The 144,179-nt window shown below is 46.0% G+C and overlaps 1 protein-coding gene across 2 annotated transcripts; it reads right to left on the reverse strand.

Moving 5' to 3' along the window:
• Window positions 1-25,103: 25,103 nt before the first annotated feature.
• Window positions 25,104-96,328, reverse strand: adcy8 (adenylate cyclase 8 (brain)). Of its 2 annotated transcripts, XM_076744787.1 has the most exons (18): window positions 94,141-96,123; window positions 70,286-70,435; window positions 63,591-63,721; window positions 63,142-63,253; window positions 61,962-62,089; window positions 57,865-58,023; window positions 55,523-55,793; window positions 46,172-46,369; window positions 43,182-43,282; window positions 42,589-42,790; window positions 40,615-40,704; window positions 39,782-39,954; window positions 38,697-38,775; window positions 33,585-33,743; window positions 30,256-30,402; window positions 28,610-28,702; window positions 27,789-27,903; window positions 25,104-27,233 (listed from the first exon to the last, which is right to left on the reverse strand). In XM_076744787.1, exons 1-18 carry the CDS (start codon window positions 95,047-95,049, stop codon window positions 26,734-26,736), a joined length of 3,717 nt encoding a protein of 1,238 aa, XP_076600902.1. In that variant the 5' UTR covers window positions 95,050-96,123; the 3' UTR covers window positions 25,104-26,733. The 2 variants fall into 2 exon arrangements, with proteins under 2 accessions (XP_076600902.1, XP_076600903.1); XM_076744788.1 differs by lacking the exon at window positions 46,172-46,369 and having other exon boundaries at window positions 94,141-96,328.
• Window positions 96,329-144,179: the final 47,851 nt, after the last annotated feature.

The following is a 144,179-nucleotide window of genomic DNA, read 5'->3' on the forward strand; positions in this document are numbered from 1 at the left end:
TCTATTCATACTACAGGCAGGAAACAGACTCTTAACCTGTTGGACCAGAGTGTTTCATGAGTCAACTTCCTGCTAATAGATGGAAATGAATCTCACCATTTGATGGAGGAAAGAGATTAAACTATAAAGAAAATGTAAAAGTGTGGGCACGGTCAGCGGGATGAGATAAGACGATGAGCCGATCAACAGAAAGTCAATCACGGTAATTAAAAATGAGTAAAATGAGCAGTGATGAGCAGAGTGTGGACGTTTGAGACGTGCTGCAGAGCTGAGAAAGAGGACGAGATCGACTGATGGACCAGCTTTATAGCCTGGAGGCTGGAGCTGACCAGGTGAGCCACGCCAGCCGACGACCACGTGAACAGCTGCACTCTGATTGGTTGGTTTGCAGATGTGGGTCGTTCACAAACAAGTGGACGCTCGTGGTGAGCTTCAGTCATCGTTTAGCTGTTCGGCTGTGACTTTACACCTTTGGATCAAATGATAATATGATAAAAAAAAAAAAGTACAACATCAAAGTAGAAGTCTCTGTTTCGCCATCGCAGCCACACTTCATGATGTCTAGAGGTGACGCTTCATACCAACAACTACTGCATGAGTCAGACTCACAGGCTGCCTGAGTTGACATAAAACCCAAAGGTCCCCACAAACTGTCTTTGATAATCACACACACACACACACACACACGCACGCACACACACACACACACACACGCACACACACACACACACACACACACACACACACACACACTGTCTCTGTTAATAAAAGAAGTGCCATTCTTCATAAATCAGGGTATCGTCCAAATGATTTAGAAGCTGTTATTCTAAGGTAAGATAAGCTGTATAATGTTGCTGCCGATGCCTAAACATGACCATAAAAAGTTTGATAATGCTCAAGTTGTTAAGAGAAGATATTATATCACAACATTGAATATATATGAATCGGCAATGCAACAATTTTGAGTCGCCTGATGTGTTTATGAATGAAATTTCCTCATTTTATTGATAGAAAGCATAATCCAGTGGATATTCAGACAGTAATGAGCTGATTTCCATCTGTGTTCAGTAGAGATGCAGAGCAGCATGGCGAAGAACACACACACACAAACACACACACACACACACACACACACACACACACACACACACACACACACAGTATGCTCAGGTGATGCATTCTGACATTTCTGTTTTTGTTTGTTTTTACACGAAAGCAGTCGCAGCCCTCGGTCTGTCTCTCTGTCACAAATATTAAAATGCTCAGAAGCAGAAGGTCTGACCTTTGACACGTGGAGCGAATCAGAAGCCCCACAACACACACACACACACACACACACACACACACACACACACACACACACACCCTCCCCGGTGGAAAGCAGAGCTTGGCGTCAGGCTTCACACAGAGGCAGAAAACTGGCTGAAGACAGATGCCGAACAATTTTCTCTCCCAGTCAGTCCATCAGTCCATCAAAGATAACGTCGAGAGAAAAGAGGCGACACGCAGTAATTACACATGTACAGTGCTGTCAGACGGAGGCCTTGTCGTCAGTGTCAGATGGTGATTACATGAATGCAGCAGGTGTCTCTGAGGACAGACGTGAGCGGTAAAAGCTCCAACGTGTCAAAGTTAAGAGAGCGGTGACGCCCTGATTTTATTCGCTTCTCTTTCGCTTTTTATTGTGCTTTTAAAGGATGTAAAGCCTCCGTATCCAAATGTGAAATATGAATAAAATTGCCTTTCCTTGCTTACAATCACTCATTACGTTAAAACCAAAGGATGTCAGCCGCTGTGATTCAGACACAGAGGCAGACTTTAGACGGAGCTCATGCCTGAACCGAAGCACACAGGATTCATGAAGACGCAATAAAAGCTGCATCCTGTTGAACGCCAACTCATATTAATCATAATAAACTTTGTTCTGCACCTTTCGTACAGGCATCGCAGCTCAAAGTGCTTTAGAAGAAAGACGTTGGGCCGTGCTGAGGCCTGATTGGTCAGAGGCTTTAAACCAATCACAACGTTTGGTTCCCAGTTTGACCTGAATGGAAGAAAGCTTCATGTTCAACCACTCTGACACCACCAGTCTGCAGCACGAGGACCCTCAGGTCAGAGGACGTCGAGAAGCTCCCGCCTCTACCGAGAAGTTCTTCGTCGGTCCCTTTCTGTCACTCCTTTGTCTTCCTCTGCGATGCGACCGTCGTTTGAAGCCTGAGCGACGAGCTGTGCGAGCAGCGCTTTCAAAGCGTCCGTGTCATTTAGCTCGCTGACTGTGAGCAGGTCCTTACCCAGCCTCCATCGCTCTCCACGTTCAAAGCCAGGCGTTGTGGGGGAGGATCAGAGAGAGAAGTGGGGAGCTGGATGGAGGCGAGGCTTTATGGAGGATCAGTCGGATCCTCCTGATGCGTGGACACCCTCCATCGGGGGGCCTTCGGGCCAAACGTGCAGAATCTGCCGGCGCCTGTGCTCGACGGCTGTCGGCGAGGGTCTGTTTGGATGTTTGTCACCAGACGTTCACGTGATGGTCATCAGACCCATTTCACACTCAGGACGCAGAGAAGGATTTAAAACCGACAACTTCATATATTTCAGTGATTTTACAGACGGTACAGAATATCATGAGACAGAATCTGAAGTGAAAAGAAGAAAAACAAATACAACTGATTGAGTAAAGACAGAAAACTCAGGAGGCCATTCTGAAATGCAGTATTTTCAAAGAGTCATCACTTAAAACACGTTGGTGACGGTATTTTAAAGATACTGCTGCACCTGGAGACACACGCAGAGTATTTTATAACATGACAAAACTTAGAAACCTGGAGACTGTGTGGATCGACCGGACTGGACGGCGAGTATCTGTATTTAAGAGGGAATGACAGCACTTTACGGCTCAGATCGTCTGTATTTCAAAGCCACTGAACGATTACCTGAAGGAGTCGCTTCTGAAGTGAACACATATCTTTATGGAAATGAACGCTTTAATTTCACAAAGTGCCGTTTAGCTGTAATGAAAGAGTCTGCGTTAACGTGAGCGATGAAGAGCTGCAGTCCATCTGAGAAAGTGACACCAACTTATTACAGAGTGACTGACAGCATGGGAGTGAAGCTAATTATGGCACTTTATGAAGGATAGCACTTAATAACTGAACGCTTCAATCAGCGGTTTGTGAGAGTGGGAGCGCTTTATAGGCTGACTGCTTTTATTTGTCGAGAAACGCAATGAAAAAGAAACTGCAAACAGCTGTAAGTGCAGCTGCTCTGAAAACTGGGTAAAACTCGGCGTGTTTCCTGTATTTGCAGCGTGTTTCGTGATGTGGTGAAGATCTACAGTATGTTCCTCCTGGTAGCGTTGCTTTGGTATTGTGCTCTGAGGGTGCAGCGGGCTGAGCTGCCTCCAGTAAACGTGCATCCTGTTCCCAGTTGAAAGGAAAGCAGTGACTCTGTGCCAAATGTGACAGACATCCAGGGATTTGTCTCTGCGTTACGTGAACAAACACAGCACTGCGCATTAAGCAGCTCCACCAGCAGCTCAGGTGTGTGTCCATGCTAAAGAAGCAGAAGTGCTGAGGAAATGTGCGTTTGCATTAATTTTTAGCCACTTCTTGGAGCAAGTGAAGCGTGAGGGCATCCTTGAAATATTCAGTGCTTCCCATGATCCCCCTCATGTTTCCCCGGCCTCCCTCGTTCTTGCGTAATCTTACATAATGTGCTGAATATTTAAAGCGGGTTTAGCTCCAGCCCTTGTTTGCCGCTGAAGGAAGGAGGAGGATAGCTGGAGTCGCTCGAGAGGAGACGAACAGCGATGGAGAACCGAAGGAGGCGAGGGTTGGAAACGTGGACGTGGACTCGAGGCTTCGCACACGGAGCAGGAACAGAAACCTGCCTGACGTTGAGGCGTAATTGAAATGTCTGCTGTCATGAACTCGACCCTGTGACAGCTGAAAACGTGTTCACGCTCAGGAAACTCCTCCCTCTGTTGGTTTTACATGTGAACTGTTAAATCCGTGATGTTCAGTTTCCTCCTGCTGTTATCTCCTAATCACGTCCATCACTGTGAGCCAGCCCGCTGCTGGCTGCACGTCTCAGGATGTTCTGGACTTCTTCTGTGACAGTCATGTAAATACTTCACGGTTTTTGACTGTTTTGAGCCAAATAAGCTACTTGAACACATGCACGTCAGACCACCTAAACTTAGGCTTTAAGGAAAATGAGATGGGCTGTTTTAAAACAAAATAACTGATTGATTAATCTAGAAAATTATCTGTAGATTAATCTGTGAACAAACGCTTAAACGACAGTCTGTCACAGGGCAGATCCACGTCTGTTTCACCTCTTTATGACTTTTTTTCCTTTATATGTGAGTTTTTGAGACAGAATGGAGAAAAAATGTAAGAAGTTTTACAGCATCAACACGTCTTTAACATCCCTCCATCTGTGGCTGATTACTTTAAAAATGTGGAAATAAAATGAATGCAGTGGGAGAGAACATGCTATTAAACTCAATTTAATCTCAACCCCCTTTATTTCTTAATTAAGGGCAAAAATAAGAGGCTAATGGTCCTTGTCAAATTAATACCTTTAGTTTGAGCATTAATTGAAAAATGAATAGATTTTAAGTGGTTTCACATTAACAAAATGTAAATTTTGCACCAAAAGCTTTAAACGAATCTATTCAAAATCCAACCGTAAAGAAGCATTTTAGAGTCTCCACACATCAGGCCTCATGTTTTAAGATATGACGCTTAAAAAGGACAATATATCTTGGTTGAATGGAGCAGAAAAAGACATTTGTGGAGTAAAAATGTTTTGGTTTGCGGTCGACACACGACGACAGCGACGTCGAAATGACAGAATTAATGAGCGCTTTAATTTCTCCCAGGAGCTTCCTTTTGAAGAGGAGTCGGCGTTAACGGCCCACGACAAAGAGCCCGAGAGCTGAGCTGCTAAAACAAAAAGCAGGGGACTGAAAATAACTCCGGTTACCTGCTTTGATGTCCAACAACCCCATTGAGAAATCAGTGGAGGAACTCCACGAAGAACCTGAGCGTCAGCCCACCGCCTCGCCGAGCCGCCTCATTGGTCCGGGAGCTTCCTGCATCATCACGATTGGCTGCGGAGGCGGCCATGGTGCAGACTCTCGCCTAGCAACAGGCACAAGTGCAGCCACTGCAGAGCCCCCCCCCCCAGCTCCTGCCTCCGTGTGGGGGAGCAGCTGATAGATCGAGCATGTGGAGACATGGAGAGAGAGAGGCAGGAACATGGGATGGCATATGTACATGAGCACACAAACACATGAAGGGCTGAGGGTGCGTGCCGTGTGAAGCCACGCACACACACACACACACACACACACACACACACACACACACACACAGATACAGTAAGTACATCTTGTACTGTCTTGTTTAACCCTTACGTAACCAAGCTAATGTTGGCAGCTTCAGCCTGGAAGAGCAGCTGCAGGGAAATCAAACACACTTTACCCACAATCCTCTCTGCTAAACGCTGCGTTCATACATGTTTATTTTCTGCAGCAACTCCACTTTGAGACGTAACACCTGATTTCATCAACGCGACAAGGAAACCTTTATAAATCTGCAAACAGCACGTTCAGAGCGTTGACTGTCAAAGTGTTTTCTGTCCCACGTTTCTGCTCAAACTAAAAAACTAAAGAGTAATTAGATATTTTTCACGTACAAAAACACAGTATTTATCATCCGTGTCTCACCCATGTGCAACTCAAAGATCTTCCACTGAGAACATGAGCCATCCCTGCTCAAGGCAATACTCTCTCTGTGTATAATGTACATATTCTGTGTATATATGGTTGATTTTATTTGTTTCCTGTTTTATTGTCTATTTGTTCTTTTTCTATCTCCTTTTTATTCCTGCTGTTCTTGCTGCATCAGTTCTAGCTGGAAATGACAACAAGTTTACATCCACATTCTTAAGAAGGGGCTTGTTTTTGGGGAAGCAAAGCCTCCTCCAGCATATTAGCTTCTTGGACTTAAGCCATGTTATTTCTCTATTCATCAATTTATTTATTTTTGGTAGGAAATCTAAATGTCTCAAAGTTTAAACTGAACACAAATGAACTTAATGGCGTCCTCATGCCGAAATGAAAATGTCAACCAACAAAGGTCCCAAAGATCTCTGCTCCTCCTCACATCAGTGAAACTACTTATCTGACATCGCGACAGATCGCACGCTGCTGTCATCCTCTTCAATAAATGAAGCTTAAAGACCAAAAAGCCATTGAGAAAAAACTCTGAGCAGCTCATCAAACGGCGCTGAAGAACACGCCGTGAGTTTAGTTTCAGCTGTCTCGTTTCAGAGCTGATGAACCCGTTGTCCTCTCGCTGTTTTCCAAATTTAGATATCACAAGTTTGGCAGACGATTACGAGGACTGACAGGTCTGAAAAGGCATCAGCCATCATGCAGGTTTAGAGGGGAGGAGGGGGTCATGTGCGGCTCCACAGTCAGTCGAAGGTAAAAACAGTATTTTCTTCTGACTTCGGCACGCAGACATCTGACTGCTCACCGTCTCAGCCTCCACAGAGCGCGTGGAGAGGCAGAGCGCTGTGAGCCGGCAGGACGCTGTGGTTAAGATGAAAAACGGTCTGCATCCAGCCGGACTGCTGTGCTCATGGACACAGATTGGGCTGTGTTTTAGTTCCACAAACATTTCTCATTTCTGGGAGACGTTTGGATGATTTATGGGACTGTAACTGCCACCGCAGTTTAATGAAAAGAAGCCATTAATAATTCTGCGTTCTTTGGATGTGATGGTCCTCAGACTGTCCTCTGAGTCCTGCTTGAGGAGCTCTTCTCAGTCCATGCTGGAACTGGTTTTGGTCCAGCGGTCGCAGACAGGTGATGTGTTCCCAGCAGCGGTCACCTGTTGTGTCACACACCTCTCCGGTCTTCCCTGCACGAGTCCTCAGAGGAGGCAGGTCCAGTCTGTCAACACTGAACTAAACTCTAATGTCTGCAGGTTCAGTGAAATCAGGTCGTGGTTAGCCTAGCTTAGCATAAAGACTGGAAACGGCAGAGGAGCTAACGTGCCTCTGTCCGAGGTTCAAAAATAGACCGACCAACACGTACGAAGCTTACGAATGAACACGCTGTGTCTTGGTTGATCAATAAAAAGATTCATGGGAAAAAATCACATTTTTGAAGTTTTTTTTTTTTTTTCAGATTTAACCTGCCTCCAATCGTTTTGCTCAGCTACATTAAACACATTTTTAAAATGATGCTGAACACTTGTTAGAAATCTGGCATCCTGTCTGTTCTGTGTGCACAGAGATGAAACTGACATAGATTTTTTGCAGTTTGGTGCTTTTAAGATTTCTCAGAGCACAGCAGCTTTGACAGGCATGAAACCGATGATCACCTGATGTTTTCGCCAGTCATCAAAGGTTTCTGACCAAGACGGAGGTCAAACGTTCGGGAAAAACAGTCCAACTTTCTGAACCCATGAGCCGTTTTCACGTTTGATGCCACCTTCGGGCCGGACAGAAAAGGCCACTCCACTCGCCTGCTCCATATTCAGACTTCCTCCACTGAATAATTAAAATCCCTTCACTGCCAAGTACAACAAATGTGCAGAATTTGTCTGGTGGCACTGCTGCAGACAAGTCAATAAAACAAAAAAGCTTATACAGCATTGATACGTGTGGTACAACAGGAAGAAATCCAATGCAGCATAAACACATCATTTGATCAAGGCCTGCCTCTGTCCTGCGCTGAACTCTACCTGCATACAAAACAACTGCGTGCATCTCAAATGCTGCTGGCTGCATTTATCAGGCTGATGGTAAATGATGGTCCTAATACTATTTCTGCAGCCAGTATTATATCTCATTCATCAACGCCATTTTCACTTGGATGCTCTCCCTCGAGGGAGGTGAGAGAACTGTGGAGCGTTCGGAAAGTCTTCACCTCTTTAACAGCTCAGCCAACTCATTCTGTCTGTGCTAAATGCCTCGAGTGGAGAGCAGCGTTCAGCCCAGCAGGCTGCATCACACTGAAGACTACAGCAGCAGGATGGAGAGCGACGCCGTGCTCTGCCGCCTCTATCATTCATTAGGTTACAGTTTCATCTTATTACTTCTTTGCTTTGCTGGTTAAGTTTTGGAGGAAATGTAATTGCTGCCTCGATCAAAGTCCCTGTTTGGACTCTTGAACTGAAAGTCTGATTTTGCCGTGCTTCGCCCTCCTGGTGGTTTTATTTTTGTCAATCTACAGATTGACACTCTTACACTGTCTAAATGTTGTAGGCGGTGTAGTTGATGAACTCTGCATGCAGCCAGTACAACAGTCCAAAGGTGTCCTGGCATGTATTTCCCATCAGCCAGCAGCAATTATGATTTATCAAAACAAATCCTTCGTTGTTCGATGCTTTTGGAGATGTGAGGCCAGCCAATCAGCAGCCACAGTGAGAGCGGTCTCACCTGGTGATTGATCACTGGCTCTGACACCTCATTATGCATTTCTTAGAAACTCACTCTGCTCTCTCTGGTTTCTGGTCGGGCACACTTGGACACCTCTGAAGAGTCCAGGCAATAATTACATTTCCTCCACAGCAAAAGTAGCTGCTGATGAATCCTCACCCATCAGGATTTAAAAACCCTGAACACCAGCTGTTTTACATTTTATCAGCAGCCTTCATGTTAATGAGCTTGTATGAACTGTTTTCACGCAGCAGAGAGTCAAAACTTTTTCTGTGTCTTCATTCAGTAACAAACAAGTTCAACAAGTGCGTCTGCGGCTCGCGCATCTTCTCGAACGGCAGGACGAGTTCAGCACAACAGGAGGAAGGCTTCGACTCTTCGCCCTGTCAGAGACGCTCGTCAGCTGCGCCTCCTCCGGCTCCCTCCGTCTTTTTTTATCCACTCCTCCGTCCTGCTCAGCGTGGGGTCTGTGCATCCGTCAGGCGCTGTGTGGGAAACAGAGCTGCAGCTTTGATTGTTGTAATTTTCATCTCACCCCCCTCCCTCCACGTCTCTTGTCTGTGGCCACCTGCCTTTTCTTTTTTTTCTCCCCCAGCTGCTGATGCTGTTTGCCTCTCAGGGGAGTCGGCCGTTTTCATTGGCTCACCAAATTGTCATGGCAACCGCATACTTGGTAATTTGCAGCTGGCGGAGAGGGTGCGGCGGTGCCTCTGAGTCGTATCTGTTCATGTATATGTGTTCAATGTGAACGTGTTGTGGTGTCTTGATGACGTTGACGGACACCGTTTGTGAGTCCAGAGCGACGCACTCACACACAGATGCTGTGAATGACAGATTTCATCATCTACAATCCGTCAGAAGACTCAGAGAGTCTCTAGAAATCGAAGACCGAGGCTGAAAACCAGCGTTGAATGTCAGTGACCTTCGCCCCCTCAGGCAGCACTGCGTTAAGAAGCACTGACTGATTAAAGGATTTCAACACGTGCTCTCAGGAACACGCCTGAAAACCGCATCAACAACGCCCAGAAACCCCAGCTTGTCTGAGATGGACTGAGCGTTTTTGGGAATCGTGGACGTGGTGTCCTCCGGGCTGAAGAGGAAAAGGCCGGCCTCTGAGATGGTCTGGAGGTGTGTTAGCGCTGTGAAGGCTCCATGACACGTCCAGATTCAGGGATGTGCTGCTTATTCCAGCAAGAGTGCAGGTCCTGGACTGGCTGCCTGCAGTCCAGACCTGTTCCACGGTGACACTACGTGGAGCGTTATGAAGCACAAAATCCAACAGAGACCAAGAACAACTGAAGTCGTACATCGAGCAAGAATGAGAGAGAATTTCAAAACTTCAACAATGACCGTCCTCAGCTTTTACACAGCGTCCCAACTTTGTGGGCCTCAGGGTTGCATTTGGACAGACAGAGGACACAGAGGAGGCGCCCCAATCGCTGCCATCAACAACTCCACACTGTGAGCTCTCAGCTTCGTTTTACGTCACCATACGGCTGAAATGTGCTTTCAGCTCTCAGTCACTGTCTTCTCCTCGCTCTGACGGTGGAAGCACGCTCCGGTGTGATGCAACTGTGTGTCACCTCCAACACAAAAACAGCGACGACAGAGGAGAGCATGGAGCAGGTAATTGCACGGTTTAAAAGCATCGCACAGCGAGTCTGGACCCACATTTCAAAGCAAAAATACCAAGTTTTTGATCACAACTGTGGTGCAGGAGCAGCAACAGGAACACACACAGTCTTCTTTGCGTGCAGAGGTCTAATCTGAGCTGATGGTGAGATTCACCGACTGTCGTTCAACTTCGTCTGGCAGCCTCTGAGCAGACGATTCACAAAACAAGCTGCGGATTAGGAAGGCTGAGAAACAACGAAAAACTCGAGCTCGAGCTCTAATTCAACTAAACAGATGTGAAGTTTGCAGTCAAAGTCAAAGCGCATGTGTAGGCAAACATCTTACATGTCGACTTTGGTTGGAAATTGGTGAAATTGTGCTTCATGTGTGGTTAAAGGCTAAAGTCACAGTCAGCTGTTAATGCTGCCGTGTACCAGGCTCAGGTACTGACTTCGATGTGGCTCCATCAGTTCTCAGTTCTGTCCATGTAAACGTGCTTGTGCACACACACGGCCGGAGTTTCTGGATGAAGGTTTAAGACTGCAGTTAGTGCTCTGTTTTTCTGCTCTGCTAGCTTTCACCGGCGCTCTGCACCGTCTCCCCGCTGAGCACGCCCATCACGACATTTTTAGAACAAGCAGAGAGAGAGAGAGAGAAAGCATTCATTTTTGGCTCGTTCGCCTCAACAAGCTTCAATTTGTCTCCCACTTAGAGACCAATCGACTCGCTCAGCCCTTCGCCCCTGAGACCGGCGAGCGGTTTGGATTAGATGGAGCTCTGCTAAACGGCGCTCAGCAGTGTGTGAGGTCCTCGGCTCGATGTCCAGCTACACAACACAGAGACGTGGCTCACGACAAACAAACACGTGTCTGGACTGCTTTGAAAGCCCATCGCCTGAGCGGCGATGTGGTCGGTAAGATTCAGTCACATTCACACAGATAGAATGAGCTGGCTGAGCTGCTGAGCAGGATCAGTGCCTCCTCTCACTGCTGACAAATTATGAACCATGGTGACAGTGCTGACCTTTAAAGGGAAGTGGAGGGAGCTGTCATATCAGCTGAGTGCAACATGGAACTTTATGAAGCTGCTCGTCTGAAGCTAGCTGCTCAGACGGTCCCAGCGAAGCATCGGGTTTTGTTCGGGGTCAAGACTGTTGTGCAAAGCTTTTGGCTGCATGTCACGTGTTGCGAGCCGATCAATCAATCAGCCTGAAGCCAAAGTGAAGGATGACAGAAGGCAGATTTTGCAGAGTAAGTCGGCTGTTTTCTGATAAATGATTTAACGCCATAGCGATGAAGGCAGCAGTGTGTTTGTTGAAGTGGAGTCTGGTGGAAGCGTGGTCAAACCCAGGCCTGCAGTGACATGACTGCACCAGTGTGTGGACTTCAAATCCAAAGAAAACCAGTGTGTTCTGTTGGTGTCAGGTTTTAGAAGGAAGGCCAGCTGGGTAAAGGTTCAGAGCTTCAGCTATCTGTTGTCATCACCTGGAGCTACGCTACGAGTGTGGCTGAAAACACAAGAGGACAAATACTGAGAAAGTCTCTGTTTGGGGGGGCGACACTGTTCAGGGGCACACTTGTCACTTTATGTTAGGTGTGTATGAGACAGCAGCTGTGTGTGTGTGTGTGTGTGTGTGTGTGTGTGTGTGTGTGTGTCGGGGGTGATGTTTGAGACTGTTCCTTGGATGTGGGTTAAGCCCAGACAAGAAAAACACCATCACCCCTCCACCCCCAGTCAGTCTAGCAGCTTGTCCTTCCCCTGGGCCCCGTGTCTGCCATGTCAATCCAAGTCTGGGTGGGTACACACTGGATCATCTGACGCACACACACACACACACACACACACACACACACACACACACACACACACACACACACACAGCGTGTATACAAACGTTCAGATAATCTCTCACGTTGGCTGCTTTGAAGGGTACAAACAGTGGGTTGAACCTTCCATCAGCAGTTCAGTGGACGACGTGTCTGATCTGACGTTAACTGTTTCTGATTATTTTCTATTTTCAGAATGTCAAACCTCCTTCTGCTCATCACCATAAGTCAAGGTTGATGCCTGCAGTTTGAAATGAACATACTTAGTGCTGCCCCTAGAGGTCAGGAGGAATGGACGCAGAACTGCAGGGATAGATGGGTGTGTGATCTGTCAGGGTACTCAGAGGTATAATTCAGCATTTTTATCAAGACAGTGAGACAGGTTGATTGGTTTCACGCTCCTGTCTGCACAGAGCTGGTTAGCCTAGCTTAGCATAAAGGCTGGAAGCAGGGGGAAACAGCTAGCCTGGCACCTTCTAGAGTGGAGAATACACCTACGAACACCTCTAAAGCTCATTTAATGTTTTAATCGATGGTTACAGGTACTGTTTGGAGTTTTCCCATCTGAGCTTCTTGTAACGTCTCGAGCTACGGGGTCGCCAGGGTCGGTGAGTTTCGGTGTCTGCGCAGGCGTGATGGCACCAAACCTGGCAACCACACCGTGACAGCAACATTTAGAAAAGAAAGCGTTTTAAAAAAGCTGTTTGTGTGTGAACAAGAGAAAAGACCTCAATGAGCGCCAGTCGCACCTCAAACTGTGGAAAACAAGGCTGAAGACACGTCGGACATCTTTCTGTTTGTTTAATGCATTAAATGGATGAACGTTAGCACTCGCACACATCTGAAGTTCAGTCTGCTGCTGTTTTCATGGCCGTCTGACGTCACGTGCCTCATGTACGTCATCATCTATCCACTCAGCCTGTTTCCACATCTTGCTGTTGTTGATACTCAACTTTTCCTCGTCTGAGGCGTTAATCTGAGGACCTGAACTTCAGAGGCGGTGAAGTAAGAGTTATTTTGAGGCGGCCTCGTTGCAGGAGGCACAAAGATTACAGTTTCGTCTTCTCACTTTTGTTCATTATATTTTCATGGGTGTAATGGTTGCTTAGCAACAACAGCAGCACTTGGATGTCAGAGAGAAACTGCAGACCGGCTGAAGGGTTTTCATTAAGAAGACGACATCTTTGATCTCCTTCTGCTCTGCTTGTTGAAGACACAGGACGAGCTTGTCGGGGAAAATTCCTTCGTTTGTGGACAGAAGTTCAGAAACAAAACAGACGGACTGAGCGTTTATCTGCTAAATGACTTCAGTGATTCTTTCTTTGTCTATAGCAAACAAGGAAGCTTCCTCCTGGACACGTCCACCTTCACTCTTTTGGATGGCAATGGCTGCATTCCTTTTAGCTTTTCTGCACTCTCTCTCCCGAAGGGGAAAGCTCTTTAGGTTTCGCACCAGTACCAGAAAACCCAAAACTGAGTCTTAACTCGTTAGATATTTAAGCTTAGTTATAGTTTCCTCCATTTCCTGAAAGGTCATCACATCCATGATGTTTTCAGTGTGACAGCTCACATCTGCGAGTCCAGGTTCCTCACAGCTGAACTCTACATGACAGCAAACTAACTCTGCCTTCACAAGCTTTGACATACATTGAAATTGGGCTAGGCTAACCGTGATGCTAACCTCTGGAAAATGCTGTTGTTATAAATGGCCGTGTGACCAGGCCCTTCATTAGACTGATGAAGTTGAGCCTCAGAGCTGACAAACAGTGAAAGTCCTGAAGCGGTCGCAGTGAAGAAGACTTTCTCATCTGATGGTGAAAATCAGCATTTTCATCCCTCCGACCTTTCAGTTTTTCTGGTGTTTAAAGCCTTTACAGCCTCAGCGTCGCCGTTGGCTTTTCATCTTATTGGATTCTTGTTTATTTCCTTTGCTTCATGTCTGACCCACTTTCTCCTCAGGGATCAGTGAAGTTCATTTCATTCTGTCTCATCTTGGATCGTCCAGATGAGCCGCGCTGTGAGTGCTGTGTGTTTGAGTGGACTGAATCGATGTCGGGTTAAGTGCTTCTGATTCGTATTGTGAGGACACGCTCGATGGATCAGACAAGCAGAACCTGTTTCCTCAAACGCTGAACTGTTCGGAGGTTTGGACGTGGAAACGTAAAACTGACCGAAGCACTTTTCTGCTTTCTTTTTAACAGGACGATCTTTTTATTGTCATGCCTGCAGTTTTACATTTGTCTGTTGAACACGCTTGACCAGCGAAGCCAGTCAGCTGACGTTCTTGCCTTCAACAGAGCAGCCAATAAAATCGTGCATCACGGCCACCACAGTGGTCCTGAAGCATACAGTCATAAATGTCCACATCAGGCTGACACAGGAAATTCTTTATTCTACCGGATAAATTACTTAAAAGGTTTTTAGATCATCCAAATATTTATTGAATCAATTTTCTGCCCATTGAACGATCATTTTGTTGACCATTCATTCAGGTGGAGGACGTCTGGTTCCATGCGTTCAGCGGCTGCTGAGTCAATGTGTCCTCGCTGAATGACGGTAACAAATACTGGAAGTTTCTGAGTCATTTCCTGTAAATCTAATCAGATGTGCCTTTTCTGTCGCCGTACAGTGTTTTCAGTGAGCAGGACAGAAGCGTCTGATAAATTATTTCCTGCTTTACAGAAAGTCTGCCTGTCCTTTGAATCATCCGGCCCTCACTCTCCTGAATTATAGATAGTTAAGCTCAGTGATTACAGCAGATTGCCATACAATTGCCTGCGTCAGTCAACCGGAGCGCTATCGACTGTCCTAGATTCACAAATTCTCCCTCGAGTGTCTCTCCTGGGATGGAGGGTGCTACTCGTCTCCAACTGCTTCTGTTTAAGAGGTTTATAGGCTGAGAAGTGCCAGAAATTCATAGAGAGTGAGACTATTTTCAGTGCTTTTCAAGTCGGGTTGTATGATGATAGGCTGTGGTGGGACTGTTGTCACGAAATCTTAAGTGGAGGTTATTTTTGGTATGAAATTAACAGAGCTGCTGTGTTGTTTCTGCAGAGGGAGAGAGAAGTGGGAACAAAGTCGTTTCAGGTGAAGCTCTTACAGTAAAACTTTCAAATCTTTCCACACGTCTAAAGCTACATGTGCACAGTGTATGTGGGCTGTGCACACACTGCAGCTCAGGTTATTTCTAATTAGACTAAATGGGAGAGAATATTACCCACCTGAACCAAATGGATCTGCAGCCCTGTATCATTATGCATGTCTGATTTCAACACTTAAAACAGCTTGTTCATCACACTGAGTGCAGGATGAGTCAAATTACACCCATTGCTTTATTTCATCGTTCCCTTTTCTGCCTGGGAAATGTTCACGATCCATCTTCATTCGTCTCCTTCTGCCTCCAAACAGACTTCACGCTGAACATCGAGGGCGAAACCTAAAACCTCGTAAAGTAAAGGTGTGTTCCACTGTTAAACACTGCAGGATAGCACAGGAAAGACAGTACAGTGTGGACGTAAATAACGTGATCATGGCACACAATGTTAGAAGAAAATATAGAGAAGTGTTCAATCAGTATTAGTTCTACTGCTGTCTAGTCCCAGTTTGTATGAGCACACACTCAGAAGTATCAGTCACAGGAGTAAACATCAGTTTCCTTTACAGATAATTGATGAACGTCTGAAAAATCCACAAGGTCGTTTAAAAATACTGTTCTGATGCTATTTTCAGAATCCTCACAGACAGCCTTCAACCATCTGCATGAAATCTTCAGAGAAACGGATGCTTAGAGCGTTTGAGAGGCACAAACTGTGATGGAGCGTCTGCCACACAGCAGCGCAGGCTTTTCCACGTGGACGCGTTTGACATGTGAATAAAGACGAAACAAACGTAAATTAGCCAAAATGTGACGATATTTACTGCAATCATGAGAAACAAAATGTTCCTGAACAGTGTCACAAACTGATGTTTAGACCACATGTCTGAGCTGAAGATGATCAGCTGTTACATGACAAACACACAGTGAGGACAGGAGCATCACCTCCACCTGTAAATGACAGAACAAGAGCAAGAAAAAAACACGACTCCAGGCTCAATATCACACTTTCCAAAGACAAGATCAAGACATTTCCATCCAAACATAGAGCTCATTTGAAGAGGAGTTCCAGAACATGTGGAGCTGCTTCTCGGCTCACCTGCACACCTGTTCCCACTTCTCTCATCAGCCCCGCATTGCAAGCCTGAGTCTCTCAACTTGAAATCTAAATGCATGTCAGTGCATGCAAACCTGCAGCAAACTGCCGTCTCTGAACACACTCCCACTTTAGATGAGATGGGAGAGGCGCACGCTTCTATCATGCACAAATCAGCCGGACGATAATGGACTTTAGCACTTTTCAGAGCACAAACACGACATGAAATAAAAACTGATGAAAAGGTCATTGTGAAACGTGTCGCTGCATCAGACTCAGAATAAGCAGATATTTACAAGAATCAGTGAAGCTGATGAGGAAAAATATTAAATATGTCGTCTTTGGACTGTTTTCAGGTGAATAGATGTGAAAAAGGATTAGCAAATGATCACATCCTGTTTTATTTATGTTTCCTTTCATTACAGTTCTGTGACAGATGAGCAACAAACCTCACTCACAAAGGAAAAAGTAGCAGAAAGCATTCAAACCAAACCTGAACCCAATTACCGGAGCACCGTCACAGCTTTGTGTCACTCGTCTACAACCTGTGTCTCTGCTCCTGTTAATCACAGCTGGGACTCCGTGTGCCGCGCCTGTATACGTTTCAAAGGAAGTATATCATGAGGGGGAGCTGTGGATAGATGGTGAATCGTAAAATGTGGAATCAAACATTGATGAGGGAGTCGTTAATAATGCAGAGGCAGTGTAGAGATCTGTTGGTGAGCAGGAGTTAAAAGAGCGACTGGAGATCCAACACCAGGGTTTGTTAGACAGGAAGCTCTGATGAAGTCTCAGCGTGTGTGTGTGTGTGTGTGTGTGTGTGTGTGTGTGTGTGTGTGTGTGTGTGTGTGTGTGTGTGTGTTCACATTTCTGTGTGTAACTTCCAACAAACTGAAATCTGAAGTCCTCCAAACTATTGGGAGAGGAAAGATAAAGACAATGCAGCTGCTGTGGCACGTTTCTAATTTTCAAAGGGATAAAAACATTGTGTGGTTAAAAATAATGTACGCTGACGAAATCACCACTAGCCTTCGACTCCTGTGCACTGCTGCTAGCTAAATGCTATGCTAAGTGCTAGAACGACATTCCAGATGAGGCTTCAATTCAGAATTAATGATTTAAATCTGTTGTCTGGACACAACGTTGAACACTGAGGCAGAGCTGCTGTGCTGCTCACGTTCCACTTGAAGCTAGCTACATTAGCCTTAGCCTTAGTCACGTGCAAGCAGGTCAGTATAACCCACATTCACGTTTATTGGGGTGGATGGGCGGCTCAAACAAACACATGACTTCCTTATTTTCTTAAACTTACATAATGTACGTAACAGCAGTGTTTTTAACCCAAACTATGATCTCTTCCTAAAACTAATCAAGTAGTTTTTGGACTTAAAATTTTGCAAACTGTGACCGTTTCACAGCATTAACCACATGATGACGAAGGTGTGGTCGCTCCTACGGTCATGTGTCTTTTTGGGACTCAGCTGACCTTCTCAGTCGTTTAGATGTCAGGACATGTTGTTGATTCCTTATTTGACCTCCTGTTGAGGCAGCAGCAGCTCCTACACGTATCCAAAGAGAGGGCTGCGTGGCTAACATTAGCCATGTCTGTCTGTGAAGGTCCGTCGAGTAACCTCAACTCTTCTTAACATCAACTCAAAATAATAACTGTTACATAATTTCTAAACTTTCAATCTGTAATTCATACATGTAGCTTATACAGTACATTGGTGCAAAGTCACAAACATCTGCATGATTTAAAATATTTAAAATTAAACACAAGTGGAGACATGATGAAAGAGCAAATAAAGGATATGTGACGTCAGCGTGGTGTTTGAGTATCAGAGCTTCTGCTACACGCTTCCCAATGTGATCCTTTACAGGATTTAATGCAGGATTTACCCCCTCCTATATAAGGAATAATTGACTTTGCAGGCTGATACTGAATATTAATGTGAACTGCAGATGAACTGCAGTCTGTGAGGAAGGACATGAACTGTGAATGCAAATCTCATCATCAGTCTGTGCTGAAACGACGTCACCGCCAGAGATGAGTTCAGCTTCATCTGTCTGAAAAACCTGCGTTTGTCATTTTGTCTGCAAAGCTTTTGAAGATCTGTTCTCAAATAAAAGTAAAAAGCCGGGATAAGGAGGGAATGAAAGAAACAGGGTTGCTTCACGGTTACTGTTCAACAGGTGAGATGAACTCTGAGTTTCAGCTAATAAGAATCCATCTTAAACACGGTTTCTGTCTTTCTGTGCTCACCAGACAGAGCAGATTCACCATTGTTGTGGTCTCAAACACAGGATCATTAGACAAAGATACAGCGGTCACGTGTGAAGGGACGACATCATCGTGAACCTTTTTCCTGATTCATACCACCTGCTGTGTCTGCTGGTCGTTAAGATGATTGGACAGTTGCTGTTTGGGGGAGGAGTTTATCCACCTGCTGATCTGAACTCACCTGCAGTTGGGTCCAAATCTTGACCACTTCACGCGTTCTGTGACTATTTGCATTTCTTTTAATTTGGAAGAGTTGAATCACAAACGACTGTTGGATTGATGGAAGTTTATCTCTTGTCTCAATGACATCAACGATGTGCAAAAACCAGGTTGAGCTTGAACATGAGCATGAAGAGCTGCAGATGGTGGAAGCTAAAGGAAGAACATGAATCCATGGGAAAACATGTGGGGATCATGTGATCATGTGACCAGGTCTCAGTCCAGCTGAACACCTGTGGAGGTCCTGGAGTGACTCCTCTAACACCTCCAGAACGAACGCCTCATCCTCTGACTGCTGTTTCCTTCATGTTTCAGCCCTCTTGAGTCTGCTCAGACGGACAGCTGCTGTCTCATTTTGCCGCTGGTCTGACAGGAAGTCGTCCCTGCCTGTTGTCCCTGTCCTCAGATCTTCCTCTGCTCTTCTTCCTCGTTCAGTCCTTCCTGACTAACAGCTAACAAACCTCATTATGCACATTAAGCTGAGCAGACTGCGTCTTCTTTCCTTCTTTTCTTCCCGTTTGCCCAGTTTGTCTCTTGTCTTTTGTCCTCGATGACCCATTTGAGCACTTTCAGGTACAGCGAGACTCCACGATGGGGCTCCGGGGCTTGTTGCCTAGCAACAGGCAGCAAGCCGGCTTGTGTGGCGGTGGTGGTTTTATGTAACAGTGGGTTTGATGGTTGAATGTAGGGCGCTCAGTCTCTGGGGGGAAGTGTAGGGACGTTTGTGTCAGCGAACATGACCCCCCCCCCCGTCTCTGGATGGAGAGTAGACATGAAGGGCGCCGGCGTGAATGACGGACAGTCCATCTCTGAAGAGTTCAGGATGGGCTTCTGTGTTTACAACATTAAAAGATCAATGTGCAGGGTTTTAAAATGACAATAATCATCAGCATAAATAATTTGATTGATTTAGTAAATTGCTTAAAATAGTCTAAAATGCTTCAGAGACCAGATAGAACTGCAGGGGGCGCTGTTCTTCCTGAGCAGACAAAGCTAAAGCTCAGAGTTCGTGGTGGCAGCAGCTGGTGTAGCTTCATGAGCAGAAAACAAGTGTCTCTTGTTTCTAGTTTAAAGTTTCAATCCAGCGTAACAACGATAAAACATACTCCACACAGTCCTTTCAATCGTGACGCTGAGCTCACTTCTTTACCTGCTGCCTCGCGGCTCACCTGAAGGCTATGCTAACACTCCGAGTCTGAGGAGGTTCCACCGGCAGGACGTCGTCCTCCACACGGCTTCAAACTCCACTGGAGCCTGACTTTGGTCATTTGCTCATTTTTCCTTGATATTTGTTGGCCACATAGTTAAAAAGCTTCTGTTTTAATTGTGTTTATTTGTGTTGACGAGTCTGCACAAGGCGTTTTATTTTGAAAACCTGTACGCCGCTCCGGTGTCTCACTTCCTGTCTGGCTCGATCTCCTCCGCCCAGCTTGACCTGACTTCCATCAAAAATAGGTTCGGCGGGAATTTCAAGGCGAGCAGAGCTTCTGGTGGACTCGCAGGCTTCGTCATCACTGTGTCAGGATTCGGCTGAAAGAACAAATAAAAATAACCTCGTTTGTTGAGAAACTGAGTGTTTGGATGCATTTTCAGGCCTCGAGCTTTCAGTCAGCTCGCCGAGCTGCTGCTTCTCTCGCTGCAGATGACAATAAAGCTTTCAGTCTTTGAATGTTCTCGTTCTGCGCCTCTCCTCACTCTCGTGTGTTTTTGCTTAATCAAGCTCGTGTGTTGATTTTTTTTGCACACATTCATGAGCTGTGTGTTTGTGTGCGTGTGTTCATCTGTGACAGTGTGTGTAGTTACGCGTGCCTCGTGTGTGTTGTGCATTGTTTTCTGTGTGTGTGTGTGTGTGTGTGTGTGTGTGTGTGTGTGTGTGTGTGTGTGTGCTTCTCCCTCCTCCCTCCGCCTGCTGGCCCAGATGGCGGTCGGCTCTTTGTGGTCAACTGAGGAGCATCACCGGCGGGAAGGAGGCGGCTGCCATGTGAGGGCGACAGCTTATTCATATTCAGGCAGCTTCAGAAACTGTGAGTTTGACTTGAGTGTTTTTATGTTTCCACCAGCAGACGCAGAAAGCAGCTCTGATCCAGACATTTGTTTCAATGGCGGCCTTCGCTGCAGTGAGGCGAGAGCCCCGACATCCTGCCGTCAGTTCCCATGTGCACCGTTCAGGAAGTGACCTCTGATCGCTGCCTGTCAGGTGCTGCTTGTTGTTCGGTGGTGTCTGCGGCTGTGGGGGTGAACGCAGACTGTTCTGTGAATAAACGCTCGTCTCTGGACTCTTTGGCTTCGACGGGGCTGCTTCACGTGATGCAGACAATGGGCTCTGGAGCTCTGAGGTAATAATCTGAGCTCAGCTGTGAGGCCACAGGCTCTCTGCTGTGTTTGTGTGACAGAGGAGGAAGCAGGAGCGTGTCGGCGAAACAATGTTTGGCATTAAAACAGCACAGTTCTCTGAGCCGTGGAAGCAGCTCGGTGAGGCTGTTACACTGGACGCATGAAAAGAAGGAGACACAACGTCACTCTTATTCCTTCCCACCAGTGTGACGGTACTGAACACTGCTGCTGTTTGTCCTGAGAGGACTGTCCCTGAAAGGTTTGTCCTCTGGACGTACGCGGAGTTGAAGTATATAAACTAGATCATCAATATGAAATAACTGAGGCTGATGACTCTGAGTGTCTGCTGAGTCTCTGCTGGCATTTTAAGCAGCCAGCAGGAAAAACCATTAGAGAAATGCATTTGGCAGCGTTGTGTTTGTGGTCGGGGGGGACCGACACCTCTGGGAGCTGAAAGGAGGCGAACGCACGAGGAGCTCGGCCCCAGCTTTGACCTCTGACCCCTCTGCCCGGGTAATAAAACCCATCAGACCCTGCTGGGTTGTTGCGGTCTGTTCCTGCTCGCCTCATGTTCATGAGCTGCTGCTTCACTCTGCTGTCAACACATTATTGAAATATCATTGAGGATAAATAACTACAGCAGCATCAAACTGAGGAAGTTTGGACAGAACGGACAGTCTGCATACTTTTCCCTTTATTCCAACTCACAAATTTAGTGTCTTTGGGATCTAAACCAGAGCTCAGAATGAGGCTTTGTTGCTTTGATCAGTGTTTATGTGGATGAGACTGAACTCATTTCCATTCATTTGTATCTGTCCTACATTGCCTGAACCTGAATTCAATATAAAAAGGAGAAGATGCTGATAGAAATATTCTGACATCTTTACTTCTGCTGCAAACAAAACACTCAGGTCTCGCCTCTTTTGCAGGCGTCCACTCATGAAACAGACTGAAAGAGGGAAAAGAGCGACGTGTCCATAACTCACCGTCCTTCCCTCCCACACCACAGGCTCAACCTGTCGTCCATAGATTACTTTTATGTATCACTAATTTGTTTTACTAATTACAGTTTGATGAAAGGCTATGATTACGTTCACTGGTGTGTGGAAGGCACTTCATTCATGTACCACAGGCGGGTCTCTGGGAGGTGGTCCAGGTGTGAAAAGCTCAGGAATCAGACCTGCACAAGGTCCACATGTGGTCGAGGCAACAGAAGCACTTTGGTTCAGGTTAGGCAAAGATTTGGTTAAATGTTATCGCATCGAGTCACTTTACTTTTTCTACTTCACCAGGATCGTGATCTGACAGGCGTGTCTAATAAAGTGGCCACTGAGTGTGGAAATGGAACTTGCTGGTTTGGTCTAATTAAGCTTCTCCTCAGCAGGTAAAAGCTTCTTCTTACATCTGTTGCACCTGTTGGTGTAAATCACACCTTCATCATTCCTATTGGTCCATGAGGTTTGATGATGTCATGCCACTGCAGCCGGTGTCAGTGCAAACACCTGAGCACAGGTGCAGCAGGGCTCTTCATCTGTGTTCGACGCTGCGTCACCGCTCCTGTTTGTCCTCTGTCCCCCTCACAGGTCTGACGTCTGAAAAAACTTCATCCACAAACACAAACACACACACACACACACACACACACACACACACACACACACACACACACACACACACAACATGCCAGCGGTCACCATGGCAACAGTTCTCCCGCTGCTTCCTCCTCCTCCTCTTCCTCCTTCACGTCTAACAGAAAATCCATACGAGGGAGGGAAACGAGACAAACGCGATCAATTCCTCCTGAACGCTCAGCGTCCGTCCTTCACTTCCACTCACTCATTTATTCATCAGCGATGCTTCAGGTCAGAGACACGAGAGGACGAGAGCTCTGAACACAGTGAAAGACAATAGATCACATTCAGGCCTAATCATTGGTCTGTGACAGAGGGCTGGGCTGAACTTTGAAAGGATTCTTCTACTCTCTGAGAAAAGAGAGAAGATCGATGGACAGAGACAGAAAAGATGAACTTTGAGCTGCTGCTTTGTTTGCTTTGTCAGAGCCGACAGCTCTCATCGAGCTCCATCACGATGAAGCAGCTTCACGAGCCGCTGTAAGCTGACTGGATGCAGAGCGAATCAAAACGAACGACCTGACCTGCAGACCTGCACACTCACCTGCTCATCAGAGTTCACCAAACTGACAGAACATAATTCATCACTAATCATTTCGACTGACCACAAAGAGTCTGTGAAACATGCCAGTGTGATGAGACGTCACCTGAATCATGAAGAAACAATTTTTAAGCATAAAATACTGTGGAAATATGTTCAAAGTTTAAAGTTTTAAATATTTTCTGCCACATGCCTGCAGGTTAGAAGTGGAAACTTCAGCCAGTTTAAAGAGTGCGGCAGCAGCACAGGTGATAACAGGCTAACTGTTTCATCCACATCTGCTGTTTCCGAGCGTCTGCAGGCGGATCTCAAACCTTCAGACTGCAAACAGAGACAGAAAACAGCCTGAAGGCCACTTACATCAACTCCACATGTATATTTAATGTTCTTCCTCATTGGCTTCATTGATTTCTGTAAATATCTGCTGATTGTGAATCTGATGCAGGGACACGTTTCTCAGACTGGGAAAGATGTGGAACGCTCCAAAAACACCTGTTTGGAACATTCCACAGGTAAACAGGCTCATTGGTAACAGGTGAGAGCATCATGATTGGGTATGAAAGGGGCGTCCTGGAAAGGCTCAGTCGCTCACAGCGGATGCAGCTTCAGCACTTTGTGAACACGTGACTGCAGTTGTCGTCCAGCTGCTGACAGAATATTTCTGTCCACTTACTTTTGTCCTGATGTTTTTGCTCCAGTCCTCCAGCCTCAGCACCATGACAGCAGACAGAGGATCAGCTTGTTGAGACCCTCCTCAGCGTCTGACTGAGCGTCTTCTGCCATCTAGTGGACGTTTGGACACATTGCTGTTACTGACATTAAGTATTCAGCTTTACCTGAGTAGAAGTACATTAGAATTTACATCAAAATATACTTAAAGTACAAAATAGACTACTGGATTATAATATCACTTCAGTTACAGCTGCTAAGGTGCAGCTCCGTTCAGGTGTGTTATAAGCTGCTGGGTGTCTGAATCTGTAACAGTAAATCTCTTTGATTGGCTGGTTTAGATTTCGGATTATCTGAATGTGCACAGGAACTAATGCTGAGTGGAGACAAAGACACAACGCTGGAGTAGAAGTATGAAGCAGCACAAACTGGAAATACTTCCAGCAGCAGAGATTCGTTGACAGACAGACGGTTTTTCTAAACTACATCAGCTCTCACACAGAATAATCCATCAAAGGCCAGATTAGATGAAAACAGTGAGAAGAAATATGAAGTGTGAGAGTTTTAGTCTGGAAGTCATCATGTCTGATTTGACCTGTGGGACGTTTGATGATGTCACAGCTGGTTTGATGAAACCATCAGTCAGAAAATAAGAAAACAAACTTTTCTTTGCAGTTTCTCACTCAGATTAACGTCTCTTTGGGGTTTTTGTCACTGATGACTGAAGAGTTCAGATTCTCTCTTCGTATAAAACCAGATGAAAAGTTTCTGTTAAAGTTTCTCACTTCATCTGAACTTGATGTCATGTTGTATATTTAGATTTAAGACGTGACGATGATGCCTTCAGGAGCATTGTTTAACCTTTTTTCCTTTAGATTTCAGCAGTCACACCTGCCGTCCTGACGACTTCATTGAAAACACCTGATTGATTGACAGACTGATTGGTCATGTGACTGAAACACTCCCTTTGCAGAGATCCATGCTGGTTGGACAAACATGTGCCTCGCCGTGTTTCTGGCTGCACGCTTCACAGAACTCATCCATAAAATGAATAAAGGACCCTCAAACTGTTCCAGTGCTCCATTAAACTCAATGTTTGCTGCTTCCAAACTTAATTTGAGGCATTAACAGTTTGTTCTGTGGGCTGAAAATACTGTTTGTTTGAGGAGGAGTCCAGCTTTCACTTCCAGCTCCTCCAATGAGGTGATTCATCAAAAGCATCTCAAGAAGAAGGCGGAGCTTCCTGTCTGCAGTCAGACAAATGTTTAAGAATGAACGTGACGTTTGTTCGAGGTCATGTGACCAAGCTGTGAGGAAATAAAGGCAACCAGACACATGGCTTATATAAAAATTAGACCCCTTTTATTGTGTTCTCATATATAAAAGAAATACAAAAAAGAAACATCGACACCGGGCGAGGGTCAGAGCGGGGCGGGGTGTCCGGGCTTTGGGGGGGGGGCAGGGCGGCGGCCGGGCGACATAAAAAGGGGAAACGACAGGAGGAACGTCAGAAAGTCTGAGGGGATCGATCGCACGGACACCGAACAGATGAAAACAGAACGCAGCGGTCCCGTCCAGTCCCTCCCTACCACCTCCTCCTCCTCCTCTTCATCCTCCTCCTCCTCCTTCAGGAACAAAGTGGAGTTTCAGCTCCGCAAACATTCATCACAAGCAGAGCTGCGTCAGGAGGCAGAAACAATCTCATTGGTTGAGTTAAACCTGAGTGGGAGGAGCCAGAGAAACCCTCTCAGAGCACAAAGGGACAAACCAGTAGGTCAGCAGGTGTGTTTCCCGGGTCACCTGGACGTCCAGGTGTCCTGCCTTCACCTGGCTGGAGCATTAAAGCCGCCCTGTGGAACGTTCTTGTAAACAAACAACAAAGCTTCTGTTTACATTCAGTGTTTCTCACCAAAACAAACTGTCTTCTCCTTCATCGCCTTGTTGGTGCATTGTTGTCTCTCCTGGTCATCCCGTCACCTGCATTCAGGTGGACCCACGCGTTAAAACACTGCTCCACAGCGCCGCCAGTGGTCAAAACCTCCACAGAGGACCTTTAAGGTTGGAACACGCTCCTCTGTTCAGGGAGACATGTTTGTTTTTTCCTTGCATGGATTTTGTTTTTGTTCTTCTTTTTCATTTTGAACTGGTCCCAACAGGAACTGGTTCATCCACTTGGCTGGTTTAACTCTCAGGCCTGACTCATCAGCGTGAGACCCTGCAGCTCAGGCAGCTCTGCAGGATTCACGTCGTGATCTGTGCCTTCTCTCGAGCTGAAATCTTGTTTAGTTTTTGCGTCCTCGTGAAGCCTCAGCAGCCTCTAACACCCTTCTCTGCGCAGACCTGCAGCAGCATTTGTGAATCTCGCAGCCTTCAAATGAGCCCGACGCAGGAAGTCGTGTGTGCGATATGACGCCGCTCCTCGTTCTCGTCATCCTTCGCTTCTTTCCAAGAGATGTTGACTTTCTCATCAGACAACTTATTAAATTATGAACAAAAACCTGTATGACTAAAATGACAATATATTACCTTACCATCCACCGAAACACGAACTTCTACACCTCAACCATCTCTGAAAAGGTCAGCAAACTCTGCGTGAATACTCGGTTAACACGACCTCATTTGAAGGCAGCGTTTCTTTGGAGAACCACAATTCAAGGTCAGAGGTTTAAAAGGGTTTGTTTGAGCAGGATGTTTCTGTTACTAATCCTGCCTGCAGAGCTCTGATTGGTCAGTTGTCCTTCCAGCTGAGGACACAGCGGTCAGTAAACACCGAGCCGGACTGGAGCCTCGGGCAGACATTCAGAGGTCTGCAGTGCTGGACAGCTCAAGTTTCTCTGACTCCTGCACGTTCGCCTGCTTTCTGAGCGTTCTTCAGCTGCAGCCGCTGAACTTTAACTCAACCTCCGGATCATTTCTGGCCGAGGAGCAGCTCTGCCTCTGATCTGTGTGGAGCTGAAACTCCAGTCGCTCTTCAGGACAGCTCGGTCTTATCGGCCGCTTCGGTGTGATGCCCCCCTCCCACCTCGGAGCCGCCGGGCGCTAACAACGTCCTCCGGTTGTAGTGGTGGTGGCCCTTCATGATGCCCGAGTTGTTGTTCTCGTTGAGGATCTGCTTCTGCTTCTGCCTGTTGAGCGACTGCACCAGGCCGAGCACCACGGCGGCCAGCGAGTACGGGCCGGTGATTTTGCGCGGCTGCAGGATGAGCGGGTTGGGCTGCACCCGGCCGAGCAGGAAGTGCGTTCGGATCTTGCCCTCCTGCTCGCTGATGCCCTTCACGTAGATCTCGCCGCGGTACTCGAAGGCGAAGCCGCGCTCTTTCAGGATCAGGTAGGTCTCCTCGGGGACCTGGATCTTGCCGCTGACCCCCGTGCTGTCCATCCGGCTGGCCAGGTTCACCGTCTTCCCCCAGATGTCGTACTGAGGCTTCTTGGCGCCGATCACACCCGCCACCACCGAGCCGTGGGCCATACCTGCCGAAGACACACAGGGGACAGGTGTTACACCTGCAGAGGGGACGACCAATCATCCTCTTGTTTTTATTACAGAATGTCTGCTGTGAGCTGGATCCTTTTCAGTTCTTACTTCAGTCCAGTTTCAGCTGCTCTGCACTGACTTCCTGTCACATTCAGGCCTGATTTTAAGGTCCTCCTCCTCGTATACAAAGCCTGGACGAGCACCAGGCTACATCTTTACTAGCTCTTTACTAACTTCATTTCTAATCCTCGTCTTTATGTCCATTCTTTTTTTTTTTTTGTGAAGCGCTTGGCTCATGTGATTTCTTTGTTTCAAAGAACTTTGAAAGGAAATTCCTGCATGAAAGGTTTATAATTATTATTATTACTTGTTGGCTAAAACTAGCTCACACATGTCCTGGACATTTTTAACTCTTTTTGAGGCTTAAGGATGATTAAACAGTCAAAGAATTGTTAATAACGACACTGTAATCGTTAAACTCCTTTCGTCCTTCGTCGTGGGAGGGATGAAGGCGACAGAGGCGTCCCCCCTGAGAGACGCTGAGCTCTTACCGATCCTCAGCTCGAAGTTGTTGAAGGAGTGCTTGTTGATTTCCTGGATGCTCTCGTTGAGGGCGATGGCGAAGTCGGCCAGCGCGCACAGGTGACCCCACTTGTCTTCACATTGCTGTGGGAGGCAGAGGAGAAGAGATGAAGAGTGTGAGTCAGCTGAACGTCGCGGTCTGAGGAGCTGCTCAGGTGTAGCACCCACGTGACGTCACTGTGGTGCATTCAGGTACACAAGACTTCTCCTGCTGCTGCTGCATTTATTGCTTTTATTGATATTTTATTCATGAGATTTGGCGCCGCTGCAGCCTCTGCTGGATTTATGTGTTATGACAGAACACTCAGAGTGTAAACAGTATTATTTTACTATTTACAGCTGGAATAACACTATAATGCAGTTTTTGGCTTGTTTTTTGAAAGTCATTGTAAATCAATGAACATTTGGACGATTCATTTTAAAATGTTCTCGTAAAGTCAACGTTTTATGGGCCTGGTTTCCTCAGCTCGTCTCCTCATGATGTGTAAATAAAATGATGCTGCTATAAATAAAACATGGTCTGTGTTTTCACTGATGAAGGACTGCCTCCACAGGATTAAGTGAATTTGAGGTAAAAACGTGGTAATATTAATGAATACGATGTGGAGAGGTGTTGAACGTGCTGGTACTGAAAGGTATCGTGTTAGTTCTAGTATTAAAGAACCTGAACCATAACCAGCTCTGAACGACCTGCTCAAGATCACAGCGTCCAGGGACTTGATCCACGAGGTCACCTGTCATAAAGGTACCGTGGAGCCACCTGGACTGGAGCAAACCTGGAGGATCTCACCTGTTTTTCGGGCGATAGACCAGAGACGGCCATGTAGGTGCTGCCGATGGTCTTGATCTTCTCGATGTCCTGGAAACGATCCTCACCGAGCAGCTGTGATGCAGAGATTCATCATCATCATCATCATCATCATCATCATCATCATCACACACTAAATCTGTAGTACTTAAAGTGGTATTTCAAAGTACTTCATTGTAAGAGTATTATAAATCGTACTTGTGTACTAAATCACAAGTTCCTTTAATAGAAATAAAGTGTACTTATGTAAAAAGTATACTTATTTTCAAGATTTCAACACACTGGTGATATAATACTTGTACTGCGAGTGTGTTTTTAACGCTCATGAATCCTGATTTTCTCTGGTGGACTTCAGTACACTTACAGTTTAGAAAAACTTTAGCAATTATTCACACTTCAAGTATACTCAAGCGGTACTCAAGGACTACTTGAGTGCACTTAAGTATACTTGAAGGTGACAAAAATAGCACAAAGCGTCCTCAGTGTATTCTTCAGAGAGTATCATGTAAGTGTAATATTTTCCACCTGGGACGTCAGCTTCCTGTCTGAAACCACACGACTGCAGCGGACGGCTGAAAAACCTAAACGGCGGCGTCACCTGACCGACTGAGCAAGGACAGCAGCGATCTTAAAACTCTTGTTTTAAGGCTGCGACTTTTCTGAGCGACAGCAGCTGACTGTGAAGGAAACAGGATGCTCTGAAACAGCAGATACGTCAGAGCTCATGGTCAGTTGTTCATTTGCTCAGGTGTGATGAACTTCTTTGCTAACTGCGTCCTAAATCGAGCCGCTCTGGTCTTCTAATACTACGCGTCACTGTGCCGCCTTCCTCTGAGGAGACGCCCGAGGCAGCAGAGAGTCTGTCTGTCTCGTCTCTTATTAGGAGACTTTTTGACATTTCCTGTCAAAACCTTGGTTCAGTTCGGAGGCTCGATCAGGACTGCGAGTTCCCCTCGACTGCAGTCTGTCCACGGGGAACCAGGAAGCTCGCTCTGAAGCTGAAGCTGCAGAATTACTCACAAGCTTTTCATCTGCTTGGATTTCAGCTCTGCGTTCATCGGCAGAGGAAACACAGACCCGAGAGACTTTCTGTGAGAGGAATCCTGGATTTAAACTTCTACTTAAACTTAACCTAAGCCCTGACCTAACTAAGCTGTCCGGTCTGGATTCCTCAGATGAAGTCTGGTCTGCAGATGTTAAACAGTTCAAGATGGACGGATGTGAGAAGTGATTTGATCTGAAATCTGAATGAGGAATAAGGAGCTGAGAGTGTTCTGCTGCTGGTTCTGTCAGGATCATTTTCTCTTTCAGTTTGCTTCTTTTCTGTCATGAGAAAAATCCACGAGGAATCTGCCTGATGAAGAGAGACGAGCACATCTGTGGAGGCGATCCTGAACCGCCACCGAGCTTGAAAATCCTTGTCCTGAGGGAAATCAGCAGTGGACAGAAGCTCACGCCTGCGTTCATCTCAGTGACACGGTGTTAGCGTTCGGTCCGTCCTGTCTGATAACCTGCTGTCTTGTTTCTGAATACTTTGTGAGGTGCTTCGGACGCTCTCATTTAAAAATGGAAGACGCTGACCTGCATGTTTACAGGTCGAAGTGGACGCACTTCATCTGCGCTCTCACCTCGTCAAAGTCGGCGATGATTTCGTTGAGCAGCCTCAGGCACTCCACTCCCTGGTTGTTCATCTCGGTCTGGGAGTAGAAGTCGGCGAAGCCCGGGATGGACGCGAACATCACGCCCACGGCGTCGTAGGACTGGGAGTACAGCTCCTGTGGGCACAGATGTCACACATTCAACACTCACTGTCACCATTGAGTGAACTGCAAAATAACTTCAGCCAATCACGTGATGTTAATTCAGCTGGAGGGCAGGAAGTGAAAACTGCAATGAACGAGATGAAGGAAAGTTCTTACTGGGCAAGTTTAGATGAAACTATGAGAGAAAGGTTTAAACAGAACATCAGAACCCCTGCGAAGGTCCGGTGAAACGGCACCGAAGACGTGGATCATCAAAAAAACGAGACAGGGTACGTTATCTACGCTCAGCTGTCGTATGTGAAACCGCTAACGCTGAAGTGGTCGTGCTGCTTGTCCATATTACTGTTCATCTATCACCACAGATTTAAGACAATAGCTAATTTCCAGCAGACAGTTGACAAGCCATTTTTTTTACAGCGTTTTTCAGTCAACTTCTTGCACTTTTCACCCTTATTGGTCCTCGATAAAAGCTCCTCCTGGTCTCTCGGTTTGATCGATTTGAGCAACCGTAAACAACGTAAAACATCGGCATGTTGAGTGTGTGTTAATGCTTCCTGTAATGAAAATCACTTCCTGCCCTCCATCTGCAGTTCGCGCCGCAACAAAAGAGTGACGTCATCTGCAAACAACCTGTTGATGCTCAGTAGTGTTTGACATCATTTTCCAGAGAAAATCAACGATAAGTCTTTGATGCTGCACCTGAAGTACAAGGAAACATCCACTTATCCAGACATGTGAAGGCAGAAATAAACTCCTCTGGGGAGTTTGGAAGTGTAACTTGCAAACTTTGAAAACTTGTACATCAGTAGTTTACAGTGTGCAGAGATCAGGGTTTCAATGTTTGAGCACGTTCAGGCTAAAACAAGCTGCTGAAAGTCTTTTTGAAATGGATCGAAAGCACTCAGAGTGCATACTGACTCTCTGCATATGTCTTTCCATTGTCATCTTTATGTAATCTGTCTGAGATCGACTTCAAATAAATTAGACTCAAATGTTCAGAAATTCTTTAAAATGATTTTTTCTGTCTGTCAAGGTTTAAAGGTTCTGCGATACTCCAGAAGCTGCAGCAGCGTGTTTGCTCTGCATGTTGCAGCTGTCCTTCACTGCCTCCACCACCGGGGGGCACTGTTGACACACGATCGAGCAGCACAGCGGCTGGTTGACATGAAGCAGCGCCTCCTCATACTAATGTCACATGGAGTAATTCATCATGTCATTATGGAAATATCTTATTAATAGGCTGGCAAACATAATGTCCAGCCAGAGTTCAACATTTCATATTAATAATTAAGGAAACGTTGAGCTTCTCTCTGTATTCTGCTTGAATTTTCAGGGTAATTACACACTTATGTAAATAAGCCACTGACTTTATTGTGACATTATACTCACTTAATGAGCTCAGTCAAATGTCAAAGCCTGAAAGTTCGTGAAAGTCGTACTAATTCAATTTCTTGGTTCTTCACTGCGTCTCTTCAGGCTGAGCTGGTGTTCATGTGGGGTTTCATCCTGCAGGCGACGCCTCTTTAACGTACTTTAGGATGGATGGATGGATGGATGGATGGATGGATGGATGGTTCTCAGCTTGCATGTCGCACTGGTCCGTCCATCACATATGCAGATGTTTCTGTTTGTGTTCATTTCAGCTTCACCTTAATGACAAACAGGTGACTTGAGGTTTTAAATTTGGGAAAAGTTCCACAGGATGCATTAACGCCTGCAGCAACTTCTGCTTTTATGCACCTTTCTGAAGGATCTACGCCAGCAGCAGCTGAAAGTGCTGCTTAAGTGTCCTTGAGCAAGGCCCTGAACCCCGTGAGCTGCTCCAAATAAAAGCTTAACACGTCGTAATGAAGCCTGAAAATGAAGCTGCTGATAGGAATGACTCTCATCCTTCTGTCACCTGAGTAATTCCAAAGATCATCAACACCTCTTCTGGTGTGCAGAGCCCGTTAATGAGCCAGTATCTAAATGACGGAACAATAAACAGCCTGATTAATAATGTAACGAGTGATTAGGGCCCAGCCTATCCTAATGGATGCATTTTTAATCATGTCTCATGTTTAATTAGGAACAGGCGTGGGAGCAGAACGACACCAGCTCTCCTCTCCTGACACTCATAATTCATCAGCCGCTCGCCTTTTGTCCGGGACGCGATGGAAGATTGGAGGAGTCGATAATGAAGGAGCCGACGAGGACAGACGGGGACAATGCGGCGATTTGACTCCGGCGTGATAACGTCCGCGCTGCCGACCAACACAATCAGCCGTTATCACGTTAGTTAACGAGAAGAATGCAGCAGAACGAACCGGGAAAGAAAGAAGTTTCCCGTCACCTTTTTTCCCAAATTAAACAAGAAAAGCAACAAGATTTACGTAACTGGGCTCATATCAAACGCTGGTGATGGATATTTCAGTAGATTCGTCCCAAAGTCATCTCATCGTCCTTCTTAATTGCTGGCAGCTCATTACACAGACACTGAAGCTATCAGCCGGCCTGATTGTGATGTTTTCACACACTTAAACGATCACCTCCTGGAAGGATCGTGGTGGTGACTGCAGCTGTGTGATGGGCCCACAGCGTCCTCCACAGCCTTACTGTTGGCGAACACGTCCTGCGCTGCCAATGAACGTGAAACGTGACGTGAGGAACCGACCAACACAGACGTGGAACGTCGAGGCTCGGGGAACGCTTTGTATTGAACACAGAGGACTAATTTTGGAGGTCTGTGGTGAAAAATGAGGTGAAACGTGTGAGACGAGGTGCAGCTTCATGAACACTCTGAGCTTCAGAGGCACTGCTGTCCTCACGTGTGGACATCTGGGTTACTGAAAATATTCATCTGGGTTCATATCAGAGGTTTGACGATGGAAGTCCTGCACTCAGGTCTCATTTCCATCAGTGTTAATGACCTTTTACTCACAAAGCTAAGTGCTGAGATCTGGGAGCGATAATCCATCGCAGTTAACCGTCTGCTGTAAAATAAAGTTATTGCCACCTCGGACACACTTTTGTGTTCGTTGAGATTTGAGACTCGGCTCCTAAAAAAAGCATCACCCTCTGAAACTCCAGTGTCGAAGCTCAAAAGCTGCAGATAAACATTTTAAAAACAAAGACTTTGGACAATGGACAATGTGAATTTGGCTGTTTGTAGCAGTAAAGAAGCACTGGAGGCTCAAACGTGCGGACGTGCAGACCTCATTGTCCCGGTCCTTCTCCAGGAAGTGTCGGGCCACGTGGCTGGGCAGGATGTTCCTCAGCATGTTCTCGTTGTGTTCTCGCAGCTCCTTCATCTCGTTGATCTCCTCTTTGGCCTGGACGCGCCACAGGAAGTCCAGCCGGGCCGTGTACTCCAGCTGAAGGCGGAAGAAACGCAAACATGAGTGAGTTCGTAACGTGTCCTCGCCATTACCCATCACCTCCTCTGTCCCCTGTCAGTCTTATTAACAGATCATCTTCTGTGGACGCCACAGCCCCTCACTTACCGCACATCCTTTGAATTACTCAGAAATCGTGACTCTAATCAGATTTGTGTTCTTTCATGTGTTTTCCAGACGTGCAGTCATCTGTCAATCATCCCCTGAAGAGGCAGATCAGCTGAAACTCAGAACTTTAACTCTGATTGATGCTCATAAATATTGGATGTCATCGAGAAATACTTCAGACTTAAACCCGAGCTTTCACACAGCTTTAAGATATTTTCCTCTCAAAACAAACCTTCAAGTCAGCTGACAAATCTGCTGGAGTCTATGCATGATTCATGCAGATACTCATCCTGACCCTGCCAACGCTGCCTGATACGGTGACTAGAGATTATTCTTCACAGAAACTAATAACTAGGACGAGTCTGCATTATTTTCCATTTCCTCCAGACATTGGTTTCACTTCCCATGACTGTTAATTTCTTAGAAATGTAAGCAAAAATCGGGGGAAACTGTCCTTTATATCACTTAAATGATGCAAAGGCCAGGCCGCGGTTCCATAATGAACGGCTAAATTAAAAAATCTGTTAAAGGTTGGATCAATTATGGAACACAAGAGAGTGCGATCAATCTGGAGTGCAGCAGGATTCTAATGGGCGACACAAATTGCTTTTCTGAAAGCACAATTAATGCAAAGTCATTTGAATACATCAGAGCCAAACAAGAGTCTGCACCGTTCAGTTTGTGCTCGTCGGACGGAGGGAAAAATCCCTGATATTGAAAATTAATTTTGGGGGGAGGCAGATAAGCCTTGTGGATTTAAGCGTCTCTCTGGCGGAAACAGTTTTGTGATTAATCCTGGTATCAATTAGTCCCTTAATCATATGAGCGAGTACAAAACTTCAACCTCATTTTCTGTTTTTCTAATTAAGGATGCAGAGCCTGCAGGGCCGGTTTGGTGGCGGGATAATGAGACGGTGGCCGGTGAAACAACTTGTCAGGCGTTAACTAACACGACCTCTGCAGCCATGCTTTTATTCTGAAGGGCTTCTATTAACCCTCAGAGAAGTGCAGAAAAAGGCATAAGAGCTGCTGTTGACCTCCACGCTGCGATGAGCTCCACTGCACAACACCGCTGAGCAGTCCAGTCCTGTACGAGTATTAATGAATGAATGAAACACAGAGCAGATTCACACAAACATTAAAGCGCTCATATTTGTACAAATGTGAAGGAGCTACGACCAACGTTTCACTACATTTCTGAGGGAAATCTTCTGCTTTCATCTGCACTGCGTTCATCTGACAGCTGGCTTCCTGCTGACTCTGACGTTTCAGATATCAGGACACGTTCTCAGACATGTTTTTAATGTCAGCCTGCTGCTCATCTCAACAAGTGAAGCCAAACATCGTCGTTATTTCACAATGTTAATTCAAATCAGCAGTCGGCTTTGAGTGGTTTCGGTTAGCGAAGCTTGACGCAGATCATGGACTCATGGAGGACAGTGAAGAACGACGCTGATCTGTCTTTTACTGTGATCAGCTGGTCTTCAGCAGAAAAGGTGTCAAACAGGAAGAAGGCCTGATCTTTTCAGAATAATAATTCTGCTGTGACCGGAAGCAGCGCTCGTGAAGAACGACCTGTGCTCTTAATGTGAAAGGACTCTGGTTTCCTCCGCTGCTTTGAAAGGACCAAAAACACGGACAAGTGTCAAAAACTGCTTCATCATCTCGTGTCACTTCCAGTTGAGCGCACAGTGATTCAGCTGAGGAGAGAGTCCTCGTCCTGAGCCTCACGGCCTGCTGTAATCACCTACCTGTCCGTCTGTTTGTTTCTTTTATCGAGGATGTTTCTCACATTATTTATCGTGCACTTGCAGCTCCAGCGTCGTGTGAATGTGTGTCGCGGGTTATTGTGAAGACATCACACTTAACACTCACATTCAGCGAGGCCTGAATGAGATTCTTGTCATGAAAGAGAGAAGAATAAAAGAGTGAACGAGTCTCCGTCTCTCCGCTCTAATGGGCTCTTCTTCTCAGCACAATACAGTCACTTAAATGTCTCCACTGAGAGAAGCACTGACTAATGTTTTTACACCCTCCGTGTGTTTCCTCAACAATAGGCCACGCTGCCGTGAGTGTTCGGCTACAGAGGACTGAGAAGCCTTATTCTTGTTCCACCGTCCACATGATGAAGCTGCTTCGTTATCCCAGCATGCACTCTGCTGATACCCCACCTGTTTTACTTCACCGCGACACGTTTCTGTCGGATCTTTGAGTTTTGTGATTGACGTCTGAGTCTCTCACAGCGAATGTTCGTTCTCTCTTGTTTGACATATGGACGCTGCTGTTAATGAGGTAGAATGAGTGAAATAATGGTTGATTTTGATCAAAACCAAATGAAGCCTTATTTCTGCATGTGCTTCTCTTGAGGCCATTATGACATTTTCAGTTCAGAAATGTAAAATTTGGGAGATCCGGCTTTGAATTGTGTGCAGTTTCCACCAGCTCTCTCTTCTCCAGGCTGACGAGCTGCACAGGGGCTGAACTTAGCTTTTCCTGGCTGGACTCTGGAGTTAGATCAACCTGCTGTCGATGCCGTTTAGACATGCTCGCAGTTCTCTGAGGCTTTTTTTTAGAAGCAGAGCGAAGTAAAGAAAGCAGAAAAAACGGAAATCAATTTCACTCTGGTGGCGACAGCGTAAACAAACCACCACATCTGTCAAACTGAAGAATTTGGATTGATGGCAGACACGATGGCCAACATGATTGCATGTCGTGAAGAAGAATTTGGCTTCCAGCGCTCAGCTAGAAGATCACCCTCCTCTGCTCTCATGAGCTTCTCAGCAGAAGCATAAATTCCAGCTTAACATCCGTCATGCATTTGCTCAGAGACCTGTAGCTCCAGCCTTCTGGAAGTCATGGAAAGCGTTTTCATATTTGCTGCTGGACAGCTGCACGCTTTCTCAGAAAGATCAAAAGGTCAAACAGCTCAGTATCATGGCTTCTTCTAAACTATCGAACTGGAGTTTGGTCTAAAACTGCTGTCTAAGCGTTCGATCATTAAAGCACATTAACATGGCTGAATCACTTCTCTCCCCTGAAGATAGTCCTGCATGTTCTGCAGTAAAGACAGAGCTCACATCGTGCTTGAATCTGGCACTTCGAGCCGTTACTGGTGCGGTGAAACGGAAAGCTGGCCTGCACTCTGCACCCTGGACCTGCCTTCGGAGTAAACAGTCTCTATTGTACGCGCTCTCTTCTCTCGGCCTGATGGATCTCACAGCTTTCAGAGCTGCTGCACGCTTCACGCTGCGCTGTCATTGTCTCTGCCTCGCCAAACAAGTGGTTGGACTGACCCTGGGAAAATCAATATGCTGCTGGATGACTTCAAATGTGGCTGCTTTCTGCTTTTATGGGGCTACAAAGGACCTTCAATTACGGCCGTCTGTCCTCCATCTCTGACCGACGCCGAGCCGCTGAACGGCATGATCAAAGGTTGCCATAGAGAGAGCATGAAAGCGGCGGCGAGAGCGGCTTCCTTCAGGCTGCGGACAGACTGCATCTCTAGAAAAATGGCTTATAAAGCATCAGATGTGTGAACAAAGTGGCCTGTTTTCTTCCTATCAAGCAGGTCTGATATTACTGGATGGTTTTCTCTGGTATTTAAGATGATTGCTTCCCAATCTCTTTGACACGTGGCCCTTTAAGGCTCCGTCTACTGGACCCTCATCACAGCTTGATTATGTTTACCAGTACTTTGACTCAGAGCGTTTGTCTTCTTTTTTTATTCCTTTATTTATCCCACAACCCGTCAGATTTATAACAGCCTGGAGAGATTCATCCCGAGCTCCACGGTCCAGCTTTTCAGTCTGTTTCTGAGATCTTTGCCTCCCAGCACAAAGGAGGTGAAAGGGATTTAGTCTGCAGCTCTCACATATATAAAAATGCTCGGGGCCACAGAGTCTATGACTCCTCTGCAGCGACGCTTGAAGGGAAAATCTCCAAATGAGTGCAGTGTTACAGACGTCAGCTCGTTTCATCGCTGTCTTCTTTTTCATCTCAGTCAGTGAGTCTGCGGTTCTGCATCACTCGCTGCGGCGATGCTTTCTGAGTTGGATGAAACTGAGTATTTACACCATCATAGTTGGTGTCGACTTCTGAAGCAGCAGGTTCAACATGTTTCATCAGGCTGCTGTCTGAACTGAAGCTAATCTGGACTCATCAGTCAGTTACTCAAAGTCAAACTGTTCCTCTTATAACGCTCTCGTTACTGTAACTCATGTTGGTGTAATCAGACTTTTTGGTCTGTTGAATGTTTCTCAGCTCTACCCAGAATGCACGCTGCTCTCCATCAGCGTCACACAGCTCTTGTCTTGTTTGAGTATCATCAGGACTCCTAATGGATAGAACAGTGTCACTTAAAGGAAAGGTTCGCCGTCTCTTCGCTCACATCTTCACATTATTTGGAGTCATGCAGAGCTCAGCCTGTGAAGCCGAGTCCATCAGACGAGTGACGGTAAAGTTCAGCTCTGCATGATTAGAAATGACGGAAAGAGCAATTTAAAACCTGTCAGAGTTGAGCAGTAACGCTGTCCTTCGGGGAGGAGAACATGGTGGTAAGAGCCTAATCTCAGACATGAAGTTTGCTCCCAACATTTCCTTTTACAGCTCAAACTCTGCAGGATCTGACACTGCTCAGAGGAGACTCACGCGTCTCTGTGAAGACAATGATCTCTGCATTTCAACAAGTAACAACAGGATAAAAGGTTTTCTGATCACACCTCGATGTTTAAGGTCTGGTTGTATTCAGGGATCATTTTCTGGATCGCATTTGAGATGAATCACATTTCACTGATGATGAAAGTGTTGGAGGCGGCGTCGTCTTACCTGCTGGCCGTGATAAAACACAGCGAGGAGGAACATGGCCATCAGGAGCAGAGACGTCTCTTTGGTCCCCAGGAAGTTTCTGTGGGACAGAAAACAGAGAGGACGTTGCTCTTCTGTCGTTTCACTGATGCAAAGTGCAGCCTGTTGAAAAGTTCTTCCCAAACGAGGACATATGAAAATGATCTAACTTTACACGGGATGAACGTTCCAGAAGTCTGAGGTTACACTTCAAGTCAAGACAAACTGGCTGCATCACAAAGCATCATGGGATTTGATACCAAACCAAACTTCTGCCTGTGTTGGAGGTTTTCTTAAAACTAGAGCACATTATTATCATGACATTAATGCTTCTTTACAGTGGAAGAAGATAGAAGAGCCTTAAGCGTAATATATTACTCTAAATGGCTCAAATCTGGAACTTTTTGCAGTGGAAATCACACAAAGTCGCTGTTCCTCTCCCTCTGAGTCTTTTCATCTTGACCTTCTCTCTCGTATCCCAGAAGAAGAAGAAGAAGAAACGAATCTGACTCCCATCAGTTCTCTATGGAGCATTTGTGGAAAGGTCTGCTTGAAGAGCACATGGTTCTTTTTTTATTCCTCACAGGTCACAGCTCAGGACGCCGTCGTGCCTCGACGCTGTAAAGGTCACTGTACTGTCACTGACAACGCCTGCAAGATGAGTTTTCTCACATTTGCAACATGTACGTCCAGAAATAAGGTCAACGTGGCTCCCTGATGTGTTTTTGAAGAGGAAGAGGACACAGACGGGGACATTAATGTGCGTTAGAGAGTTCAGTCCTCCATTCCTCCTACACGAACGCTGAAATGTATTCAGCAAATGCTATAAAATCAGACAGAGTGTTCAGCTTCAGTCTGTTTCTCCTCGAGTTTCTGTTCATGCAGTAAGTCTGCAGAGTTTCATGAGAAGTCTGAGAAAAGACTGGAGCTCGGTTCACCAGCCTGACGCTGACAACAGTATTCGAGAGCATGAAAACACACACTGATTGTCTCTGTGTGAAGAATCCCACCGTGCATACATCAGGGTGACCAGACGCTGCGCTCGTGTGTGGTTCTGAAACACTCACTCCGTGTTGTGGTGGACGGTGTCGTAGCGAACAAACAGCGAGGTGTAGAAAGCTTCGGTCAGCAGCGAGTAGATGGCGATCATCACCAGCAGCACCGCCAGCTTCAACACCGAGTTCAGCCGCAGGAACACGGCACACGTCACCATCGCCAGGACCCCCGTGAACACAAAATACTGGCGAGACAAAGACAGACCTGGGTTATGCTCTGGAACAGAGATCCCAACATGAGAGCCTACATTTCCCATAATGCAACTCAACAGCATCTTTTCATTACACTCTTCATAAACACCCACATCTTTTTAAGTCCACGCCCACAGTTTGACATCACCAGGTGTGGTTTCCTCAGACTGGACAAAGAACCACATCAGATGCTCTCCAGATGGTTTCACTGGCTGATTAGTACGAACCGTGACTAGTGAACGGACCGTCATGTGTAACGTTGGTTAAAGGATATAAACCTGATAATGAATATTTGCACTGAGAGCCTCCGATGGAGCATAGTTTTAGTCTGTGTGTCTGATTTGTTCACACAGGAGGAAATAAGGTTGTGACGCTCACACGCAACGATTTTTGGCTCAAGCTCGGAGCCATAAAACATTGCTTCCTTACTCCATCAATTAGCTGCATATTGTGTGTGCAAAATAACATAATGGATGTTTTCTCCGTGACGTTCTGATGGCTCCATCAGTCGCCGTTGTCTGAAGCGAGACCTCCCTCTGGGTGCGAGCAGATGTCGAGGATGTTTAATTCATCATTTTGCCGCTGTCGCAGAAGTGAAAAAACACAACAGATGGACCTGACTGCAAAATTCAGACAGCTCATTTAGTCGGTACCTCTGGGTAGAAGCAGATGTCTGGGATGGAGGCCGACTCGTTGTACGTCTGGTTCCTGAAGGTGCTGGACTTGTCGAAGTCGCACCACAGCTGTGGGAGACCAACAGGGGGATTACTGGTGTTTTACAGTCTTAAACCAACGCAGGGTCAGTGCAGAAATACCCAGAATTCCTCCTCATACATTTGTCATCAAGCCCTAAGTCTTTCAAGATGTTTGTGTCACAGATTCACAGCGAGTCAACAGGATTAGATTCAGCTCCGGGCAGGAAGCTGAATCACCTAGAATCAATTAATGAACATTTTCACATTAATTAACAGCTGATCTGTTTCTGTGTCAGTGTATGAGAGGAGCTCTGAGCACATCAGCATCGACATGGACGGAAACTCAAAGCTGGAGGGACGAAAAACAGAATACGTCCAATTAAAAAAGCCTAAAAACCAGAGAATTCAGCCACATTCGTTGTTGTGTAATAACTCAGAGGGGATTCATGATCAGAGCGACGTTTGGTCTGATGGTTTTTAGCTGATTTGTTTTCTGTTTTCTGTTATTTTCACTTCAGAGTTTGTTTTTTTTAAATGTATTTGCAGGAGCTTTTCAGTCTACAGCAGCTAAAGCCTGATTAACGTTTTCTGTCCTGTGCAGTCAAAGCACTTAGAGAAACACTGTTGTCTTTGTCAAATATTGAACAGTTTGAATCCATTAACACTAATCTCTACAAACAGGTACCTGCATATGTATGCAGCGTCTGTGCGCAGGGAACAAGATTTTGGCTTTGGCAGCTTGTTTGAGCAGCATTGACCAATCGTGTTTGAGCGAGCTTTGCTGTGAGCAGGTAAACAGTCGGTACCGGCCGAAACGCGATCTCAGAACCCGCCGGCATCTGACAACGATTCAGCTTTATGTTAGCTTTGCTTACATGTACATATCTGTTTACAGAGATCAGCCGAAATGTCACCAGGAAGCGTCTCGAGTTGCTAACTGGACTGACTGTAAACAATGGCCGGCGCACAGAAGAGGAGTCTGGGTCCGGGTGTCTGTTGTCTGGATTTCTGCTGGCTACACTGGAGGCTGCTGCCCCCAAAGGCTCAATCGTCAGCAGATTGCATTTCCACAAACAAACCTCTCCACGTCAGCGTGCAGGGTCTGTTAGTTTCTCTGGGATTACGCCCTTGAGTTGAGGCCTTGGTGTTGCATAATAAGCTCTGCTTGATGCAGTCAGAGACCTTCCAACACCAACAGCTAATTATGAGCTTGTTTCTTGTGAGTCGGGGTCTATCGGACGCCGCCCTGCTGGAGAACAGCTCTGGTTTGTCCAGTAAACTGAGGTCGATTAGGTCACACTTTCACTTTTTTTTGTACTAATGAATCTTAAAGTCATGGAAGAGGATGTAATTCAATGCCGTCACAACACTGACAAACAATCCTCATTGTCCTGAAACTCGATTCAATCCATTAACGGACTTCTTGACGTCACTGTTCAGCCTGATTCTTCCTCTGAGCTCCATTAAAACACACCAGTGAACCTCACTGTTGCTCTGACTGATGTTCCCTCATCACCGTGAACACACACACTGTAGTTTCTGCTGAGTCAGTCACACACACACACACACCGTCCCGCTGCCACAAACACTGACTGCTGCTCCAAATGTGGATTAATCCGCCGTTTAAAATAGTCCCCAACTTTGACTGAAAACTACCGTGTCCAGCTGTCCTATGAAACTATTTGTGACCTGTCTCTAAACATTACGTCCTCAGTGGGACAGAATGGCACAGACGGGGATCATTAACTTAAGGAAACATAAGACGTGAAGCTCTTGTTGTCTCAGAAGGACAAATCTCAATCTCTGCGGCGCTGAGTTTGTATTTGTGTCCTTGAGGGCATCTGAGAGGACAGACCACAAAAAAACAACAACAACAACAAAAAAAACATCAACTCAATCCAAAGACAATCTGGAAGTGGACACTGAACTCACTATATTGATCATGGCTGCCAGGAAGTTGATGAGGATCGAGACGAAGACGATGACGTTTCGCGCTGCGTACGTCTCGTTGATCCAGCAGCAGGCTTTGCGAAGGACCAGAGGCAGACACTTGTAGTCTTCTGCCGTCGTAACTAGGACCAGACAGGAATGGAGGACGATGAGGACGGAGAACTGGATCACCATGGTAACCATCCTGCAGAGACATAACGAATGGAGCAATAATAATAATAATAATAATAATAATAATAATAATAATAATAAGAGTCAGCTGTGAGATAATAACGATGCTATCAGCTGAGGGCTGAGGCCTTTGGATCCAACATTTAACGTGTAAATAACAAATACGAGCTTCAAAGCTTTTATTCATTACTTGTGTTTCCCATTCTTATGATAAATAGATCAATATCTCATCATTATGAGAACTTCATTCCTAATTTGGAGATTCAGATCTCAACATGATGATAATTAAAACCTTTAAAATGTGTTTAAAGACTGATGAGAGAAGCTCGTTGAAGGTGTGGAGGGTCGTTTCTAAACGTGATTCAGCCATCAGTCCACCACACTGACAGTCCGTCCTCGTTTACCTGGCGGAGGGAAGCAGGCTTTGGATGGTGGTGATGAAGATGAGCACGATGAAGGCGCACACCAGGTTGGACTTGAACACCTCGTCCCTCATCTGGGAGTACTGCACCGCGAGAGGGAGAAGAAGAGGAGAGAGAAAGAGGAAGAGGAGGTGAGGGGGAGACGGAGAAACAAGTGTTCAGACTGACGGAGGAGCCTGGACACGCCTCAAACACGCCAACGCACCGACACAGACGCATGCAATGGTTGAACCACAAGCGTTAGAGAGAGACAGGAGCCGGCGGGTTAGCTGTGGGGTCCTGGGGAAGGTGCGGAGCTGATAAGCACAATGCTAATGTTAGCTGTTAGCTGTTAGCTGAGTCAGAGACACAAGCAGAGAGCTAAAAAAATAAAAACACAAGCTAACTGCGAAGCTAACTGGGTGGACTGGGTGTTTGGAAGCATAACTGAAACGTGAAATTAAAGTCTTAAAGTGTTAAAATGTCCTCCAGCGCTAACGACTTAACCGCAGGTAAATATCAGAAGAGCAACAACAGCTAATTTTTATTTTGAAGGTTCTGATACTGATTTTACCTGATTAACAAAACCGTTGTTGGGTAGCCTAGAATGCTAATTTTCATCAGTGTCGCAGATGTTAAAGAAATTGTTCAGCACTTTGGAAAATGCTCATTTGCTTCAGAAGAATCAGATGAGATGGTTGATATCTATGACACGTCTGTGCAGTGCACACGGAGCTGGGAACTGGAAAAAGGTTAAACTCATTTTCCAAAATGTTGAATCTTTTCGATGCTCGTAGAATAAATTAAGTTATCAAGCAGATTTCCTTAGCTGAGCTGTCTCTGGTTACATTGAGATAAAAGGAGGAAAGTGTTTGAGAACGTGGGCGTTAGCATTTCCTGAAACAAGCACCGTGCTGGTCTGAGACTCTCGACTGAGTCACCAATCTGGACCGGCAGCCTGACTCATCTCAGTCTCAAACTTTCCACCCCGCAACCCCCGCTGCCCCGTCCTCGCTCTGTCTCTTTCTCAAAGGGTGCTGGGAAATTAGCAAGAGGATGCTTCACGTTTCGTCACAACTTTGGCAAAAAAATGAGGGAGGCCAACAGCAAATCACTGCACATTTACTGAAGAGGTTCAGAGGTCAACCAAAAAATAAGGTTCTTGGAAAAGTTTTGAAGATGGCGGCAGGATTCAAAGGGACAATATGAAGGTCAACTCAAAGGTTATATGTGAGCGTTTCAATGGAACAAAAAATGGAAAGAAAGGGGACAAAAAGCTGCAGGAGTGCATTGCATTTACCAAAGAAAAATAACATTCAGATACATTTTTATGGCTTCCATGTCTCATGACTTCACATCTCATGATAATAAGAGAATCACCCGTCAGTCAAAGTGCTGCTGCACTTCACTGGGCGTCAGCTGCAGATGTAAACAAACCCAGTTATAGCGTTTATGTACCTGTAAGTGACAAGCATCAAAGCAAAGAGGAAATAAAGCAAACTGACCCCTTAAAAATAGAGTTTTCCACTTTCATTCCCATCAAGTGGCTTTATCTTATTCATCACTCGTGTACGACCTTCTTTAACAGCTTTTTAAAGCTCCTGTCGCTCTCGATCTTCGGTCAGTTTTACAGATCATGTTCAGTGGGCTGTGCAACGATGAGATGTAAAGTCATAATTATGGGATGTGCGAGCTGTAGATTTGAGAGCGACTCCTTTTTCTTTGGTGAATGCAATGCGCTCATGTAAAAAGAAAAAATAAAAGTTGAGCAGGTCAACTTTTCCCACAAGACTGTAAAGGGGTAACGGGACCACGGCATGGACTTTGGCTCATGAGTAAACTGAAGGGGGTTCTGCAGTCTCTCAAACAAATCAGCATCGTCAGACTTCAGTGTTTTCAGCCGCCGGCTGGTCGACGCTCGTCGAGGCGAAAATCAAAGCGGATTTTCTAAATTTTAGAATCAAACATGAGTCATGTTAGGAGGGTTTAAGGTTTGGGCACAATGTTGGCAATAAGTCCATTAAAAACATTAATGTTGTTCAAAAGCAGAGATCAGGTTGACTGAGTTTATTCATGCGCATCAGTGGAGTCTGAAGTGTGCCGGCTCATTATTAACCTTTCCATTAAAAAACGTTTTAAAAAGCCAACAAACTGAAGAACTGTACGTATACTAATACGGTATTTAGTATTTCTATTAATGTCTTTGGCTTTGAGAGCTCTAGTTTGACTGTTTTTAGAGCTGGATGGATGGAAACTTCATGATATTTCAGATGTAAACTAAGAAAAACACAAATCTATTAGAAACTGATGAAGCCCTTGTTAGTTTGAATGATGCATTATAAATGAACGAGTATAACGTTTGCAGATTAATCATTCAATTTATTTTGTCTTGAGCTCATAATTAAATTTCACATTTTCAAAAATCGATTAAAGAAATACTTAAATTTAACCTTTCAATTAAAATGGAGAATGGAACGTTAATGTAAAAACCTTTGAAAAATAAATTTAAAGTTAATTTAAAAATGTAAATGCCAATTACATTTAATGATAATTTATCATTTAAAGCACAAAACATCAACAGGAGTATAAACTGCACATTCATTGACCCTTCGTTTTTATCTAAATGCAAATTCAATTAATAATAGTTGTTACTGGCTGTGAGTCCATAATCTTTCTGGCACACTTCAGACTCCGTACACTGGGAGCCCAAATGGAGGGAAGCACTGACCCTGGATCAGCTGATTTTTGTCATTTTCCCATAAATCCACATCGTCCCTCAGTTACGCCGCTCAGGTTTGTCTTGTGTTACAGTGACTCGTGTAAACACAGTCCTCTGTACACCACAGCAGTGTCTCTGTGCCTTTAGCTTACTCATGATGGGGGGAAAAAAATCGCTGTTTCTTGTTTTGCGTCTGAAAATCTTCATCTAAGAATAGATATGAGGAGGGAGAGAGAAAGAAAAAAAACAGTCATCTGTCTAAAACCCCAGCTACCTTCTCTTCCAGGCTGGAGTCTTTAAACATCAGTGAGAAAGGCTTGATATGCTCTCTTCTCAACTTATCGCCACTCCGTAAGTCGATGGCGCTCTCTATTCGCTTGTTAATTTCCTCAGGACCAGAGTGGACATGCAAAGCTTGTGCGAGATGGTTTGGAAGCAGATTTATCGAATTTCTCGTTAGGGCAGCCAGAGTCTAGGGGGAAAGCACATGCACATAGAATGAACCTGCTTGTCCCCCTTTGGTTTCATTCAAGTTACAAATGAAAGAGAAGAACAGACACACGGTTACGTTCATTACATTCACAAAGAAAAAGAAAGTTAAGGGAGAAGAAGAAGAGGGGAGACAAAATGCACCGTTCGCAGTCAGACAGCTCAGAGCAAGTCATGCATCTCTCAGTCACTTCAGCATGTTCTCTTTGCACGGATGTTAGTGGTGACGAAGCTTGTGATTATGCACACATTATAACGAAGCTGTCATTTCTGTGGGGGGGGGGGCAAACACAACGAGCGAGCGGGTGAAAAGTAAGAGTCTGACGCATGAAATGCAGGACAGGAAACACAGAGTCCAGCTGCAGAATGTGAGGACAAAGACAGCAAACGCACAAAATTAAGTTCAGCAAGTTCAGGTTGAGAAGACAGTCACCCCCCCACCCCACCCCCCCCCATCAAACCCCCCAACAACAACTCAGTCACAGTGAAATACAGGCTAACGCTGCAGATGATGACTGAATGACACACGGTTGTTGAGGTTGAAAGCGTCTCCTCAGGGTTTCATTTACTTCATCACTTCCTGTCCTGCTTCCTTCTGTCCGACCTTCCAGAACTCTCTGTTTACCCTCACTGATGGTGTTGTTGTTCATCAACTACAAATCATGCTTTAGTTATTAAACTACTCGAAGGCTTTTGGTAATAAAGACTTGAACCTTTCCCCCAGAACATCCAGCCGTTTCTCTGTCATATGTTTTGTCAGTCCACTGTGTCTTCAGAGTTTCCTCACATTTCATTTACCAGCATAAAAGCATGAAACCGAATTTCTGGTGGGAAAATGACAAATCATTTATTTATTCTTTATTCTAACTGGCTTATAAAATACCACCATGTACAGAACCTCTGCTGGGATTCACGGCACAAACTGCAGACTGATAATGAACTGCTAACAATCTGTTCAGCTGCACATTACGTCTCTTATAAAGGACGCTCCACCATGTTGGACTAACAAACAGACATTCATAAGGGAAGAAATGACCAAAGTCAGAGTCACAGAGTTTCAGAGGATTTTTTTTCTTTCTCTTTGACGTCTTAATTATGTGAACACAGGAAATGAAGGGAGGCCATGAAAAGAGGTTTTTTAAAATGGTCTCTACCTTCAGCTTCATTGTGTGATGGTGGTGGAGCTTGGAAGAAAAAAAAACATCCAAATTTTGTCAAGTGAGGAAAATCATTTGTGTCTACGGCGAAGGTTTGATGTGATTCAGGCACGAAAACTACTCGTTTAGGAAAATGATCTCCAGGTTGAGAAGCAACCAATGGACGCAGAAACCACATGAACCGACGTCTCCAGCATCAACCTCAGTGCTTCGTCTGTCCCACGTCCACCCGTCTCTGTAAGAGGCTTTGACTTCAGCACCAGAAACAGAAACAGAATATTCTGACGGCCAAAAGACCACAAACATGTTTCCATGTGAAGTCTGACTCTATGCAGAAGCATTCGTGATCAGTGAGTTAAACACATTAAAAAGAAGCCTTTTATGGTGCGTTGACGGGCTGCATTGTGGAGTCCAGGTGAGCTCCTGTCCGTCCTGGTGGAGACGTCACATTCGTTCAAGTGAAGCACTCGAGTTAAAAGGGATGAAGGTCATACGTGAGCAGTCATTTTCTCAGAGCCATTGACATTAACTCTCCGGGATTAACGGTGAGCTAAAGCAGCAACTTTGGACAAATTACCCTTCGGAGTGTCTGAGCCCGACGGAGCCGGCAGCCATTAAAGTGGTTATGAGAGAAATGTGTGATTCTCTCCCCAACTCCGGCCAATCAGATGCCTCACCTCGTCTCACTTAATCCAACACATTCACAAATGGGATCCGTCATAGCGCCATCATTAAACTTCATTTTCAGACACTGAAAGAACTGATGTTCCTGAACACATCTTGATCACTGCTTTTTTTTTTTTCACCTGTCAGGTCCATTCTGACTATCACCGACCTTCATCGCAGCAGATTTAAGTGTCCTCAAAGCTTCCTGGACGTCACAAATGACTGCAGTTTGGAGGTTTGTCTCTCAATGCGTCACAGATCACATGGAACTGCAGCATCTATCAACGTCGGGGAAAGATCACAACTATGAAGCGAAGCCAAAAACGTTCAGATGCATTTATAAGATGAGGAAATGAACAGACTTTGACAAAGACGTGTGAATTCTAATGCAGCAGATAACAGTTAATGGGACGTCAGCAGAATTAAACACAGAATCAGGAAAAGTCCTGCCTGACTTCACCAAGTGTGTGTCTGCCAGAACAGAGTATTAACTGAATGTAAATTGGTCATTCTTGTTCTGAGCACACAGCGACGATGAGGGAGATAGAGCTGAACTGAAGCTGAACTTGGACTCGACAAAACCTCTGTTGCATATGAATGAATACGTGTGGCCCGTGTGTCAAGTCATTAACATATCTGGATCAGCCAGGAGCCTCATTATGATGAAGACAAGTGGACGGCATTTTGTGGAATCAGACGAGCAAACGCTGTGTTCCGGGGCCAATTCACGGTGATGACACCATTATCGCTTTATTCCAGAACGATCTCAGACACGGTGTGGCTATGAGCGACTGGAACATGAGACATACAGCCGTTTAATTAGAGATCTGCACCTGGACGAGACTTTTAAATTCAGCTCAGGTCTGTGCACATTTTAATGTCCACGCAAGCAAGCAAGGACGCGACTGGTCGGCTAGCATGAGCTAGCTGTTTATGCAGCACCTGAGAAGTAAAAGGAGACTTTTTAGGGTCAGCAGGAGTGATGTGGAGGTTCAGCTCTGGAGGATTCAGGACTTCTTTTTTTAGGTTTCACATGAAGACAAATTGCTGAGACAGCTGTGGTTTATTAAGAGGTTTGACGTAAAGACAGTGGCCTTCAGGTTTTTGACCTCAATTCAGGTCAATGTGAAAATGGATCTGGACAGACATGAGTGACACTGATAAATCAGGCTGAGTGGACTGGGGCCACGATGCACAGGGACAGGTAACGAATCCATTCAGGTGAGCTCAGGCTGTAATGACTGCGGCTGCGTGGAGAATATGCTTATTGATTCTTTGATGATAGTTAAATGAGCAGATCGACACCACCCTCACATCTGTCATCACTGAAGATGAAGCTGGAGGCCGGAGAAGCTAGCTTAGCTTAGCATAAACACTGATGTCAGGGGGAAACTGCTAGCCTGCTGTTGTCCAACAAGTTGAGCCATAATGAACCAGACTTGGTCGGGATCAGGAAAATATCTCACGTGCCTGCTGTAGTACTCTACGGTTCAGACTGACTCTGTCATCTGGCAAAACATTCAAAGCCAAGACACATTTTTTGTGCACTTTACTGTTTCCTCTGTAATATGAAAATAAGGTGAATCTAATACTTGATAGACCACTTTATAAGGTCAGTAAGATCCCTGTCCTCGGCCGTCTACTCATGACACAAGTACTCAGAGGGGACGGCTGTTATGAGCCCTGCTGCCATGATTGTTTTTGGCGTCCTCGTCCCCGAGGAAGCTAAAGGGCACATGCTTCCATCTCGACATTTCCCTTCTTTAGACCGGCCGATGTGATGTTGCCCAGAGCAGCGATTGGCTGTATGGGGGAAGCAATATGGGGCGACGTGTTACGATACATATAAATAACAGGACACGTTCGTCTCTTGGAAATGCCAACATATGATGCCAGGAAAAGGGCAAGTGGAGGAGGGGGGGCGATGGGGAGATGGGACAGTGTGAACATATGCAGTCATATCAGAAGATGTCCATGTGCTGCAGCTCTCACATGTCTGGGAGTGTGACAGAACAACCCTCCTGTAGAGCCAGAGAGTTAAAGTCACTGTTTGGAAACGGTGTTCTTTGACGACTGCGAGCAGGCCGTTATGTAAACCACAAACAGGCTGCAGGCAGAGGAAGGATCTGGACCGACACTGGAGCACAAAGTGAAATGACTCCTGGACAGACCGCCGTGAAAGCTGACACACACACGACTTCACGTCGCACCAACAGGTCATCATTCTGCTGTCCAGCACGCTGACGACGCGATATTTCTGAAAGTAAAGGCCTCGGCTGTTAAATATCAGCGTGCTAACGTCTCTTATGTTGTTATCGCAGCGTGCAAGGCTCAACGGATTCTAGTTTTCTCTTCAGCTCCTCTTCAGCTGTGTCCCAAACATTAGCCTACCAGAATGTTACCTCCAACAGGTGCTCACACGCTGACTGTGCAGCAGCCATGTTGACATGCTAATGTGCATGATGGTCATAGTAGCATTCAGTGCAACGCGAAGCTGACAAAAAAAGAAGTTCATCCACTTCATAGAATGTAGTCTGAGTGTGAGGTGTCCTGACATGGCCCTGCAGAGAGATTCACCCTTTTGATTTAGCTAAAAACGTGAGCTCTGCACCACCTGCAGGCCAAAACAGGGACAGAGAAAATGACATGAAATCCTTTTTCAACCGATCTTATCAGCAGAAATGCAGCACAAAGAAACCAGAACAAATAATTTGGAAAACCAAACTCATGATGTTGTTTTCATTGTGAGCGGAGTGGAAATATAACACGAAGACAGCACGTCTGAGCCTCAATGAGCAGTAATTAAACAGCTGTGCAGCAGCTTCTTTGGTTTCAGCTGGATGTGATTTGAGGACTGAAGCTGAAGGCTGACAGTTTGTCATTATTTACCTTAACAGCATTGTCAGTTAGTGCCGTAGCTTCGTCGTGAGCAGCTTCAGGCTGAACTGTGGAGGCCTTAGAGGAATCAGGGTGGAGGGGCCAGACTGCGCCTCAGACCACCGAGCCACCTTAAATCATTTTCAACATTCAGCGGATTTCCTTCAGCAAACGTCTCAAAAAGCAGCACCGACAGACCGACAGCCAGAAAGAAACGTGAAAATGAAGCCATTTCTTCTTGGCCCTGATTTCACAGCGTAGAGTCACTGAGTAACTGGGCTTCTGAGGAAATACACAACCTCCTTTGAGGTGAAAGCGCTGTGACAGTGCTGTGCATCATGGGAGCCAGCAGGCACACAGCGAAGCATGAAAGAGGTAAAGACAGAGCCACTCAGCCGGTACAGAGAGCTGCACAGAGCTGGGAGTCTGATTTCAGGGCTGGAGCTCGCCGTCCACCACTCACAGCCTTTCCTCCTGATAGATCTTCAGGGTTTGACGAGGGCCATCAGTCCTGATACAGCAGCTCACAGAAACGCAGCGAAGGACAGGATATGATAAAGAAAACAGGATGATTGACAGGTGACGATCAGCCACGGACGCCAAACACTGTTTTTACAGCAGCTATCAGCACAGAGCTGTTAGCTGGAGCTGCAGGTGAAGGAGATGAGTCATCTGTCATCGCTCTTCATCACGTGTCTTCTGTCTGAGGCCACCTCCTCATTCAATCACCAGCTTCAGTTTTAACTCGAAACAAATCATTAATGCTTTTGATTATTTTCAGCTTGCTTGTGTGAGTTTAAATATGTGGATGATGCAGAAAATTCATCTCTGCTTCACAGACTTACACGATTTCATCAGCTCTTCACCAAAGACACAGTCGAGCTTCATTTTGTAAACATACAGAGGAAGGATGAGCTCGTCAGTGAGCTTTGGAGGTGTTGGTTGGTTGCTGGACAGAGCCAGGTTAGCTCTTTCCTCTTTTGTGCTAAGCTAAGCTAGCCGGCTGCAGACATGAGCATAAAAGCAACACAAACATAAAACAAATATATTTGCTCGTGTCTCCTTGTTATGTCGGCCTGGCTGATGTATCTGGAAGCTTCTACTTATTCCTACAGGTATGAATGCCATCAGGCATTTTTGGGGATTTTACCCCGTGAAATAAAAAGAGGTGTATGTTTTCACACACTCCTGCAGAACTGAACAAAAATAACACACATGCTCTCATTTCCCACATTTCACGCTCTCCTCTTCCTCTCTGTCTGACTGACGCACACACACACCCTAATATTCTACCTTGTCCTAAATCCAGTGATGCTGAAAACTGAATCAGACCAACAGGAAGGGAGGACGGGGACCCGGAGGACAGAAAACCACTGGAGAGGGAGACGTTGAGCTCCAGGCAGAGCCAAGCGACGACATGAAAGTCGCTTTAAAACTCCTCTGAGCAGCCTTTGATATGCAAAGAGGCGCTCTCTGAAACGACTGCCCCGACAGCCGTTCATTGTGCCAGAAACAAAGCAGAGGCACTTTTCAGAAATAACATTCCTGTGAATCCAAACGCACGGACACATCAAACGCTGTGAGCCCCTGACGGGCTGCAGCAGAGGAGGAGCTGCTCCTGTGCTCGTACTGTAAGTACACAAGGGGTAAGACAGAGTTCACCGCCAGCTCGTGGCTGCAGGAGGTGAAACGCATTCAACACGAGCAGAGACTGAGGAGCAACTTCACAGTGTGCATGAGGGCTGGGGAGCACTGCTTCATGCTCTGACACTGTAACCGCTGGAGCGACATGATGGAAAATTCACTGATTGAAATCTGGTCATTAATTCATATCTCGAATGGATTTCTCAAGTAAAACACAAACCTTCAGTGGTAGCATCTTCCAAACTGTGCGTGATTTTAAATAAACAAGAGAAAAAACATCCCCCTGAGCTCTTCAATATTTCATACAATAAATATTAAAATGGTTGATTAACCTGCGACTCTTTCATCTCCTTTTACCTGCAGGAGAGCAACACAATGCAGTGATTTGATGGAGAGCGAGGAGAGTGAAAGGTTACATGAATTCAACATGTAATGTTAAATACTGATGGATTAGACTCACCTCTGCAGGAGAAGTTCATCTTGTGTTAATATTTTCCAAATAAATGAATAATTTAATGCTCAAAGATCTGACAAATAATGACAAAAAGGGCAAAATGAATCCACAAATATGTTCATGACTCTCTCAGGATTAAAGGCAGAACATTTGGAAGATGAAAAGCTCCTGAAGTGAGTTTGACTTGGAAACGACGGCACGGTGCCTGAAGCAGCTGCCCGTCGAAGTCTTCATGTTTCACTCCGTTAAAACATTGAATCAAAGTGTCTTTTATTGACATTGAAAACAGAGAAAGACCTTTTAATGTCAAAGTGAACAGAAAAGTTGTAGGTATCTGGAAAAAAAAAAGGTTAAGAAATGTCTTTTGGATGTGTACATTATTTATACTGCATTATTTTACTACTACTACTCTAATTATTATTATTATTACTATTACTATTATTATTATTATTATTATTATTGCTATACTACGAATAGTAAATAATAATAATAAATAAATAGAATTAGTATTCGCAGTAGTAGTATTCCAGTGGTGTGTTTTCTAGATACTGAATGTTGCACAACAGAAATATTTCGGTTTATTGTATCATAATATGGATCATTTTATTCCATATCCTTCATCATTCCTGGTTTATTTATACTGTCGCATAGTGTGCATATTTTTACATATTTGTCTTCATGTTTTCACATTCTGCACGATGACAGACCTGTGAGCGTGGGTGTAGGGGACAGCACATACCTCCACGTACGAGTCCGTGAATGACTTGTGGCTGTGTGGGCTGAGGACCAACATTGTTCTGGAACGAAGCCCAGGAGGTGAATAAATAAGGCTGACCTCCAGCCTGATCTGCTTCATGGAGAACGGCACAGCCTGAACTTTGTCAGCTTCGCTTCTTGTCGTGATGTTCAGCACATCCGTCTGTTCTGTTACAACCCAGACTCAAAGAAATCTTTTTCCACCCGTATTCAACTGAATACAGCACAAAGAACACACTCGTTGCGACGGGAACATGTTCACCGCTGTGTTACGTCACCTCTTCTTTGAACAGTCATTGCTGAAGTTTTAAAAGTGAAATTCTCTCTCATTCTTGCTCGTGGTCTGGCCAGGCAGCCAGTCTGAGACCTGCACTCTTTATCCATGAAGCCACGCTGCTGCAGCACTGCAGCATGTGGTTTGGCATCACCTTGCTGAATCAGCAGGACGTCCCTGAAAAGGACGTCGTCTGGATGGCTCGAGGAATCATTAATAAAGGGTAAGACCAAGAGCCAACAGCCACAAAGTTCCTCCACCCAACTCAAACTCAGCCTTCTGTAAAGGAAGACCTTTGTCTCCTAACAACAAGCACACAGACGTGTAACGAGTTAGAAACACTCTGCAGCTCGTTTACAGAAACCAAAGAAACACAACAGGTTCATTTTAATGTGCGCGACCTGAACTTTGAACTAGTTCCTGTGAAGAGTGGACTTGCACGACACTGCAAGAAAGAACGTTTGGGCAGTGAAGGCTGCAGAGGACACAGTGTTAGGACTGTCTGCACGCTGGCTCATCAACGCTTTCAACCTCTGGCTCCACGTCAGGTCCTGCAGGCCGAATGCAGAACAGTCACTGTTTGACTTCTCCACTTCTCAAATATGAACCGTGTCACAACATTTGTCTAAAATGAAAATGAGTTTGGGATGTTTGCAGTGCTCACAGCTGCACATGAGCACTGAAAACCCTCTGCTGTACTTTCTCTCAAATCAAGCATCTCAGACAAAACACCAAAAATGTCAACGCGCTGTCTTCGGGGGCTGATTTGTTGTCATGGGCGGACAGGAACGCAGACACATGAAGAAGGGATGAAGAGGACGTTTAAATGGGCCACACAATCAGAAGCTCGTCATCCTCACAAGCAGGCAGGCTGACACACAGAGAAACACAGTCTCTCCACACAAAGCCGTCCACTCATTCCCAGGAAAACAAAAAAAGGAAAAAGACAAAACAACCAACAAACAGGCGGACAACTGAGAACGTCCCATGCACTGCGAAGAACGCCCATCGTAGGAACCCGTCCTGCAGCGAGGCTTAAAGTCTTGTTTTCAACAAACAAAGGCTCCACAAAATGTGCCTGCAGTACTATTATCATCACCATTCTTCTTTTACTTGTTTCAGGTTTGTTTCAGAGTTTGACAGCAGTTAAGATTTCCTGTTTTTCTTCATACAAAATGCAGTTTTTTTATGTTTGAATGAAATAACAGTTTAATCCTCAGCTGCAGAAGAAGGAGCTGCTCAGATGTTTCTTCACAGTGTGATAAAGTGCACAACATGACCTGAACTCGGAGCAGCGGCGGGACTTACGTTTTGCTTCCCCACGATGTTGTCAAAGGGAAGCTCGGGGCTCCAGGACGCCTCGTTGAAGGTGGTGCTGCTGGCCCGGCGGTCGGCTGAGCTGGCCGCCTCCTTCATGATGTCCTCCGGCAGGGTGAGCAGACTCTCCTCCGGCTGCTTGATGAGGTACGTCTCGATGTTGTGGCGCCGGAGGAAGTCGTTGCGGTCCTTCCCGTGGCCCTCCTCCACCTCGTAGTCGCCGTTCAAACAGTCCAATGCGGCTTTGGAGATGTGGATCCTCCTGGAAGAGTCCGGTCAAATATATATTCACATTTTTTAAATTCCTGCTTTAAAGCTGTGCTACGGGATTTTTCTGGCCACTAGGGGGCAGAAGACCTCCACAACAAGCTGACTGACACACAGCTCTGACACATTATCAGCTTTTAAGGTCCACACTGGGAAACAGCTGCATATTTACACACACGGCAAACACAGAGCAGCATTATCCTCCCATCGGAGTGTGTTTATGTCCACCTGATGATATATATTCACCTTCCAACACCTGAGGAAAAATATCTTTAGCTCTTTAGCTGCTAGATGTTCCACTTTGTTCATCTGCTCGTCTCTAACCGAGTCTGTCTGCTGAGCAGGTGGTGCACAGAGATGAAAACAGCTGCTGCTGCTGCTGCTGGAAACACTGAGTCTCAACCAGACAGGAAGTGCTCAATACATGCAAAAAAAGCTTCACAGAGCTGCAGAGATGGTGAGAGTGAGTCAACATGAATAACATCAGTGCAGCTTTATTGAAAAAAATTTATGCATTAACAGCCACAGACCAAAAGAGAAAGCAAACTTTCTGGAGGAGGAGATCACGGAGACACACTGGACGGACTAAACAGTGACAAACACACAGCTTTGGAGTGTGTCGAGAGGACGGACAGACCTGTGGCTGAGAAGGGAAAAAAGGACAAAAGGGACAAAAAAAATGAATAAATGATTGACAGAGAATTAAAAACAAACACAAACGGCCCAAAGGGGGCGGAGGTTACATCTGCTGAAGAATCCAAAACGACAAGATTAAAAGAAATGATGATTCCTGTCCCAAACTGCAATACCCCATCACAACCAGCAGGAACCACTCAGGCCAGGTCGCTTCACTCCACGTCACAGTGATCTGGTTTTCAGTGAGCAGCATCACTGTGGCTTCCCCTCCTCACTCTCCCAGCTGATCACCTGCACACCTGCCTTCAATCACCTCGTCAGCCTGCAGTATATCAGCTGCTCCGTCCTCGGCCGCGTTGGCTCATTCTGAGACTCTGCTGTTTCTGTGTGTTTTCATGCTGGATCACTACTTTCCCGCCTGCTGCCTCCTCACTTCTGCTTCACTCCAGCCAGCCAGGCTCACACCCCCGCCTCGTGCCGGCGCCCTCCACGACCTCTTTTCTGCTGCTGCATTCCCCCGCCTCCATCTTCAAACCCCGCTTTGAACCACCTTCGCTGCGTCTGCGTCCCTTTCATTGACTGTCACACTTCTGCTGTGTTTCTTAATCTTGTTCTGCCTTTATCACCTGTGTCCTCAGGTAGAACATCAGGTGCTCGGTCTGAAAATCACCGCAGATTTATTTAACAAAATCCTCCCTGCAGTTCACAAATACACATCATGGACGGTCAGTTACAGTCTGCAGGCTTCCCTCCAAACCAAAGAGTCCAGCAGGTGATTTTAGTGGCTGACGCACCTTCAGCCTGAGGAGCAGCCAATCAGTGCAGCGCAGGTGTGAATGAAAGCAGCAGTCAGAGAACTAATCCCACCCCGAGTCTCCAAACCAAACAGGACCAGAGAGTGAAAAGCAGATATGAGTGAGGACGGCAAAATGTCCTGTTAGAGTGTATTAAAGTGCCAACACACAAATCCAAACAGCTGATTTCCCTCCACGCGTGTCAAACGTCTCTTCTGCAGAGATGACGTCACTAAGACGTCTTCACTAAACTTCATTAGCTCTTGGTCGGACTGAAAAATGTTAATTTCTGTACAAGAGACACATGATATGTTAAAAGATTCAGGCAGATTCAGTGCTCACCAGGACGTCTGTGCTGGAAACAAGACAAAATCAAACAAACAAACAAACAAACAAGCACCACAAATTACAAAAAAACCCTCTGAAAACTGGTCTAAAACTGTATCTTTGTGCTATTCATTCATTGATAAAACACTTTTCTGTCCCCATGTCCAAACATCTGCTTCAGTTCTGGCCTCACGTCTCTGCTGAATGTCATTTTCTCTCTCAGCGTGTTTCCTGTCTGTCTCCACCACCAACAATCAAATTAAAGGCAAAACGCCGACAGGAAATCATAAATCCTTTCCGTTCACTCACCCTGGGATCCCTCCAGACTCCAGCTTGTTGGCGATGTCCACGTCCCAGGACCAGACGTCGAACTGCCACTTCCTGAGTCCCAGCACGCCACACAGCACAGAGCCCGAGTGGATCCCGATGCGCATGTCGATGTCGTGTTTCGTACGAGATCTCACGTATCTGGAGGAAACACAGTGAGCCGAGTAATCGACCCGCTCTACCACCTGAGCTGCAGCTTCATTATGACGGATAATTCATCATAAATGAGTTCAAACATGGTTTGGTCCTCTAAGTTTAATATTACTAATGACAGGGTTTTAGTTTGTAATTGAAAGCAATGATGTATGAAGGAGAAAATAAGTATTTAATGATGAATAAGCTATATTTTAGCATCATTTAAAAAGTGCACATGTGGTTTTGTGGTCTTGAGTTAAAGGGAAGTCTGAGTAAAATACTCCAGGGGTAATTTTGGGTCACTGTGGACAACACAGTGTCTGAGTGCATTAATTCAGCAAATGAATACACATGAAATTGACCTTTTGGCGGGCAGACGATAACGCTGACTGACAAACACTGTTCATAAATTCACCGAGAAATGAACACAATGCACTTCACGCGTATCAGAGAGTCCGAAACGCCGGTGAGAAACATTTTCAGCAGACTTTTCACACTCGTTACTACATTTGTTTCTCATTTCATACTTTATTATTCCTGAACACAATAAAAGCAGGACAAACTGGGGCTGATAAAAGTCTGTGCAGAGCAGACAGGGCTGTCACGCCCGTCCCTGCCTCCCGGTCTCATTTCATGCTTCATAACAGCAGTGATGAATGTGAGGTGAAAGGCATCCTGGGAGTTTGTGACAGGTGCTTAAAGCCAGTCGACTGCTGAACGACACCCGGGGCTGGAAATTAACTCAAACAAACTGCAGTTAGTCATGATGATTATGACAACGATGTGATACTTTATTGACTCTGCAGGGCAGTTCTTCACCTCCTGTGGGGGTCAGAGGTCAGACCCACATTCACCAACATGACTACAATCAAAAATGTTGCCACACGTCAGGATAGCTTATATAAGGACATCTGCCAGTGCTTGATTTGATGGAAACCAGTTAAATCTTTTTAAAGTCACATGTGTGACACCTCGCTCTCTGTTCTACGACACGCCTCACACTGACAGACGGCCGGCTAACATCACACATTTAATACCAGGAATCAGCGACAGCAGCAGTAATGACGCTGACCAAGACTTCAGGAATCAGCTTGCAGGCAATGAGAAAAGATCTGCATTTATACAGCTTCCAACCACTCAAAGCACTTTACAGCACATCCATCCTTCACCCATCGGGTTTGGTATTTGGCTCAAGGACCCTTCAGCAGGCAGCCTGGAGGAGGCGGGGGTGGAACCACCGACCCTCTGATTGGTGGACGACCCCCTCTACCTCTAAAACTCTAATACTGGAAAGTTCCCTCATAAGAATACAGCTACAATGTTCACCATCTTAGTTTGGCGTGTTAGCATGTTAACGTGGCTCCTGTATTTCACGGCAGCCCATTAAAAGGTTTTTGAGAAATACATTTCGTGGCAACCCATTCAAGACTTGGATGCTGTCTTTCAGTCAAAGAGGTGGACGACCATCAGACCAGCATGACCATCGACAGGCCGCCTCTACCATGGCTGAACATTACAACAACGTGACCCATTTCCCGTCCACACATTTTAATCTGCGTGGCAGTAAGATCACTAACAAACAGCCTCAATGAGGCTTGAACACACAGAACAGTGTGTCTCACCTGCTCTGTGCTCATGTTCCACCTCAAGGATCTTAACAGGGACGTTGCTTCCTCTTACGCATCGACGGTGTTGATGAACGAGGCACCTCTTTGTCAGCTTTTTGTGCAGTCGTAATTAGGGCACCTCTTGTAAACAAGAGCATCATCATCAAAAGAATAAAAATCTGATGATGAATAAGGAAGTTATTAAATTGGTACAAAGGCGGCCATTAACCTGCCTGTGTAAACACAAACAAGTGTCACACCAGAGTAGAAATAATAAGATGCAGTAATCGACGTGTCGAAGCTCTGAGTCACGCTGACTCCAAACGACGCACAGGCTCAGACGCATCTTTTAAATACTCCTCACGAGCACAAGTTCTGTCTTCATTATATAAACCTGGAAGCGTTCGGACATGTGATGGACGTGTTACTCAGAGCAGCCGTCCTGGATTTTACTTCATTGTCTCAGCAGTAACAACACGCCGACGCAGCCCGTCCACTTCAGGGACAAAGAGCCTGAACACCTGCAGACGTCTGTCCTTTCAGTTCTTTTGATTAACGTCTCTGCACATGTGCACCAAAGTGAACTTTCCCAGCGTGAAGTGGTCGTCTGCAGGCGGGAACCATATTGACTTAATAATACGCAGCAGAAATCTCACAGCTGATCCGTCACTAATCCCTCGTTTCCCTCCAAACATCAGCCCTCCTCTCCTCCCTCGCTCTCACGCTGAGAGTGATGTGACAAGGCCAAAATGTTACCGTGACGAGGAAGATAATCAAAACGAAAACGCCTCAAGCTCTAAAAGCACAAGCTCCAGAGTCTGAGAGCGTTTTCAGGAGTAGCTGCAGAGCGACTGTGTTAGAAGTGAGTGATTGGAGACTGTTTCTGCTGCATGCCTCGGTTTTACATGAACTGAGGATTATACAGTCAGTTATGTGTCGCAATTCATGAGCTTATGAGATCTGCAAATCCCTGTTGTGTAATTTCAAAAAATGATACCATCACTGGAAATATTTTTCCTCCTCTCTCAGTGATGCATGGATGTGTGATACGGCTGAGCCTTGTGATTGCATGCATTATTTGTTAGTGCTGTTCTGCACAAACACAGCCGCGGGCTAATTCTCACAAATGCAAATATTGCAGGGGAGCTGCTTTCAGATCACAGAGCTGGCGCACCGAGTGCTGCGAGAAATGAGATAAAAGAAATGTACAGATAACAGCACTGCTGTCCGACACCTCAGGGCACGATTTATTTATGTAAGTCGATCCCTTTAAAGATGGAGGGAAAGGCGGAGGTGTCCTGCTCCTCCGATTCAACATGCGTCCAACAGGTGACGTCCAGTAACACTGTGTGTGATCTTGTGCTTCAAAAAGAGATAAATTGCAAACCAAGAAGCAAAGTTGTCCCCTGTCTCACACGCTGAGCGAGCGAGGAGTGACTGTCAGACGTACTCAAGTAAAGTACAAGTGCTTCCAAACTGTACTCAAAGCTGTGTTAAGCCTCCCAAACTGATTGATACAATTTGCATCAAAACTCTTCTTCTCAGACTCTGAACCTCTGAACTCACTGCAAACACGGAAACGTCCTCATATCGCAATCATTGCACTTCTGCACACAGCAAGCATCTGTCTGTTCACTGCAGCTCTGCATCCAGTTTTAGGACTGATAACTGTAAAGAGAAACAGCAGCAGGAAAACCGTGTTTCCCTCGATGATGGTTACATGTTGCAGCTAACCCACAGCTCACATGCGTGCAGAACTGAACTGCTACATCACGAGCGTGACTTAAACTGACGAACACTTGCTTACAGAGACACTGTATCTGTGACGTCCATCGCAAATTATCTGTAAATCTGTTAGACTTCACAGAAAAGACGCTCCTCATAAATCATCCCATTCTGTGTTTTTTTCAGTATCAAAGTAACCCTCTAACGGATGTCTGTGCATCCAGGAGAGCACTGCAAACAGCACGGCTCAGAGCCGACTCAGCATTCTTCTAATGGTGTCAAAATGTGAACAAACATCAGCTCAAAGGGGCTGGAGCTGAAGTTGTAGGCCACATGGAAACATCATACTACCTGTTCACAAGCCTTTATACACGCCTGGAACATGCACAGCACCACTCACATGCAAACTGAAGGCCACATTCAAAACACACAGCACGACCTATAGCTAGCTGACAGGCAGAGGACTTCAGTCATCCTGTGACGACCACAAACGTCTGGACCACATTTCATAGAAATCCATCCAACAGTGGTCAGAACATTCCAGCCTGGACCAACCAGAGCCGCCATCCCTACAGCTCAAAGTAATGGCATCGTTGTGGGAGATGACAGTACCTGATGGTTTTGATCATGCTGAGGCCCATCTCCACACAGCAGTGGGCGTGGTCCTGCCTGGGCTCAGGTAGGCCAGACACGCAGTAGTAACAGTCTCCCAGGATCTTTATTCGCAGACAGTGGTGCTCCTGAAACAACCAACCACAAAGCAGCGAGTGTTGAAATACACAGCGTGCAGCAGATTCACTCATTAACCTCACAACAGAAAGACACAGGTAATAAAACACAGCAAGTGAGCTGAAATTTAAGTGTAAAATAAAGAAATAGAAAGAAAAAAGCTCTTCAGTCTAATGTCAGACAAACATACAGACCTACAGAAGAAGGCTGAATCACTCTGTAGTTTTCAATATTTAGCTTTCATGAACTGCAGCTGCCAGACAATCAACCGTCCATCATGTCATAAAAATCAATCATCGTGTTACCAGCAGGTTTTTGTTCTTTGTCTTTGACTCTTTTAAGCACCTGATGTCTCCAGAAGAGCAGATTTAGCTCTTCTAGCTCAGGAAGATCTCATTTTGGGACGTTACTGCTTAAAGTTTGTAGTTTCTTCCTTTACAAAACAAAGGTGATGCTCAATCTGACCGTCCAGCTGAGACTGACGTGCGCTGACCGAGAAAGAGCCCATAAGAACGGGCACTTGAATGTCCAGGAAAACTGCTGTTTGCTGGAAAATGCACAACTTTGAATAATTCTGCATTTCTCTCGATGACTGAGCCTGACGGAGGCCTTTTCCAAACCTTCACTGGGGAGCTTTGGTTGCCTAATGTTAACCAGACAGATCAGAAATGCTCATTGGAACTGTTTCCGGACTGGCCACGGCGCTTTTGGAAGACACTGTCCAACTATTGGATCATTTCAGTGTGAGGACTTGACGGTGCAGCCGTGAGCTCAGTCTGTCCTTCAGAAATGAGGCTGAAGAAGCAGCTCGTGGTGGAAATTTGCATCAAGAGTGTTTGAAAAAGTCTGTATGAATCGAACATGTCTTCACAGGAATCAGCTGTAAGTGAAGCGATCTCAGCTGTTCTTTGTTAAAGAAGCTGAGCCTGAGGGAGCGTTTGATACCAAACTGTTCCATGTTGGGTGGCTGAGTAAATAAATAAATAAATAAATAGAGCAAAATTTAAAGAACACCACATAGGCATGCATGCATGCATCCGGGGTCAAAGGCTGAATCACTCACATGTGCGAGGCGGTCGAAGCGTGCAAAGAGTTCATTCAACATTCGCACCAGCTCCTGCGCTGACAGCGTCGTGGAGAGGTTTGTGAAGCCTTTAACATCTGCGAAAAGAATGCTGAATAAAATACGGAAATGTCACTTTAACATCCGGCTCAGTTCGTTCACACCATCCAAACACTGAGAATATTTCATGCAATTTAAACTTGATAACATCACCTGCTCTGCTCTCCTGTGACGCCTGACGTGAATCTAACGAGTCTTACTGCGATGTTTAAAGGAGCTACGCTGCACGGCCTGACTGAAACTTACCGTAACATCGGTTCGACTCTGAGACCTGAAGTCTACCGAGTTGTGCTGAAGCTCGTTGTAAATAGTCAGGATGTGATTCTCTTTGCTGAGCCTTGTGTTAGTCAGTGAACAGTGGATGTTAGAGAGGAGGCCGCTGGGCTCACCTGACATTCTCATAGCGGTGGATGTAGATTCTGTGAAACTGATGTTGGAGGTGTTCGTCCTCTACATTTGTCATGTCGTTGATCATTTCCAAAACTACAAAACGTGGCAGGACTGATAACACCAGCCTCTCCTGTGGGGCAGAAAGATCAGCCATATTATTAATGTGAAACAACAGAAAAACAAGGCAGAACATCAGATGTTTGAGAAAAAGTGAAAAAATTCTGTCACAATGAATCGACTCAATATACATACAGCAAATATATATATAAAACAGATATATAGAAAAATGAATTGCTAAGTGTGAGACTTTTATACTGAGTGCTCTACAGTGAATAACGCAGCACCAAGATTAAGAGCAAAGAGGAATTAAATGGAGACATAAGTCAAAAACTGAGTATTAAGCAGGCGAACACAAGTGAAAAAATCTTGTAAGAACAAATTACATAAATGTCTGTCCGTAAGAAATGATCTAAAAGATGAGTCTGACTCGGCCAGCCTAAGCTCCTCGAGCAGGATCCTGCAAAGCCTCCAGGCCCGCAGAAACAACACAAACACCCGAATTTGTCGTGTGGTTTTTGTACTGACGCAGTGCCACTTGGCAAAAGCAGAAACAGATTTGGAGTGGGAGCCGCCATGCAGAGTCCCTCAGTGTTTTTTGGCCTCGGGGATCAGCGCCGGCGCCAAGCAACTGCCTCCTTCAGATACTGAATACATTAGAACCAAGACTCAAGTTTCTCTCCGCAGAATTCCTGCTGACGCTGAAAAAGCCAGCTGGTCTCTGGTGTTCCACACCAACAGAGCCTCCGAGGGACTCGACTCGCAACCGCAGTGAATCGAAGCTCGGCAGTTTGTCCGTTACCGAGATCTGAAATTCTACTGGTTGTAAACAAGTGAGGTGACAAAGACGCACATGTTGGCAAAGCACATGTACAGGTTTGACTAAATGTGGTCCAGACTGTGTGAGGCTGCATCGTGTTTGATCCCATCAGGTTACTCTAAAATCTGCAGACAGCACTGTGGGGTCACATGAATGAAAGGAAACACGAGGTGTGTGAAGCTGTGGGACCAAACACCGAGTCAGCAGCCAGCTGTGATGGATGAATGCAACAGAAACACTGGATTTCTAAAATGACACTGAGAAAGAAAGTGTATCACGCCATGGCAACACGAGTAAACGTGGTGAAACAGACAGAACATTTAAGCCTGTGCTTCGTTTTCATTTGGCCTTTGATCTGCGTCACTGTAATATATCAGCACACAATATGAGATTCATGTGTGATACGCTGTTATTTAACTGCAGGAGATTATGAGAAAACGCTGAACAAATATTCTCGCGGCGTTAAGACGTTTTTCCTGAATCAGCTTCTGTCAGTGAAAGATGATCGATTTTGGCCACTTCTCACGACTTTTAATTTGACGAGGCGAACATTTCCTCGTCCTTCAGAGGCGCTGAACACAAAGTAATCAAGTCTTTACGACAGTAAGGAGTCAGAGTGAACGGTCTGGATTATGAAACGTGGATGCTTCGAGGAAACAACTCAGTCGTGGAAGATGTTTTCATTTATTATTCCTCAGCTCTACAATGATTGTTTTTTTTGGTCTGTAAAAAATGAAAATACATTCAACATCAATAAAACTGACCAATCAAATTCTGTGACCACACAATCAGCATGACACGAGGGAGAGAGAGCTTTAAAAAAAGATGATGTGAATGAATTCTGTGTTGTTTTTTCTTTGTTTGTCTCAGACAGACGGATGGACAGACAGACAGACAGAGCATCTGTGCTCCTTCATACATGAACACATGAACACAGACTTCTACACACATTCCTGAAGAACAAGCTCTCACTTATTTGTTTCCATTTATATATAAATATTTAATTGCAAGGTTGCAACGTTCACACACACACACACATACACACGCACATACACACACACACACACGCACATACACACGCACACACACGCACATACACACGCACACACACACGACAGGAAACAGATCTAAACTGCTGTTGGCTCAGTTTGATATGACATGTCAGATTAGTGTAAGCGTAAACACACAGTCTGACGAGTATGAAGACGATCTCAATCACTTTCTTTTCTTATTCTAGTTATTGTTAACGACTTAATTTCCAGTAAAATGTACTCATGTGTTTGTCGTGTCTAAGAGGGGCTCTGTGTGACAATGGCAGCAACACACACAGCCACTCACTAAGCTAGCAGCCACGTGTTCCCGCCCACAGGCCATCGCTGAGTTTAGTTAATTTTTCTTATGGTCTGTCGACACAAACGCTACTTTCATGTTTCCACTCATATTAAACACCGTTAGAAAGCTCAGATTCCTGTGAATTGATCAATTCAAACCATTTCAAGATACAATCACAACAGGAGGCTCAAAAAACTCCAACAGCAGACAAACAAACGTTTTTAAAACTGAAGGAACATGGAGGAAACTCACCGCTGACGTCTCTCATTGATCCACAGACCAATAACACTGTGACAACATGAAACATCCACAAAGGTCTAAAAGATCCACTGCAGTACAAATATTTAGTCCAAAACATGAAGATATCCAAAGAAAGATGTTTTCTCCAGCAGCCGATGTGCTCGCTTGTCTTCTGTTTTCTCTCTTACAGCCTCTGGAAACACAGACTGGCGCCATCTTGTTTCCTGTTACTCTGGAGTCTCAGGTTTCAAATCAAACCTGGCTTGACCAATCACAATCTGCCATATGAGGCCCAGCAACCAGAGAAGCCAATGACAGTCTGAGTTGAGCAGAAGGACCGCCTTCTCTTCTTACATATTAACAATCAGCCAATCACCATCGAGTTTGCGGATGAGTGGCGCTTCATTTAGCCAATGACATTCTGCACACACTGATAAGCCACTTCAGTGGGTTATTAACGTTTCCAGACACCTCAAAAGAATGATTTCAGTGCTAATAAGATAAGATAAGATAAGATAAGATAAGATAAGATAAGATAAGATATGATAACACCAACACTCCTGAGCTGATGACCCAGACCATGTTCTAAGGGCTGTTATGTTCCATTCATGGAGAAAGTGTGATAAAAGTGCTGCTTTTCAGGTTGGCTGACGTGCGTCTATCCAGACCTGATGTTTCGAGACACAGGTACAGAATGTGCTGTTTATATCTTCGTTAAATGCGTTTAATATGAAGATTTTCTGTATTCTGTTTCCTTTATGTTGTTCCTGCATTTCAGTGATTCAATAAATTGCCTCCTGTACAAACCCTGATGGTGAAGGTGCAGGTGTACTGGTGGTGTTGAGTGAACAGTGACGGAGGAGAGCAGGTGTCTGCTGTGGTGCATTCACTGCCCTCACGCTGCCTCCCGCTCTCAGCTCGCCTCTGTTGTGTTGGTCTGGTATCTGTGCCGGAAAGCGGAGCAGTGCATCCTCAAATTAGGGTCTAGACGGACAAACATTTCAGTGAAGCGTTGCTAATTCTTCGGCTGCTGCATCACAACCGAACGCTCCGGGGTTTGGTGCTGGAGAGTCACTGCAAGAAATGTTGATTTTCCAGAGTCGGCTTGAATTCCGTCTGAAAGTTTGAGGAGTTTGTTTGGTCTCAGAGCTGTGACGTTCCTGTGCTGCACCACAGACAGTCAGCAGTCAGTCACACTGCGGCTGTGTTTACATGGAAACTGATTCCTCTGATAATCACATTAAGATCTTTGTTTGAGCAGAAACTCCTCATGACTCAAAGGCTGCCTTTCACGACCCATTTACATGAATAACTGCGATGGAAATTCATCATTATTGCATTTATTTTTGGAATAACTACACCCTCTGTTTGCACATGATGTTTATGTTTAACCTTGAAATGCTGTGGAGTCGCTAAGAAACAGAATATCTTTCTTTTATTCCATAAAAATGCTCATTTCACACTATTATAGATACAAATTCAATTCTCTTCAATTCATGCTCTTAGTTTCATTGTTAAGGCTTTTAAAAACTTCCAAAACCTGCAAACTGAGGAAGATTTGTGGCATCAAATCTTGTTCACTTATCTCTACATACTGACAGTATCTGGCCATAAAAAGCTTGTGACTTGGATATGAATATTTCACACAGTTTAAACGTCTTTGCTTCAATTAGGAAGTGGCACAAGCTCATAGATAAATATATCCAAGTGTCAGACAGTGAAAGAGTCGTTAGCTTGAAGAGGAAAATCAGGTCACAAACGAGTAACTGATCATGCTGGACGGGTGGGTTTGACGAATAAATCTGTAAATCTGTGTTTCACAGTAAAAAAGTCCTTTAAATCTGGTGTCTGTGCTGATGTTTCCGAGCTGGAGCAGAGGTAGTGATGCGTTTTACATCAACCCGCTGTGATTGGTTTAGCAGAGCTGAGGGAGGAGCAAACAGCGACCAGGAGTGTGATGGCAGCATACGTCATACACACAGCGTTTGTGTGATTACTCTCACTGCAAGGAAGGGGGAGACAAACGTCCCACACTGCAGGTGAATTATGATAACTGTACGTTTAGTGTTGGAGTTTTTAACTGATGTTTTCTCATCGTGTCTCTCAACATGTGATCACTTTAAAATGAAACCAGGACGTCTGATTTTTCCAGTCATTTAACAGATGCAGCTGCAGACAGACAGGAAAGGGGAAGATTAATCAAAGAGTGGACAAACGTCCTCTGAAGACACTGTTGACCAGTGTGTGTTTCTGTGCTTCTTAATTGTTTCAGCCGCAGCAGTAACTGACCTGCTCAGCTGGACATTTTTTGCAGTGCGGACAATTAACGGGGGTGTGCTGTGGTGTGTTTGCTCCACCGGTCATGGTCTCTGGTTTGGACAGCTGAGAGCCAGCGGACTCAGTGTCGCATTAGCTTTGAAAGTCATTAGCGCATCTTGATTTTAGACGAGAGCCGAAGCCCTCCGGCGGCTCACTGACCACCTCCAGCTTCCTGTCTCATTCAGATGGTGTTCAAGGTTCAACACTTTGTTCCTTTGTCCTGTTTTTATTGGCACTTCTGCTGGATTTTCAGCTGAAAGTCAACAGTAAAAGAGCTTTGAGGTCCAATTTAATGTCAGTGTTTAAAGTTTCATTCATATTCATAATCTGTGCTTCCGCGCTGAACCGTAAGGGATTTATTCCAGAACAGTAAAGATCAGTTTCTTTAAAGACTTCAAAGATGCAGAACTGCCTCTTTTAGATTCACATTTTGGGCTTTTAGATGATGCTCTCAAAGCTTTGCTGCTGTTGGGAGAAACACTTCACAAAATGAGCATGTTCAAACTAGAATTATTAGAATTAAACACAAAACTGTCTTGATGAATTTCTTTGTATCCAGACATGAGATATTTACAGTTTTTAAAATCTTGGTGAGTGAAAGTTTTCCTGTTCTGTTAGCAGATAGTTCTGCATATTTGAAGTAATTTCCCCCATTTTAACTGCTTCTTTTTCTTTTTTTGAGAGCTGAGCTCAAAGAAGCTAAAATGCTCTACAGAGCTGACAGGAAGTGCAGGGTGGCGTCAGTACAAGAGACCTGCTTCACATTAAATGCCGTCATTTTGTGAGTTTTAACATGAAAATACTGATTAAAGCAGCTTTCTCTGCGTGCAGCGTCTCTCCACACCCTGCCTTCATGTCACAGTTCAAAGAAATACACCAGATACAGAGAAGACACACACAGCGGCGGTCGATCTGCTGCTGTGGACAGAAACGTGGCTCTGTGCTCCCTGATTGGTTCCCATTAAGGTGGTGCGCTCGGGGCGGGACCCCATCTCGCTCCATTACAACCATCCCAGAGCTTATCAGAGCCGAACCGTTCCAGGAAACACGACGCCGTAAAAGCTTTCTGTGGCTTCTCAGAGCCCGACCGTCCACTCCACTGCGTAAACAAAGCTCACTGTGTCGCTGTGTGTGTGTCACTGTGTGTGTGTACTTCAATCTGTTTTGAGTGTGTGTGTTTGTGTGTTGCCTTGTTAAGCAGCTGTGTGTGTGTGTGTGTGTGTGTGTGTGTGTGTGTGTGTGTGTCCACTGCACTGATGCACAGTTTGCATGTCAGCAGCGGATCGATGCGCCGTCCATGTTATTCTCCTCTCAGCGGTCTCATTAGCCGAGCTGCTAACGTTCAGCGCTGTCAACTGAAATCCATCAATCGCTTTTCTTCTTCTATCAAACGCTCTTCACACTGAGCTCCACCACTGAACAACAGGAAGTAAAAACACATCATTCCACACATTATCCTGTTATGTTTTTCAGGCTGCTGTGGTGGTCCACTGGTTGCTGGAGGTCATCTAGAGGTCAGTATCTCTTAGAGTGTACAGGCCAGAGTTCTGCTCAGGGCTAAAATTCAGATCTGATCACAAGGTGACGACAGTCTTCAGTCCAAACCCGAAGTCAGCGACATCCAAACGCACCACTGCTGCTGTAGGCCGAGCCCATCCATCACGATAAAGCAACCAGGAAACTGACTGTCAATATGAAGAGATCAGCAGCAGCTCACACTGAGCTGACCTCAACCATCACACCGAAACAAACAGCTCCGTGAGCTAAATGCAGCATTTCAGCACAATGATACAGCTAGCATGTCGGAGTCATTAGCTTTGCAGGTATTTGGTCGTAAACCAGAGTACTGGACAAAATGAAATAATGCTCCGACAAGTCAGGGCATCAGTGACACTGTGGACGTCTGCACCAAATTTTCGGACTCACCTGTCTCTGGTTCTCTGTCTCGAGTCGCAGCCGAGCCTCGATGCAGCGCCGCGTCTCCAGGAAGGCCTGCCGCTGAGCCCGGTCCGACAGGTAGCTGATGAATATCCCAGCAGTGTTCATACACATGAACAACACAGCCTGAGCCGCGACCTGGAACACAGACGGACAGAGGGTGAGATCACACACGCCGCTCGGCTCACGGGAAAGACGACCTTTCAGTCTTTGCTTCATTTCAGTTCGCAGAGGGCGATCACAAGCCGAGCTCGCCAGCAGCTCTGAAACTGGACGACATTTAGAGGCTTCTCACAGCGCCGCCTCCACTTTTGCTGATCAAATTGAATTCTGCTCCTGCGTTTGTGCTGCATCGTCACTTCTAAGCAACTGACAAACCGAAGAAAACTGAGATTTCAAAATCTTTGCAATCCAAACAAACTGCCTTTAGAGATAAACACGCTTTTATCAGAGCGTTAACAGTTGAGGGATGACTGAAAATGAGGGGAGAGAGTCTATGGCAGCACCTTCAGGCATCAGAGACATCAGAGAGCGTCATATAACATCATGTAATGTACATATAAGTGTTATAGTCTGCAGCATGCGTCTGTGGCCTGACAGCTGGATGAAGCTCTGTTTATGTGCCTTCAGATGAAGCGCTTCATTCATGCCCTCATACAGTTAATGCATGTTAAACATGGCCGTGACAAGCAAACAGTGACCTGATGTGACTGGATGGTGGGCCGTCTTCCAGACTGGAGACTCTGTCACGAATAATCCTCCCAGTCCTCAATCACTTTTGAGGCATTTGACAAAACGCATCAGTCTGACGTGGACATGAAGCGAAGATGAAAGTGCAGAGAGGAAGTCCTGCAAAGTGTCTGAGCGCTGCCAGGTTCATGGTGTACTTCAGTTTACGGCGATCAGGTGGTTTTCTGATGGAAACACATCAACAACAGGAGCCTTGTGCTCCCAGAGGTCTCATGCTCTCAAACTTCCTTCATTTTCAAGTATCCAAGAAGGAGAGATCTGAATAAAGGACGATAAAGGAGCGTCGAGGTGAGATTAAAAATTCATTTCGGAGTGACGTCTCTGATTTCTGCCACCATAACAAGCCAACGAGCCGAGACGTCGACTGAAAAGAGATCTGGAAGCAGAGCATAAGAGACCGGAGACAAAAGGATGAAGCAGGTCACTGAGCGCTGAAACTACACGCCTCCTCCATCACTTTTAACCCCCCGCTGTTCTACCTGCAGCTGCCGTGACATGACACGCACGCCATCGTGAGCTCTCCAGCTTCCTCCAGGTCACAATCCTCCCGCACTCCTCCTGATGTCTGACACGTTTTTATCAAGTTATCACAACCTGTTTCTGCTGCTGCACTTTGGGTTTGCCCGGTGTGTTTTACAGGAATGTTGAGAGCCAGTAAAATTCAAAGTATTCAACATAAAAATGCTCTTATATATTTATTATTTAGTTTTTACATTCTTTAAAAGTCACCAGAAAGCAGGAAACAAAGTCTCTGAAATTCTCCTTTTTCTGACCCCCCACTTGAAATCTTTCTTTCGTTTTGAGGTCTCACCGTTAGCAGCTATGCTAAGTCCTCAATGTCCAAATACAAGACTTCAGCAAAGTTTATGTGTTTGTTTGCAGGAGGGACAGAGTCATCTTGAAGTATAAATACTGATTTAAGAGTTAAAAATGTTAATTTAATGAAATCTGTTTCCAGAGTTTCAGAGTCAGAATCAAGGTTGCGTTACCAATCAAAGTGAATAACATGTTCATTTGAAAGCGATGGACTGCTTGAGTTTAACACAGTTTTAATTTTCGACTCAGACATGTGAGCAAGTCAACTTCTGGCTGTTAAACAGGGCAGCAAATAAAGAAATACAGCAGTATTTAATATTTTGAGAGCACAAATTATTCAACTGAGGAAGGAAAAAGTGCAGTGAGAGCAGTTCAAGGTTTGATTGGGAACCTGAATGTACCAGTAACTAATTTAAGGTTTAATTTCTCAGCCTTTGCCGTCCTCAGTACACGTGTGATTAAGAGGACAGAGGAAGCAGCTCATCAGTGACTCAGAAAAAACCTGACTGCTCCTTAATTCTTTGAAAGACGGCCGCGTACAGGCTGCAGCTTCTCATCAGCCGTGATCCTGTGAAGTGAGGAGCAGTTCAGCCCGTTAAATCATGTGAAAGCCGAGCTGATGCAACACTCTGCAACACGGCCATCCTCCTCGGCTGCACGGGGGATTTCACCACCACCTCCGCCACCGCCGCCGCCGCCACTGCCCGGCCAGCTTCCTCCTGCCTGACGCAAGCGTTAAAACAGGTTGGCTGAGAGTTCACCACACCTCACAGATGAAAAGCCTTCACACACACACACACACACACACACACACACACACACACACACACACTGAGCATGTTGTATATGGGGAGTAATTACAGCACAGACAGGTCTGGACAGGTCCTGAGCTTCTCCTCCGTCTACAGCGTCTCTATCAGAAGGTCACTGAGGACAGTTTTTATTGGCCCACAAAGAGGCGCACAATGCAGACTGAACTGTATCTGCAGGTGGCTGATAAGGTCATCGATCAATGAAAGACATGATTACCTGCACAGGTGATGACCTGACCTCAGCAGGCAGAGCTGGAATACCAGCCGGCCTCTGAAAGGCTCCAGGACTCCAGAGTCTGGCTCTTTGTTTGGGAACGAGGTGGCTCAAGGTCAGTTTAACGCCTTCATGGTTTCAGGTTTGTACTCATATTTTGCACTTTCCCAATTTTAGGTGTTTCAGTGCAAAGCAAACCCGACGGGGCGAGAACGTCACAGTACCTACAGAGAACATGTGCACGCTGTAAAAAAGAAAAAGTAAAACAACAAATGAGACGACGAAGCAAAGAAACAGTAAGAAAAGCTCAGATCCAGTTTACAACATGGTCAGATAATCGATTCTTTAGCTGTTTGGATCCAAATCAAATTGACTGGCTGCCTCATCGCTCCCCCGTCCTCCATTTTCTATCATCAGACGCCGAATCAGCGACGCAAACTGCAAATGTGCTTTAATTCAAGACTCCTTCAGGTCAAGAGGTCATGGAAGCTGCACGGCTTGTGCTGCTCGGCCATCCTGTGCTGAGGTCTGCTGAAGCTGAGAGTCTGAGAGTTTGGGACATTTTGCTGAAGTGTCCTGACAGCTGCAGCGCCTGTGGAGGTGGATCCTGACTGTGCAAAGGTGGGCAACTGAAAATACACGACATGGCCAAAAGTATGTGGGGAAAAAACATGTTTTTATCCGTTAATGTACTCGGTCACAGTTTGGGAGAGAGTATTCTTATGGTTAATATTTCATTGCGGTATCTTTATGAAGCATGTTTGAATATTTCATCACTGCCATAACCAGCACTTAATCCTTGTTGTATATTCACCAGACAACTTCTGCTCATTCTAAATATTTTATTAAGCTGCAAACAAACACAAACACATTACGCAGCCATCCACCAACCCGGCGGCTACGGCACACGAACGCTCCCCCGCTCCCTGCATGGATCGTAAACTGCAGATATATGTGAGGCAGGCCGGGCTGCTCAGACGACAAACACACCGCTGGTGACTTTAAATGCTTATCAAACAGCCTGTTTTCCAAAAATACATAAATGCCAGAGCAGGCTTATAATTCCAGAATTTATCACGAGGCTATTTTCCGTCTCCGTGCCGTGTTTCCTTTGGGTTTCTGCAGTAATTAGCCACGTCCTCTTCTGCTCTGTGTTTGTCTCAAAGGCTCGATGAAAACGAGTCTAAAACCTGAAGAGAAATGTGCGTTTAAAGGCCTCGTTTGTTCACTCCTGAGTTCCACAAGTCTCATTAGCGCGAGGCACGCTGTAAGTCAGAGCGATGCTGATTAAATAACGTTCAGCCTGTTCCATTGCTCCCCGTCGACCGTCTCGGTTTTCCCTTCATCGAGGAACAGAAAGCTCTGCTGCTCTGACGTCGGAGGCACAATCGTGTCACAGCTGATAAAAAGCTCAAACAGACAGTTCAGAGTCCTCCATCGCTGAGAGAATGGCTCTGAAGTGCTCTGCTGCCGTTCGCCTCCAAAGCAAAATTGCTGCACTAACAGCACATTTCAAGAGGGAAAATAGAGCAGGAGGAGGGATTTTCTGATTTGAGTCGCTCTCAACAGCTCCATGCTTTGTGGAGAGCCGGTCGGGCTTTCCTCCGCGGCCCGGAGGCCCCTCCGCCGATCTGGATCGCTGTTAACGCTGAGGAGGGTCTGCTGGTTGAAGCGGTTGACTGAGGCTGCCGGGAATCCCCAAATATTTCCAGATTCAGGCCTTTAAGTGAGACAAATGTTCGGCTCTGCTGAGCTGAGTCTCACAGATCCTGACTCAGACTCCTTAATGTGATTCATTAATGAGCAGAAATTTGATTTAAATGAGGAACAGAGCAGCAAGTTCTCCCACACAAACGAAAGGATCAGTCAGTGTCTTTTTAAAGGACCCGTGTCCAAAACCTGCTCTTACAGGTGATCTGATGGGCCACCTTCAAGTTCAGTCAAGCTGAAAAGACAGCAACATTAACCCCGACAGCATGTGAACAGAGAGACGACGATCACCGCTGTCACAACCATGACAGGCTCCAGGACACATAATAACTGAGCAATGCTAATGCTAATGCTAAATAGGTGACTTTCACCATGTAGCATCGGCCCATTAGCCTCAGTAACCCTCCACTGATTTAGCTTTGTGCTCTGATAACACTGTGAGGCTCACAGGGAACAAATGACCCAAATCAGTGCATCAGAAGCAGAGACGAACCCCAAACCTCCAGATGTTTTTCACTTTCTCATTTGTGCTCTTCAGCCCCAAACGACTCTGACTCAGGTGACATCACTTGAGGACATTGAGGCTTAAAATCTGCAGAACTCACCTGGAAACACACTCTGACATATAAAATCAATGTTTTCCACTTAAAAGAAAAGAAATGCGTGCAGTATTTCACACTCAAAACTAAGTATCTGTAGGAGTATTTTTCCTTTCAGACACACACACACACACCCACACACACACACACCCACACACACACACACACACACACACACACACACACACACACACACACCTCCTCGCAGTCCTCTCCCCTGAGGCTCCTCACTGTATCTCAGAGCCGAGGAGCCTCCCAGTGCATTACGGTGTGTTATTGTGTGTTATTGTGAATCCCTCCCAGGACGCCATCAGCCCTGATTCAATTTCTGCTCGGCCCCTGAAGGCCTCTGCTCCTCCCACGGAGACCAAAATTAAAACCCCATAAGCTGCAGCAGCTGTGGTAGCCGTGCCGGCGTCCATGTTGTTTTGGAAAAGAGCGGCGCCAGCTCGCCATAAAGGGCATCAGCGTGGATACCGCCGGTGCACTCATTAAAGCAAAATGCCAGTGATGTGGATGTTTTTAACAAGGTCTCATTAAGAACAGTGGGCCAGGAAGAGGCAGCTTACAAACAGCTACATGGAAAATAATGAGGCCGGGTTAATAATAGTAATAATTATCATAATGTTTTCAATTTGATTCAAGGCTGAGGAGTGGCATCCAGCATGACATGGAAGTGAACCCACACATCTGCAGTCAGTTAAGAGTCTGCGTGCATGAAAAGATGGTGAGAAAGGTGAAACATAAACGCCTCAGTATCGATAAAAGTCCCCAAAAACCCTGAATAATTCAGGAAAGAAAAGGAAAACAAGAGCTTAAAGAAGGAACAGCATTTTTATAAATCCCATCCCAGTGAGCCAATGCACAGAAAAGGAAATGATACAACACAAACTGCAACATGGGACACGTCCCGCAGTGTCTCAGTAACGCTTCGTTAATGATTTATTCCCTTATTCTGTGGTCTTGATGCCTCTGGAGCTGCTGCTGACCTCTTCATGTATCTTTCTCTGGTGAGTCGCCTTCATTTCCTTTGTTTCATCGCGGGTCCATCAACGTTTGCATCACGCCAGTTCAGAGCATGCGTTATCTTATCCGCTCCACAGTGGATGTTCTTCACGGTAAAACACACGACGGTGACGCCGTGGTCCACTGAGCTGCTACAGAAAGGTCCTGAACCTCACAGCAGCTCCGTCCTCGTTGGTCAGTCGGACTTTCTTCCCTCATGTGACCTGCGGCTGAGTGCAGACAAGCTTCCTTTCTGGCCGGCTGTCAAGTTACACGAGCAATTAACGTTAATTAGCGGCAGCTGCTGCGACCTGCAGCCGGCGACCTTTGAACTGGTGAAAGTGACGCTTAGTAAGAAGCTGCGACCACAAAGTTTTCTCCACCTGCTACCGAACAGAGAGCAGCTCTGCAGAGAGGAGGCCGGCACTTGCAAAGGAGAGCAGCTCTGCAAAACATCGTAGGTCCTGGAAGCTGTCGAGCCACCTCAGTTTAACCTGCTCTTGGTATCTGATGACAGCAGTTTGAAAACACGTTGGAGGAGCAGCTGGCTCAGAGCAGCAGAGCTGAACCTCCCGCTGGCAGCGCCGGCCTCTGCAGAAAAGCCTCCTCTGCCAAACGAAGGGATTTATGCTGCAGCTCCGAGGAACACAGGAGGACGGCGGGCGATTAACTCGGCTTCACACGCTCAGCTTTCTGCCGACGACGAGATGGAGACGTTCCACCATCAACACAGGCCGTCAGGAGATATTACGTTTTAGATTCAACACGACACGGACAGCCTCCATTAATAATTCATAACCGAGCGCAATATCAGTGAGATGTTTGCAGACAAGCTCTGTGTATTCTATCAAACTGTCAGCTTCTTCCAACCACGGTCAGTCTCTCTGCTCTCGCTCGATTAAAGCTGGTGTAACCAGAATGAACCTGGTCTAATCATCATCGACCTCCTTTATGACCCGGACTGGACCAGGATCTGTTCCACAGCACCAGGTCTCAGTATTTAGCCTAATTAAAGGAGTCAGTCTACAAGATGAGCATCAGGACCAGTTCGTCTTTCTAAATGACCAGAAAAAGCCTGAACTGGTTGCTGAGGTTGATTTACTGAGCAGCACGAATGAGTGGCTTTAACGAGCAAACTCCTCACTGACAGCACGCGGCAGCACGGCTGCTCTGGGTCAACAAATCTGCCTCTGTTACATTTGTCAGGTGAAACAGCTGCTTCTACGTTTCCTTTTCACCTTTCATAATGTTTTATTTATGGTTTATTATCATGAAAAGTCAGTGGCTTTTAGAGTGAGAGCTCAGTTCAGTCAAACAGCACTGAGGTTCACGCAGCAGAGCTTCTCAGCTGCTGCTCATACTGCGTCTACACTGGACCTTTATAAATATAAGTTTGAGCTAATAGAAAGAAAATAGAGCAGAGACCTCTGGGAGCGATACGAGCGGCTGCTAATGTTTGCTGTTCAAACTGTGTCAGAGAGCAGCTGATTGGACTGAGATCATGACTGAGGCTGAGGTTTAGAAAAGACTAGATCAACTATAATAACATTAGAGTCAAATCACAGCGTTTACCTGGTCGTTACAGGTGAGAGCAGTTGTGACTGTGCAGCATTGAGTTCTATTGGTGGAACAGTGTGTCAGAGGACGACCTGCGGCGTCGTGCTGCGTCTCTCGCCGTGACGTTGAAATCGTCCTCTCACACACGTCGGGTAGTTTCTTTTCTGCGCGGACGTCAGGAAGTTGCATTCAAGCGCTTTCTGTTTTTCAGCTCCGCTACAGACCTCACTGCTCCAAATGTGAATCCCATGACATGTGACCTATATGTGCTATCTGATGTCATTCAGCAGACACTGTCATCACAGACAGCTTCGGAGCCGCGGCAGCTTTTCTCAGAAGCGAGGCTGCTGCTAACAATGCAGCCTGGACACATTCAGACTTCTCCTGACGTGCCCCTCAGCAGAGTTTGATATCAGCGAATATACCAGAAACTTCAGGTGTGAGCAAACAAAAGGTGTTTCCGAGTGTTTAAAACCAAAGAAGAGTGCCACAATCACAGGAAACATGCAGAGATGGTTGTTATTTTCTATGCAAACGACCACTTTGTGTAGTGTTTTTTACACAGGAAGCAGGTCCAGTTTGCAGCATTCAGAGGATCTGTTGGCAGAAATGTAAAACAATATTCATAAGTATGTTTCGATTGGTGTATAATCACCTGAAAATAAGCACTGAGCTCCTTAGATCTACAAAAAACGGCCAAAGTCGGCCATATTGCACCACCACCACCACAGCAGCCCAGAGCGGACAAACCAAACTCTGAGTCTTTTTACGTGAGAGTGAAGACCAAGTGAAGCTTCTCCTCCATGCTTGGAAAGAAAGTGCGAGGCGTATTCAGCTGGTTGTAATCTGCAACCTCACCACTAGACGCCTCTAAACACACTGGTCCTTTAATATCGTCCAACATAATAACAAATCACTGCCTCAGGAGCATGTTTTGAGTGGGGGGTGCTGTGCTCTCGAGAGCCTCCTGCCTCCCCTCCTCCTGCACTGCACCTGTCGACAGGGGTCCTGCACCGCCACAGGTATGAGTCCCTCTGCAGGGGCAGCGAAAGCCTCGTAGATGATTTGGGAAACGCGACGTTTATCTGAGTTTCAGTGCTTCAAACGGGTGTTTTCTGGAAAAACAACACTGTGATTATTAAATAAGCACCGTTTTTTCATTAGCTTAATGTAAAATAGTGATCTGCATGTCAGCTGGTGGGGGTCCATCCCGCCGCCATCTGAAACTTTAACCCTCTTCCTGTTCAGCGCAATAAAGAAACGCAGCAGATTTCTCATCTGACGAACCGAAAAATGTCGATTACACATGTTTGTTTTGAGAGACTGCAGAGGCGTCTCGGGAAGCAGGGCGGCGTGTGGATCACACAGTGCAGACGCTTCTCTGGTGTCACAGGCTGATTTGACAGTCGCATCATAAACGCGCCTCCTCTTGGCGCCTCCAGCCTCGCAGCTCGGCTGCGTTCTCAGGCCGAACGTGAGAACGGAGCGTCTGCAGCAGGATGTGTGTGTTACAGCCGCTCGCGTCAAACAAGCAGCCATGAAAGCTGAGACCTTCGCCAATATGTTCTGAGCGTGTGATCAGAAGCGGCGCCACGGTGAAGCGTTGGACTGACTTTGCACATTGTCTGGTCGCTGTATGTGCCGCACGTGATGAATTTTAATGAGAGGCTGCTGAGGAAGAAGCCTCCTCTGAACAGGCAGCGTCAATTCGACGACATGCCAAGACATGCTGGTGTCTCTGGGACAAACAGACGGCAAGTAAGCGCGTGCGTTTAGCTTTAGCTCTAGCTTTCTTTGGAGTTAAAGGAGTTACAAGGTTTCCATCGAGCAGTGACATGCAGCTCTGAATTTCAAACACGTGTTCTGAGGAAACCTCGGCCTCCACGGGTCACTGAGGATTTCCAACATGCAGGAATTCAGGCCTGAATCTGCAGACAAACTGTGTTTGTGCTCTAAATTCAGAATGAGAGTCACATGCATGAGGCTCCACACACAGAGGTGGCTTCAGGAAAATGCCTCCCTCAGTGCAGCGCTGCATTATCAGATCACAGCAGCGGCTTGAGAACAGTGACCTCCGACCTCTGACAAACCTCCTCTGCATTCAGCATTAGCTCCAGCGTCGGTGTTCCTCCCCTGCTGCGGCCTTTGGCGAAGCTTCTCCTGAGCATGTGATCCTGACATTTCCCCACAGCTCAGCCTGCAGCTCAGCAGCGTGCTCGTCTCTTTAATGTCACCTTATGGATTCAGCGTCTTATTTTTTCCTCACAGCGAGGAGCTGAAAGCGGCCATTGCGGTGCGCTCCATCAGCTCTCTGCGTGGCTGTGAACAGGGCTGATGGATTGCTGCCTGAATGCACAGAATACTGAGTGCTGACACGCGTGTGGCTGGTACGTGTAGTCCGCAGCATCACAGTTTATCTGCATTCGTCTCAGGCTCATTCACTGATATTGCTAATCGAATGTAAGCTCCTCTTTTCTCTTCACGTCTGGGAAAAACAGTATCGCTCACGATGCATCAGTTTGGTTCTTGTAATGTGGATGTGAAAGATTTCAAAATGAAGAGGAGTAAATGTACTCTAGAACAAATCTGCAGAGTGAGTAAGTACAGGAGAGGAGCGCTTCCTGAAGGCCAGACTCTAACCCCTGAAACAAGAGTGGTTTTAACCAAATCTGCCTGGATTTTATGTCCTGATGAACACAAAGTTTGATGTTTTCTGCTGCACGATGAAGCTCACAGTTCTCTGATTATTGATCAGCTGCGCTCACTGTGTGAAAACCAGGATTCACAGCCGAGGACGCAGCTTTGACGCAGGTAAACAGCTAACGAGCTGGTTTCTCTGCTGCTTTCACCTCATGGTGGGCAGAGACACACACGCAGAACTACAACACTGACAACAGAGAGCGTGTGTGCAGAGAAACATCCAGTTCACTCCATCACAACACGCAGCTCTGAACGGATTAACGCTTCATTACCGGCTGTGGCAGCGCGGCTGGTGTCACTTCCACCATGTCAGCCTGTGTGTGTGTGTGTGTGTGTGTGTGTGTGTGTGTGTGTGTGTGTGTGTGTGTGTGTGTGTAATCATAACCGTGATAGACGCGGTCATGAAACTGAACACGAGTGCAGCTGAACTCAAAGATGAGTGTGACTACTGCATACTCATGTTATACTGCAGTAAAGAATACTGCGTACTCGTGTAAACGCGGGCAGCCAATGAGAGCTCGATGCTGCTGTTGACTAAAATGAATTCACGAATCACTCAGATATTCTCTGATGAGAGAATCCACATTTTAAAGGGCAGTTTGCTTTGGAGGCGTTCTGACAGTCGACAGTCGAGTTTGTTGCTGAAAGGCGAGCTGACGGTTTTTCCCTGGAGACCCCCGAGGGGGACAGGCGGTCTGATACTGTATCTGCTGAAGACCACAGGCCACTACAAGCCTGGACAAGGTGCACTGCACCGTCCAGTCTGTCCTGCACCAGACAGACAGACAGGAATAAAGACGGCAGATCACAGTTGTCACCAGCTTTTCGGCCTCTTTCAGCTCATTCTTTTGGCTTTACAAGACATTTCCTTCAACCCACCGAGCACCACCTGCTCATGTAGCCGCTGGTGGAGACCAAACCAGAGCTCAAAGGAGTGAACTGAACTTACACCCATCGTGCTGCTGCGTGTAAAGTGTGTGTTTGCTGACATGTAACACGTCAACCTTTAGAAAAGCACTTTTAACGTTTCCGTGTCTGTCAGCAGCACTCTGGCTGTGAAAGTGGAAACACTGCAGTTTGAAAGTGGAAGTTTAAAACGTGCTTTTTGCCTTAAACTCCGCCTCCAATAACAGCTCAGAATACCTGAAAGTAGTTAAGACAATAAGAATGAACCATCTATCACATGTAATAACATATAGCATTATTTACATATAGAATTACGTAGTCAATTGACTGTTAACTCAAAAGAAATTGTTCAATAACCGAATGCTAACTCAGTTTTTGGCTAATCCAGCCAACGAAATGTCTCAAAAATCAAGTTAAGTCGTAACAGTGACGCAGATCTTGACCAGGTCTTAATCTGAAGGGACTTCCTGGTTAAATAAATAAAATCAAAACGTTTAATGTGTCCCTCTTCCTGCCTGGTTATGAAACATTTGGCCGTGATGCTGTTTCTGCTGACACTCTGTAAAAGCTAATGGTTTTCCTGCTGCCACAGTCTCATCAGACATGACAGATAGTCGTTGTTGTGTAACAGAGGGTGTCAACCTGCACACTGGCCAGCGGCAAATTCACCACGAGCCAGGCGGCTTCATCGGCGAGTGTCAAACTGCTCTGTTTGCATTCGCCTTCCTCTGCTTCCACTGCTTCCCCAATGAAGCCAAAATAACGCTGAAGGCAGAAGCAGCGAAGTGCCAAAAGCACGGCGGCGCTGCAGAGAGCTTTTTAAAAAGAACGTTTTCATGAGGCGAACTCTGATATGTCACAAATTTCCCACCGATTTCTGCCATTTTCTCTTCTTAATGCAGTGATGACTTCACTGTCTCCTGTCGAGGTGCAGAGCTCACAATTATTCCAAAAATGAATAGTTTTAGAAAGTGAAGCCCATCAGGATCATGTTTTACTGCAGACATCAGAGACGATCCAGGCAGGTTTTAACGGATCACTGTCACAGGAAATAAACCTGAATCTTTTTTTTACAGGTGACACAGGTGGAAATACGAGACACTTCTCCCTGATACACAAATACACAAAACTTTTAATTAGACACTTTAAATAATAACTGTACATTCAGACTGTGTGGAGGCTTTTCACACCAGTCCACTTTAGCATGTACGTTTCCTCCGTGTGGGTGGCCATCCAGGAAGCTGATTGGTTGTAACGTGTAACGTGAAAAACAATGACTCCTCCCTCATGGAGTCTAGAAGTCAGGGCTTTCCATCATTACACATGATGTTTTATAACAAAACCAAAGTTTTAAATGAAAAAGCCCAAACCAGGTTGAACATGCGTGTCTGAGAGGGGATCTGGACTCTGTGAGACCTGAACGTGAAGCCTGAGGAGCTTTCTGAGGATGAGTTTCGTTTTCTTCGTCAAAGCAGGAAACAGATTCAGGATCAGAAGAGAGGCCACAGATTTCCTTTGATGGATAAATCAATACAAGGCGCGGCAGCAGACTGTTTGAGGCGGCACTTAAAAGCTTCTATTAAAGTCTTTGGTCTGTGTTTGCCACAAAGTTTGTCCCTGGTGGCCACCGTACAACTAAAAGCAAATCAAACAACTTCAGTAGAATCAGTCAGAGTTTCTGGATGTTATTCATTATTTCCACTGGACGATCCTTTGTGATCCCTCTCCCTCCAATCTCTCACACTTTTTCAGATTTCAAGTCAAAAAACAGAGAAGAACACATCGAACACTCGACATCTGGAGTGTTTCAGTAAGTTGTTTGTGGTCAAACATTTTCACCGCGAGGCTCGAACACAGGCGCCGTGCGTGCATTTTTCTACCTGCTGTTTTTCCACGTTTCAAACAGATAACAGTAATCCAAAAGTAATCTCATTAAACGCTGACCCCAGAGGAGAGCGGTGAACGCTGCTGGCTGCCGTCCGGCGCTATGAATAGACTACAGCTGGGAGGTAATCCCGTCTGAAATCATCCTCAATGTGAAGAATAAGCCGAAAATCACCCTCACTTTAAGCCTAAAACCCCACTCAATATGTTCTCAGACTCAAACAGGGCAAATGCTGCTACATATCGAACCCACTTTGGTCTGCGGGGTGAAAACACGAGGAGGTAAGAATGACGAGCAGAAGATTCAGCCAAAACCACCTCAGGCTGTTTGGAAAATGACGCTCAGTCGACTCATTTTGAATAAACAATAATGAGAAAACAGCGTGCGTTCACTAATGTCTGAATTCTCCAACCAAAAAGACTGAAAAAGGACAATAAGTACAACAAAACGCGCTTTGGGATCAATGACCTTCAAACAAGAAACTAAATTGGAAAACAGCCTTTTAGCTTTTACGAGCACTTCAAAGGTGTTTGAACAGGAAGTAAAGAACTGACAGAAGAGGTCGAAAACACAGACGATCTTTAGAAATTAACACCTCAGTCAGCTTAGAGTAAAGCAGCGACAGGGAGCTTTGACTTTGTGTTGTTTTGGCGCCCCCTGTGGACAGAAGCAGCAGTGTTGTGTGCATTTAAACGCAGCTGTTTGCAGGAATAAGGCGTTAAAACCTTTAAAGGCACCCGTTATAATAAAAGCCTCGATATGAGGGCGCGTCAGGTCTGTCTGATGGGGCAGAGGCTCAGGCAGGTCTCACTGCATGCTGACATGCACTTTGAAAAGCTGTTAAAACAATGGTTGTACACTCTGTTGCCACTTTATTAGGTACTCCTGCACACCTGCTCCTTAATGCAAATATCTAATCCATTGTTATTCAGACCAAACAGTGGAATGAGGAGGACATAATTGTTGGTGTAACACCTGAGAAAGTGCTGATCTCCTTTCTGTAGACTGAGGAGTCAAAAAGCAAACAGATGCAGGATGTTTTTAAAGCCACAGCCTGCCAGAGCATCGCTGCTGACCACGTGTGTCCCTCCATCGTCTAATGCTTCTAGCAGGATAACGCTCCATGTCACAAAGCACGCGTCATCTCCTGCTGCCTCCTCCGACATGACAGCGAGTTCAGCGAACTCAGGTCTCAGCTCCTCCGGGACGTGGTGGACTGGGGGATCCTCAGCGAGAAGGTGGAGCCGACAAGTCTGCAGCAGCTCTGTGATGCTCTCAAGTCAACATGGAGCACAAATTCTGAGGGATGTTGTCCTGGGGGGATATCTGGTACTAGAAAGGTACCTAATAAAGCGGCCAGTGAGTGAATGTTACCTATTTCTATCTTAAATCCAAGTCTGAGTCCTGGTTTATTTGTAGACTCTTAATATATGATAAGATCTTTGACAGCAGGAGACTCGTCAGGGAACTGGACTGGGACACTCGTGGAGGCTCAGTGAAGACGGATGGGTCTCTGCACTGCGCTGGGACGCCTCACATGTCTCCCCGAAGTCATGATCCCAATCAGGCGTCACCCTCAGTCAGCGCCTCACCTGTCTGCGATCATTATTCTGTTTGTTGTGTGTTTGACCTCAGGAGGCCTCGCTGGGTGAGACGTCCCACCACTGTCCATTAAGACAGAGCTGCTGTCATTTAACCTCGTGACCCCGCCTCAGGCCACCGCTGCACTTCATTAACACAGCGACAGCGAGGAGCGCAGGGGAGGGTCGGGGCCAAACAGACACCGCCGTTGTTCTGGTTTTCTCTTAAATCTTTGCTCATCATCTGCTGAAACCTTTCGAAACGTCCACGGTCCACGCTCGGTGAGAAGCAGCTGGGAGGCAGCTGTTTTAGCTCCTCAGTATCAGGCCAACTGAGCTGATCATGCATTAAAAAACAATCCAAATATTAGTTTTTCAGCTTTTATTAAACACTGAAATGCATCAGATGTCTTGTTTTGTCCGACCAAGAGCCAAAAAATTTTTGCTTGAACAATGAGGAAAATGATCAATACCTTTTGAAAATAGCTGAAGATTATTGTTATGTGCCTTTGTAAAGATTGTTGGGAGTAAATATTAATTATTGATTTAATGACGGGTTTATCTTATCGCCTCCTTCTGGCCTGCAGCTTTCCTTTGCTTTGCTTTTGAACGTCACCTCATGTCCTGTGTCCACCTCTCTGTTTGAGCCCAGAAACATCACCTTCATTGAGATGATGGTCTGGCCGGCCGGCTGATAATGGAGGTCGAGGTTGTGGTGAGCGCTGAGTCAGCGTTTGGCAAGAAAAAGTGAGTGACTCACGGGAAACTCTGGAGGTCGATCGCCACTGCTGAACGCGCTGCAGCGCAGCAGCTTCAGGAAGTTTGGACTCGACGATGCGACGTTTGAGTAAAAGCAACAAAGGATAAACTTCAGTGAGAGAAGGAGGAAAATAGCCTCCATATTCCCTGAAGGCAGTTTGGGGACTGATTACGCTGTAAAAACTACACAAGGTTTCATTTATCAGGTCAGGACACTCCTCCGGCACTAAAGCTCCCCAAAAGGTTTAAGAGCCCGAAGCAGAGAGCAGACAGAGGAGGAGACGAGCCGCTGTGAGGCGTCTGTTTTACGGCTTTGGAGCCCAGACTCAGGGGCTGTAACTCTGCCAGACAGCCTGATTCACGTGGGCTCGCCGAGGACGAGGCCGGAGGAGTAAACACGGTGACAAACGGTGGCCGATGCCAAAATCCTCTCGGTGAAGTTTGAGATGGCAGTGAGCCAAATGTTAAATCAAGAGCTTCATTCTTTTCGCCTCTAAAATGACTGAAAATGGCCAAACTGTCCGTGCGTCGTCCACATCAGTGTCTTTTAATACCTTGTATGAAAACTGACTCTCACTCTGTTAAACTGTACCGTCGTATCTGGGAAAGATTTCTTTCACTTCCTGCAGATGTTTCATCATAAAACACCTCCAGGTACTTAAAATGGATTTTACTTTTAATGTGAAGGAGATGCTTCAAGTGTTGATTGTATTAACAGCAGCAAATTTAAACAACGTCTCACTAAGATCTGATAAAAACTGTTGTGCCTGCTCACGACCCTGCTTGAGAATTTAGTAAGTTTTCTAGGTACAAAATGAATATTTGGAGGAAGCTTTTATAATATTGCATGATTTTAAAAGACCACTTTGGCCATCAATACGTCCCCTTCGGAGGCATCTCCTAAAAAGACCCGTTTGGATGGTTAAATTGTAATAACTGCTGATTTCTAAATGGATGAATAGTATTTGTGGCCTGCTTTTGAGGTCATTCATGACAGAAGACTGAGAATGAAGGACGGTAAAAGCTTTTACGTCTGTAGCAATTTTTGCAGTCTGGGAGGTCACAGCACCAAAATGTCACTGGAAAAGTCCGCCATTAAAGGCTCAAAAAGCTGCAGCTGATGGCCCTGATCCTTCATTAAATATTAAGGGTGGCTGAGTGCAGTGTCTGGTAACAGCCAGATTGTCCGAGATCAATCGTACGAAACGGGCGAGATAACGGAGGAGGAGAAGGTGAAAGAGAGGTGAGGGGGGAGGAAGGAGGGGAGATAAAGGATTCCCTCCTCCCTCAGAAACCATCTCTCCTCAGGCTGAGTCAGTCGGCCGCTCGCGGAGGAAACGTCTTCAGAGGGAAACCAGAGTTAAGCTGCAGATAGACGGCGGCGAGGTGAGCCGTCATCTGGAGGACGAGCAGACTTTAAAGGTCGCAGCGAATCCAGGTAACAGGAACCGTGTCAGGACAAACATGGCCGCCTTTCACTCAGTCAAGGTTCAGGGAAGCAGAAATTCTGCCTAGTAACAAGTGACCACAGGCCGCAGGGAACAGTCCAACAATAGGTAATAAAAGCACAACAGTGTTGGAGAGTCACAGCTTTTTAATGAGTTTTTCAGTCTTTCCAAAGCTCAAGAGTGACGAGACCAAAGTGAAAAACAAGAATTTATCGAAGGGAACACAGAAACGGTCCACATCAGACTGACATCTGCAAAATTCTTCACTGAAGTCAGCAAACGGTGTCGTGATCAGCCAGGAGCACTGTTTGCAAAAAAACCCTGAGAATCAGTTTCTTAAAATCTGAAGCACACACACACATATTTCCAGGGCACGCTAACGGCTAGCGCTCAAAAACGCGTGCATGTAGCCTCCTCACGATAAACACACTGGGTCGGCTTTGTTCTCTATCTCCTCTGTGCAGCCGGCGCTCCAGGTAAGCCGAGGTTGACCTTGAAAGGGGAAACTGCAGTGAGCTTGAAGAACGGCTAATCAGTGGGTGTGAAGCTCCTGCCGTGTGTGTGTGTGTGTGTGTGTGTGTGTGTGTGTGTGTGTGTGAGACAGAGGGAGGAAGCTATTGACGGTTTTATAACGCTCTTAGCTGCATGAGAGCTCTCCCCTAACACCAAAACACACACATTATCATACACACTCCCACACAAACCAGAACAGCCTAATCGCTTATTTACTGACACCTCTGTTCATTGAACAGCTAGCAAAAGGCTAAATACCCTCTGCACAAAGGCAGCCATCAATACAGCAGCGAATGGAGAACCAGAATCAGGTCTATTCGGAGTCTTTTCAGGAGGAGAAAAAAGCCAACAGCAGGTCAATATGATCTCATTGTACTGAGAACCAGAGGATGGGATCCGATCGTATTGGTGTGAAGGTTTTAAAGGAAACGCAGCGACAAACACCGAAGCCTTCGACAGGCCGGAGACAAAGGATGTGGGGCCAGCATGAGAGGCTCTAAAGAGACGGAGCCGGATCGATGGAGGCTATTCAGAGTCTGACGGGAACAATCAGGGAGCCGTGGACAACTCTCAATTCTATTTATAACTCCTGCTACCAAAATAATAAATAAAACCTCTGAAAATTCAAGCCGAAATGGAGCCGAGTCAGTCGACTCAGAGATGAATCTGAGTGACAGCAGAGATGTTCGGGTTGATCACGGCTGGCAGGAAGAACATCAACATACCGCTTCAGTGCGACCTCCACGGCCTTCACACGGTGATGGTGGTTTGGTGGCTGCTTCCACGTCTACAAAGACTCTGCATGTAGTGCATGTTCATGAAATCACACCTGTACACAGCATCTGAGTCAACGCACCAGATGTCCTGATATTCCTTTAAAATGATGTGTCTGAGTCTGTGACGTGGAGACACTGAATCAAACGTTCACGCTTTTCGTCCCTGTTTAACTTTGTGGTTGGGAGACGTTTGATTAATCCAGAGCTTCGTTTTCTAATTGAACTGACAGTCAGCGTCCTCCTGCTCGCGTCTCCTCTCTGTAGTTAATATGTACGTTATATGTTCACCACATCCTTAAGCAAACACAATTAATGAGAGCAGATTAGCAGCGCTCGAGTCGAGGATGTTTAATTTCACAGCGAGCCCGGTCGTCCTAACACGGCATGAGCCGTCCTAATCCCCCGCCGCCGCCGCGTCCGTCCGCCTGAACATGTAAGGCCCTGATCTCCGAGCATCTCCACGTCGACTAATATCAACACGCCATGCTAACGTAATCCCTCGCGCCCACAGAGCAGCCAGCGAGCTAATGCTGCTAATAATGACACGAGTTCAGACTTAACTCAGCCGGAGTGGAAGCTGATGAACTTATGACCGAACTTAGAAAAACAGACTCGGACTTTGCTGTTTGGCTGTTTGTTCACGTTAATGGTGGATTTGGCGGAAAGGTTTCAGCATCTGGGCTCAAACTGGGCTGAACTGAAGTCAGTTTACAGATAAAAACTTCATTTTTAATCTGCAGTTACTTGGTTGCTTTGAAATGACTTTGAAGTGCAACAACAACCTTTCTGACTGTGGTTTTGATTGATGAACCATTTCGTAGAAGATGGTGAAAAATGTCCCTCATGAGTTCCCAGAGTCCCAGGTGACGTCTTCAGGTGTCTTTTTTTCCCCAGTTGGTGGTAAAACCCAAAGATGTTCAGCTACCAAACAGAAAAAGCAGGATGTAATCCCACTTTTAAAAATGACTCAAAACAATTAATCAACAAAATTGTTGCTGATTCATTTTCTGTTGATCGACCGATGGATTCATTGATTTAGTCGCTGCAGCTCTAATTGAAATTACAACCCGGAGAAAGTCCAAGAAAAGTTTGGATGCTGTGTAAAACATGAGTCAAACAGAATAAACTCAACTAAAAGACAAAATCTTTAATGTTTGAGCTGATCAGCCTCACTGATTTCTACTTCGTCAACTGAAATATAAATGCAGACGGTCTGTTTAGACTCCAGTCTTCACGCGTGTTCTCAGATTTTGTTCATACTAACCATCACAATGTGCACAGAAACGTGTCGTCTGGGCGTTAGACCTCAGAACACTGTGGTATTTCAAGCATTTCAGGAGGCGTTTAGAGCAGCAAATGGAAAAGCTTTTATGGACTGACGACAGGCAGCTGAATCGCAGTTGTGTTGAATCTATCAGGTTTTATTGATCTGCTAAAATCATAAAACGCTGCAATCATCCGCCCCAAAGCAAAGCGTCACGCTCTCGAATCCGGAGAGCGGCAGCCTCGACCTCTGACCTTTCCTCTGCGAGACTCGCCGGGTCGCTGGCTGAGAGCGGAGTGACACAGCTGACCCACGCGAGGGGGAGCTGGGAAAACCCCCCTGAGCTCCACAACAAGAGACACGCAGTGCGGCGCACAGTCAGCTGCATCACGTCTCCAGCCATGTACACGGCCACGCACGGGTCAGCGGCGTCAGCTGAGACGCAGAAGTGAAGCATGATGGGATTCAGCGTGACACGGGTAGAGGGACGAGGCTCTGTCCGTCCAGCCCTCAGATCAGGCGCCGTGCTGCTCCGTGTCTTTTTACAGCGTTTAGGCTGCAGCACGTGAGGCTTCCGCGGTATTTTTGGTGTTTCCTGCACGTATGAGTCTGAGCTGAGTCAACAAGCGCCACGAGAATAAGTCATGAGTCACATGTTCTCTGAGCACAGCCCGGCGTCCCGCTTTGTGGGAGACGGCACAGAGAGATGTGGCTTTCGTCTGCTGTCGTGTACGTACACGGCTCAGGGTGGAGGTCGTCCTCACCTGCCTGCCCTTCATCCCTCCCTCCTGTGCTCGTCTGGGCGTGGCTCTTCCTTTTCCCACCTGCTGCCACTCAACCTGCACACCTGCAACCCATCTGCTCGCCCGCTCCTGCAGTATATTTACCTCAGCTCTGAGAACAATCACTCCAAGCGAAAGCTGCCAAACCTCCGAGGGGTGTCTGTCTTTGAGCCGCTGTCAGAACCTTTCTGTGTCGATCATTACTTTCTTATAAGTTTTGTCTGACAAAATAAAACAGACAAAAGCTGCAGATCCTGCAGAGACTGTTTCATTTTCACATGAGCAGATGTAAGATCCATTTGATTAAAGTAAGTCTGTGTTACATCAAATGTCTAAATTATTCTGAATATTTTCTGATTGAATTTTTGACAAAATGTGCTGAAATTTTGGATTTTGGGCCACAGAACCGTAAATTAGCTGATTCTTTGATATGATCTTTACTGATTGAATTCCTTTATGAAGGCTGTTGAGATCAAATTGAAACTGACAGATTTGGGAAGTTTGGCATATTTCAACAAGGAATATTCAGCAGAATCGTGTGAAAGTATTTAAGACTATGGCCTCCCGGGCAGAAGGTCTCTTCTGTGAATGTGCTGACGGTGCGTTTGTTCTGAAGGACGTTGGATACCTGCTTTGCTCGCGTTGCAGGTTCAGCAGGTGCGTTTCTGTCTGACGGACAAACTGAAGCCATTCGCAGACTCTGATTTGTTGTTTTGTTCGGTTCATGTTTCTTTGTGTTCTGTTGTATTTCCTGTTTCTGTATTGTCCACATTTACAGCCTGTAATCCTCAGCATTATAATGTTAATGCGAACAGCTCGAGCCACTGAGAGAGGTGGAGGCGAGCACATCTAACTGCTGATGTAAAGAGTTTGAGACCTTCAGTCTGAAATGAGACAAATGCTCCACTTCAGAATATTTAACACTCCTCTCAAGAAAATAAAACCTCCTTCAAAGCACGTCTTTGATTTTTACCACACAGTGAAATTAAACACCTCCAGTCCACTTTTCTATCAAGACGTGCACATCCAGCGCTTCATCTACTCATCACTGAACCAATCAAGACAACATTTTAAAGTGTGTTGATGTAAAATGTGGAGGACGTGTGTTTACACTCCAACAAACAAGCTCCATTAAAACCAACCAGGACCAATGAGTCGAAGAGGGAAATGAAAAAACAACTGTTGACTGATGAATAATTGTCTTATTAGCCTTGAGTGCACACTGGTGGGTCTATAATCCCTTCAACACACTTTTAGAAACACTAATTAACAGGGAGCAAAAACATTTCAACAGCATAAACTGAAATCTGTCAAGTGTTCACCTACATGGTCCAGTCAAAGAGCATTTTGTTGATTTAGCTGGTGGAGACGTCACACACAGCAGGTGAGGACACAAACTGGGGGAGAATTATGGGAAGGAGGCCCTTCCTCATGACAAACAACAGAAACCTTTCTGGGGGCAGAGTTTAAAAAGCTTTTGCTCTGCATCCATAAATCAACCAGAGGAACTGTAGACTGCTGGAAACTGTAGGTTTTTAATGCATTTCACAAGCTGAGTCTGACATTTCAGCCACTGCCTCCAAAAGCAGCGACTGGAGGGAGGAGCAGGAAGGCCTTGTTCACACTGCCAGCTCAATTCAGACTTTGCTTTATCCAGACTGTATCCAGGCAGACTTTAGAAAGTCTGGACAGCATGAAAGGCCAGTTTTGGATCCGAGCCACAGTTGGAGGTGGATTGAAATGTGATTCCGATCCGGTTTCTGCAGATGCATCTCAGTCTGGGCGCTCAAATCAATTTTCTTTTCTTTCAAATCAAGATTTCTTGGCATCAGTCGACAGGCAGCGACGTCAAATCCAGAATGACTGAAGTGCATCAGACCAGCTGAGCCGAATCCACGCAGTGTGGAGGACAGCAGAGGACAACAGTCTCCTGCATTATACCTTCACCATGTTTCAGCAGTATCTTCCTCTCTGAGTGGAAGTTCAGTGACAGAGCGCTCAGGGATGAAGACTGTGTGCTTCGCTCCCTCCTCCCACCTCAACACTGAACTGTCATCTATAGGACTCATGTGCATGGAGGCTTTTTTCCAGACGCCCAGCACCACTTTCAAACTCAGCTGGAAGCAGCTTTCATGTCTGCATTACGTCCACCATTGTTCTCATTCTGCTGTTAGCACTAATAAATATGTAGCTGGAACAGCTACAGAACAGACGGGAATGTCCAGACTATCAGATACTGAGCAGCAGCTAAAGGTTTTCACTCCAGGCTTCTGCTAATCTTGAACAGTCCAGTTTGTAACAGGAGAAGTGATTGGCTGACTGACTCTGATCTCTGTGTGTGTTTGCATCCATGTCAGATGAACAGTTAGAGCTCACTTCATCCCCAAATTTTAGGAGACGGAAACTTAAATAAACAGCTTACTGCCTTCAGTCTTCAGCTCTGACACACACAATCAGTGAATATTCCTCTAAAAAACACTCCTTGGATGTCTCGTCTGTAAGTTTAGGACAGACAACGAGTCCTGAGCTACTCATCTGATGATAAGTCCAATGTCCTGGAAGACACAGCTCGTACACTGCATGGTTTTTACTTAGAAGTATTAAAAAGGGACGGGGACGCATGTCTGCTGTATCTGACAGCAGTGGACATTTAAATCAGCTGTAAGAAAGAAAGAAAGAAAGAAAGAAAGAAAGAAAGAAAGAAAGCTGATTTATGATTATAACATTCACCAGTAGGGGGTGCTAGACCTATTTGGAACTGGTGCATTTCAGGTCCTCTCAGTGTGTGTGTGTGTGTGTGTGTGTGTGTGTGTGTGTGTGTGTGTGTGTGTTGGACAGCTCCTGGTGCTGAAGCCTCAGCAGTCAGACCAGGCTGGTGCCTCGTTTCCTCCAGAAAACTGAAACCTTTCACAGAAATAAAGTCAAGACCTGACGAATCAAGAAATCTGAGACTCAGAGCGACAAGCAGCCCAACCGAGCCGACGCTCGCTCACACACGCCGAGTCACTGAAGAGGAAGGACGGGGTCAGGTGCAAAGAAACTGCTGCCAGGTTTAGCTTTTAGGATCAGGAGCTGCATTCCCTCACAGCTGAGAGCTTCAGCAAACACCTCGTCAGGCGTCAGTCAGCGCTCTGCACTCAACATCAACAAGTCTGGAAGTTCCTCTGAGGAACAAGGAGGTGGAGGAGGTGGGGGGGGGGCACCAGGAGGCAGGAAGAAATGCCGATGGATGGTGAGGAGGTGAATACAGGGGAGGAAGAGGAGGAGAGCTGCGACAAACAAACATTTTCACTGTCAAGTAATCTGTCAGTTATTGTCAGTTGTTGTCGACATTTGAGGACGTCGTCACAAAATCAGAGGTGACGTCCTCAAACCGAAGACATTCAGTTTACTGTGAAAGAGGAGTAAAGACATCGATTACTCATGGGGATTAATCGATCATCAAAACAGCTGCCGATTAACTGATTTATCGTTGCAGCTCTGAAGAGGAGAAGGAGGGAGGAGAAGAAATGGAAAGTGGATAAGAGGAGGAATGGGGGAGGTGGAGGGAGATGAAGGAGGAAGAAGAGGAGGTCAGTAAAGGAGGAGAAGAGGAGGAGAAGGATGGAGGAGGGGGAGAGAAGAGGAAGACTGAGATGGAGGAGGAGAGGAGGCTAGAGGAGCAACAAAGAGGAGACAAGCAATGAAGACATAAGGGGGAGGGGTGGAACATGAAGGGGAAAGAGGAGGTCATTAGAGTCGGGTGAGGAGCACAGGTGAGCTTTTACCTGGTTGGTAGAGAGCTGTGCATTCTGGGAGATGAGCAGCTGGACCAGGATGTGGAGCCCCGAGGTGAACAGGCCGGCCAGGATGGCCCAGGTGAGCGGCAGCGGCAGCATGCTGTAGGTGGCGAACAGGGTAAACAGCACGTATCCCACCCCGTCCCCCAGCAGCCCGTAGCCCAGCCCGGCCGCCAGGATCTGCGTGGCCATGGCCACCCAGGTGACCACGCCGCTGTACTGCAGGTAGCTGTGCGACGTGGTGTCCTTCCGCACCACCACTAAGGCACAAATGACGACTTCGATGCCCGTGAAGAAGCCCAGGAGCGTCCCTTTGATCGGGTCCATCGGGGAGGAGGCCAGCGTGAGGTGCAGCACCAGCAGGGTGAGCTTGGTCACCACGTCCAGGATGTTCATCACCACCACCGACTTGCGCCTCTGGCCCAGAAAGTAGCGCTGGTACAGACGCTCCAGGTCGCGAGACTTGAAGGCGTTCCGCAGCGTGGGGAAGATGACGCCCCGGTACGTGTAGCCCCAATTCAGGAAGAAGTCGGAGTTGCTCGGTGCACAGTCGATCTGCAAGAAGCCCAGGTCGCTGCTGGCGCGCTCCGGGAATACCTTGGTCCCGCCGTTGTTGTGCCGGTCTCCCACCGACGTCCGCCCCGCCGACTGCTTCCGCGCGCCCTGGCTCGGGTCGTAGGGGTCATCCGGCCCGATGCCCTTCACCCCTTCTCCGCCTCCGCCGCCCTGCTCGTGGATGAAGCGCTGCTCGGTGATGTGCCGCACCGCGTTCTGCCACAGCAGCCGTTTGGGTCGCGCGCTGCCGCTGCTGTTGCTGTTGTTGCTGCTGCTCGGGGTCTTGTTGATGGTGTACAGCTCCTCGCTCGCGCTGGAGCACCGGACCTCGGACAGCTCCATCACCGCTGCCGCTTGTTGCTCTTGTTGTTGTTTTCTTCTCCTATCGCTCGTGTCGGTTAATATTATCCCTGCCTTCCCGGTTGCGAGTTAGCTCAGCGATTTTGGGGAGACGACGTCCTCTCGTGCGCATTGAACCGGGGGCGCGTGCCTCTCTCTCGGGTTGCGGCGAGCACGGCTCGGGGTAAAGCGCAGTTGGAGGTCATCGTCACGCAAACGATCCCACTGAAGAAACAAGACATAAATCCGACTCGAGTGGAAAAGCATCTCCCGAATTAACCGCGTACCATCCCAACCACCATCATCGTGCACCCTGTCCGCGTGCTGAAGGCTAAAAATCACCGGGCGGCGTGTCCAAGCAGCAGCTCGAGCCACCGTGCGCCGACCGTCCGCACCATCAGGGTGCCGCGGCGTCACGGAGAGCCGGGATCCGTGAAAGCAATTCGGAGGTTGGCGGTGCAAGCGGCGTCAGGCAGCGGCTCGCGCAGAACGGATCTTTGATGTGAACCCCAAAAATGGCTCGCGCGTCGTTGGCACAGCTGGGTCCGTTCACTTTGCCATTCTCTTTCTATTTACGGGCGCCGCTGTGGAGCACAAAAAGGCTCAAATTTACACGTTAATTCCCGTTTTCTGGAGCGTTCATGAAAGATGCACGAAAAAGACAAATCCGGTATGTAAACAGCCGAGAGAAAAGGCCAAAAAAGACAGAAAATCCGTTTGTAGGATCCGTGTGTGAAAGCCGCAGTGGTCTGGAGCCAGAGCGCGGACGGAATTGTCAACTTGTAGCTCGAGAGGCTCCGCAGACAGGATCAGTGTCGAGTGCTCGAGCTCCGCAGCGCGGATCAACCCTCCTTCTCGCGCCTCTCCATCGACACGAGGGGCTCGCGCTTGAATCAACACCTGGCTGGGAGGGGGGGCAGCGACGAACGGCGCCGAGACACACAACGACCCTCCGTCCAGTAGGTGAACAGACCTACTCGGTTGTCTCTCTGCGGAGACAGCGCGAGGAGCGACTCGTCTCCATGGACAGTGTCCAGAAAATGATGCCCTGTATGTTCCCGTGCAGCGCGCGAGGATGACAGTGAACCCTCCTTACTCCTCCTCCAGTTCCTCCAGTTCCTCCTCCTCCTCCTCCTCCTCCCGTGAGCGAGTCCTCCCGGTTTGCCCCCTTTATTCTTCCTCTTCTTCTTCGTGTCCTTCTCCTCCACCTCCTCCTCCTCAGTGTTAAGGGCGAGCAGCAGCCGCGTGGAGTGGATGTGCGGAGAGCGCGAGGCTGGTCAACGAAAGGCACGGAGGAGCGCGCGAGTCAGCTGGGCTCCGATTTGACGTCACAACCACCTCTGGATATGCGTGCGTGCGTGTGTGTGTGTGTGTGTGTGTGTGTGTGTGTGTGTGTGTGTGTGTGCCCCCCTCCCCTCCTTGTCTTAGCCGTCTTTGTCGTCCCATGCGCCTCTTCTCCTCCATTTCTATCCTTTCCTTCTTACTCCCGTCTTTCTCCACCTCCCTTCATCCATCCCTCTGCTCCCACATGTTCCTTTGCCTTTTGCCTCTCCCTCTTTCTCATCCCTCTTCACTCTCTTCTTCTTCGTGGGTCCGTTTGCTGAGGTCAAGGCGTCATAGACTCATTCCAGACATCAGTGAGCTTCCAGCTTTGAGGCATGAAGCCGATATCACAACAAGGCAGAGGCAGAGGCAGACAAGGATACCAATATTGGATGATTCTGTAAATCATTTCTAAAATCTGGGCCATTAGCCATCCCTAATCAAACTGTCTGTGCCTGGGTTGCATTGTGGGTAATGTAGGCGCCAGATTTTGACAAGAACAATGTTAAAGAACAGTTAATGAAAAGCAAAAAACTCTGGTCTCCTGCATGAAAGTCAGACGATACACAACCATCCATCACCTCCACCTCCACACTCACCAGGGTGCTTGGTTTTCCCAGTTTGTGGGGAGGAGTGTGGTGGTCTGCTCAGAGCCCGGACCTCAACCCCACCCAGCACCTCTGGGATGAACTGGCATGTCGACTGGGAGCCAGACCGGATCACCATCACAGGAGTGGAGGCCGTTAAAGCAGCAGATTAATGCCCCTGATTTTACCACGACACCTTCAACAGTCTCACATGGGTGAAAATGTTTGGGTGTCCACAAACTTTTGGACATGTAGTGTAAACTTAATAATCAATGAGTGAGAGTTATTGGTAACAAATATGGATAAAGTCAGAAATGATCTGATTTAACAAAGCCCGAATGACGTCAGCATAATAAGCAGTGAATGCTAAACATGACACATTTAGCATGAAAGGACGTAAAACCACCATAAAAAACAGCATCAGGCTTTTGTTAAACACTAAACACAATGTCCTTTTTCCTGACAGGTGACCTCTTGTGGTTGACTGAATAATGACTTTTGTCTCTCAGAAAAAGGAAGAAGGAGCGTGACGTAGTTATAGCGACAACAAACCTCAGCAGGAGGTTTGGGTGGAGACAGCGTTCACGTCCTGCCTTCAAACTGTCGCATCCTTTCACCCATGACCACCATCCTTCCCTGACCATGTCCAAGTAGTCTTTGGAGGCAGCAGGTCAAAAAGTATGATAAAAAAAAAAAAGCTTATTCCACTGTTGCCCTCACTGTCAGTCAAACTGGACAATATTTTTGAGGACTGCCTCAGTTAGGACCAACAGTAATTGACATGTGACACAGTTGTCAAACCTCTGGTCCCTCCATTAAAGTTGTAGTGAGGTGAGAAGCTGTGTTTGGGATGTGGTGTTTTATAACGGGACTGCCTGCATCAGCTGGTGTAGCAGTGAAATGAGTCATCAGACTCATTGTCCCGCAAAGCTCGCACGCTCTCTCTCTCTCTCACACACACATTGACTCACGTTGGTTATAGCAGTTTAGAAATTGTCGAAATGCGGAGACATTTTGGGACGTGAGCTCATATCAGAGGAGAGATGCTGGTTTCATCTTTGTGGGCGTCGGTCCAGGACATGTTCGTCTCACCTGGAAGTCAGGCAGAAGCATCACGGTGGCGTCATCAAAGGGTGAAAAGTCCAACAATTTAACAGGTAGAACATAGAAACAGAGATGTAAAAATCAGCCCTTTTCTTTTATTAGCTGTTAGCATTGGAGCTAAAGAGCATTTCTGATATATGGTTTAAAACAACAAGACCAATTGAATTTCAGTGATAATGTGTTTGAATTCGACAGCTGTGATGATGAACCGGAGTGATTGTGCAGAATCAGCTTATTCTCTCACAAAAATCCACAGCCTGAACCAACGTTAGCTGTAAGTTTTAGCTAGCAAGCAACACTTTTGACTGACAACCCAAGACCGACCGGGAAGACGTCCCTTTTTTTACCAGCCAAAATGTGTCTGGAAAACTGAGTGGAAGTCCTGAAGCTGCGATGTCTGCTCACAGCCATCATTAGTTTAGTCCACTCAGAGCTCACAAAGGCCACTGGCCTTGCTCGAGCCTCGTCCAAGAGGCCTCTTCAGGCGGGATCGTTGACCCACCAAGCAGTCGTGTCAGCGATCAGGGTCACAGGAGTCCCGGTGTCAATGGCTGAGTCATGAAGAAGCACCTTGACCTGAGTGAATGAGAGTCTTCACAGACACTTGTTTAGCCCACTTATTCTTTGATCAGGCAGTTTCTGTGTTTATTCATAATTTTGCCAGTTTTAAATTATTAAGTCAGAGGACTTAAAGGAGACGACACCAGCTGGGCGCAGCTTTCAAATATTTCAAAAGAGCCTAAACCCGTTTCAGGACATTAAAAGCTCTTTGTGGAAACAGTCAACTTCCACGTTGTCTGACCGGACAGCGTGATACATTTTCCTTTGTCAGGACTCCACACAGTGTCAGCCGTCAGCTGCGAGTGATGACATCATCTGTTCCTCTGCAGCATTCGGCGTTTCAGAGGAAACGTTGTGCTGTGACGCTTGTGTTCCACGTGGAAAGGGGAAGCCAGTTAGCCGAGCTTGCTAACGTTAGCTGACTCCCGCCAGGTGTTACTTGTTCATGCGTCCACAGTCGCGTGGTTGAGGTTGGTTTTCAGGTTGGTGCGTCTGTGGTTGGTTCATTCTGCTGTCACCCTGACTGGAGCATCAACTTACCAACCAAAATGTAAATAATATTCTCTGGGATTCATTCGATCATGATTCTCATCTGAGGCTCGACGGCCCCCGAATGTTAATCACAAACAGTAAACTTCAAATTAATCATGAAAGGAGAGCTCCCCCGAGATGTTTTCACAGTCATCCTCCACAGATTGCCGCTCACTGTCTGCCCGGGGGACTCTGGTAAAAGCGAGATTAATTCAGATTAATTCAGAGGGTCATCAAAATGCCCAGAACGTGGACAGAATATCGGAGAAGGAAACATGGCGGCTCCAACGTCCCGGATGTGTGCAAGCATCCTGTCCCAGTTTTCCTTATCTGAGGGGAGGGCCGCGGCCTGTCAGCTCGCTGGACTTGGATCAGATCAGGCAAAATTACTCCCTCCTAAACCTTGAGGAGCTGCAAGAGGTCCTTATGAGGAGAAGCAACCCCCACTTTGACTCACGCATGGCTCCAGGCTGCAGGAAAGTTGCCTCATTGCTATTCAGCCTATTTTTACCCTCCTTTCGCCTGCCGTGTCTCTAATGGAGCTTTTTTTCTGCTGATTCCCAGGAAAGGAGAATTACTGAAATCCTTCCCCAAACTGAACCTCACTGAACGCTATCAAGCACCAGTGAGAGCCGGCTATTATTCACCATGCCCTTTATTTGTCCTTATAAGTAGGGCGTCATAACTGATAGAAGAATATTAAAATTGTAAAGCCGCAGTTCCCACATCGCTGGAGTCTGAGCTTCAGAAGAAAGCTGCTTCAGAAAGACGAGGTGCTGAACGTCAGAGGAACTCCACTTTCATTTCAACAAGTAAATATCAGCAGTATGAACCAAATAATCTAAGTACTCGTCAAAATGTAATAAGATTTTCCTTAAAATCAGCCCCAAATATAATTAATTGATCTTAATTCAGGATTCCTGATATAAAAAACACCCTGTGGACTCAATCAGGCAGTTTTTAGATAATACCGTGAAAAAAATCCATTATGTGCAGATTCATAAAACACATGTATGTATTCCAGCTTCAGCCACATCAGTGTTGCCAACAGCTCAAACCAAACAGTGAAACATGTCACTTATTTCAAACAGAAGGATTTTGGATCTGTTGCTCTGTGTTTGAAGTCCTACACAGATTCATGCCTTCTTTTCAAGCCGACTCGAGCTCCACTATGAACCAGGACCAGGAGCAGAGATCACCTCAGTCCAGGTTCAGCTGCTCTGCACTGACGTCCAGCTTGTATTCAAAGCCCTTAACGGACGAGCACCAAGCTACATCGTTAACTCCCTCATTGAACCACCTAGATATGAGGGAAGCAGCTGGCTGAATATTTTAAAGAAAGCTAAAATCTGATCTCTCGTCTTTAACCTTTAACTAGCTCTGACTTCCTGATACAGAGCTCAAACTCTGCTTCGCCTTCACTGCTGCACTTCTTTAAAAAGGTCGTATCTTACTTGATTTCATGCTTTCTGATTTTATTCTGTGGTTTTATTCTCCATATTACGTCATGCATTTATTTTCATCCTTAGTCTATCTTCTATTGTGCTTATCAAGTGGTTTTATTCTCTCCACTTGGTGCATGTGATTCCTTTCTTTTAAAGCACTTTGAGCTGCAATTCCTGTATGAAAGGTGCTAAATAAAGTGTATTATTACACAGCTCCTCGGTGTCTTTGCTCTGACAACAGTCTTCACCAAAATAAAATACCTACATTCACACAAAAGTGCATTTCAGCTTTGACTAATAGTAGAAAAAATGAAAGTAAAAAATCATTTCTTTCCTTTTATGGCAAACAGCTGTTAGTACTTTCAGTATTTAGCTGCACAAACATGTCAAATGATGCAGATATGAATGCAGCTCAATGACCAGCAAGCTACTGCTAACTGTGGCTAAACAGCTGGTTTAATTGACACTTCACTGCTCTGCACGAATGTTTTTAAGACACAAACATCAGGGGCGTTTCAAACATGTGGCTCCTCTCAGCATTTCATGTTCATCACATGAAAACAGACCAAAGACGAACAGCAAAGCACTTTCTTTCAGACACTTTTGACGTTTCAGAAGTTTTGGTTTTGGATGTAGATCATATGTTTGCTTCTCACTGTCCTTCAAACTGATTACCGCTCCAGCAGATTTAATTGCTTTCTGTTAATTTGTGCTATTAAGTCATGAAAATCAGGTGCTGATTTCAGTGTAATACATATCCACATGGAGTGAAAGCCTTCATTTTCTTTCCCTCAGTCACATTAAAGGTTGCATACATTAACTGAAGTGCCTCGGTCTGCGCGGCCCCTCGCGGCCCCTCGCCCGTCAAAACGTCGCAGTCCCCTCAGAAATTAAGCTGTTTGCCTTTTCGCCCGGACCTGCTCATTTTCAGGGTGTCAGCCCCTGACAGCTCTGCAGGGTCGGGCCTGACAGCTCATCAGTTCCACGGTGCCGTAATTTGAGGTTTCAATGACGAGCTGACAGGAAATGAGGGACGGCGCGCCCTCTGTTCATATGCACAGAGCTTAAAGACGGCGAGCAAGGACGAATGTGTCCTTTCCCCGAGCCGTCAGCTGACTGCGTGTCAAGGCTGCAGTCCCTGCACGGGCCGTGCCCCTCGGCTAGCTGCAGAGCTAAAATAGGTCTTACCTTGAATAATGGAGGGAGACACGGGAAGGTTTTCAGCTCTGCAGGAGCTTTTATTCTCATCATTTGTCCCCACTGGAGGTCACAACCTGCCAGGAGCAGGACGTCGTCTCTACTTCACTTTCTTTCTTTTTGTCTTTTGTCCACTTTGAGGTTTGACACAGGTGTTCTGTCACTCATACGTCTACGAGTCGTGCATGAGACCACAGCAGACGCATTTATCACGTGGAAAGCACTCAAGAAACTCTACTTCAGTAAAATGTCCAGCTATCATTGTATTATTATTATTATTATTATTATTATTATTATTATTATTATTATTATTATTATTATTATTATCAACAGGGGGATTTTTGAAATTAAAGAAAGATGGAAAGAGTCAAGAAAGAAAGCAAAGAAGGAAATGAGGATGTAAAGGGAAGAAAGAAAGTCTCAGAAACTGTTTGGTTAAATTCATTTAAACTCTAAATATGACGTCACTGAGAGGAGGAGAAATGTGATTTCTACCAATATTTGAAAGTTGAAACTTCAGCATTTCCCTGTGAAAGAGCACAGTTCTGGTAGAAAAGCGGTCTTTCTGTCTGAATCTGAGCTGTCAAATAAAAACAAAGTTAACCAAAAAATGCCTAAAAGGAAAACAAAGCAGAGTGATGGGACGTTCCTGTGTTACTGTGTGATGATGAGGCGGCGCGTCGCTCAGACGAACAGCAGACGAACACACCGTCGTGCTGACGTCATCTGGAGCAGCTCCACACACGATGAATAATGAACAACTGCAGCTCTGAGATCAGCCGCCGTTATTTTACTGCGATGATTCACGACTGGAAGCTCTGCCGTTAATTCAAGATCATTAGGACAGAAGACATCCAACAAAACTCCATAAGTCAGTCGCTAATTAATCAGTTAATTATTCATTAGAGTACTAATAAAACATCACCTGATGACACAGTGAGGCCTTAGTGTTCTGCTTCAAATCACTGAGCGACAGTTTGCTTTTAGGCTCAATAGTTAATCACTTTAAAGAGGCTTCGATCTTCTCACTGCAGATTACGGGATGCTTCTGTCTTTTGAGGCGGCCTCTGTTTCATTAAGCGATCACTGAGCGCTGCATCCGTGCCCTGATTGGCCGAGAGACATGATGACACACGGTTGACCCCAAACGATCAGCTGGCCGTCTCTCCTGACACACTGCTGTGTAGAACACACTGCACAGGATAAAACACGCAGTTGTCGCCCAGACGGGATCATGTGTTTCTGTTCTGTGCTCAGGTAAGTGAACCAGTGTGGATCTTGATTGCAGCTCATTACCAAGCCGCAGCACTGCAAGAAGAAATCATTATTTCATGACCGCGACTTCCACAGACAAAATAAACACGAATCCAGTTTAATGGCTGCAGCTGAGATCAGCTCCTGACATTTGAAATGAGTGACGGCGGCGAAGGTAAGAAGCAAAAAAAGTTTTCATCTTCACCACAAATCCGAAAAGCATCTGTTACCACATAACGAGCTACAAAGGTTTGTTCTACAGGCTTGTAAAAGACAAAAATGTGAGCAAAACAACTCTAAGCTATATAAGAAATGTAGCTGTAGCGCCAAACGACCGGAGGACAGCCGGAGCAAAGCCGGACAACAGTCAGAGGACAGCCAGAGGACAACCGGAGGACAACCGGAGGACAGCCGGAGCAAAGCCGGAGCAAAGCCGGAGGACAGCCAGAGGACAGCCGGAGTACAACCGGAGGACAGCCGGAGGACAGCCGGAGGACAGCCGGAGGACAGCCAGAGGACAGCCGGAGTACAACCGGAGGACAACCGGAGGACAGCCGGAGCAAAGCCGGAGCAAAGCCGGAGGACAGCCAGAGGACAGCCGGAGTACAACCGGAGGACAGCCGGAGGACAGCCGGAGGACAGCCGGAGGACAGCCAGAGGACAGCCGGAGTACAACCGGAGGACAGCCGGAGGACAGCCAGAGGACAGCCAGAGGACAGCCAGAGGACAGCCGGAGTACAACCGGAGGACAGCCGGAGTACAACCGGAGTACAACTGGAGTAAAGTTGGAGGACAGCCGGAGTACAACCGGAGTACAACTGGAGTAAAGTTGGAGGACAGCTGGAGTAAAGTTGGAGGACAGCTGGAGTAAAGTTGGAGGACAGCTGGATGCTACGAAACTTCAAGCATTCGGATGGACGTGTCTCAGTGGGCCGGTCTCAGGGGAGACACTAATACAGAAACAAGCTTAAATGCAGATTTGGTCAGCTGGTTGATGAGGTCAAACCCCAGAAAAGTCAAGCTCCAAATGTTGTTTAAGCACTCCAGTCTGCTCTGATCAGGAACGTTCAGAACTGAACTCAAGCTTTATCGAAGCTGCTAATCCCCTCGTTTAGAAAATTAAGGGAATTAAATGTATTTTCTTTGCTCAGACTGAGGGATGATCAATATTTACACCTTTAAATCTGAGCCAGTCTCCCCTTTGTGTTACTGTCCCTTCACCGCAGGTCAGTCAGGAAACACGGTCTGTAGAATACTGGATTCTGATTTGCTGGCAGGTGTCCATTCATTTCTGATAAACATATAAGTGGACGTGTGCAGCGGGTTTGTTCTCTGCCTCTGTGTTAATAAATCTGAACTGACTGACGACTTAAATCCCTTTGAAACCGAGTCATTCATAAAAAATACGAGCTGTAATTATAGGACATCAGCAGGAGTCGTGACCTCAGATGATCGTCTCATTAACGTCTCGTTAACAGCGAAACAATTCAGCGTCATCTTAAATGCTGAGAAACAGTTTCTTCTGTGGTTTATGGGCTCATTTTGCGCAAAGCGTTATGGTCCATATGTCTCCAGTGTGAGTGTCCTCGGGGGGATCTGAACCCGTAACCCTGCTTGTTATCTGCAGACACATGATCTGTTCCTCCCCTCAGACTGCAGCTTCCTGCTGTGAAGGTTATTCACCACTTCATTTATCAAACGGCTTCAGCTACCTATGTTTCATACCTCAGCGCGTACAGTTCCCCTCCAGCTTAATGATTTATGCCACGTTACTTATTTGTGTTTGTTCAAACTGCGTCGTTGTTTGCGTAGCATGAGTAATAACCTTATTAATTCTTCTGGCAGGCGGCTTTCTGGTCCATTTCCCCCACAGAAGACAAGGTCTCAGAGGACTTCTCCAGCACAGGTTGTGAGTCTGATATCCGATATCCGTACAAATATTTATTATATACACGTCTGTCAGGGAGGATGTGGGATTTAGAAAAAGACGCAGTTTGACTCCAGCCAACCTTTTTCGAACCTTAACCGAGCAGCTGAAGACAGCTGAAAAGAAAAGGGAGTTTCTCAACCAGCTTCTCAAATGAGCGACGGGAGTTTCCGTCGTCTTCTTGCTGATATGAAAATTGTGATGTCATGAACTTCCACGCACCAATCAGGATTCAGCAACGCCAGAATCTGTCAGTTAAATCGGCTCAAACCAAACGCACACAGCTGAGTGTTAAAATCTGAATGAAGCCATCTAGCCAGCCTTTTTACTCTGTTACTCACTGAGTCATGAATGTCTGATGTAAAACATCAGAAACTTCATATTGAAGCTTTTTGATTTTTGTGCGAGGACTTCTTCTGCTTCTTTTTCAGTCGTTATTTTTCTTTCCTTGAATGTTAATTCTGACTACTTTTCTCTGATCAAAGAGAAAATCCGTTTTTCCAACCTTCTCCAGTTCATTCACTCTAATCCAGCTCCACTAGGAGCAAACAGTGATTGTAATGGCCTGCTGCCAAGTGTTAATGTGTGACTGGAGGAGGCAGCAGGTGGAAACAGAGTGAAAGCTCAGTCACCTTCCTCTAGTTAAATACAGGTTAATAATTACACAGATAAACGCTTGTCTCTGCATTGAGTCGCTGTTCTGGACCCATAAGGGTTAAAACTGAGGCTCTGCAACAAGACAGACTTCTATTGAGGCAAATAATCAAGTGTGTGGAAACTGAGTGTGGCGAGGACCTGCAGACAGACTCTTCATCCCCTGCAGGATTACAGCTCATCAGTGGATGGAGCAAAGAGAGGCAGCAAAAGCACAGAGGTTCTGTGTTATTTAGTCTCGGTGCAGAGTTGACGGGGTTTAAACGTGGGTCAAACATGATCCGAGAGTAAGACTCCCTATTATCCTGACTGGAAACTTGGTTTGTAGGAAAAGTCGACCATAAAAACAGTCCAGACTAAGAACACAGTAACTCACAGAGGATGAAACATCCGGACAAACATCAGCAGACAGAGAATCAATGTTTTCATGCGGTGCAACGAGCCTGAATGTGACTCCTGTTTGTAATGTTGTTATCCTGCTTCCAGACCTCAGAGACGGCCGAGCTGATGAGAGGCTGACGTGAACGCCGCTGACGTTATCGAGCTGTGTCCAAATCAGACACAACTGGACATCTTAAAGAGCCCAAAACTTGTTTTCTCACACGAGCGATGCGATGATGTCGACTGCTTCCGTGCACCAATCACAATTTAGCCGTCAGACTGCACGATGAATCTTTGTGATGCTGCTATGAATCCAACCGTGGAGACAGCTGGGGCTGCTTGTTTAGATGCAAGGCCGAACAGAAACTTTTCTGTCACCTTACTGCACCCTCATTTGATCCCGTTTCATAGTTCATTGAAGCGGAAGAGATTTTCCATTTTCCAGGGAAAATCCAGGAATTCAGTCCTCAAATCTGCAACCGCACCTGAACTGTGAGGCCACGTCCTGCTTCGGCTTAGACCGATGAGAAAGACGCTTTGGGTGAAATGAACAACAGGTTTGATGTTAAAACAAGGAACACATCTGCAGCTATAGCTGGATGAAATCTTGATGACCACCAGATGTTATATCTTATATCTTTGCATTAAAGGGTCTTTTTTAATCACTTTGTCCTTAATTAGTTGCTCATTTAGTCCTGAGTCTTTATTGTTTCACAGAACTTTTGAAGTTTTGAGCTGTCCTAAAGCACTGTTTGATATATTAGTCAGCCAAGATGCAAATTAAACATATTGTTGTTTGAAAGAGGTGAGTCATGCAACAGACACAAGCAAGTTAAGACAGTGCGGCTACGCTGTGTGCTAACATTTGCTGTCAAGCTGTTAGCAAACACATCAGGCACCATTATAATCCCACTCTCATCCCAAACGATTACCAACATTTAAAGTTCCTTGTGAAACCTCAAAAAATAACCAACTCGGGGTTGAAGCAGATGGTCTGCGAGCAGCTAGCGAGCTCGCAAACATCAGCCGGCGAGCCCTCCCTGTTCTGTCTGAGAGGAATAACACGTTCAGTCTTAATTAAATCTTCTTGATTCCTCGCCTTGAGCTGAAGAACTCAGGTTCTGTCGCTCAGTGGCGAGCGTGGCTGAGCCTTTAATGTGTCCAGATACAGAGGTGATTCTTCCTCCATATAGACGTCTTCATTATTTTGTCAGGACATGACAGTGTGTGTTATTGCTGATCCAATCAGCAAATTGTCCCTGTATAAACAACATTATGACCAGTGTCAACTGACAGTCTTAAGGTGAGTCAGGAATAGACGTGCGACTGCATTTCTCTGCAGCTGCTATCAGTGTTCATCCTGTAAAATGGGTTCAAAATGTGCTTCACTGCGCCGCTCAATTTCCAACAAGTAGCTCAAGAAGCTCCTGTAAAGATTTTGGAAACAACATTCTAGCATTTCCAAAGTTTGACTTCTATTTATTTTGGACTACAGCATCTTATTTCTGTGACTCAGATGGAATAATCTGAGCATAAACACAACGAGAGGCTCAAAGCGTCGACGTGACGACTCCTGGACGTCACTCTGACCTCAGCTCTGTCTTCGTTCTCCGCGTGATGACACTGTGCAGATTCTGCTGACGCTGAAGTTTTAACTCGGCTGGAGTTTATCTGACAGATCAGAGGCAGGCTGGGAAATGAGAGAGGCTGTGGGAGTCTTATCATCACACACACACACACACACACTGCACACCCACCTCCTCCTGCCACGCTCACCTGTGCTCCTCATGCCACCATCGATGAGCTTCAGCCTGCCTGCGGTCGAGTGTGTGTGAGCATATCTGTGCTCATGGACATGTATACGAGTGTGCATGTGCACCTCTGTGTATGTACGTATGCATGCATGTGACTGCATGTGTGTGTGTTCATGGATGGTGGGAGTGTGGCTGTAAACATGCACTGACGCTGCACATGATCTGCCTGCAGCAGTGAAGAATGTGTCCATTCACAGGTGAAACAGAAGGATCATTATGGGATGAGATACACCAGTTAAAATGGCTTCACTCACGAGAATTAGATGATGGATGTTTTGTGTGTGTGTGTGTGTGTGTGTGTGTGTGTGTGTGTGTGTGTGTGTGTCGGTGTTCAGCCACATTATGGCTATGGTGGCAGTGTCAGTCCAGACTGACTATCTGAACATCTAACAGGACATTAATGGTCCCCAGAGGATGAATCTTCCCTCTAGCGCCACCAGCAGTGAAATACCTCAACATCGGATGGACAGCCATGGAATTTGTTTCAGACATTCACAGTCCCCTGAAGATGAACATATTATTGATCCTCTGACTGTTGATATAGCGGCATCGTCAGATAGGAACTTGAATTTGTCCATTACTTGCACTACAGAATTTCTTAAGTGCTAATTAGCAAATGTTAGCATGCTAACACACTCAAATAGGGTGCTTAGCATGTAAACATTACACCTGGTTAGCACCAGCATGTTAGCAATGCCATTGTGAGCATGTTAGCATTAGCATTCAGCTCAAAGCACCACTGTGCCAAAGTACAACCAAGCTGCTAGCATAGCCGTAGACTCGTGGGCTCCAAACATGGTTCACGCAGGTAGGATGTGAGGAAGTGAACCCAAACAGCAGGGGTGAGCGTTCATGCTGTAGCGCCCCCTCGTGGCAACAGTGCAACTCACACCTGTGTTAATATTTCTCAAGTAACAGAAAAATGTGGAATTGATTGTGCATAGCTCGACACATCTGTTTGCGTGAAACATGTTTGGGGCCTTAGTCCTGTTTTTTTGTGGCTTATGGTGTACAATGCAAAGTAAGCGTCTGCCACACCTCTGATTACATCGTGCAGCCAGAGAGGTGACGTAGACCTTTCATTCAGAGTTTATTCCAACAAGTATTCTCACCTGAGCAATAACATAAGGTGTTTATCCACAAGCCCACAGTCCCATAAGGTTTGCTTCTTCTCGGTTGAGGTTAGAGGAAGATGGCGGTTAATGGTGAGACAAACACCGGCTCTTGGTGCGATGGGGCTCATTTTTTCCTGGAGGTCAGGTGGTGGATTCGTCCAATCCTGCCTCAGGGTCTCAATAAAGGTAGTTTTGTTTAAAGGGTGTTTTGAAGAGTCTGTCCTCGCACAGCTGTGCTCTGATTGGCTGACAGCTGCAGCTCCTTTAATTCAAACCTGCTGGTTTGAGGTTTTCCAGATCCAACTCAGCCAAAACGCAATCAGATTTAAAGTGGAGCAACCAAATCAAATTTCAGCAAAGCAATTATTAGACATCTTGGATCATGTGAATGTACATAAAGGAAAGTTTGACTTTGTTGAATAGAGACTCTGTGAAGACTGAAGCCAGTCTGTCGAATGACGTATAACGTGAAATCGACATGATTGTTACTGAAAAGGCCAAATAACACTTTTTTCTTACAATGTCGTCCAAACCCTCCAATTGTCATGTCACGTCCCTCCAAAGACAAGTTGATAAAAATGCATAAAATAATAAGAACTTATAAAAATGAAAAAGTATTGAATAAAATGATAATGAAAGTAATGAGGGAATGTTTAATGATAATGTATTTAATTATCATATATAAACAAAATTTGTCGACACGGGGTTGTCAAATGTTAGACAAGTTACTCGAAATGAATGGAAGTCAATGGCTGCCTGGAATAGTGAATCATCTCCACCTCCACCCACACTAACCAGAGGCGACCTCTAGTGCTCGGGACGTAGTATAAAGGGCAAGAAAGTTTGCATATGGAGGGAGGTGGTGTGGACTTATGGGTCGAACAAACACTGGACTTTCACGCAGGAGACCGCCGTTCATGTTCCGTAAGCCAGTCCCATCACTTACATAACAGAAATGTAGTTATTTTAACCGCAGGGCCAAAATCAAACCAGTACACAGTGTTTACTGTTCAGTCCTGGAAATCAGCAGCTGCTTGAAAAGACTGAAGAGAACTAAGACAAGGTTTCTATTTTCCTGTGATTACAGTTCTTTCCAGGAAACTAGAAGAAATTCTGGACGTATAAAATGAAGCATCAAAGTCCTCTCCACGATATCAGGAATACATTTTATAGTTTAATCAGTGTGTTGGCCTAAAAGTATTCAAACTGAAATATATTAAAACTGAAATGACCTTAAACTACCCGAGTGTCCTCAATTTTAGCGCTGCCCAACATGCACAGCCGCTGGTGTGGCCCTTTAAATAGACGTCAAAGCAAAATCAATTCCCACAGAAATATGCCCTCATTTTACGTCATCAGCAGAACTCCGTATCTTTGCTGAACAGGATGCTAGTTTGGAAGTTTGAGAGGCAGAAAATATGTCCATAGTAATCCTCCACTTGTGCTGGTATGAAACATTACATAACCTAATCAAAAAGAAGTCTTAAAACAAGCTGATCTGCAGTGAAAACACACAGAAATCACCCTCATGTGCTCCAAGTGATATAAGTTTTAATCCTCTGTACAAGATTAAAGAAGTGGTTGAGATGTTTTTGCACCCGGATGATGTCGGGCAGTCACGGAGGCTGAGGCTGGCTCTGGAAATGATCATGTTTGAGGGTAACGCGGCGGTTTGAGCCTGCTGCAAATAACCGACTGTGCTGGCATCATATCTGAGAGGCAGCCTGAGGGGATGAGTCATCCAGAGGACTTTCTTTCTCTTTTTTCCCTCCTCCTCCTCCTCGCTCCTCCAGTCCCTTGCTTGTAATCTGCTGCGCTCAGCTCGGCGTCCATTTGGCTGCTGGTTCTCATTGTTTGGCTCTGAGCTTCAGCATTAACCATCTGTAATCACGCTGGTAATCAGAGGATGTTGGAATATGACCAAAACAGAAACATTTCTCTAATACTGATTGAGCTGAAGACAGTCAAGATGCTGATGTTTGAAATCACGATGATAGCTGACAAAGTCTTTTGTGTCATCGCTTCATTCAGACTTTAATTTGTCTTAATTTATTTCTCTTGTCCTTTCGATTTTTCGTCTGTTTCTTTGCTGTTGGTTGATGATCGATAGCTCACTTGATGTTCATGATTGGATTTTTCAGTAATATAGATGATCGCAATTGAAATCACTCCCTGCAGTTTTTTCATACTGTGAGAGTCATCGTTCTTGCAGCAGACACTGAAATCTGTCTCACAAACAACAAACGGACTCCAGTCACAAAATAAAGTGTACCTGCTCGTGCCACTTAAAGGCCCAGTATGTGTGTTTTAGAGCCATCTGGTGGTGAGATCGTAGATTGCAACCACCTGCACACTCCTCCTCTCACCCTTCGTACGGTGGCCGCTAAAAACGTGGAAAATGCCTAGTTATTTTGGACAAGACCAATTGGACCGCTAGTTGCACGTCACCTACTGCTTATAGCTTCTTTTTTTTCAGGCTTCTGATTGGACAACAGGGGTTTGGGTTATATTGCCACCTGTTGGTTTGGCATGCTCTTGACAGCGCTTCAATAGGTTGTTCACAGCAATGTGACATTAAATTCAGATGGAGGGCAGGAAGTGAAACCCGCAATGGACGAAGTTCTTACTGTGCTAGTTTAGATGAAACCACAGAAGAGAAAGGTACAAACCGACAATCAGATCATTTGTTGGATGTGAACTGAAAACTATGCATGTGCGTGCAAGTGCATCCAGTGTTGCATTCAGCTGCATTCACAGTGAAGCTCCACTTTGCTGCTGCTAAAAGCTGCAAGCAACATTTCTGACACTGATGTGGACCACATATAGCATGTTGTCTACAGCAGACTTGCAGCTCTACCTGAACATTCAAAGCAATAAAGCCTGAGCCCATAATTCACCTGAGACAGAGCAATAAAAACAAAGACAGCACAAGCAAAGAAAATACACATGAGCCCAAAAGAGAAACTTCAGGTTACAGTTATGAGCACGAAGAGTGATTGAAGGGCGGCCTGGTGGATTTCATATTGCTGCAGCGTCCCTGGTTCGGTTCTGACCTGGGACCTTTGTAGCACACCACTCTCCCTGCTGTCTGCCTCTTCACCAACAACTGTCCACTGAAGGTGAAAAAAGCCAGCGTGAGCCCTTGTGCAGCCTTTGTGGGCAGCTGTATTCTGTAAAACAGACGTGCATCTTTCTGTCAGGTGAGCGTGAAACGTGGATGAAACGCCTCCTGTGCAGTCGGCCTGTTACACTTCATAGAAAGACAAACACAAACTTTTACTTACAAACAATTGTAATTTAGCTGCCACTTTTGTCTGGTTTAAGTTCATGTGAAGAACAGAATCATCCCTGCATCACAAAAACGCTTCATGGGTCCAGTGAGACGATGAAATTTTATCCTAACAGAACGCTCGAAGATGCCAAACACTCCAGAGCAGTTTGTAATACTGTGACACAGGATTTCTAACAGGAAACAGTCATTTTATCCACCTCCTCTGTGGAAGTATCACAATGCTACGAGCTGCACATGATTGTTTCCTCCTGAATTGCGTCCCTTGCACAGTTCGGATTGGTTAGTCCTTTGGTGAAGAAAGTTGAGGTTCAACTCTTTTGCTGATGATCCTGTTTTTTACTGAACTAACTTCAATTTCCCATATTACAAACTGGGAGTAATGTCCTAATTCTAAACTAGTTCTAACCAGATTTTATAAAGTGTCATGCTGGAAAAGTGAGCGAATTATATTCAACGTGTACAACACAACATCACATTAAGGTGAACTCTGGGATAGTTCGTCCTGGAGGTGTTACGGAGAATCCTTCCACTCATCCAGAAGTGCAGATTTCACAGTGTGCCTCTCAGAGAGGATCAGGCATTCAGAGGAGTCACTCCTGAATGATTTATTAAAACGAGGCTGCTGCTCGTCGACTGTGTAATGATGTCGATCAGCACCACCTTCACCTCTGTTTCCCATGGGTCACTGCTTTTTACAAGCCACACAAATTACCTCAACACCAAGCTCATCAGCCTCGGTAGTGTCCACGCTGCCTGGGGTTTCCTGGAAGAGTCTCCTTCCATTCGCTCTTTACTGTCTGTTCAGTTGTGTGTTTGCATCACTTCACATTCACCAGCCCACTTCAATGTAATCTTCATCAAAATACAAAGTAAAAAGATTGTTTTAACAAAATATTCTGCATACATGACAGACGGCGTTTCATTGATCTTCTTTTAATGTGCGCGTTTTACAAATTATCATTACATTGAGACAGAATAAGGCTTAAAGATGGATCTGCGGGCATGTGTGGCAGTTGGCAGGTCACTCAAATGGGTCTCAGGAAATGCTAATTAATGTATTTCTCCACTGTAAAATGAATCATCTGGCTGTGGTCCTATTTGATATTCAAATTAGTTTAATGTGGTATTGCATCTTACACTGCTTGTACATTTATTTTCAGCTCTAACAATGCAGAGAAAACACAGCCTGAGCCAGTGATTAGATAACTGTAAGTACGAAGCAGCAAACTGCTGAGAGAAGAGCTCAATGCATCTGACTGAGTTCATCTGTCTGGTCTGCAACATGCTGCTAAAGTGCTCTCTCCCTTTGTTTCTTGCAGTGACTCAGTTTGAGCTCATCAGCTTTGTGAAGCAGATCTCATCTTAACAAATCAATTGTTAGATGAGATCTGTTCTCCGGGCTTCGCATTGTATTTCTGAACTACTGTTGGTTTTGTTACTGCACTGTGACTCCTAAACTAGGTGGTTATGTTACATCTGCACCCAGAACACAGTGTTATCGTCAGCGACGTCCCGTCTCCCTCGGAGCTTCTCTCTGAGAGTCTGTGTGGTTGCTGATTACCTGAGCAGACACAGGTGTGCCTGAGCAGAGCCTCTCCAGCTGCATCCTGTCCTGTAATTAAGCCACATGCAGCAGGTCAGATCGTAGCTCTGCTCAGTCAGCCTGCTTTTCCAGCCTTTGTCAGCTATTGTCTGTTTCCTGCAGCTAACCCTGCAGCTAACCTGCTCAGCTCTGCTACCCACTCATTGGTCCTCGTATCCCTCTCCCTTTAGTCAACAATAGAGTACCCTAACACCTGACTCCTTGTCTGTGTCTGCACCTGGTTCACTAGCTTAGCTCCTGGACAGTTATAGTAAATCATTTGAAATCTGCCACAATTACAAGATGACTGCACAGACTGCACAGTGTTTATAGTCAACAGTGAGCAGAGAAAACATAAACTGGATCCTCAGGGTGCAACAGTGTTGTGTAAAGTGCTTTAAAAATGGAATCATATTGTTTTTATTGTTAGAAAATTGTCTTTTTATTTTGTCCTTGTCCTTCTGCATCAATGCTTTTGATACCCCAGGGATCAGTGCTTGGACCCCTTCTCGTCTTTACAGACACCATCTCCTTTGGTCCAGTTACTGCTGATGATACCCAGATCTGTCTGTGCTTCCCACCACATGACCCGTCTCAGTGAGGTAACAGGTGATAGTATCATGACTGGGTATGAAAGAGGCATCCCGGAAACAAGCGAGGACGGAGTGAGGTTCACCACTTTGTGAACACATGATTGGATGAAGGAGATGATAAATGGACACAGTCAGCAAACACAGTTTGATTGGAAATGACTGATTCTGAAAATGCAGCCACATGTCTGATCTTCAACAGCCAAAAACTGCCCATGTTGCTCCGTGTTTCCTTCCTTTCTACTGGCTCCTGTCGCTGCTCACATTCAGTTCATGAGTTTCGTCTGTAACGTGGCCACCAGCTGGACATCCATCTCCCTGAACACCCTCCGTCAGGTTTCTGTGGTTTCATCCTCACTACGATCTGCAAACGAACGACAACGCATCACGGAGGTACTTCAACCTTTTGTTGTAGCATTGCGCTGCACTGATCCCTCGAGGTTTGGATTGTACCTCGTTTGTGTTTCAAATGCATGAACGTAAATGTTTGACGTGTTAAAGGCTTTCATAGACCCGCCCACTTTTATCATAAGGTTTTATGGCTCATTTCTTCTTCTATATGCATCTATTCTGAGGCTTGTTCTGTCGTTTCATCAAGACAATTTTGTGCCACGATGAGACATAATTACGTTTAAATAAATGTTATGCACTGTTTTCCCCATTTGTGTGCAGTCGGTTTTGTCTTGGCCACAGTGTCGTCGGTCTGAAGGCAGCAGCAGATGTCAGGGTCCCGGGCTGCATGCTGTCAGCTTGATGTATGGACTCACTGAGCGTTCACACACTGTGTCACATGTCGTGTGTCTGGAGCTTCCTCCCCTCAGACCCCGCAGCTGACAAAACATGTCGCCTCCCAAAACGACGCCAGCGTCCCCGTCTGTCGCTGCGTTTCGCCGCTGGTCCGCAGCTTCCTGCTGCCAAAGCAATGAATAAAGATTTCCTCCAAAATAAAAGACTCAGCTACTCCACAGAACATCTGCTCATAAATATAAAAAGAAGCTTCCTGTTGAAGTGCAGATGTTTAGATGTGCGATGCTTTTGAAAACTGTGCTCACTGTGCTGCATGACTTGTTGGATTTCTGACGTTTTGAACCAGCGTTGAAGAGGCTTGATGCTTTTGGTTTGTGTTTGATATTCCCATCAGTTAAACCTACATCACAGCCTTTGTGTGCCCTGGGTTTGGCCTGTCAGGCAACACAGACAGTTTTTTGTCTTTCATTAGTTTCTATTTTTCCAGAGTAGGTTTGCTCATTTCAGTTTAGTTTTTATCGTTTGAAAATGTTACGTTTTGGTTTAGTTTTTTGTAGTTTCAGGATTAACTTTATACAAACACGTCCCAGTGTCAATGAGCACGAGCACCGACGCCTCCTCAGGCCGTTTGTGTTGAAACTAAAGACATTTCCTTTCGATTTATTTCGTTTTGTCAGCACACAATACTGTTTCAGCTTGTTTTCATTATTTTTCCAAAGTCCAGTTTTATTTCTGTTTTTTTTTTTTTTTTACAGCTAGCTTTAGTTTTTAGCTAAATTTTACTAAATTCTAATAAAGTTGCATACAAACTACAACTCCACCTCCGACAGACGCTGTTAGAACAGCTGAACGTCAGTCAAAAGCTAAATATCTGATGGATGTCTGCCCAGTCCAGCATTTCCTTCATCATGTTAACCGTCCGCCTTCCTCTCGAGTCCAAAAAACAACCTTTTTAGTCAGCGCAGGTATGACAGCTACCTGGAGTGTGCGTGTGTGTGTGTGTGTGTGTGTGTGTGTGTGTGTGTGTGTGTGCAGTCAAAGCTCCAGTGAATGATGTGTCTCATCTGTGTGGAGGCAAATTGTTGGGATGTGTTTATGAATCCGTGTGTGTAGAAGCATGAGTGTATGAGTGTTTAAGATCTAATAAAAATCTTCCTGTGTGTCTGTGTGTAGACAGACGGCTTTCTTTGTCTGTGTGTGTGTGTGTGTGTGTGTGTGTGTGTGTGTGTGTGTGTGGAGGAGAAGCCAGTTAATGAGCAGCTATTTTCGACCCTCTCCAGGACAGGACGTCGTATTTACTGTGACTACATGGCGGCGGGTGGCGCACATCATATCAGCACAGACAGAAATGGACCATTAATAAGCCTTCAAAATTCAGACAGCTCTTCTGATGTGTTACTGGCCATGTTCGCTCTGTGTGTGTGTGTGTGTGTGTGTGTGTGTGTGTGTGTGTGTGTGTGTGTGTGTAAGAAAGCCTTGTTGTAAAACCCTCCAGGACCAGCGAACAGTCTTTGAACACCAACAGCAATTTAGAAAAGCAAACAGGATTCACTGCAAATTAAGAGCTGCTGCCTGATTTCACGCAATGTCCTGAGCTTATTTTAGTACCTTTACTCACAGCTTGACCTCAAGTGGCAGAGGAGGACAAGAAAAACAATTATATATACTGTAGAGTCAGCTGCTCAGAAAAAAACGTACTGTCTTTTTATTGCAAATTGCCTTATTTTGCTAGTTTTGTTTCTATCAGTGATAATATTCACCAAGTTAATATCTGAGAGTCCAGATGGTTTAAACCACTGAAGGTGATTGGTCTGATCAACCTGCAGGACGTCGCTGCAGGTCTCAGCTGTTAACCTGGCTCGTGCAATAAGACTTCAGCTGGTGCTGATGCGTGTCGAGACTCTGCCGACGTGTGTTTCCTCTGAGAGTCTGCGGCCGAGCTCGCTGCTCATGCAGCTGTGGGACGGGAATCGAGAACAGGGACCACTGAGAGAGGCTCCAAGTTGTCCAAACCATCCGAGTCATGTGTCTCCAAGCTCGTCAGCTTCGTTTATCAATGCCGGCACATTTTTCTGACACACGTTTAAAACAAATTCATGCGTCTATGCAAGAAGGAGTCATGGGCTTAAACTCCAGTGATGTCATGTATTTGATGCACGACTGCCTCTGCTTCCCAACCAACAGCACGTCCGTGAATATGCTGAGTTATAACCTTACAAGGCAGGCTCGGCAGATTGTTTCTTTGCCTAAAAACATCTAAATTAAATGAATGATGCACTAATATTCTCTCATTTCATCCATTTTAGATGATGACTGTTGCTACAGCTAGCCGCAGCCAGCTCGACTAAAACAGGCCAAGAATGGAGAATGATTATAAGCCGGATCAATAAAGGAACTGGTATCAATAAAATCAGTTCCTACTGTGCAAAGCTTTGAGGTAAATGCTAACATTAGCATGCTAACATACTGATGTTACAAGGTAATATTTACCATGTTCACCATCTGACTTCATCATGTTTGAATGCTAGCATTAGCAATAAGTTAGACTTCATCCTGATGGGCGAGATGAAGGTGAGAGGTAGAGCATGAACGGACCAAACTTCATCTACAAGTTTTCAACATATTTCAGTTTGAACCAAAGTGGTTACACCTCTACAAACCTTTAGCTCTGCTCTAAATCACTAAGTCAGTGCTGACTGGGATTATAAGAAGGGGTTTCATGATATAATGCACAACATGAATCACATTCTCAGACGTGATCAAGCAGCTGTGCTGGTTACTGATGCCATCATTTGTGTGTGTGTGATGTTCGCTCGTATAAATCGTGTTGCACTTTGTGTCGTGCTGTGCTGCTCTCTGTGTTTGTTTTTGGAAACCACGAAGCATAAAGGTTGAAAACCACCGGATGAAATGACTTGTCGGCTCCCGGACCAATCCTCCTCCACACTGCAGCAAAAGTCACATTCAGCCAGAGATCTTAAATCATCTGCACGTGGCTGAGATCGTTTCAGGTCGATGTACTCAAAGTGGCCAAAAAATCCTCCTCATCTTAATTTCTCTGCAATTCATTAATTAATTATTAAAATTTAGCTAAGACAAAAAATGGCTGGTGCTGTCAGAACTTCAGTCAAGTTTCAGTCTTCTGGATTCTTGAAATCAGTTAAATGACACCATGAAATAGAAAAAACTGAGGAGGTCTCAGACTGTTTACTCCTTTTATACATCCAGCAGCTTTCTGCGTCACCTTCAAAGCTGAGTGGAAAAGGTTGAACAGCGGCTGCAGCGACTGTTGGTGACAGATATTTTTTGCAGTGTGGGATGAGGCGAAGCAGAGCCGGCCCGGCGTGGTCGGTGTCGTCGACCCGCTCTATGATTAAACTGACAGTTGGGATGTCGCAGAGCGCCAAAGCACTGCTATCGAAACTGTGAACTGGCTGCAATAATTAACGGCTTCGGCTGCACGAGGAACAATGTGCCAGAGCAGCTGAGAGGGAGTCAGACAGTCAGCAGCCGGATGTCCTCCGAAGTAAACTGAGGACACTCTGTGCTGCCGTTTGAACTGTCCTATCTGCAGTCCATTTAAAAGGCTGCAGTGAAGAACAGATCATGAATAAAACCAGGATCAACAAAAGACAATGGATAGATGAAGACACTGCTCAGCTGATCTGCACCAACACCACCAGAAACCACATCACAAGAACACCGCGCAGCACACGTGACCCACGCCGTTCAATCGAGCCTGCGTCCTAAAATTTGTCTGATGAGATAAATAAAGTGACCACTTAAACACCGGACTGGAATTAAAGGTTGTTACGCTTCGTGCAAAGGAAAAAGAGCTTTTTCTTTGGTTTTTCTTCAGTATTTCATGAGGCAACAGGCTGTTTGCAGATGACGTCACGTCACTCGTTTGCTGTGGCGCTGACTGCAGATGGAGGGCAGGAAGTGTTAACACGGTAACACGCGCTCACGATGCGTGTTCCTTAAGTCGTTCACAGTCGCTCAGATCGATCAAACTGAGAAAGGAGCTTTTATCAAGTAACAATAGATTTTGTTGTTCATAAGGATGAAAAACACAAGAAACTGACATTAAAACGTCCGAAAAAAAGGCTTAACTGTCTGCGGTCAGGAGGAGCCGAGTCGGTTTTCGCTTTCTGTCCTCCATCTGTATTTAACGTCACGTGACTTCAAACAGCCAATCGAGGTTGGGTTAATGTGTGGTCACACAAGGAAACCAGTTCTGTTTAATCCATGAAATATCTGGTTCCTGTCACTGTTTTAGATTTACTTCTTTGAAGCAGGATGTGAAAACTCATTAACTTCACGTGGACCGATGACTGTGTTAACATGCTAATGTCATGCATGAAATGTTTGCTGTCTCTCACTGTGAGACTCTCACTGTAAGGTGGCCCGCTGTCGGATGTATGACTGTGTCTGATGAAGGCAGCTCACACTGCGTCTCTGGGCCATGCAGGACATGAAACCCCTTCCCCGGTCTTTGTTAGCGCCTTGCTTCAGCCACTGATCCACACAGATTTGCTGTGGGTGTGTGTTGTGTCTTGTTATGCAGCACACACTGAGTCTGTCCTCTGCTGAATAAATCTACACTCACCAAGGTCACACCTGTAAATATTGTCTCTGGTCCCGGACAGGTTTCCCAGCCAGCTGTCACCGCAGCATGTTTATTACTGCTTCACCTCACGGTTAAAGCGCAGACAGGAAGAAGGAAAAATAGATATTGTTCAGCGCTGAGACACATCTCAAATGTCCCGAATGTGCTGTGTTAAAGCAGAGCCGTCCTGCGGTCCAGGTGTGATCGCAGACGGGCTGAGAGCTGCTGACTGAAGTCGCCTCGCAGCATTTCTGTGAAGTAAAGTGGAGCAGCCGACTGTGTCCTAATACAGATTTAATCATCAGTTTAATGAATTAAAATGTGATCTGTCTGCCTCACTGGTTCATCGCCTGCCTTCATTTCCTGTGTGGAGAGAAACTGTGCTGTTAAAAGTACACTGACGGCGTGCTCACCTTAAAACTGGTGTACGAAGGCACGTCGCAGTCACGCCAAACATGCTAAAACCGTCATGTGTCCAGCAGCATGTTTCCACATTCATTTTGAAGTATGAACTAGAAAATGTTGATGGAAATTTGGAAAACTTTCCTTAATTTTGCAGAAAGCTTGAACACTTGCAGTCAATGGGGATTTGAATTAGAAAGAAGGTCTGAAAACCTGGTAATATTTGAGTTTCGTGCAGGGATGGAGGAGCTGGGTCAGTGGACTGTCTAGACAGCCAGTTCTGGTCCTGTGACAGAAATAGACCGTGACCTGGTGTATCCCGTCCAGTCCACACAGACTGCAGCATCAGGGATTCTGGCTCACACTCATCTCATTAAACTATTCAGCAGTGCACTGTGTTTCATGTGTGATGAAACGTCATGGAGACTGAGTCTTACCTGAGTTTATGGTTGTTTACAAAAATATCTCAATATGTTCTTTTAGAGCTTCTATGAAGGTTTGTTTAGTGTGAAACAGTGTCGAGCAAACTGTCTCAAATCCGCATCAAACGACGCACAAACGCATCCTGTGCTCCTGTTTCTCAGAACGTGTTTTCCATCTGCTCTAACACAGCAGAGCCTCTTCCTCCCTCATTCAGGACAGTAGAACCTACTAATATTAACTGCTGTGTGCTTGGTTTCCCATCGTGACCTGATGTTTGCCGTCGGTGAGGAGCAACTGGCGCCTGACTCTGAAACAGCAGCAGCCTCGATGTCGTCAGCGGTTCATGTTTGCAGGACGTTGGAGGACGTCGGACAGGAGTCTGACTGGAGGCCTGATTCATTTCCAAGAATGAAGCCTGAATGAAGCAAACCAACACTTTAAAAACACAGTTTATCGACTGTCAGCTGACGTTATTTTCCTTCACAAACACTGAAAACTCTGTGACGCCACACTCATTTACTCTGATTGATGCATTAGCAGAACTGATCCTGTAATTCTGTTTCACACCCCAGTTAACCCCCCCATCACCAAATACTTCACCAGAATAAACTCCTCGTCCTCATCATCACCTCAACACCTCCATTTTCGTGTGTGTGTGTGTGTGTGTGTGTGTGTGTGTGTGTGTGTGTGTGTGTGTGTGCAACATCAAGTCTTTTATAACAAAAAAAAGTCAAATATCATCACAATCTGACCAACGGAACATAACAGTGTCAAAATAAAAGCAGTGGGACTTAAACTAACATATTTCATGTCTTTTATTTTTCTGTCTCTTCTGTTTTCTTGTGTTTGCAGTTTAAAGCTTCAAACCTTCATCCTGCTGCTCTCTGAGACCATCGATCGTTGACTCGCTCGAGACCAAGTCAGTGAAGAGTAATCCGCAACAAAATCAACGAAGCGCTGGATTAAAAGTGCGAACATGTGAACAAAACCACACACACACTCACACACACACACACACACACACACACACACACACATGCATATAGATGTATGTCATCAGTGCTCCTGCTGGCTTTAACATAGTGATAGTTTTGTATTTCACTTATCAGCAGTGCATCATGAGAGAAGGCAATAAAAGACAAGAAACCGCATTAAAGTGTAAAATGTATCCCAGCATGCTCAGCGCTTATTTGATTGTGCTGCCCTGTTCTTTCCTGATTGATTATTTCATTTCATGTTTACCCTTTTTTTTTTTTTTTTACTGACTAACTGGGACGGTCCAGGCGGGCAGTGAGCTGGTGTGTTTCTGGGTTTGGGTTTAAGTGTTGCTGCAGGAAAACCTTCACACGCTGATGAAGACGCTTAACGTGAGGTGAACGTGGAAACAGCAGCGATGAGTCACTCTGTCGCTGCTCTGCAGGATTAACATGGACGAATGTTTGGATAAAACAATCACAGGGAATCAGGATGGAGGAGCAATGAATTTATGAATTTATTATTGTTATTATCATTCGTTTGTTGCGGCTTCATGTAGAGCAGTTCCACTTTCTTTTATTATCTTGAATATTTTACTTCAGTTTAATCTGTTTCTTCAGTCTCTTTGAAGACCCCGACTCCTAGAAATTATGTTTTTGTATAGAAGTAATCTGTTTTTTGAGGGTTTTTCTGGACTGTGACTGGATGTTTCTTACAGAAATGCATCTTGGGAAATGTAGTTAACCCTCTCCTGCACCATTTGGCTGATACTATTGTCCATACCATCATGATGAACCCACCAACTCTTCTTCTGTGGTACATGTTTCATCAACAAATATGATATTTGAAAGGATTCACGTCATCTTAGCGTGAACATTTGTTGGGGTGGAGGTTATTTGACTCCACTGAAGGCTTCACCTTGAACTGTGGCAGAGAGGCTCCACCTTCACGCAGCTGATCCTCCGTTTGGTTTTCTCTGGTTGATGCAGTCATGGAATAAAGGCGGGGACTGTTCCATTTCTGTGCAGAAGAACATGGTTGATTTTGATGCTACAAACAAAAAGAAAAACATCCGGCATGAAAGAAGTCATCGCTTGCTGGTGTTTCCTCGTCTCTGCCTGTTAGACTCTTGAACATCTTTGCAGTTCTGAGAGGAAACTCTCAGCACTGAGGCATCTGATCACAGAGGAGCTGTAAGTATTTGGCTGTGACGTCGCCTCTTACTGCTCGTCCTGAGACTTCCTGAATCAGCTACAGAACGAGCAGATGACGGAGGACAGAAGAGATTCAGTCTGAATAGAGAAAGAGTGCTGAGTCATTCATGTGTCTGATGAAGAGGTAAGAGGAGCTCATGTCATCATCGATCAGAGCGAACAGAGAAAACATCCGTGCTTGTTTCCGTCCCACCAGCCTCTCATTCGTCCTCTGTCTCCACTCGCAGGTTCGTTGTCTTCTTTAAATCGTCTTCCTCTGTTTCTGTCCCGCCTCTGCAGTCTGAGCCAACTTTCACAAACAACAGCATTTGCTCACAGGGGCCAAACATTTGGACCCCGAGCAGCCTGTGAATTATGGCTCCTCAGAGGTGAAGGTCGCTCCATCTGCTCCAACACTGAAGCATGTTTAGGTTTTATTCAGCAGCAAGGTGCATTTTCAAAGACAGAGGTGTGGAAAGCAGCGACAGAGACGAAGACTGCTGTGTCTTCTGGGCGATGGAGTGACAGTCAGGCGTATTTGGCTGCCGTCGTGTTGATGTGTCCCACTAAAACAAGCACTCAGAGGCTCTTGAAGTGTGATGAGGAGTCTTTTGCAGCTTCATGCATCTGTCATATTTGGATTCTCTCCATTTCTTTGCAGTTTTCAGTGGCTGTGATTTATTGGGGAGGATGCCTTTGTGCTGAATTTGCTGAATTTGATTGGTCCAAAGTGGCGCTGCAGTGTTTGGTTTTGCTCCTCACTGACTGACTGCATTATCTTTACAGCGGCTTCCACTCTGCCGCTCAGTCTTTGTTTCCCCTGTGAGGAAAGTGCTGCTCTGTCAGACCGAGTCGAGCGAAGCTGCGGAATATTCCGGCTGACCTGAGCCAGGTGACAGCAGGGCTGACTGAGGATGATGTGTTTACTGACACTGGCCATGGGTCAGCAGCCACGCTGAGGATGGACGACTCCTGAACGCCTCCCCGGCCCCCGCTGGTTTTTATTCCATTAAAGGACAGAAGAAGAAAAAGCTGCTTAACCAGGAAGTGACTGAAGAGACGGATCGGCTGCACAGCTCATTTCAGCTGATGATCTGTTGTTGGATCGTCTCTCTTCTTCATCTCTGTGCGAATGTTTGATGGGTGTTACGTTTGCGTTGCTTACAACAGAATAAAGACATCAAAGACCATCAAAATATTCGCAAAATTTGAAGGATAAAGTGAAGCTAAAGTACGAATACACAAAGATCAGAACAGAGTTTGTAGAGTACAAATTAGCAGCTGTAAACTGTTCACTGATGTGTCTTATTTTTGTTTATTAAACGTCAGTGCTGTGACACAAACCACTCGGCGGCCACCACCATGCAGACAGGCCGATGTCTTTCCTGGTTGACCTTCACGATCGACTCCACCTTCCTAAACCTCATGGACGAGTTTTTTTTTTTTTTTTGGAATTTCAGGAACTAGTTTTTTGTTTTATTTCGCCAAAGTAATAATCAAAGGATATGAAAGCAACTCGCTGCACTTCTGATTCCTTCTACATGTTCTTCCAGCTCCTAATTTTCGTGATGCTCCCTGCTGTTCTTTAGGTCGGGGTGTTAGGACGACGTTTCTGACTGACGGTTTTTGCTGGTGTTGCGGTCAAACGAGCTTATTTGTGTTTCTGCAGACTGTGTGAAGAGTTTTAGAAAGTGGCCTCAGCGTTGACTGATGTTTGTTTGCCATTGAGAAAAACTGCATTTCTTTCATCCTTTCTTTATCCAGAGAGCTGTTTCTGAGAGCCGCGAGCTGTTCTTTAGGAGCTAAAGTGGTCATCCTGCAGTATACGTGTGTCCTTGGGCGAGATACTGAAAGCCAAATTGCTGTGCCATCGGTGCAGGAGTGAATGGGACTGGTTATTTCTCCTGATGAGAAGGTGGCACCTTGCATGGCAGCCTCTGCCTCCAGTCGATGAATGTGTGTGTGAATGGGTGAATGCTGGCTTTCCTTCGAGTGGCCGGTAAGACTGAAAAGGGCTCGATAAATACAGTCCATTTACCTCATTTACACTCACTGGCGCCTGGAAGCTGTGCGCTCATCAGTTTTAGTGGAGTTAAAGGGTTCAGGAGCTCATGCTGGTGAAGTTTGAGACATACGTACATACATAAATACAGCACGACAGCAAAACATCAGTATTAAGATGCTACAAAATCCCATTTGAATGCATGTGTGATTTAACGTGTAACACCTGAACAGGACAGTTAACTCTGCAGGTCAGGAGTCCAGGATGCAACCACGAGAACTTCAGACCACAAACGTCTCTTAAGTGTCTTTTTTAGATCAAACTCAAACGTTGCTGATTTTAATTCATTTCTGGTGCTTTTTCGTAAAAGGCTCGTTAGTTTCTGGTAATTTTACCAACACTTCAAGTATCAGTGGTGATGTTTGTTGTTGTAAAGCTTAAGGAAACGTACCTGCTTGGTTGTTTGTTGATTCAGCTCAAAAGTCCAGCTGCAGTCACATTTTTCATGGCAACAAATGACAGAAAGGTCAACATCAGCCAGTATATCTGTTGCCACAATGAATGAATTAGTAGAGCTGATAAAAAGGTCGTGTGGAGAGAAGGACACGGAGCTCAGTTATCTGAACTCGGCCGTTTATCAACCAACACGCAGCACTAATATTTCCCAGCGCTGATTTTTCACCTTGATGCCGTGCGGCCGAGTGTCAGCTCCTGCTGGGATGCGGCATCGATCAGCTGGATGCGGCAGAGAATTCATATCTCACATCTGAGGCAACGCCGCATGAAAAATAGAGCCGATGAAATGTAAACGTCTGCCAGTGTTTCACTTCCTGCAAACAGACTCAGAGTTGATGTTTCTTCGTTCGCTCTGCAAACATTTTCACACAGAGAGTTTAATGTCAGATCACTTTTCAAGCTTTCAGCAGGACAAAGTTTTCAGTTATCAGCCATCGTGATGTCAGAAAACACTTAAATCAACCTAAAAACGCCTTAATTAAACTGATACTTCATACATTTAACCAGCAGCATCAAATCTATATGGATTATTAAATGATATTAAGTTAAACTGTAACATCAAATGTTTCTGTATATTTTGCTGAGATCAACTGTTTTTCTAGCTTTTGTCGCTGCTTTTAAATATGTGTGTGTGTGTGTGTGTGTGTGTGTGTGTGTGTGTGCATGTGTGCACAAGCTCCCTGCACACACACACACACACACACACACACAGCCAGTCCAGTGAGTCACTGACAGAAGGATAAATAAGACGGCTTTGACCTTTCACTCTACGTTGGGCAGGAAACAAACCTGTCGGCAGAATTTGATGTTTCCGCCTCTTCAACATGGAGTCGTCTTCTGCGTCTGTCGGCGTCCATGTTTCCATCACGGAGCGACCTGCAGGACGCAGCAGGACCATCTGAGCTGAGCGCTGAAAACCAAAACGTCGCTGAAGATGGAGCCGAATAACTGAACCAAAGCATGTAAATAAATGTGCTGGAGTGGACGGACGGTTTGTCTGTCTTTAATTTCACAGTGTGATTATGTCTTTATTAATTAGGTCACATGTTCTGATGGAGTGTCAGGGATCCGGCGAGGAGACACATGAGAACCCTCCGATGAAGAGCGCTGAGAGGCTGTGAAGGCATTACAAACATGAAAGTGGGCTTCGGCGTCCAACAACGACCCCCCGCTCCTCCTATGAGCCATTGATCAGGCGATCAATGATACATTATCTTCACGGTGACCTGAGATCACTGGGGAGGCGCATTTACATCGACTGGCACAATAACAGCTCATTACCAGACCGTCTGACGTTCGCCGCTGGGCCGCCGCCAAAGACGCAGGGAAGCCCGGAGGCCGGGGACAGTGATGGATACACACTGTCGGTGTCGGCGGCCTCACGGAGGAAGAGGGGCCGATGAAGACGAGGAGGAGATAGAGAGGGAGAGTCGTAGTTCTCCGGCGTCCCCAGGCTGTTTCAAATGTCACATCTTTAATTAGAGACGCCAAAACAATGCGGCGAGGATGACGAGGAGGAAGGGTCTGATCTAATCAGGACAGCTGCCTCCAGTGACCTGCTGCCTGCTCCAGTGTTTGTTCGCCGTCGGGCTCCTCGTCGGGTTCTGAAACTGGGTGTTTCGCCCTCCCTGACGAGGAGTTAAATGTCACAGGCGATTATTGTTCAGTCGGGGTCTTCCTCCCCATCTTCATCAGGACACGCCGTGCTGCTGACAGGGAGGGGAAGATGTCACACTCAGAACGCCTGATGAGGGTCAGCACTGATAACGGATGACAGGATCTCTGATTGTTTGTTCTGCATTGGGATGAAGAATCATGGACGAGGAGATCCATCGTGTTCATCGAGAACGAGTTCAAAGCAACATTTCAGTCAGGAGAGACGAGAGAAGGACGTAAAGACAGATGATACGTGATGATTATGTTTATCACAAAGTCTGAGTGATGAAGCTGAAGATCTGCGATGACTGGGCGGCGATGAAGGTGGAGGTGGAGGGGGGCAGCATAACGGCAGCAGAGCTTTGGCTGCAGCTTCGTTTCATCTGCTCAGATGATTGAAGACTCATCCGAGACCACACGCTACAAGTAACCATCATTAACGAGACTTAACGAGACTGCAGCAGGTGGACGAGAAAGGCAGCGAAGAGCCGCACCTCCACAGGGACACATCGTCCCAAAAATGTCTCACTGGACAGAAAATCTGATTGTCCAACAATTGCTGGGTGTGGTCCACAGGATGGCAACTAAAACATACAGGCTGCAGGAAGCACACTGCCCCTCTGCACTTCCTGATAACTTTGCATTGCAGAAGTGATTTGAATCTTGTTAGCATGACGTTAGCTTTGTGGCTCAGTGCGAGCTGAGCGGACTACAGATGACTCCTGCTGCCAAGGTGTTGCAATGGTTTGTGAACAAAGTTTTCATTGCATAAGAACCTTGTGGGATGGTAATGTTTGTTCCAGGTATTAGCCAAACCCTCAGGTGATCAAAAACTTCTGATTTTGATTGAAAAACATATGAAAATATAAATGAATGGTCTTATTTTTCCTCTTTTGTCAAGTGACCACGGTGTAAGCGGGATAATGACTTCAAAGTGTCCATTATGAGGAATTAATGGACGACGAGGGACGTTAGCATTAGCCCGTCCATGTCTCATGTGTAAATGTAATTTTACTGCGTGGCTGGGCTGCATTCAGTTAGCGAGAACATGTCAATGTCACAGAGAACAATCCCTTTACATTCATTTCATTCACCATCACAGAGCGATTCAGCTGCTCTGTGACTGTACAACGCTCTCCGTCACGGATGTTGCCAGTGACCTTGTTATTAAAGTTGTGGAATTAATGTGTTGAGGAGAACAAGATTCCTGATTGACATGCATGTGATGAATGAATTATCCACTGAAGCAGCTCTCCAGAGTGACTGATTGTTTCTCAGCTGCTGAACGAATGAACAACCTCTGCTGCTGAAATGCTGGTTAGAGATCAAGTAGTGAAGCATGATAAGAGCGCAGACGCGGTTGGTTTGATGGTATTCATGGCAGTATGGTCTGATATGATGTAGTATTCTGTGGTAGATGAAAGAGGAGCCCTGAGCTCAGGACCAGAGAATGAAATCTCTTCAGAGTTTACTGAGCAGCTTTGATCGCAGGGTCGAGTTGGAAGCTGAGATTTGCACATGATGAAAGCTAAAAATGTTGGATGGTTTTGATTTTAGGCTTAATTTATGTTGTAATCAAGAGTCAACATGTAAGACTGTGCACAGGGTTCAGGGTTGAGACCTCAGCGGCCGCTCGAAGGTGTAAAACTTGATTTAAAATGAAATCATGTACCACCTGTCAGTGGTTGCTGTGGTTCCAGAGCTGAGTCAGTGGCCCGTACTGTGAATATTACACTGAATACTGTTGTTTTTACATTGAAAAGCGTGACCTGTGTATGCCTTCATGAGGAAGGCGGTCAGAAAACATTTCAGGTATATTTATAATGAATATCTGAAGAGATGAACATCAACCCGTCGCCAGAATAAACGTTGGCATTGTATGTTTCTGCAATCCTTTATGGAAATGTTGAAACTTTACGCCCAAACTGTTTGTTTCTTTAAATTTCAGTTTTTAATTTCATGTTGTGATGTCTCTGACACACAGTGTACGTCTGATGTCCGACAGCGGAGCGATATAAGGTGTTATCGCGCACAGGTGTGTCAGCGTGCAGGAACAGTGAAGGTCTGCTGAGGTGAAGTCTCAGGAAACAGCTGAGTAAGTCTGCGGATAACAATATTTTCTCCTTTGATCAGACCCACCAGCATCCTTAATGAGGCGACGGCAGCAGCGGCGGCGGCGGCGTGGTGCGCCATCTCCCATGGATATGAGTGGCTCTAAATCAGTGAAATGAAAAAGTCTGACACCGCGGGGGGGGGGGGGGGGGCGTAAAATCCTGCCTCTCGCCCTCCCAGATGGCTGAATTGAATCACGGTGAACAAATTGCAAAAGTTCAAACACAGACATCTCGAGGAGTTTCCAGAGGAAGTTGATTCGAGCTGTAATAATGACAGAACGGACGACCTTCAGAGGGAACTGTGAGCCATTATTGGCTGAACCTCAGCAGAGCAGCCTTAGAGCTGTTCTCTGTTATCTGCACACAAAATACTGAGAAAGAACAGACACGTACATCACGCTGTCAGACGGCTAATTGTAACAAAGCAGCTGTGGAACAGAGAGGACACCGCCTCCACTCACACGAGCTGCTTCCTCAGTGATACATGCAGCCATGAAGCTGGAGTCCAAACACAAAACTGATGCTGGAAAGCCAAAGTGTCGCTTTATGTTTGGGCTGCTGATGTGCACGTTCCTTCGGACAGGAAGCAGAAGGTAATGACTGGCTTTATTTAGTCAGTGCTTGTTGTTGGTCCCACCCTCCAACACCTGTCACTCACCTCCATGAGCTGTCATCCATCCCAGGCTTTAGGTAAAGAGTAGGTTAACGCTTTCTAAGTCTTGATGTGACTCACATGTCTGTGTGAGTCCCTGTTATTCCTCCTGTCCATGCTGAATCCAAAGAGATCCCTTCCTGAAGCTACACAGTTGTTCCTAAAGCTAACATGATGCTTCAGCAGCCTGAATTCGACAAAACGTTAGAATGAAACTCTCTCTTTGTGCTGGGACGTCACAGAAAAAGTGTCTCCTCTAACGTTTCTGCTGCCTTTGCCATCTACTGACTCTCCTGTCGTTTCAGATCATGCCACTCCCTCCCGCCCTGCAGTAACCCCCGTGTTCCCGCCGCACACCTGTTCCCACTTCCCCGTCAGCCTTGCAGGATATATACCGGCCCATTTCCATTGAGGCTGTGCTGAAAACAGTGTCTCGTGTGCTTGTTCCAGCCTTCATCTCTGCCTGATTCAACCCTTTCCTGCTGCTCTTCTACCTGCCTGGTCTCTGAGTCATGTTCAGTCCAAACCTGCTCTGAGCCTTTACAAAGCACACAAAGCATATTTTTACACATTTTCAGCCATTTTACGCATGTACCGAGAGTGATTGTTGGGCTGTGAGCACTGCCAAAACACAAATGACCCTACACCCAGCAGTGTGCCTGAATGCATCATGTATAGATACTGAGTCTGCCTGCATGGTGCCTCCACCACTCATTAAAGACTCATTCACTGAACCCACCATCACCTGCATGTAAGAGGGAAACAATCACAATGAACAAACACTGTCAGTGGTCATGAATGGGTGTGTGGGTGTGGTTTTAAGACAGATCGGAGTTATATTAACAACTGATCAACTATGTGTCGCTTCTGAAGATCCACTTAAAATTATCCAGTGGTCACATGTGCAGCACAAAGGCAGCTCCACTGATGTTTGCGTTCAGTCACAACCACTGAATGAAATCCAAATGTTTCAGTGTCCAAACTAAAATATTCATAAGTAAAACAAGAGCACAAATCAATCAATACCACAAAATACAGTCCGGTCATGTGCACAGTTTGCAAAAATATTAAAAAAAAACTCATCTCACTCATGTTTGGTACCTGTTTTCTACGTAAAGAACAGTGAAATCTACCTGAACTGGGACATGTTTTAAATGCTATAATTAATTTAGTAAAGACGACTTTTCCAGCACACCGGCGGGATGTTGGGTCCATCCTTGGGTGAGAAAGTGGGACCGTCTTGCCGTCTGGTTCCTCCAGTTTTTAGGGATATTACAAAGTAAACTCGTGGAACATTTCTCCCAAAAATAGAGATAATGAAATAAATCTCTTCCAATTTCAGGCACAGAAACAATCAGAGAAGAGCTCGGAGCTTTGCTAATGATGGCAGGATTTGGAGGCTTTTAGCAGAATTGCGGCGGCTCGAGGTCACGAAGAGCAGGAAGAGCTTCAGTTTGCTCCAGCGGTCTTCATCGCTCTGGATTCAGGTCAGGACCAACGTGGTCCTTCCAACATATTCCACCAGACTGTGTTAGCGGATGAAACTCGGTAACACAAAGACAGAAGCTGAAATCCCAAAATAAAGTTTTGCGAGTGACGTTTACGATCTAACGTGGTCTGCAGGATCCACGTGAGCTGCTGTCGAATGCTCTTCATCCTACATACAAACTGTGCATGCTCGCACACAGGGATCAATACTGCACCACTCTCATGTCTGCAGATCGAACATGGAGCTGGAACCAGGAGGCGATTAGCTTAGCTTAGCATAAAGACTGGGAGCAGGAGGAGACACATTTCGTTTTTGTTTCTGTCCTCGCAGGGAAATGTCAGACAGCAAGTTGAGGCTCAACAACGAGAGCGAGCTGGAACTTCTTCCTGGTGATCAGCAGTTGATCACCAGCTGATTATCTTGGTCATTAACGCCCTCTCGCTCTCTGCCATCACATGAACCTGCTGAAATCATGACGGACGAAGACGTACAGTAACGAAACACAGCTGACCAAGAAGAGAGAAACTGAATTCATTTTTACTGACTTCACAAACGTTTGATCTGCATTTATTTATTCATTTACGTCTCTTCTTGTATGTTCCTGCTACTTTCACTCGGTGCGTCAGGATTTGCAGACTCAGCTGCTGGAATGGAAATGTTTCAGTGCTGAGATGATGTGGGAGCAGATTCGTCGTCCCAAGAGCCAAATAGGCTGAGTGCCCATTCGTCCCTGCACCAGAGGACCCTCTCTGCCTCATTGAAGCTGTTTTCAAGCAGTGCAGCTCCTCAGCCTCAGACCCTGCGGCCCTCCACATCTTTTGTTCAGTGACATTTCCTGGAGAGCAGATTTATTGGCCCACATAATTAAAATGGCTGGTGTCACGTGCTGCAGCTCTGCTACCTGCCGTCCCATAAATGCTGTCAGAAATGTGACGGATGTCACGCCGGGACGTGACACGGAGGCCGAAAACAAAACATCTGCGCCGTAAATCTGCGAAGCAGCGACGGAGCGCCGGCAGCCAGCACACACATCATGTGGCAGATCTGCATCGATGAGACCGAGAGTGTGCGCTGCAGATTTACTGCAGGGCGACAGATATACGTTGTCAGCCACAACGTTAATCTCACTTTGCAGATAGCATGTGTGTCTTTAATCCATCTTTAACGCCCAAGCTGGAGAAACCACAGCGAGCATCATCTTCACCTAAAGCTCAGGATTTGATGTGACTCTCCTCTGTAATGCGATCAGTCACAGTTTCCCACCAAGGACGGTGTAAGAAACAGTGGAAAGAGCCGGCGTGACGTCACCCACTGGTTTGTGGACGACCATTTTGAAGCCTTGACTTTGACATTATGGCCATCGGAGCTAAAAGTGGCCATATTTGGACGAGAAGTTGGTCAATTGGACGCCTGAAGCTTGAAACTCTGATTTGGAAACATGATGGAGCTGAGGTGGGACTCGAATTCCAAAGGAGAAAATGCAAACATTTCTTAGATTGTGAATCATCTCACAGTCTTCCAGGTGCACTGTGTGACCCGTTGGGGGGTCTTGCCTCCAGCTGTGCAGCCATCTGAAGAACATGGAGATAGAAACTGTGTTTGTGACAGTGATGGATGTTAGCGAGCTTACACCGGGTTCTCGAACGCATCGTTTCTCTGCCAGTGAAAACAGCCACCCTTCATTCACTGTTTTCACATTTTTAAATGAGTGTCAGTAAAGCAGCTCCATTAACAGGGACACTGACGACAGTGAGCTTCACACTCAGGGTTAAAATAATTAACAGGCAGAGCTGCTCTGAGGTCAGTCATGCTGCCGCTGTGAAATACAAACTGCATTCAAAGCTCATGCAGAGAAAATGAAACACTCAGTCTGTAATGACCTGCTGGAGGTCAAAATTCACTTCATTTGTGACAAAATAATCTCGACGTCTTGCTTTTCTCATCTGCAGCAGCATCTCACAGTCAACAATGAGCTCATGATCCAAACACAACCGGCTGCCGGTCACACGCGTCGTCGACCGCTGCTGCAGCTGAAGAGCCCGAGATCAGAGAAATCAGCGGAAACACAGCGAATACTGGACTTGTGGATGTGTAAACCAGCAGCTGGCGGCTCAGAAGGTGATGATGTGACGACGTGTTCACAGCTCACTGCAGGTTTCCACCTCTAATTTACTAAACGACTGAATAAAGAGCTTCTTTCTGCACGTGACTCCAGGGTTTCCTGCTCTTTGCCTTTCTGTTTGTGAGACGCTCTCTGATAACATCTCTGCCTCCAAGAAACTGCATTTGCATTTTGCTAAATTGTTTTCATAATTAGGTGGTGGAACGTAATCTGCCTGGATTATTCAGAGACGTTTCTTTGAGCGGTTGAAACGAGGCGTTCGTGGACCGCGCTGTGATCTCAGGGAGGCGGGTCCATCGGGTCTACTTGGGAATGAAGGAATAATCTGTTTAGGTTTTTTTCTGTTTGCACAAATCTGCATCTTGTTAGAGGAAAAACAGAATCAGCTGCAGTTTGGCAATAATCCAGGGTATTAAAAAAACAACACATTAATATTCTATAATTCTCGATGCGCTACATCCATCGATGGAGGTGGAAGGATTTGCAGACGACTGATGCCTCAGTAGAATTTACCAGTGTTTGCTTTGTCATGCACAGGCAGAGGCCTTAATTATTTGCTTCAGAAGCCCGTCTTCCCACTTCATGGCCGTGCAGCCTGTCGCCCTCATCGGCCACCTGCTCGCTGGCTCCGGCGCAGTTTGACTCCAAGCGGAACAAACTGTATGTGGACAGATTTGGCTGCCGACAGCGAAAGGTTTTTAACTGTGACGCACCTCATCGAGCCGGTGAGGATTGTGTCTGTGACCTCATGGCTGAAGGTCTGTCCATCCATCAGCAGGCAGCACAACAGTAAATGAGCCTAAACGATATTGGTTTTTACTTAAACACCCTCTTATTGTCCTCCTGCTGCTGGAAGGGATCAATCGAGGTTTTCGGCTGCTGACCCGTCATGAATATCTATGTGATGATCAATTACCTGATGAGCTCTCTGGGGACAGTCTTATGATGATGCTCCTTTGATCTGGATTGTTCATGTCACACATCTCAGCCAGTAAAGATCATGTAATCAATACTGGTAGGCCGAGGTATTCATTCTTTGTGTTTGTCTGTAACATCTTTGCACCATGTTGAATTTCAGCTTTTTCTGCGTCTGATAATCCAGAAATGAAAATCAACCTGAGAATGTGAACCAGTTCATGTTTAGTGTGAACGCTGGTTAATCTGATGCCTCCTGGATCTGCTTCCACACTTCATGCGAGGTGTCGATCCTCTACACTTTAACTCTTGTCAAGAAAGTAAATTTCCCAAAATATTAATCCACAGAGAATGTTTGTTTGTTAGATCTTAGAAAAATGGTTTATTAATTCAGGATGAAGTGAAAAGACAGTAAAGGACTGGAACACAAGGTACACTTGGATGAACAGGCTGAAACACACTGAGGACAGAGGACGAGTGAGGGACAGGTGACACAAAGGAGGGACACCAGACAGAAATTGAATAAATAATTCACCAATCAATCAATAGACGTGATTGGATGATGAAAAATGTTCGGGTGAGTCACAGCAGCACTGAAGCTTCAGACTGACTCTTTCATTTCCATCCTGACACCTGACTTTTATGTAAAATGAGTAGAAAGTGAGACACCCTGAGCAGCTGGACTCATGACCCGTCAGTCCAACCAGCAGAGACGAGCAGAAAAAAAAAAAAAGAAAAAAGAAAAACTGGGTCGATGCAGGAAAAGAGCTTTTCGATGTTTGGAGCTTTAAAAGTTTGATAGCGTCTGTTCGGTGAGAGCGAAGTGCGAGCAGAGCGTCGGCTCTCACTGAAACAGAAGAAGAGCTTCTCCGTCCGTCTCCGTCCCTGCAGCGCGTCCTGTTGCTTGACTTAAACTGTGAGCATGAGGAGACGCTGACATGTCCTCGGCCTCCTCGCTGGAGACGCCTTCTTTAAAAAAAGAAAAGCGACGCCCACGCAGGCTGAGGGGCCCGGGGCCTCGGCGCTGCTGAGTCCAGCTCTCCTCTGTTTTCAGGGAGGAGGGAGAGGATGAATTAATGTCCTCTTTGTCTCGCTTTCCAAGCTCGGATTTGGACTGAGGGATTTGGGGTTTTTTGAGGAGCACTTAATCCAATCCTCAGCGGAAAAGAAACTCCAGATTCTTCTCGAGCTGAGAGGAAACAGAGACACATTTCAGCTTTGGAGACGACGCAGAGGCTGCAGAAGAAGAGAGGAAAAAAAAGGATGAAGGTTTTGTGGACGACTCGTGACATAAATTAGCTTTGATGTGTATCAGCACGTCTTCACTCCGTCCTCCCCTTTAATTTCATTCAACTTTGTCCAAAACTATTCGGAGACAATTTCTCTTGATTTGTCTGAGCTGTTTCGTTACGTCTAAAGCAAGAACGCATGTTCTCGTGGGATTTAGGGGGTTGCCTAGCAACAGGCTCTTCCGACCTGTACCTGTAGTTCGGTGAGCCGTCCAATCAATTGTCCAATGTCTCTTACTGTGGACGTGTCAGGTGACGGTGGGACACCTCCACCACCTCGAGGACACCTTGTGTGGACCTTGATGTGTGTGCTTGTGCTCCTCGGCCTCTGGGGATGGACAGGTCAGCGCAGTGATCGCTGGTCAAGCCTGGACGAATGAGGAGGGCTGGGCAGGAGCACATGATCCCTACTCTTACTTTGAAGAGTAAGAATTGATCAGATTACAGTTTTTTAATAATCCTAAATCAATAAAGATGTCGGGCATTGATTTGTATGAACGTCTTCAGTCCTTCCTCTTCATCAGTTTTATATTTACATTTTATTTTATCTTATTTTATTCCAACGCTTTCAAAATGGTGATTTTACTGATTTGTTTTTAGCCTGTAAACTGTCATTTTAATCTTGATTCATCCATGTGGAGCATTTTTTAGAAGAAAATCATATTATTTTTAATATTATTATTGTTATTTTTATTACAGTAAGAGGTCCACTGAAAACCTTTCACATTAGTTTGACGTGTCGATGTGTTTTTCACAGTCTGAGAAGGAAAATGTGTCACACATCTTGGACTCCCCCCCAAGAGGCAGAAACCTTGAGAGGAAGCCGACGGTCTGCTGCAGAACAGCACAGAAACATCAGACACAAACGATTCGTCAGCAGTAAGAGAACAACCTGAGCCAGAAGCGCTGCAGGTAGCAGTTTCCAGGTGAGACTGAAAAGAAGAGCACAGCTGGCTCCGCCTCGCCCTCGTTCTGACTCGTGAAGTGATTGATGTCGGCGATCTGTAAGCGCTGTTGGAATATAATCAGTAATGGCGTCTTCTTCGTTTGCTAAGTTTCTTTTGTTTGCATGCGATTTGTCGAGCTGCAGTGAATTGAGCTGTCAGGGCCACCGTAGTGACGGAAACTAACAATCCTTTGACAGGAAGTAGGATTATGGTACAGACGTTTATGTTAGCATGACGTCCTGCCCTCCATGTCTGAAACCAATCGTACGACAGTCAGTCAGCACGGATTCATCAGCCGTTCGTCTATTGGAGGAAACAGTCAGTGAACGTAATCTGGTTATCAATTAGGTGTCCTTCCCAAACATGTTTGACAAAGCGAGTCAACAGCGTGGTGTGGAGAGACAAAGATGACGATGGTGACCTTCAGTTTGTGTCCTTCAGCAAAGCGCAGACATTCTTCCTGCTCTCTCGCTGTCATGTGTCATGAAAAGCTAAACGCTCACAGAGCAATTGCTCCCGATAATCCCCCACTTTCAGAGTCGAGACCCTCATCTTTTCCTATCACAGCGCTTCCCGCCTGAGAGGTCAAAGGTCAGAATTCTTCCATATGCAGTCTGGGTATCAGCAGGCATCCAGCAGCACGGCACAGATCCGCTCAGCCTTTTTATTTTTTCCTCCTCTCCCCCAAGCCGCTCTTTCATTTCCATCTTAAAAATGACTGGTCTCCTGTCGCAGCACCGCTAAGTAATTTAAAAGCTAATGAGAGAAAATTAAAATGACACAGTGTTCCATTGGCAAGACATCTCTCTTTGATCGAGTGGCCCAATTAAAAGTAGGAAAGATAAAGAGACCTGAGGGGAGCTCGTTCTTTGTTCGCCTCGGTCAGGTGAATTAAGGCGCCGGAACATCGCGCTGCCATTCAGATTGGATCCAGTCGCCGACTAAAAAAGGAATTCTGATTACTGAGACCTGAAAGGGATGAGAGCACAAACGTTGAAGTTAAACGCAGCGGCTGACTGCTGCGTCATCCAACGTCTCTGTGTTCTGTTATATTCGACGACATCCCAAACAGAGAGCATGATCGCTTCAGCGCACAGCAGCGAGGTTCTCAAGAAGAACGTGCTGACACAAACGAGGTCAGCTGCACTCTGCACCATGAACAGACTCAGGTTCATCTGTAAAACCTTCATGGCAGAAGCCGCACACACTGCAAACACTTGCTTCCATCCAAAGTGAAGGGACTCACCTTTTGATTGGTTTGATTTGCAGGTGTCTTCTTGTCCGAACAGGCATATAAATAGAAACAGAAGCTGTTGTGGATTTAGCAGCAGTTAGCATCGGAGCTACTTGCTGAGCAGCGCAGGTGTTTGGTTTGAGATCAGTCTGTGAGCTAACAAACGTCTGGATGGACTTCAGTTGTTGGTGTTTCATGTTCGGTGGAGATGGCGAGCAGTTTTTCTCTGCTTCCAGTCCAACGCTGAGCCACGCTGAATGCATCCTGGACGTCTTTTTTTTTCCAGGATGGCGAAGGCATGACCCACCCTACTCTGCCTCTGATTGGCTTACAGGAAACAGAGCAGCACCGTGCAGCTGTGACTTGTTCACACCATCGAGAGGAGGGCGAGAAATACACACAAACGTGTTGTGTTGTAGTTTATTCTCAAGCACGCCGCTCAGAGGAAGCGTCAGCAGCTGTTCTGGCAGCCGCACAGCCTCCCCCTCCTCTCACACCTGTGCATGCAGGCAGGTGGAGGTGGTTTAGGCTTCTGCGTCGCGGCGACGCCGTACCTACGCCGTCGACGCAGACCCCTACGCGGACCCTACGCCGTAGCCTGACGCGCACCTCCAAAAAATCCTGACTACGCGTCGCGTCGACGCGTAGTGACGTGAACGTCGAGGACTGTGATTGGTCCGTTCAGAACGTAATTTTCGGTTCAGTCGCAGCCCTATGGTCGCAGCACAACAACACCGCCATTTTCAAAGTTTCTGTGGTGAGAGCTACAAGAAAAACTGGACCAAGCCGAAGAAAGAATTATCGAGGAGGTACGCAAGTACGACCACCTCTACAACTCCTCTTCGCGGCAGCAAGAGCCCCCCGAAACCATACAAAGACACAGCCGCATCCCCCTAGCGGCTTGGCGGTGAATTGCGGAGCAACGCGTTCCCTCGACGCAGAACTACGAATGCTCAGTGACGGCGTAGGGTGTACGCCGTAGGTACGGCGTTGCCGCGACGCCGAAGCCTAAACCAAGGATGCTCAGTGTCTGATGCCAATTGATTCAATTAGAACGAGTGTTGAGGACTTGAGGACAGTCGGGTAAGCGTGTTGTCGGCTCGTCTTCTGAGCTTGAATCACAAAAATCACAAAACTTTACATAACAGAACAATCTGTGCAACTGAAATCTCACTGTCAGGACTTTTCCCCCTCCAAACTATGAACAGCAGACATATTCTACATTTTAAGGTCGTGCTTGCAAACAGAGATCTCGGTTAAGAAGCTTAAGTGCGGCCCAAGTATCATTCTCTGGAGTTTTATTAAGCAAACGGATCATCAGCTTATACAGAGGAGACTTTAGCAAATCTAGTGGAAAATAGTGCAGAGAGGGAGGGAGGGGTGGAGTATCGGGGCGGTATATATAGGATTAAATTCCCTGTGCCTGAGGAAATGTTGGCCCCACAAGTAAAACTATTAACAGGCTTGTCCAGGCTGAGGACGTTTGGGAAGCTTTGGGCGGAATCTTGTGCTAAATGTCAAAATGTTGGAAAGGTAAAAGAGGCGAGACAAAGAGAAGGAACATTCTCCAAATCAGACGGCGTCAGATCGCTCCCAGCACACGAAGGCAGGGCTGTGATGGCTTTCATGCTGAACACTCGCGGTGTGGGGGGTCAGTCCGGTGCACGCAGGCTGCACGGCAGGCAAACTGATGCACGTGATGAGGAACCAAAGCTCACAGCCAAAGGTTCCACCTGGAATGTTTTATCTTTAAGGCTGTTAACAACATGCACAGAGGTTAGCACAACAAGCTAACTGGCGTGCACTTCAGTCACACTATGGCGAAGGCGAATCAGTTCTCTGGGAACAATTCAGGCTCCAAGTCAGCAGCAGCAGAGAGAGAGCTGAGGACGAGCACGGTGCGTCCACCGTTACAGGGTATGTGAATGAAACACATCAGACATGCTAACGCACTTTGAACACATCACCCCGATGAAAAGAAACGAATCCTTACGCCTTTGTTTTTCCTCACGGCTGTGCAGAACCACACAGAAACACGACGTCTGTGTTCTGGTGGTCTGGACATGAGACCAGCGTCCAGTCATCTGACAGTCTGCAGCTCCTGACGAGTCTGATCATTTCGAGTGACTCCAAGCTAAAACGTCTATTTTAGTTGAATTACATGTTAGCAGAAGCCAGTAACGAGCCTCCTGCGGCTCCTTGAAATAAAATCAAGGAAATTCTGCTCATAAAATGCTTTAATTTATTACAGCTAAACTGCTGAACATATTAAATTTGCCGGCGCTGTGTTTAAGGTTGATGGGAAAATTGCTCTTCAGCCAACCGTAAACGTCCAATAGAGCGTATTTGTTGGATTAACTTGGTATTAGACGATGAGAAACTCCACCGTTAAAGGAACAGTCCGGATGAAGGGCAGAAGAAAAACACGTTTTAGACCCTGAAAAAGTCGATTTCAGTTAAAGTGAAGGCTACATTTAGAAAATATTCACCGGTCCCACCCCCCCCACCCCCCCACCCCCCGCATGAAACATACATTCGGAGCACAAACATAATGAAGGGAACATAATATGTAATGCGGTGTGCTCCTTTCCTTCATTGGAAAGCCGATTATAGCAGCTATTGATCCGCTAACTGGAGACAAAAGAGTTCAGTGATGAATAATTGAGTCGAACGCTCTCGTGTGTCTTGCTGTTTATCGATGTTGTGGCGGATCATTGGCTGATCAGCAGGCAGGACGGAGCTGTAACCTTGGCGTCTTATCTTGGTGGACGCGCGCGCGCACACACACACACACACACACACACACACACACTGTATAGTCTTACATGTTGATTTTGTTAACCGCTGCAGGGAGAGGTTGTGGTTTCAAACCTGCATGAAACACAGAGTGGATCTCCTCTGCAAAAGGACATTTTTCTAACTTAACCCATTTAGAATGATTGTTCATTTCTTCTCGGTCCCTTTAAGAAGCAGTGTGGTTCATGTTGGTGCTTTCAGGGACACTGAGATTCAAGAGTCGTCCATCAAATAGTTTCTGCAGACACAGCTTGTAAATGGAAAACTGCTTTTTCACATCACAGTTTCCGTACACAGCTTTGCCAAACAATGACGACAAAACAACGAGGAGGCCAATCGTTGCTGACACGTCTCACTTTGTTTTCAGCTGAAATGAACTGAAACCTGCATCGAGGGAAGGAAATAAAAACCTGCAACACAAGCAGAACTGCTCACACGTTCACCTCTTTTTTACTTTTACCCGGATGAAAGTTAAGTTGTTGGACGGGTGTGTACAAGCAAAGACCTGAAGAGCACCTGGAGGACTTAAACCGACATCCACCAGAGGCAGTAATCACAATCGCATTAACGTCCCATTCAGCTTCACACGATGGGATTTTTAATAAAAAAAACAGCTCAATTTCCATATTTTATTAAGTGATAAGAGGTGAAGTTGATGCAGAACAAGTGCGAGGTGACGTCTATATTAAATGCATGTTATCACTCCAGCCCTCATCCCTTTAAACCCACACACACACGCACACACACACACAAAGCGCTCACACAATGGGAGGTTAAATGAAGCTCCACAAAGCCGCTGATCTTCCTCAGAGAATATCTGATGACCCGTGGTTTTTATTTAGACTACACAAGGACGGGGCTAAAAACAGCCTCAGACACGCCAAATGTGGAGCGTTTACTGCTGACGGGTGGAGGCAGAGTGGAGATAAACCAGCAAAGAAAAGAAAGAGGACGGGTCGAATGAAGAGGTGCGCTAACGCTCTGAAAGTCCACACACTTTTTATAAGCAGCAGATGATTTCCCAGAGCCAGACAGGTAAACAACAAGACACAAACAAAAACAAACGTCAACATCTGAGAGCTAATAACACTGATCTGTGTGCAGTGAGGAAACTGAAATGAGGATTCACAGTGTTTCCTGGTCAGTTACTAGGATTTTAAAATGTTTTCTCTGTCGTTTCCTCCATGCATCTGAAATTATAAACCCAATCTCATGTTTTATGCAATGTGTTCATATTATTTATCGTTAAAAGATGCATCAGAAATGCATCTTTAGCCTCTTTAGCATGTAGAACAATGCATCTGCAGGTAGCTTTAGCTCACAAGCTAAAGGCTGAAGAATAGAGACCAGAACATTTAGCATCTAAACCAACTGATCAACATTTGCACATCAGCGTTGCAGCTGTGTGAAGTGCTGTAGCTGGCTAGCTTCTCAGCTATGTCGCCTGAAAACTGACGTTAGCGGTGCACTTTTCAGCAGGTGGATGTTTGCTTTCAGAGATCATTAAACAAGGCAAAGCGCCACCCAAGATGTGTCCCCGTGTTTGTCGAAGAGCACATTAGCAGCAAAGCTAACAGGCCTTTTTCATCGCAGACATTTCTACACGTCACGGGTGCAAATAGTGAAATGAGTGATGGCTGAATTCCATTTAGCTGCTTCAGTTTCAGGGCTGTGATATGTGCGTGCTGGCTCGCTGTCACGCAGGCTTTCAGGGACGCTTGATCAGAACAATGACGTCGTCAGGAAAACCTTTTCCTGCTGTGACAAAACACCTGAAGACGGCGTCGTTACCGTCGAGCCCCCGAGAAGCTGTGAGGCAGTTTAGACCACAGAAAAGCTCCTTTAGCAGGTCACATGACTCCAAAAGACTTTTCCCCATACACAGTCATGACAAAAGAAACAGCTGTGAGATGGTGAACACATGTTTCTGAACATCATCGTGTTGAAGTGTTCATCATGTGTGCTGAGAGTCGGCTCTGCCAGAGAAGGACTCAAAGGAGGAAACCAAGAAACATAATGAGCAATCTTCATTTAAAGAGGCGGGCTCCATGTTCCATGTTCCATGTTCCATGTTCCAGTTCCTTTAATGCATCTCACACAAATATTCATGCAATTTAAAGTTCATTCAGAAAAGTCCTTTCATGGTGCTTTTTAAGAAGGATTGAACTGTTTTTGTCAATCGTCTCATTCCTCATGCGTTGTTTCGCGGAGGCAGCCATGTTTCCATGTGAGCGTTAGATCGTTAATACTAAAAAAAAAATGTGCAAACAACCAAAAAACCCAAGTTGTAATAAACAGGAATTATCCTTCAATACGACAACTCGTGTGGACGAGCTCTCGTTTGACTCGACGTCCTCTGCAGCTTTGCTCGGTGAAGATGACGGATGTCGCTGAGCAGCTGTGTCGTTTCTGTGCTGCACAAACACAAAGACACAGAGACAGAGAGACGGAGACGGAGACAGAGAGACGGAGACAGAGAGACGGAGACAGAAAGACGGAGACAGAGAGACGGAGACAGAGAGACGGAGACAGAGAGACGGAGCTGCTGCTGCTGCTGTGCTGACATTCATTTGGGTTCCTGTTTTTCATTTTTCTTTTTGTGTCCATCCAAAGCAGAGCAGGACGAGCTGCTGCTGCTGCTGCTGCTGCTGCTGCTGCTGCTGCTGCTGGCGAGCCGCCATGCTTCAGCTAGCATGATCTCAGCCTGCGTGCCATCACACACGCACAGACACACACACACACACACACACACACACACACACACAGTGGCTTATGCTCACTAATCGTCTTCTCATTCATTCTCACACTAACTTGAAAAAATATGGAGGGGATTTGCTGAGCGCTGGGCCAGATGTGATAATACTGATTCAGGAGGCTCGACCTGGGGGAGGGAGTGTGTGTGTGTGTGTGTGTGTGTGTGTGTGTGTGTGTGTCCTCTTTCCTCTCGTAAACAGAAGCAGAGGAGACAATCTGCTCCTCTTTGTGAGTTATTTTCTCTTTGCTGAGGCTCCAGACAGATTAGCAGCATTATCAACATCTGACAGTGCAGAGGTCAAAGGTCAAAGGAACTGTGATGATTCAGGAGCTAATCTCCTTGATGGAGACGAGCATTAAAACCTCCACAGTCAAAGAAACGCATGACAGTCCAGCCCTGTGATGTACCTGGACAGGTACATCACAGGGCTTTGACTTGGAATGGACTCCACAGCCACTTGATGGTGTACACTCATTTTTACAGCCATAATGAGCTTCTAATTATACCAAAAAGAAATTAATATAATGACAACAAACAACAGTTTGTAGCCGAATCATTTGCAGACGCCGTTTGTCAAAGTTTGCATCTCTTTCATTGAATTCATCACTTCTTTAGTTTCACTGTTTTTTTTCTATTCGAACTCATAGATTTGAGTGTTGGTACGTGTGTGTGTGTGTGTGTGTGTGTGTGTGTGTGTGTGTGTGTGTGTGTGTGTGTGCAGCGTGGACGTTGTTACGCTTACGTTTCATCATGCAGTCCTCTGCTGTTTAATCCAGGAAAGCTGAACCTTGAACCTTAAAGCTACCACGTGTTACAAACATTGATCCATGCTGCTGGCAGTGGTCAAAGACTCCACAGGTGCCTTCAACAGGTGAGAAATGTCTTCATTCACTGGTGACGGCTGTGCTCAGGTGAGAGCTAATCTCTGGTTTGAAAGCCG

The sequence above is a fragment of the Chaetodon auriga genome, chromosome 12 (assembly GCF_051107435.1).
Source record: "Chaetodon auriga isolate fChaAug3 chromosome 12, fChaAug3.hap1, whole genome shotgun sequence".
In the NCBI taxonomy this organism is placed as follows: domain Eukaryota; kingdom Metazoa; phylum Chordata; class Actinopteri; order Chaetodontiformes; family Chaetodontidae; genus Chaetodon; species Chaetodon auriga.

Excerpts from the sequence above, each read along its gene's own strand:
- adcy8 (XM_076744787.1), bottom strand. The coding sequence starts at position 95,049 with ATGGAGCTGTCCGAGGTCCGGTGCTCCAGCGCGAGCGAGGAGCTGTAC. Across the intron at positions 39,955-40,614 it reads ACATCTGCTTCTACCCAGAG|TATTTTGTGTTCACGGGGGT; the intron begins GTACCGACTAAA and ends TTGTCTCGCCAG. Across the intron at positions 27,904-28,609 it reads GTCTATCGCCCGAAAAACAG|CAATGTGAAGACAAGTGGGG; the intron begins GTGAGATCCTCC and ends TGCCTCCCACAG.